This window comes from Rissa tridactyla, chromosome 3 (assembly GCF_028500815.1).
Source record: "Rissa tridactyla isolate bRisTri1 chromosome 3, bRisTri1.patW.cur.20221130, whole genome shotgun sequence".
NCBI classification, from domain to species: domain Eukaryota; kingdom Metazoa; phylum Chordata; class Aves; order Charadriiformes; family Laridae; genus Rissa; species Rissa tridactyla.
In genome coordinates this window covers 66,037,217-66,181,395 of record NC_071468.1, presented here as the reverse complement: position 1 = coordinate 66,181,395, position 144,179 = coordinate 66,037,217, and the positions used below count along the sequence as shown (strand labels likewise).

The 144,179-nt window shown below is 39.6% G+C and overlaps 2 protein-coding genes across 7 annotated transcripts; one reads left to right on the top strand and one right to left on the bottom strand.

Moving 5' to 3' along the window:
- Positions 1-43,743: 43,743 nt before the first annotated feature.
- On the bottom strand, positions 43,744-82,866 carry MED23 (mediator complex subunit 23). Of its 6 annotated transcripts, XM_054194890.1 has the most exons (31): positions 82,709-82,840; positions 80,235-81,466; positions 80,010-80,041; positions 79,807-79,894; positions 79,070-79,194; positions 78,813-78,924; positions 77,945-78,043; positions 77,291-77,392; positions 76,244-76,313; positions 74,489-74,601; positions 73,171-73,266; positions 72,563-72,580; positions 65,756-65,956; positions 64,222-64,365; positions 62,576-62,721; positions 61,779-62,024; positions 61,458-61,600; positions 60,724-60,898; positions 58,878-59,041; positions 57,594-57,718; positions 56,918-57,123; positions 55,850-56,030; positions 54,726-54,896; positions 53,247-53,463; positions 52,227-52,463; positions 50,645-50,810; positions 49,589-49,661; positions 48,324-48,538; positions 47,348-47,468; positions 45,758-45,889; positions 43,744-45,025 (listed from the first exon to the last, which is right to left on the bottom strand). In XM_054194890.1, exons 4-31 carry the CDS (start codon positions 79,891-79,893, stop codon positions 44,852-44,854), a joined length of 4,059 nt encoding a protein of 1,352 aa, XP_054050865.1. In that variant the 5' UTR covers position 79,894; positions 80,010-80,041; positions 80,235-81,466; positions 82,709-82,840; the 3' UTR covers positions 43,744-44,851. The 6 variants fall into 6 exon arrangements, with proteins under 6 accessions (XP_054050865.1, XP_054050862.1, XP_054050864.1 ...); XM_054194887.1 differs by lacking the exon at positions 80,235-81,466 and having other exon boundaries at positions 82,709-82,865; XM_054194889.1 differs by lacking the exons at positions 80,235-81,466; positions 82,709-82,840 and adding an exon at positions 82,213-82,233.
- A 5,470-nt stretch (positions 82,867-88,336) lies between these two features.
- Positions 88,337-135,040, top strand: ENPP3 (ectonucleotide pyrophosphatase/phosphodiesterase 3). Its single transcript, XM_054196888.1, has 25 exons — positions 88,337-88,521; positions 91,944-92,022; positions 95,501-95,623; positions 96,714-96,839; positions 101,293-101,353; positions 103,713-103,810; positions 106,425-106,504; positions 107,111-107,230; positions 108,678-108,787; positions 110,148-110,213; positions 111,097-111,169; positions 112,556-112,664; positions 112,828-112,956; positions 114,285-114,316; positions 117,845-117,972; positions 119,852-119,918; positions 121,449-121,536; positions 122,323-122,492; positions 122,603-122,654; positions 123,408-123,562; positions 127,530-127,665; positions 128,168-128,245; positions 130,201-130,333; positions 132,039-132,195; positions 133,725-135,040. The coding sequence occupies exons 1-25, from the start codon at positions 88,408-88,410 to the stop codon at positions 133,896-133,898; spliced, it is 2,658 nt and encodes an 885-aa protein (XP_054052863.1). The 5' UTR covers positions 88,337-88,407; the 3' UTR covers positions 133,899-135,040.
- Positions 135,041-144,179: the final 9,139 nt, after the last annotated feature.

Here is a 144,179-nt window from a genome sequence, read left to right as displayed (position 1 = left end):
TGCAAGTTTAACATAAATAAAAGAAGCAATCTAAGATCCTGACCTGCACTGCCAGTGTGTAGTCTAAATGCGGAAAGAAGGGGTTTCCTTCTGTACATATCCAAGGAGTTCAAAGAAAGTAGGGCTGGAATATTGGAGGAATATGGGAAAAACAAATGTAAGCGTGAAAAATACACAGCATAGATATGCCAATCTCTTATTTCAAATGAAATGTTCAGCCAGATTCATTTTAGATTAAGAAGTCAAGAATTTAGGATGGAAGAGGAAGTGCATGTATCAGTATGTCCCTTGTAACTAATTTATCTAGCTGAAAATAATAATAATGATGTAGTTGTTTTGTCTTGAAAGCCTGCACATCAGGAGAAGATTTCAACTTCTTACAGTCTGAAAATTGTATATTTAAAACCAGGAATGATGGAAGAACAGGTCTCTTACATGAATCCCTATCAGTTGCTGGATTGAGATTGCTTAAATCAAAAAAATGCAATTTTACGTATTTTAAGTAAATGCTGTCTTAGCTTTTAATATTAGCCACCTAACACATTAAAAAAGTACATCAGTCAGGTGGGCCAGAGGGGTGACCATAATCAGCAAGTATCTATTGGTGATGTGGCATCTATCTTTCATGGAGAATAACATATTTTTAAATGGTGCTTAATTAAAAACATGTAGCCCTTGTACTCTCAAGGTAGATACTGCCCTTGACAGGAAATTATACCTGTTCAGACAGCAGGTAGAGCAAGGAGTACGTATGTGTTCTTGTGAGTAACTATAACAACAAGGAGGACAAAAAAAGCCCTAAATCAGAAATAAGTTGTCAGGGCAACCAATTAGTCTGCTTTGGATTTGAGGCCTTGTGGATGGACAGGCCTTGTGGAGGATGGAAGACATCAACCAGCCTTTGCACCAGGAGTGCTTTAAGCCGGGGCATGGAGGCTAAAATGAAGGAGCTGCAAGTTAGAAGATACAAGTCATATGTTTACAGAAATGTAGGCCCAAACTAACTTGCCTTCTTCTTCCAACATGGGAAATAAATTGCTTCACAGTGACAAAATTGTGAAGAGCATGTAATGTTGAAATAAGGTGCTCTAACTCAATGTATTTTTGTTAAAAAAGTCTCCACAGTATTTTCAATATTGACTGTACTCCTTCACTGTAAGAAACCAGAAGAAGAGAGGGGACTAACCTACTGCTGTTTATATAAGCATGACTTTAATCACCTTTTTGCTTAATCTGTGCAAAAGCCGAAGTATGCAGTAGTTCAGGTAATTTCAGAGAATCCTGGCCTGTGCTTGTCGGGTAGCTTTAAATGAAGTAATGAGAATATTCATGGGGAAAAAAACATTCTTCCTTTTTTGTTCTTCTTCTGAGACATACATTCATTCGCCAAGTACAAGGAATGCTCCAGAATCAGGAGGCTTCAGGGGAAACATGCTTTTAGTTCTGCCCTCTGTCCTCTGGGACAGACGTGATTTAGGCAACGCACACCTGTATTCCCTGCTTGGCAGTTTTGCCAGATGCGTTTACTGACCCCTGCTGCAAAACCAGCTGGGAGAAGCTTGGTGACATCAGACAAGACTTCATTCTTTCTTGTACAAATTGACCTGATGCCATGACATGGGACATATGGATAACCATCATGTATGGGGGCTGGCAAAGAGAGACCGTAAGGAAAAAAATTATTGTCCGTGTTACAGTCCTTTAAAAAAACACGATGCAGAGCTGCTCATTTTCTTCAGCCTGCAAAGAGGTATCAGTGCCGTCCACCTGCCCAAAAGCTTTCTGATGGTGGCAGGAGCGTGGCTGGTTGCTCTCCTCTACATACTGGAGGAGAAGGTTTCCTACGTATATGCTGTTTAGGCTGCACCTTCGGAGGTCCTGGTAGTATTCCTTCCAGATGTCCTATTGCCCTTCCTATTGCCAAGGTCTTCAGGTCATCAACCCCTTTGGTGAGGATGGGAAGTGTGTTGGACACATGCATGCTGCCCACCCAGGGACAGGAGGACAGCTTGCTAGCTGCAGTCACCTCCTTCAGCTGCATCAGCCCTTGCTGGTTTTGGGGCAGGGAGATAAACAGGAGATGAGAGTCAGAGACCTGCAGGCAAGGCACGTGTTCCTGCTTTGCCGCAGGGACTGTGTGGGTGGTCCTGGTCCAGCCCACAGCAAAGGCTCTGCTGGAAGGTGCACCCAGCTGGCAGCAGATTGGGGATGTGAATGGCAAAAATGCGCAAGGGGAAGAAGTATACACATTAAGAAAATATTTATTTCAAATGGCTGGTCTTCTGAGGTGGTTTATGGTATCTGATATTTACACGAGACAACGAGGAAGGGTAAGGAAAACAAGGAGAAATATTTTAACGCCAAGGCTTTTTGCCACACAGACGAACATCAGCCCTTACTGATCTTTGAGATCATGATCAGAAAAATTATTGGTTGCTTGAGTTTTCCTGCTGGAAAAGCCAGAACCTCATAGTGTGCAGGAAGCCCTCCCCCACCTGCTGGCTTGGCAGGAGAGAGAGACGCACAGAACAACAACCACACAACAGCATAAATACGTTTCTGAAAAGGCTCTTAATTAAAAAAAAAAAAAAGGATTGTATATTCCATCCACATGACACTGACGCATTCATATTTGTATTATATGACACATACTTTGAATATGTACATGATTGATAAGCATATTAATGAACAAAGCTTTGACAGAAAAATATATTTCAAAGCTTGGGTTTCTTTATCAGAGATAATTAGCTCTGCCTGCTTTCCCCTTGTTCACAGAAGAATTTTTTCCCAAACTATAAAGATTAGTCAGAGCTCTTAAAAATCCTGTTCAGCTAAACCAGCTAGTAAAGAATGGTACAGCACATGTCAAATACGAGACAAAGAGAAAATCAAAATACAAAGTGATTAATTTAAGGAATCCTTTGAAAATCAACTCTACATTTTGTTTTGAGTATGAAATGGCTCATAATGAATATTGATTTTGATGACTATTTTTACTATTTTTGATAGACTACAGACTGTATCCAATGCTTACCTCTGAACAGGGATGAGCAAATCACCTTGGAAAAAGATGTGTTTGCTGCTCCAAAGAGTCTCTGAATCCTTGCTCACTTACGGGATGAAACGCAGACAACATCCAGACTGAAAATCTGAACTTGAGCATCCATGGGAGCTTCTGGTCTAGTTCCTGTATAAACTAGGTCCACCCCTCTTCTTGCATGGTGTTCTTTTCACTAAGAGTGTGCTATTCTGCTATAAAGGTTGGTCCACTGTCTGTAGTCTAGTTGGTTCTGCAAGGTGTGCTAAGTGTCTAAATATGTCTTTAGAGACTGAGATGGGATAGTTCCAGAATTTATTGTCTCATCTGTAGTGGTGATGGAGGCATCCCACCTTTACCATCATTTTTATCTATTGCAGCATTGTTGTGCAGTGTATCAAAGACAAAAGACTTCAAATATCTCATTCCATTATTATTTTTGCAAGACAATCACTCCAAAATTATTGTCATAGACTTTCTGGGTTGTTTCCTGCAGTGCAGACTGAAGGGGCCCACACTTGGGTCGTGATGCACACCCCAGACAGATAGTGACAGAAGACACGTGTATGTCAGAAAAGTTTCCGCAGGTCCAGGTGGGAGTAGGTGCCACTTGCAGAAACTGTGTGGCAGAAATCAGCAGCAAGCTGGGGAATCCAGTGGGAAAATTAACAGAGTCTCTCTTTCTTGGTAACTTCAAATCAAGCTAGCCTAATGTATTTTGCATTTTTACAAGCATGAGCACCAGTTAAATTTGCTAGCAATACTGCTAAAATACGTAGTTAGTACTTATTAAACCATCCATCTCTTTATGGTGTGACATCGTCGTGTGTAAGCAGTATCCTTTAGTCTGCTGAAACAGAGATTATATTAGTCTATAATAAACTGATGGGGAGATATGGTTTCTTTTATTAGACTTGATTCTTCATACTTTAGAAACTTTGCTTGTAATTTGAATGTGCATAATGCCTGCCTTATTACAAGGGATAGCCATTTTTTATAGAAAATGAACAACCAGCAGCATTTGCTCACAGATGAAACGTCCCATTAGCATTTGATATACTTACAGCTATTTTCAATTTCTACGATGGACTCTTCTTCCAGTTGCATGCTATGTAATGGCTTCTCAAAGGAAAACCGAAGGTCTACTGCTGAAGTTGGCATCAGCCTAGACTGATCTTTCTTTTTGTCCTGTTGTCCCCCTCTTTCATCTTCATAATGAATTCTCTGGTGGATTTCTGCCTCTCTGAATAATACAACAAAGTAAATGAAGCCAGGGCTAACCTGTGAACCAGAGAGGTCCCTCAGACTCACCCTTCCCCATGCAGGGCCCATCCCCAGCCCAAATGCAAGTCTCCAAGCTCTTCCTCCCCCAGCAGAGTGCGAATGAGCAGGCCACCCATGTGCACATTTCTCTGAGCAAGTTCTGCGTCTTTGAAGAAGAATGAAAAAAAATCCCACCTTAGATCACTAATAGCCACATTACTCTTTCAGTATTTCTTCTGCTTTTAAAACAAATCCATTCTCTCAACCTTCTTTGTTGCCAGGGCACTGTCACAAGGACCCCAGGCCTTTCCCACCGAGCTGCTCCCCAGCCAGTCCCTAGCCTACATCATTGCCAAGGGTTCTTCCTTTCCAGGTGCAGGACTTTACATTTGTCCTTGATGAATTTCAAAAGGTTCCTGCCAGCCCTTTCCTCCTGCTTATCTACATGTCTCTGAGTGGCAGCCCTCTCCTTGGAGGGTATTGATGGTGTCCCCAGTTTGAGTTCATCTGCAGACTTGACAAGAGTGCACTCAATCACCTCTTTCAGGTGAAAAAGCGGCTAAACAGGACAGGTCCCAGGATAGACTTCTTCAATTCTCCACTTGTAACCTGCCTCCAGGTAAAACATAACCATTTACCTCATACCATTTGAGCACAATCATCCAATTACTTTTTTACCCAGTTAGTTGTCCACCCATCCAGACATTCATGTCCTAACTTGGATGCAAGGCCATTGTGAGAGACAGAGTTGAGTCTTGTTAAAGTCAATGTAAATGACATTCACTGCTCTTGCCTCATCTGCAAGACAATGAAGTTGCTCAAGCATGATTTATCATTGGTCAATCCATGCTGGCTGTTCCCAGTCATCTTCTTCTCAATGTGCCTAGAAGTGGGTCCCAAAATTACATAAGCTTACAATATAGAAAGCAACAATTCTTTCCACAAGTAGTAAATGTCTCCTTGTCTTTTCAATAAAGCCTTCTAGGAATCCACCCTGTCCATCAGATGTTACATATGAAGCCCTGTTAGCAGCAGTTCCAGCCACATCCTGATCCTTGAGCTTGATCTTCTAGCTTGGGGTTTTGGTTGCAAGTTTTCTGACTCTTTAAACCCCATCCCTCAGGTTGTCTCCAGACTGAGCAGGAGATGCATGCCTTTGCATGCCTTCAACACTCCTCCAAAAGCCAAATCGAGGACTTGGCAGGAACAGCTATTGCCAGGTTTTCTTCTGATGGCAACCAAGGGGCAGGATGTCAGGTGAAGGCTGAAGCATGACCAGTTCTTGCTCCAGCGTAGGTCCAGAATAAGGTTAGTCAAGGTGGGTGCCAGGACATGGGCACCCACCCTTTGGACCCTTTAGAGACCACCGATGTAGAGGTAGGTCCTGTAAAGCCAGATAGCTGAGAAAAGTCTGTATTGGTGCCTGACTGGGAGAGACATTTCAGAAAGTGCTGCACCCCAATGGAAAACCAGCAGCTTCACTTCTGGGGAGAGATCAAGACCGTGCACAATGTATGTGCTGTTTCTTTCCTGCGGACTGACAGCAAAATGTTGGTAGACCCAAGCCTCATATATTGTTAACTAGCTCTTGTCAGGTGAGAAGGTGGGACATTTTAGGTAAATTAAGTAAACAAGATAAAACCTGACTTGGCTTGGGTACAGGGATTAACTTTCAAATCTTGGCAAAACACAGCAAGCAGCAGTGGCACAAAAGGTAGAAGAACTGTAGACTTAAGTCACTGCCGAAGTATGGCACCTGGGGCATTGGCAGCACGAGCCATGACTTCAGGAGAAGGGAAGAGCACCATCTACTGAATGACAAAGGCTGGTATGGCTTTTCTTACTCTTTCTGTAGAGGTTGCACATTCACAGACAAACCAGCAGTTACTGTGGAGTTATGGATCACTGGGGAGGTTACTTAACCTGCATTAACAATTGGCTGGATCACATCATGGAGAAGAAAGGATTACATCCTTCTCACACCATTAAGCCCTTCCTAGAACTCTGATATTCCCAATAGCCATAAATAATGTCTGAATCCTTTTTTCACCCTGCTGTCTATTAACTACACGTTTATCTAGGTAACCTATCTCATTAAACTTTAAAAATAGTTTAAAATTTAAAAAAAAAGGCAAAAGAGGATTTAGTTAAAGATTAATCAATGATCCTATTAATGTAATAGACTGTAAGTCAGCCAGGAAATCACTCATTTGGATTGACCTTCTTTCCTGCTATTGTAATTGTGTGCTCTTCCTCCCATCCACAGTCCCTTTCTCTCCGCTTAGATATGCTCTTAAAATAAAATAAGCCTCAGATGTATATTTCTAGACTTTTTTGGGGGGAGGGCATGGTCTTACTGATGTTATTTCTTATGTTGGCTTTTTAAAGCACTTGCTAAATTTGCTTGTAATATGAGGCTACAGTAATCCACCGTCCTCCCACACTGCAGTCTGTTCTAGCCTACACCACATAAAGACTCCTTTGCTGTCACAGGGTGGGAACTGTGCGCTGAGGCTCCTAAAATAGATTCAAAGGGAAAAGAAGAGCTACAAAGAAAAATGGGAAGAGACTCTTGAGAGCTCGGTTCTGCTCTCAGAGGCACACTGTGTATTCACATCACCACGTTTCTTGACAAAATTCCCCCTTATCTTGACAAGGAAACTCGAGGTCATCTGACCATTTTGATTCAGTTTTTGAAAGATCTAACTTGCTTGAAGATTCACTTCTAAGCTTTAGTTAGCTCACCCAGCACAGCTTTGCCAGCTCTGGGAAAAGGAATAACAGGTCTTGAGCCGGAGATGCAGTCATTTTATTTAAAAAATCTGGCTTGCATGTATTACTTCCATGGCGGGAAGTGCCAATGTGCACAACACAACCATTACTAAAGACAGCATAGTCACATCGAAAGCCCCATTTCCATGCTTCCTTAGCCTCTGGTACTTCACTAAACATGTTACCAAAATTACATCATGATTTCTGATTCACTCATGCTATTATCCAAATGAAATCAATACATGGCGTGATAATATTATTTTTCTTCTTTTACCTGGAAGCAATTTTTAAATGACACTAAAGACTTCCCAAATAGATGGTTTTGTTAGCTTCGCAAATATAAAAGATACCAGGAACAAACAGTAGGATCACATCAAAGTTATATCTTTCAGACATAAAATTCATGCAATTTTTTTAAAAGTACTGAAACATATCAGGTTAAGTTTTATAGACAAACCAGGAACAAAGCCTGGTCAGCTGGTCAGTTCAAGGATGGATTTCCCATTTCACAAAGATTGCCACAACATCAGAACACGAGTCTGACCTGAGGTAGAACAGACTCCAAGCAAACAAAATTTCCCAATAAATTAATTTTATAACCCCTAAAGTTATCAGTGATTTTGTTTTGTTTTTAACAAAATATTCTATTTTTATTTTATCTAACAAGTACACAACATTTTAAAAACTGTAACAAAACCACATTTTGAAAGGAAAAAACACATTGATGGTGAATCATTTCTATTCTTTCTGTTGAAATCAAGGCAGTGCAAAACACTTTTGAGAAATTATCGACTTCTGACAGAGAAACAACCTTCTCTAGAGCTATCTGACTGCAATTGGCTGTGATCTCCCTGATAATGCCCTGCTAATGGGCACTTCTACAGCCCCTCTCACACACGGCAATTCTATTGTCAAGGTGACAGCAAGTGTGCCCTGACTATCAGGGAAAGTCCTTGTGTGGGCAAGCTCTCTGAGATGATGCACAAAACCCGTCCTTACTTACAAACTGCTGCCAGTGGCTCTAGTGTCACATTTTTCTCTAGATCAGATTGACACAATTAATCTCTGCAGCATGGCACACTGTCTGCAGGATCTCTGGACACAGCGAACCCCTGCAGTTGTAGGTGCCTTTGGGCACTGATACCATCTGGTCTCTCTGGCTCCCATCTTGGCACATACCATTTTATTTTTGAAAGACTGAAGTATCAGGTCATGCCTCTGAGCTCCTTGGAGGGAAATGGGATGATCTTTATAGGTCGTGATCTGCAGAAGGTCATGATGCAGATGTAGACACCTCTTCTGACTTGGCCTTCTGTAAAATTGATGAACTACATTAAAAGCAGCAGTTCTCCACAGAAATATTTAATGTGACAGTGAAGAGAGGGATTTTGGGGTTGTTTTCTTTTCAGTAACAAAATATGGAGGCAGAAGAATGTATAACCTGTGCTTTGCAAACTATGATGCTCTGTGCTTAGCTTTCATGGCGGTACATATGGAACCTTTGATAGAAAGAGTAAATATCAGTTTCTTGCATGTTAATCTCCAGGGAAGAGTAATAGATACAAGCCACTGAACTGTAGGCTGGAGATCTCCAGCTCATGAGATTTCCCTCTGAAACAGACTGTACTTGTGGGATTGACACGAACTTAGAATCACAGAATCATAGAATCGTTAGGGTTGGAAGGGACCTTAAAGATCATCTAGTTCCAACCCCCCTGCCATGGGCAGGGACACCTCCCACTAGATCAGGTTCCTCAGAGCCCCCTCCAGCCTGGCCTTAAAAACTTCCAGGGATAGGGCTTCCACCACCTCTCTGGGCAACCTGTTCCAGTGTCTCACCACCCTCATGGTGAAGAACTTCTCTGGGAGGTATAAGTGCAGACCAAACAACTTCTGTTGGGGCCTCAGAGAATGATCAAGAGGTATTTTTGGAAGCTAAGTGCAGAAGGCAACAATGTTTGTTGTCTCAACTTCCCCTTCCTTTGGAAGTTCTTCAGAGGCCTTTATTTCCTCAGGTTCAGCTACAGTCTTCTGCTCACCAAATCCCCAAAGCTTCAAAGTCTTCGTGCTTTATAAACCCTTGGGAATCAAAGGAGTGGCAAATGGTGGGTGTGAGACTGACAATTCTGTAGTATTTTTGTCTGAATGTACTTGAGGTTCTGTTTTCTTCTTTGATCTTGCACCATTGCCTGGCTGAATGCCTAGAACTGAGTCCACAGGGGCTGTGATAAGGTGGAGAAGAACAAGAAGGAAAAAGAAGAATAAGGAAATTGGGTCTCAAGTAAACAGCTTCAGAGGTGTTAAAATAACAATAGTTGGCTCTAGCTGGGCTAGGACAGAGTATTACTCAAGGCTAATTCCAGAATCAAAGGAGACCTAAAACTTCAAAACACTGAGAGGGCACCGAGGATGCATCAATGAAAACACAGACAGATGGGGAAAATCATCACAGGGGAAGGGGAGCACCCTGTGGCAATGCGTCCTGCTCCTTGCAGATGGGGCAGGTATGCCTGAGCTGTTGTGGAGAGGGTACGCTTAAGGAGACATATCTAACTTTATATGAGGGCACTATATGCCTTGCAGTCCTGGCAGAGCTTTGTATTCTTACGTTGGAAAGGCCTCTGAGTCACTTTACCTTTAAACTCTTGCTGCCACAGGTTTCCACGCTGAACTCTTGGTATTACTGGTGAAGTTCATGGCTGGATATGACACCAGCTCCTGATCTGGGATTTGGCAAGTAGCTTAGCTTCATCTAGGAGAAGGTAAAGGCCCAAGGCCTGACACTTGGTGGTTTCATTCAGAGAAAGGGAATGAATATTTGTTATTCTGGTTTCCACAGTATGGGAAAGGAAGGTGATTACCTTTGGCCCATTGAAGCTGACCTTTCTGTGTTGGCATCTGCAGCAGATTTCTTCACTTGTGGGAGGCTAAGCAGACCTCTCCCCTACAAACTCAGTCTTTTTATGGTCTTCTGGACACCCGCAAGGTCCCCCCATGCTCTCCATCCTCACAGGAAACTTCAGGTGAGTGAAACTTCTGACTAAGTGATGGGATAGAGACAGCAACTCCAGCACAGGAAGAGCTGAAACACACTGGAGTACAAGAGGAGAACAGAAACGAACTCTAAAAATTAGAGATACTTTTTAGAAAAGCAAAGCCTGCTGCAATTTAACAAGTGAAATATTCTACACAACAAAGCAATTGCCGAAGCACACAGTAGGGGACATTGGTTAGCAGCTGCCCTGCAGAAAACACAACGCCTAGAGTCGATCACAGCCTGAACACATGTTAAAAAGTAATCATCATCCTTAGGAAAAAAAGGAACATCATCCCAGAACGTAAAAAAGGGCGTATCAATTAGCCATAATTCCTTTATTTACTCAGTACTGGTGAAACCCAACTGCAGAAAGAAGTCCAGTCTTTGTACTTCAGGAAAGCCACTGAGCAATGGGAGAAAGTCCACCAAAGAGCAACATGAATTATCAATGGTCTAAAAAGCACAACCTACAAAATAAGTTGGAGAGAACCAGAACTGTTTGTCCTAGATAATAAAAGAAGAAGAAAGGGTACGTTACAAGTCTTCATGTACTTCAAAAGAGTAGCTGCTAGGAGAAAGGCAATAATTTGATCACAACATTTACCGCAGAGAAGGCAAGCAGTAAATTGTGTCAAGGAGACAAAAGATCAACGTTAAATCATAAAATGAGGATTGTGAAGCTCTGAAATTGTTATGATAATGTTTCTCACTCATACCTGTACTATATGCTTTTATTTACAGGCACAGCAGGTTTCTGTTGAAATTTCTTCTGCAAGATTACTTCCAATCCATTCCACTGACAGGAGCACTGAAAGACTGATCATACAGCCAAAGGAAATGGTCATCTGTTTCTGAGGAGTTAGTGCTGCCCTTCACCGTGTAAGTAGGTGAAGCTACATCATAGCACTGAAATTCTCACAGTGAGATGCTCTCCTTGCTGTTCATTGCCAACGTGATGATTTTGTTAAATGTGCATCCGTAGACCAGGCAGACACAGACACATATGGCATGTCACTGATAATGTTACCACTGTTCTTAAAGGTGACTGCCAAGAACTATTCAGTGAAGTGAGTAATTTGCTTACTGTGTAAAGAAAATTAACACCTTTGAAGCCAAAGTGTGCAGAAGGAGGCAAATGCCTTCACTGTTACATCCCTTTGTGAAAGAGGCAGCAATTAATCTATGTGGGCAGAAGTGTATGCTAGGTCAGAGCAGACCAAGGGTGGCAATTGATAGGTACAACAGCCACATTTGCTTTAGCAGCCTCCCATTGTGGTCTGCTTTGTTTTTAAACCTTGGCTGCGCTGCAGCCGCTTTTTGTGATTAAACTGTAGCTTAAATTCAGGAGCCCCCTGTTACAATGAAGCTTTCCTTAGTCATCAGTGACCTGAAATAACACAGATGTGGTAGAAACAGCATGGATGTTATAGGACGATATTCCCCAAGATCACCTAGGATGCAGCGGCAGTGCAGCCCCTCACTGAAGCAACTCATGGCCCTGGGGGCTGCAGAGGGGCACAAACCCCCATCCTGGGCTCTGTGCTGGGCTCAGAGCAGCCGTCTCAGCTAGAAACCAGAGACCTTTCCAGAGCTGACCAGCCTTGACCAAAGCCATTCCCCTCTGGAGAAAGAGCTGAGCTGTCCCAGCCAACGTCTCAGGAGCCTGCACACGTAAGGCACGCACACTTCAGCAGCAGAAGTCAGTGAAGAAGAATACCCAGCTAGCCCAGCTTCTTTTGGAGCCTGACTTCTTATGCACCAACCCCCACCTTATAAAGCAAAATCTCCTCTTTTTGTGTGAAATCCAGCATACCTACCTGTTCCCCACAAATAATTCTGGAAGTACAGGTTCTAGAAATCTAGCGGATCTGGGTAGGAAATAGCCCACAAATTTTGCTCGTACTGATTTGCGGACTGTACTCTGATTTCAAAAGTCCTGCCCATACACAAGCCCTGAGGAAACAAGGCAACCCAAGAAAGCGCTGTTGAAGCAGTGCGCTGGCCTCAGTAAAGCCAGACTTTGGCTGTTAAATTTCTTTACGCAGTAAGCAAACTACTCACTTCACTGAGTTGTTGGAGCTGCATCTACAGTGGTAACAGTTAATACAAGTGATCACAGAAAGACCGTGTTTTTCTTCTAGGGAAGAAAAAATATTCTTTATGAGGAAAGGATCCTTAAATAACCTATTGTGATCTAAGCACTCCCTGAAAGATGTAGATCTTAAGGAGGGTATTAGGTGCAAAAGGGATAGCAGTCAGCTGGTAAAGAAATGCTGCTTCTCCATGAATGCATCCCAGCAGTACCGCAAAGAAGGAGGAGAAGGTTGTGTTCAGCCAGCAAGTCCATCCTTAGAGCAAGCTTTTGTGCGCTTCATGTATTATTTGTAAGTCCTGTGCAAAGCCTCACAAGACTATACATTATGAATAATAAAGGAAGCTTGAACCTTAACTATTTTTTATGACATACAATTTGCAGATATACCACTGTGTTTTCCTGGACATCAGAAAAGAGAAATCAGCATGAAATTCCAGGTTTGGAACAGGTTAGCTAAGATATACAATATATCAAATAAGATTTAAATGCTAATTTCTAACTTTATGAAGGAGTAAAGTATGAAATGACACCGCTCTGCAGTACAATATGGTATTCAGTGTCCAGCCATACTGGAAAAGAGAGGAAAAATCTTTCAGCCTTAGAGGACAGGAGGACACTTTTCCTAGGACAGGACAGGAGGACAGTTTTCCTAGGATGAGTGCTACAGTTGTTCCTTGTAACAACAGAGGCAGGAGAGCTGAAGCTCTAAAAACACTCTAGGCAGGCCAGCACCGGGGACAGTTTCAGAGCCTGGTTATCCCGCTCACACTTGAGAATCAGAGTAGTGGATATTGTCTACCTGGACTTCAGTAAGGCTTTCGACACTATCTCCCACAAGATCCTCATAGAGAAGCTGTTGAGCATGGGTTGAATGAGCAGAAAGTGAAGTGGATTGAAAACTGGCTAAACAGCTGGGTCCAGAGGCTGGTGATCAGAGACACAAAGTCTGGTTGGCAGACATCAACTAGCAGTTTACTCCAGGAGTCGATACTGGGTCCAATCCCATTCAACACCTTCATTAATGATCTGGATGATAGGACAGAGTGTACCCTTGGCAAGTTCGCTGATGACACGCAAACTGCGAGTGGCTGATATGCCAGAAGGTCATGCTGCCATCCAGAGGGACCTCTATAGGTTGAAGAAATGGGCTGACAGGAACTTCATGAAGTTCAACAAGAGGAAGTGCAAAATCCTGCACCTGGGGACCAGCACATGCTAGGGGCTAACCGGCTAGAAAGCAGCTTGGCAGAAAAGGACCTGGACATTCTGGTGGATGGCAAGTAGAACATAAACCAGCAGTGTGCCCTTCAGGCAAAGAGGGCTAATGGTATCCTGGGCTACATTGGGAGGACTGTTGCCAGCAGGTCGAGGGGGGTGATCCTTCCCCTCCCTCTACATGGCACTTGTGAGGCCATGCCTGGAGTTCTGGGTCCAGTTCTGGGCTCCCCAGTACAAAAGAGACATGGATATACTGAAGCCACTCTAACGAAGGCCACAAAGATGATTAAGAGGCTGAAGCATATCTTCTACAAGGAAAGGCTGAGATAGCTGGGACTCTTTAGCCTGGAGAAGAGCAGGCTCAGGCTCTTATCAATGTGTACAAATATCTGCAGGGAGGGTGCAAAGAGGATGGAGCCAGGCTCTTTTCAGTGGTGCCCAGTGACAGGACAAGAAGTAATGGGCACAATTGAAACACAGGAGATTTCACATGAACATCAGGAAGCACTTTTTTACTGTGAGAGTAATTGAACACTGGCACAGGTTACCCAGAGATGTTGTGGAATCTCCATCACTGGAGACATTCAAAAGCTGTCTGAACATAGCCCTGGGCAACCAGCTGTAGATGATCCCGCTTGAGCAGGGAGCTGGACCAGAGGACCTTCAGAGGTCCCTTCCAACCTCAACCCTTCTGTGATTCTGTGATTCTGTAGATCGTGCTAGGTAGGAACAATCTCTGCTGCAGTAACATAGTGGGAAGCACACTTGAACCCTGAAGAGATCAAGAAAAAAACAACATGTGATTCTACTCCTGCTCGCTGTGTAAGTTCCTATGAATGTTTTGAGGTGTTTGTTACAGACCAAAAGCCTTTTGTACTACACAGGGGTGTGACAAAGTCGTAACTTCAGTTAGATCTCACTAATATGCCTTCTAAAAAGTACTTTCATGTAAAATTGAAACATCTTATTGAATTATGTAATTCAAAATGAGATTTTGTGCAGCTGAAGTTGGTAGTACAGTTACCCTGGAACCTGACCTGAATCTATTTTTCTAATGCAGTGAATACAGTGCACTGCATATCTATCTTTGATTATTCATGAAGCACATTATTATGGGTGAGCTTGGTGTTATTATTCAATGTAGAATACTTACGTTAAGTATTGATTTCTTCTGGTTGTGTTTGAAGAGTGCAAAACTGAAGCTGTTTCTTAAGGAATAAAGACTTTTTTAAAAAAAAAAAAAAGTTGAAGGATTTGCTGCTTTAAATTTCCACTGCAACCAGTGAAAGTCTCTTGCACCTTCCAGTGTTTGGCTCTTAGCAGACTAACAAAGGCACTGAATCCTAAAATATGGATGCAAAAATCCACTGCAGAACAAACAGGCTTTGAACACTAGCTCTTTCACAAAAACTGTTAACAGACATGAGCGATTGAGTAAAGGTTTTCACCCAGCAGCAGAAGTATCAGAACTGCAACTGAACTTGTGACCTCTGAACAAGTCTCCACAGTTAAGCCATCACCAAATGCTTAGCCAAACATTCCCCCTTTCCTTGCGTATCAGGAGCATTAACTCCTGATGGAATAATGATCATAATTGTGGTAGCAGCTGTGACAATTACAGAAAATGGAGGGCACATCGCATCACTGCTAATTCCACTGCAGTGCCTGTACTCTCAGCTGAAGGTTTCCCTTCGTTTTGGAAGCTGAGGATCACCCAATAGCTGACGAATAATTACAGTCTTCAATACTATCCCCTACACGGTGAAATGATTTAAATTGAAATCCCCTTGCTTATTGTTTCATTTAAGGCTTTTGACCAAATGTCATCTGAAAGGGCTAGGCAAAAAGCCAGGTCACTAAAGGTAGCATTTGGATGAAGCAATATGTCATTCTGTATACAGAGTTCATTCAGATTGTCAGCTAACTACATCTTTAATAATGTCCTCCGAGTACTTAAAGTCAAGTTGCTTTTTGAAAACTCCCTTTGCCATTCTACGAAATTATTTTTTATATCTTGGAAATGAGTCAGATTTCTACTTATCTGTAAATAATGTGGCAGAGGCCAACATACTTGAATTAATGTATGAGATTTCCACTTATTGACTCTGACCTCTAGAGCCCTTTTCAGTTCCTTTTGGTGCACCTGCCCAATCAGATTATTTTCAGTCACTGAGTTTCTGTCCAAACATCAGCCTGCCTGGATTTGGGCTGCCGCTGCAGGTATCTCCATGGGCCTCCAGGAAGGCTCAGGCCCCTTGTTTTTCCACAGCAGCACAGGTTAATACAAAACATGTGCCTTTGGTTCATATGATCTGTTGTAAGAGTTTTTCAACAACACTCTTTTTATCTCCGAAATTTCTGTTGAAAAATACATGTTCCGTCTCTTTCTTCCGTCCTTAATGACCATCACATTTTTTGGAAATGCAACTCTTGAAAAGAAGCACAGATCTCCATGTTACGTGCTGCAGTAAGACAACGTGGTACACATAAAATGATATCATTGTTGGGGGAAAGAAATGTCTGCAGCCAGAATGCACTAGTTTGAACTGCTATCTGATCAGTTGTATTCTGAGCCAAGGAGCACTGGACCTGGAAACTCTGGAAAACTTTGAGGACTGTAGTTCTTTTAAAATTATTTAGACATTTAGATATTTACCTCTAGTACTTCAAGTAAATCCCTCTGGTCTTGACTCCACTCTCTCTTACCACTATACAGATGCCCATCAATACATAGGATTGGATGATGGGAATAGGAGTCTGAGGGGAGACCTTATCATTCTCTACTACTACCTGAAAGGAGGTTGTAGTGCGGTGGGGGTGGGTCTCTTCTCCCAGGTAACAAGTGACAGGACAAGAGGCCTCAGGCTCTGCCAGGGTGGGGTTGGATTAGATATTTGGAAAAATTTCTTCTACCAAAAAGATTATCAAACATTGGAACAGGTTGCCCAGGGAAGTGGTTGGGTGACCATCCCTGGAGGTATTTAAAAGACGTGTAGATGTGGTGCTGAGGGATACAGTTTAGTGGTGGACTTGGCAGTGCTAGGTTAATGGTTGGACTCAATGATCTTAAAGTTCTTTTCCGACCTAAATGATTCTAGCATTGAAAGTCCCCACTCTTCACACAAACAATCACATAGAATTGCTTATGTCATACCTGTTCACTCATCTCTTGAGTAGGGAAAAAAATCCCCAATGAAATCGCAGCACAGTTGAGCTCAAAAGCCCAGTTCATGCTGACATGAATCCACATGTTCCTCCAGTACTTATAAGATGTCTGTGAGTGGTACCCACACTGCACCGAGGGAAGCCCAAAACCCCAACTGTACTTGAGGCAGATGCTGACAGGAATTTTTTTTTTTACTTAGAAAATAACATCCAAGAGGGAGAAAAGGTGCTGCAGAATCTGAGGAGGCTCATGGCAGCTGTGGTCAACATTAGGGGTAGGAGATGTTTCATCTGATGCCAAGGTATGAGAACATGGTGTGTCTGGGCAGGGAACATAGGCTACAAAGTGGGGAAGACAGTCAATCTCACTTGAAGTACCGCTCTCATGTACCTGCTTCTGGTCTTGGGTCTGTCCCCAGGTTTTGGCCTTTTGGCAGGGTGGATTCCATTGGGAAAACAAAGTAGCCAAGAATGGGGAGGTGGGGGAGAGTGAGGATGGGTGGTCTTTATGGCAACTGGTCCCAAACTTTTCCACTGTTGACCCACTGCTGCTTTTGAGCAGTGCAAATGAATTCAGCTCTAGGCTCGTGGTTCCGCACAGAAGTCTCTGACTTCATCTATAGCAGAAATGTCTGTGTTGCTGTTTGAAATGGTCTCTGGCTGAGCAGCAAGCATTTTACAGCCCTAAAGAGGGGAACAGGCTGAAATATTTAATGCTAACGCACTGATATTTCTGTGAAGTGCAGACTTACACTTACCCACCAGTCAACATAGAGAGGCTTAAAAATGTCACTAAATCTAAACAGAAGAAAAAAAAGCAGGAAGTTCGTTGGCCAGTTACATTGCATAGGAGAAGCCTGGATTCTCTTATCATACCATTGTTTTATATCTCCAATTTAAATCAGAAAAACACAATATCATAAAATAACTTAGGTTGGAAGGGACTCCTGCAGGTCATTTGGCCCTAGTTCCTGCTCAGATCAAGGCTATCTTCAAAGTTAGAGCAGACTTCTGAGGGCTGCATCCACCTGAGTTTCAATACCTTCGAGGATGCACAGCCTCTCTGGCACCTGTCCCAGGGCCTAACCAATCTTGCTGTGAAACTTTTTTCTCCCCACAGAATCACAGAATGGTAGTGTTGGAAGGGACCTCTGGAGATCATCTAGTCCAACCCCCCTGCCAGAGCAGGGTCACCTAGAGCAGGTTGCACAGGAACGCGTCCAGGAGGGTTTGGAATGTCTTCAGAGTTGGAGACTCCACCACCTCTCTGGGCAGCCTGTTCCAGAGCTCTGACACCCTCAAAGTAAAGAATTTCCTCCTCGTGTTTAGGTGGAACTTCCTATGCTCATGTTTGTGCCCATTACCCCTTGTCCTGTCATAGGGCACCACTGAAAAGAGCCCGGCCCCATCCTCCTGACACCCACCCTGTAAGTATTTGTAAGTGTTGATAAGGTCCCCCCTCAGCCATCTGTTTTTTCCGGATTGAGTAGACCCAAATCCCTCAGCCTTTCTTCATGTCCAATAACAATTTTTTTTTGTTGCACTTTGTGCTTGTTGTCTCCTTTCCTTTCAGCGTGCACCTCTGAGAAGAGTATGCCTCTGTCTTTTCTAACACTACCCATAAGGTGGTTGAAGGTGACAGTTTCCCCCAAAGTCATCTCTTCTCCTGGCTGAACAAATGTATCTCCCTCAGCCTCTCCTCCCATGTCACAAGTTCAGGTTTTCTTGTCCCTACCTTTCCTGGTGGCCCATCTCTGGATGCTGGTATGTCTACATCTCTCCTGTAACAGTGGGGTCCAAATCTGAACACAGTGCTCTGGATGCAGTCTCACAAATGCCAGTTAGACATAAATTAATAATTTCTGTCAGCTTGCTCCTTAGGCTTCAGGAGGAAATCTCATATGGGGCAGAGCAGGCTCTTGGTTGGCTTCAGCTTCCTGCTTTCTGTGTTTCCCATGTCATGTGTGTCTAGGTACAGGCAGCTAGCCAGGCTCTTGGCACCCTGCCTTCTCAAGGGGAGCAACCATCGCCCTGTCCCAAGCACATTGCTCCCTTACTGAATTCTTCCCTGTATCTGCTGGCTTTGGTCTCCATTCCCCAGTGAAACTTCTTTAAGGCCCTCCTTGCTACATTTGCAAGGTTGTTGGCAAAGATACTTTGTCAGAGAATCACAGAATGGTAGGGGTTGGAACAGGCTGTCAGAGATCATCTAGTCCAACCCCCCTGCTGAAGTTGGTCCACCTAGACCAGGCTGGACAGGAATGCATCCAGGCAGGTTTTGAATATCTCCTGAGAAGGAGACTCTGGGCAGCCTGCTCTAGTGCTCTGTCACCCTCAAAATACGGAAGTTTTTCTTCATGTTGAGATGGGATTTCCTGTGTTCCAGTTTGTGTTCCTTGTCCTGTCACCAGGCACAACTGAAAAGAGTCTGGCCCCATCCTCTTGACATCCGCCCTTTAGGTATTTATAAGCATTGATGAGATCACCTCTCAGTCTTCTCTTCTCCAGGCTAAATGGATCAAGGTTTCTTGGTCTTTCCTCATAAGAGAGGTGCTCCCGTCCCTTGAGCATCTTCATAGCCCTCTGCTGGACTCTCTCCACTAGTTCCTCATCTTTCTTGAACTGGGGAGCCCAGAACTGGACACAGTACTCCAGATGTGGCCTCAACCAGAGCAGAGAGGGAGGATGACCTCCCTCGACTTGCTGGCCATGTTCTTTTTAATGCACTCCAGGATACCATTTGCCTTCTTGGCCACAAAGGCACATTGCTGGCTCAATTTGTCAGGTGGATTTGTTTCTACTCAGGAGCTCTCATCCATCAGAGAGTGGGAACACACACCAAAGCCCTCCTGCGACACCAAGCACTCCACTAGGTACTGACCCACAGTATGTGTCTGCTCCCACACAAGCTTTTCCTCTTGACTATCGGGACCAAGGTGAGCAGTAGCCGGGCACCTCTCCCCCTCACCTTAGACCTCATAGCCGGTAGTGACCATGTCTACTTGTCTCCACAAGAACTGAGTCTGGTAAGGACCCAGTTTGGTCAAAAAAAAAAGATGGTGGAAAGATGAAGTCCTGCATAAAATTGACATAGGATTGTTGGGTGTGATGGTAAAATTTTTTTGTGTTTGCACACAGGAAAAGGATAAGGCACTTGTAGAAGTTCAGCTAGTCAAATGCTTGATGAAAAAACATGAAGGGTACCTTCTCAGTAATCTGCTTGTTACATTTTCATAAGAAAAACACAGTAGGTAAAGGCATAATCCAGTTTTGCATTTATTCCTCCATTATTCCAAGCATAAGAGGCAAACTGATGGAAACTTGGATAAAACAGGTGTGATTTAGTGTTTGCCTATTGCAGCTTCTGCTCTGAAGCTGATCATATTCTAAAAGGTAAAAAGTCATTAACTTAATGACAAATGACAAATAACATTAACTTAAACATAACTGAATGCTGTCGTGCCCTATCTGAATTTTGGCTGCAGGCATGATTGGTACTCCTCCACATTAGTCATCAGCTAATGTGTCTCTTGAGAAGATGAGTCAAGATAACCTGGCAGTGAGATGCTATGTCAACACACATGACACTGATATAGACCAAGCTCCTCCTCAGGTCCATCAGAGCTGGGAGGGATTGCACCAGTGGTGAGTGCTTTGGGTGCTCAGCTCAGAGGATCAGGGAGGGACAGCTCTGTGAACTCATAATGCCACCAAGAGACCTGTAGGCCTTGGCCCCCAAGGGTACAATCAAAGGGTGATGGTGGAAGCCTTGAGAGACCTGAGAGGCATCATAGCAGAGGGCCCTAGGATGTAAATACAAATCAATCAGACAAGTACATGTCATGGAAGGGATACAACCTTGAGAGCTGAATAGAATAAATTTTAAGTCCCATCAAAAGAAACAAAGAACGTACATCAAACACATGTGCGAAAGTATCCCTCTGTGGTGCGAGCACAAAGGAAATAACACGAAGGTACTAAAAAATGGTAAGAAAGACAGAACAGAAAGAGAGGAATGGCTTTGGTATCGTCATCCTTGTTGAGGACTCCACCCCTGATCCATGTCACTTCTTACCTGCAGCCAGTCTCCCTCACCTTCAATAGAGACAGTGCTGCTTTTTAAATTGCTACTCATCATATTTTGTACAACATGTTGGCATTTTGTATGTGAAAGTATATTTTTACTCTATACTTGTGTTAAGTAAACTAGAATTTTAATTCTAATTTAATTCTAAAATACCCTTCACATAACAGCAAGCTTTACCAAGAGTAACACTCCATTTACCATCCATCAAATAACAACCATCTAAAAATAGTCCTTATTAAGTTTACACATCCTTCAAGCAGCTTTAGGGCCTCAGTCCGTAGGAGGGATTTGTCTCTGTGCAAAGAGAAAAACTAATGCATTTTTTTCACATCAATATCTTCCTAATGGCCAACGTCCACAGTCCACTGAAAGCAAGAGCCTGAGGGTTACTGGGTGTGGTGGTCTCTGGGTTGGGCCTCTAGCTACTGCAGTCTGAGTAATCTGTTGTAAGAAAGAACATCTGAGCCCCTTGAAAGCTGCTCTAATAAAATCTTTTTCAAAATCAGACCATCATACATACCACTTTCTCATTTGCCTTTGACATCTGCACTTCTCATCACCATGACAACTTAGCGATGTGACCCATTGTAGATTCTTATAAAAATTTATATCAAAGTATTTTATCAGCTTGTTAATCCTGAACTAAACCTTTCAGAACAAAGAGGACAGCAAGGCTTCTGTTTGCTAAAGTAAAGTGCAAATGCACAGGGTTTCCAGGGTTCACAGTAACCAGAATTCTGCAACACTTTAAGAAAAAATGACAATCAGTTTGAACTACTTTCCTGTTCAGGGAGAGAAGTGATGAGACGTTTTTACTTTCTCTTTCTTTCTCCTTCACTCTCTAAAATCATTGCTTTTAGTACTTAAGGGGTTTTTTTTTCTTATATCAAAAATATACAAAAGTACTACCTGACAATATGTTGGAAAATATCCATCAATTTAAAAGACAAACATGCAATTAAATTATTGCTGGATTTTAAATATGATTTAACTAAAATTATACGAATTTTAAAGACTGAGATAGATAATCCTTTTTTCCCCTGAAGTACTATGTGTTATACAGCGTAATTTAAGAACAATATTCTGTTTACTTATCTATTGATTTATAGAAGAAAGAGGGCCCATTCCAAACAACGAAACTGACTTCAGAGATTAATTTAGCTACCTACTTGTACCCAAAATGTATATGCTCTTAAAAACCCTCATCATTGCAAACTTTAAAGTACCTTACATTCCTGGGCTTGGTATTTCCTCTAACAAGCCCCTTGGGTTCCTGCTTGTGGCATCCAAGTCCCACAAAGCCCCCTTTTCAGGGATGTCACTTCCATCCCCGTTCCTGCTATAGTCCCTGCTGGGGTTGGTATAGAATGCCCGTAACCCTGTCACATCTGGCAATCAAAAGGGATGGCACAGCTGGGAACCTGTGCTATTTACTGCCTCATCCACTTAGAGTGCTCACCTGAGAGAGTAAGACCTGGGTCGTTCTCTTTGCTGTTTGCATGGTGTTAGAACCACATCTCCAATGTCCTCATGGATAACACAGCTGTGGGATACTCTTGGGTAAGGTTCCTCAGGCCTTGTGGTTTGAACTGTGTCATTTCACATGGGATAAGGAATGATAAGCACGACTTATTAGCTGTTCCACATAGCTCCCTTCGTACTTGCTGTATTTTATTGAACTACATCTTAGATATTTAATTTTCTCAGTGAATTTAATAAGGAATTTAATGGCCTAGAGAGAAACATGGCTAAAAATTAGATACTGCAATATCCTGTTGTTCAGGGATACTCGTAGGTGCTCACCTCCACTGACCTGGGCTCTCACACAGACCAGTTAAAAGTATGATACTGCTGCTTTCCAAAAGGCTCATGAGAGCCACATGGATCTGGATGTTGCATCCTTGAATCATCAGCCCTTGTGATGTCAAGTTATGGAAAACCTCAGCTGGAGAGCAGGGGAAAGTCTCAAAATTTAGTTTGGCAGTTGACAGTCACAGAAAAATTTAGATTGGAGGTCATCTGGTCCAATCTCCTGCACAAAGCTTAGCTACTTGTCATGTAATTGCAACGCTAGCACCAGGAAGAAGATCCTAAGGCACATCTATCCTACACAGTGAAGCCTGGAGGTCCCCCAGTTTCTCCTGTACTCACATGGAACAGACATCCGGTTCAGCTGTGTTGGCCCAGACCTGAAGCATTGAAGTAATGCTTGGATTCTGTGTCATTCTGGCATCAGCAATGGTGCTTTAAGGCCCTACCTGGGTAGTCTGCATGAGTCCTCCTTGCCACGTTACTCTACTCTTTCGACAACCAAGCCCACAGAGGGCCTAAAGAGATCTTTAGCTGGGCTCACCTGCAAATCAGCTTGAAATTGGTATTAAAGTATTCAACTGGAATGTAATCATGAGTAAAAATGGATTTATGTTAAAGATAGTAAGGAAATAGTTGGGCTATCCAACTGTTTGGCTCCAGCTGTTGTTTAGGAAAGAGAATGCAAAATACTGAGTGCGTTCCACAGATGCAAGCCTACAGCTATTCTGTTGTTCTTCCTATTTTTCTCTCATTTTTATTTTGTGTTGGATCCTCAAAAAATATTTTAATACATCCTCACTGCTGAGATTTCAACACATGTGGACTCACATAGCATGGCAGTTAAAATGCAGGCATTTTGAGATTTTACCCAAAGAATTCCCATTTCTGGCTGCTAAAATACAACAATGGCTAACAATGAGCAGAACAAGCCCTAGCCACAAGAAGGTCAAAATTCTAAATTACACCTTCTTTTCAGACAAATCTCCATGCCTAATATTTGCCCTGACAGTGCAGAGTCAGCCAATAGGGAACTCTTGACCCAGGGATTTACATGGATTTTAGGCTTCTTAAATCCGGACCTGAAGTGTTGGACTCAAATCCCACTTCAGTTCACAGGAGTCTTTCGGCAGAGGTGAAGCCCACGTGCACAGGGTTGGACCACCATCACACAGAGGAATATAGGATGAGAATAGCGGGCACAGCTTTTCTGTGCTTGTCTGAGTTGCTGCTGTGCTTTCCCGTGGGTAGAGGGAGGTATGCCGGCAACCAGATTAAAAGTCATGATTCCCTTAAAATAGTATTTCTGAAAGAGACAGGGTACCTGATACAAACAGAGGAGAAAAGTGGGTAGAAATGAGTAATGTCACAGTCTGGCTACCCACAACAAGGATCGCTGCCTGGTACTAGGCAGCAGCGCGGAGCCTGAATCTGTAGAAGTTGAATGCACCGTACTTTTCTTTAAAAGCCCATGAAAAAGAGAAGGCTCAAGGGAGATATGGCTGTCTGCAGCTGCCTGCTCAGAGGATCTGAGAAGACAGAAGACATGAGAAATTCAGGTTAGATATTAGGAAAACCCTTTTTTGCCATGAGGGTAGTCCAATACTAGAACATGGCACAGGGAGGTTGAGGAACCTCTGTCCTTGGAGACCTGATTGGTCACAGCCCTGAGAATGGTGATCTGATTAGACCTACTCTGAGCAGGAGGCCGGAGTAGATGGGACCTCAGGACATCCCTTCCCACCTAAATTATTCTATGATTTTCTGAATCTGTGATTCAAGACACACTGAACCTGGCAGTCATGGGCCTTCAATCTTTGCTCACTCGTTATTATGATCCCTCTCTGGATATGTTGAACACGCAAGTCATTTTCGTTGTCCACACATACAAATAGACAATCTAGATGAGGTCATGATTTTCTTTTAAATATGCTCAGTGGAATTAACCAGGAAAATTTGTATTTCTGAGCTTCTGTACAGTGCTCCTGCAGAGAACCTCAGGATGTCAATCCAGACTTTTTTGGGAAAAAAAAAATAATTCCCTTTTCTAGACCCAAACTTTGATCGTGATATGGACCTCATTCATTGCAGTACATTGAGTTCATCCTTAATTTCAGTGCCTTTTTGCCTGAGGACTTTCTGAAGGTAATTTCAACACAGGTACACTCAACGTGATATTGGGAGATCATTACACTATGGTTGAACTCCTGATTATACTCCAATACCCATTTTCATTGACATGCAGAGGCATAGAATTTTGCCTTTTTTTTTTACTGGTTAATTGTAAGTTGTTGTTAGAAGCCTACAGAAAAATCAACTATACTGAACATGATTAAGCAGTCAGATTTCTGAGGTCTGCTCATCATCCATAGGGGCATGCTGTAAAAAGCTGATATAGAAGTAGGAGTCAGTACAAGAGAAGGCTGGGACTCATTTTTCCTGCAGCCTGTACCATGAAGGAACCGTTCCCACTGAAAGTGGCCATGGTGCTGGTGCTTCACTGGTGTCTCTCTTTAGGGTTATGAGCTGCGCCCAAGCTGATGCAGACACACAAAGCTTCATGCTCTCATCTGTTCCTATCCTAAATTAATAAAACCTTAATTATAGGAGCAGGGGAGCGGTAGCTATTTTCTGAACAAATTAAAATACTCCATCATGTGCTTTGTGGCTTTTTTCTAAGCAATTGGGTTTTTTCCCTCCTCGTTAATGCTTATCTCTGAGGATGCCAATGACTCATTCAGTAATGATGCCATTGCTTTTAGTTAATCAGTGCGTTAGCAGTCACTGCCGGTGTCATAATGAAACAAACCTCCTTGTCTTCCATCGAGTATAATTCACACAGCGAATGTTAAGCAGTGAAAGCATTCACAGCAAAAGGTGTGTCAGAAGGTAGCTCTTTTGCCCAGATACCATCACAAATTCACCATGAACTATTAATATTTGTTCTCCATAAATAATAAATTCCTCTGCATTTTCTTCTCATCTGCAGAGGGGAACAGTTACACAATTGGACAGGAGTATAACCTGTATATATAAAGGAGTATATATAAAGAAAAAGTTCCCATTTGAATAATTTATCTAAAGATTATATAGGGCATGCAAGGAAATAGGCTACAGTAGAAACTTTTGTGGAATTATCCATTTACATGTCAGCATTGTCAAACTTTGATGGCTGGAACTTAAGTTTCCTGATCTTGATACTCTCAGGTTTTTTTACTACAGTTTAAGCATCTATGTTTACAATAATAAGTTATCTTTTGTAAAGATGGGAAGAATATTGATTTCAGATTGTAACATTTTTCAAGTCTTATTACTCTAGAAGAACATGGTAGGCACAACTGGCAGGTACTGACATCTCGCCTTACCATCAAAGTAGACAGAGGAAAAACATGAATCAGTGAAGAGCTGGCTGAAGTTTTACCATTTGGTTTGCTTGCTGTTATTTCTATAGATAGATTGGCAAGAAATCATTGATAGCAGAAGGCAAAAGGGGATTCACATGCAACACTGAAAGTACAGAGACACCCAGTGTCAAGGAGAAAATGCAAATAAATGGTAGCCATAGCACTGCCCTGATGCCCCCCAAGCTCTGTGCTATGCCCTTCGAGGCACAGTGTATTTGGGTGTTTTAGGGAAGGAATCTTTTCATTTGTAACTCCATATCTGAGATGTCTGGGGGGGAAGAACTGCAAGTTGCTGTTCCTCTTGAAGGAGGGCATACACAAAACAATTTGAGAAATACACTCATCATCTTTTTCGCTTTGCAAGGTGTGCACAAGAATTTCAGAGAAGTGCATTTCCAGCGTGCTCACAAAGCACACCAGGTATAAATGCTGACTGTTGTGGTGCTTTCCTCTTCTTGTGTTTTCTGAGCCATTTAAAATCGAATCCTAAAGTCAGAAAAGTAAATCCAGCATGAAAAGCAAATCCTGCGTCTTACAACAGGCTGGATTCATTTCAGACTCTGTTTACTTTGCCCGCTTAAAAATTTGCCATTCTGAATACTGCTCATTACCAATTTTTATTTCAGATTTTATTTTTTGTTTTACCCTCTACTGCTGTATTTTGGACACTTTGTGCTGGGCTTCTCATACACGTCTTCTCCCACTGAAATCTCTTTCTTTTAACTGCAAGCTGAGGCAGCCAGACAGCTTGCCTATGAGTAAGGACACTGGGCTGGAGGATACAGAAACTTTGAGCCTGTTTTTCATTTCAATCACTATCTCCTATCAGAGTCAGTGGAACTTCATTAGTTATCAGACTGTGTCTTTACTGAGCACCTACCTTGATAATGATGAAGACAGAAGCTCTATATTTAGCTAATACAAGGGCAAAAGAAGTGTAGTGAAAATAGTTCAAGTTCAGCGCTGTTGAATGTTTCTCCTGCAAGGAATGAAAAAGGTAGTTTAACCTCTCAGCTTAGGAAGAATATCAGCACATCAACTAGAATTCCTCTGTTTTCACTATTTTTGGTTGGCCTGGCCTAAGAGGTGCAAGGAAAGATTATAGGAAGACCCCCTTGAATTTGTTGAGACAAATAGCTGAAGTTACAATTTTTACTCGGTTTAATTTATAGTCCTTATACAGTATCTGATCAAACATGCAAAGAATCCCTCCTAACAACACCTTTGTAGAGCAGAGGTGTATGAGACAAGATCGCAGCTTCAGAGAAAGAGTAAACAATGTAAGCTATCTCTTCTGAGTTTTGATCTAGTGCCTTAGTGCAAGATGATCCACTTCCTCCAATCTGCAGCAGAAAAGCTTTCACAGGGAAGCTGTTGCCTTCCTGTGACACTTGCCATTTAGATGCTGTGCACCACTGACAAAGCAGGACACAGTCTCACCACCCAGATATTGAAAGAGATCCTTAGCATTTTATGCAAGAAAGGTTAATACAAAAAAAGTTCCCAACTTCTATGATATTTTCAACAGAAAGCACTAGAGAATTAAAGTTCTTCAGGAAAGAAGGCAATTTACACATGACTTCGCCAATCTCAAGGGTACTGTAAATCACTCAATTCTACCTGAACTTCCACAGAAAATCTTTTTCATAACTGGCCTTCAGACTTATTGAATCTTGTAAAATTAAAAAAAAAAAACAAAACAAGTCAGAGGGACATGTTGACAGAGTGATATCTTGAACAAGCAGATGCTTTTGAACGGTCTTTAAAAATACATATATATGCTCCCTGCAAAAAAGCAAGTCTTGTACATTATTGTTGTACAATAGTTTAGAATAGTTTAGAATTTTAGAATAGTTTAGAATAGTTTAAAAAAGTCTATTTAGAAAGAAGAGCCATTATGAGCATTGTGTGGGACACATTCCTCATCAATTCCTTTTTTCTTTATTCAGATGCACTATTTATAGAAGTATTTGGGTCACTAAAGCTATATTTTCCTAGCATGTCACATATTTTCACACTCACAGTTCCAGTGTCGTCCCTGATCTGCCTTTGCTGGACTTTACAAACAAATAGGTGAAATTCTCCCCCTCTGTACCTGTTTGCATGAAGTGGTTGGGTTTTCCAGCTAAAACGAGAGTCACACCATCACCATTTGCTGTCAACTCCCAGGAAGCGATAAAAGCCTCATAGCTTGTCTTCACTACCAAACTGTGGTGCAGTGAGTCAACCAACCTCTCTCTCATTTAAGGTAAAAGCTGTGAATATTAGGACAAAAACATTCATTCCCGTCTTTGGCTTACGGTAATATGACTGCTGATGAATTCAAACCACACAATTCACAGCTAATTAACTCACTAGGTAGCTGCTTGTTGACATAATTTGCTCTGTTTGTGATCTAAATTATTCAAGGATAAAAATAAGGCAGTTTCCCACTCACATTTTTTAAAAGCTGAACTGGTACCAGTGCTCGTGCTGTCCTAAACCACCTTGCCAAAAACCAAACAAAGGCCCCTACTGAAAAAATGTTGCATCATAGAGAACATTGCATGGTAAAATGACCTCCCCGGGCAGGTTTAAGACGGGTTGACCTTGCTCAGATGTGGGAAATGCACAGAAACCAGGACACGTGCCATGTTTGCGATTGCCCATTAGTCAAAGGCAAGGGCTGTGGGAACACGCTGGCGAGATGCAAGGCTCATGGGAAGTGTGGTAGAATCAAGGCGAAGGGAGGAACCGCAGGGACCTATTGGGATCCAGAGGAACAGGAGGCCAAACCCAGGCTTTTTTGAAGGGCTTCAGAGTGACAGTGGACCAAGTGTATAAACGCAGGGAATTAGGTCCACAGGTAAATGGCAGGAACTACCCTGTCCTCCCCCACTCTTGGAAACAAACAGCTTTAATTAAGCCAACACAAATATTACCCTCTCAGATGGAAACAGCCTAAACAATTCAATGATTCATTCAACTAAAACAAAATATGTTGTGCGTAACTACATTCCTTTCCATTTTTTTCCCCGATTTTTTTTCCTTTTCATACCAAAAACTTTTGTTTTGAATGCAACATCAAACCATTCTAGTCCAACAGCATTAGAATGAAGCACTTTGACATTTTCAAACGAAGACTTTGTTTTCATGGTCCCTTTTTCTTTTTTTTTTTTTTCCCGTTGAGGCATTTTACAGATCTATGTTGCAGATGGAGAGAGTACGAGCAGAACTGACCCGTTTATATATGAGTTTTCTGAGGTTCATCTGGGACTGTTCCTCAGGTGTTAGTATGCTAGTTAGTATAGCACTGAGGGCTATATAAACGTGTATATATTATGTACAACAGAGATTTAGAGAGGAACCGGACAAAATTCATTAATCATTACTATACGGGACCCTATGAAGACAACTTTCAACAGAAAATTCTTAAACTGCAGAATGCTGTGAGGATACGCTAAGGAAAGAAGCATGTTTAGTTTTACTGTTTCTTGGAGTCTGGCTCTAGGTTTGTGTTTCTGCGATGAGCCAGCAGCAGTCCTGGACAAGAGAGCACGGAGAAATACTTTACCCTCACAAGTCCAATATTAATATATTCAAAAATATAAATAAAACCTAAACATGTGTTCATCTATTCATATTGTTATTCTTTGCAGCAACACTGTAGAACATATATATTTTAAAGGAATTTATATTTATATATTAAAATATTGACATACATTAAATTATTAACATTGTGAGTTAAATATGTAATTATTTAATTATTTAAATGCAAGTATAAACTATTTAAACGGGATTTCAGTTCTACTAAGATTATGATATTTTTTCCCCCCTACATTAAAGCCTACATTAAAAACTCTGACTTTGGTCCATCAAAACAGCCCTTCCAGAGATGGCTTTTGCTATGCTGGCACTGTCTTGCGGCCTGCTATCTTACCACAACATCCTCAAAATCCAGAAATTTCTCTTGCCCTCCAAAAGCTTTTCCTTAATCTGCCTTCCACTGCTTTTCTGTCGACAGGGAATTGAAACGTTTGCAGAAATGGGAAAGGTAGCAGAGTGGCACTGTAGCAGAAAAGGCTCTGGTAAAGCTATATTGCATTCGTCAGAGCAAAAGTTAAAAAGTTCCCGTTTCATACAGGGGATACTGCAGGGAAGGTGTGCTGGGTTAAACTCAGGCTGCTGGGGGCAGCCAGCACCAAACTCAGCTCCTTTTAAGCCTCCCCGGGGTGGCCCCGCACACCAGGTCCCCTGGTGCCATCTCACCATGCTTCTCTTAGGCTGGGGACAGTGGTAGGCACTGCCTGTCCCTCTGCCTGTGCCGCCTGAAGAAATGTGTCTGCCTACTAACAGCCCGTTGGGCCTGAGAAACGATGTGGGCTGCGCAGACCAGACGTTGTTCAGGTGGGCTGCAGAATAACCCACGGCACCTCCAGCTCTACAGCAAGTCTGCGCTACTCACCTCGCCCTCCTGACCCCCAGCCGCCATAGGGAAGGTCTCTGCACAGCAAGAAAACACTCGAGTGCATCTTACCTTCCTTTCTGTTTTATTTTAAACCACACTTACAAAGAGTCACCTTCTGCTTTTCTTTCTTTTTTTTTTTTTTTTAATTTCCTTGCGATTTTATGTCCTAATCAAAGCACTTGTGAATCCCCCACTGTGCTATTGCAGCACTTTAGGAGTTGGAAAAATTATAATAGTCTTTCCCTAGCTGACAAATAATGAAGGAACATCATTGATCTTTGTTGCTAAAATAAAACCAAGAAAAACAAGTGATGAGTACAAAATCTTGCATGTGATGCACTTTCTTACCTTCAATGTAGGATTTGCATTTGTGTCACAATTTGCTGTTGAATACACACATCTGACTTTCCTCCTTTGTAGTTGGTTTGTTTGAGCAAACTAGATTTTTATTTGTTACTTCTGTGGTGTTTCTTTATTCTCTCATTTATTCTAATGCGTAAAATTACAATTCTGCCTACTACTGAATACCTCGCAACACTTTTGCCTTGCTAAAATCAGTTCCACGTGGTTTTGGAGAACCCTCACATCCAGGTTTATTGTGGCCACAGCACTACTCGGTGTAAAGGTGAACACCCAAACCTGGATGAGGGATTTTTGGAATATATAAAACGAAAACATGACTAAATTGACATGTATAATCTGATGGGATTTTATATGACAAGGGTACAACACAACAACATGAAATGGAGCATGTACCCAGTTTCACCCTTTTAAAATATCCGTAGTGAGGTAAAATCCAGCTCCCCGGGAGTCAAGAATTTTTATTGAAGTAGCACCATTATAATTATGGTGAAGTGTAAATACCTGCATTTAGTCCCCCCTCCTCAGGAAGTTATAAAAGATTCTCCTAAATTGGGATTTATTGATTTAGTTTCAAGGATATTAGCCCAAAATATGAACAGCAGAGGACTATTTCACAGCATTTCCAGCAGGACAAGCAAAGCTCTTGAGAGGCACCGTGTAGACATCTCAGGGAAAAGTAAATGTCAGAATCTGTCGATTTCTGTCTTTGAAGGTCTGGGGCTTCAGAGCACCTAATGCTGCAGCATAGCTGTGCCTAAAAGCCCTGCTGAGGGCAATTAAAGCTCTTTTTTATAAGTTACCGAGAACAGATGCAATAAGCAAGTTTCTGTCCCAGGGAACTTCAGACTTCATATGTGATGAGACACAATAGAAAACACACTAAATATGTAGGGAATTTGGCCAACATAAAATGATCACGTTCAGTATGAGCAGCAGTTGAAGTTGAAAGATAGTTTAATATCTCACTTGAAAACCGAAGGGAATAGCAAAGCCGAGTGTAATTTTTCTGTGTGACTACTGGGACTTCTGGAGCATCAATATTCTATCTGTCTTCCTTCACACACTCCTGAACCTCCACGCAAAGTTTGCATGACACCACCCAAAGCTTTTTTCCCTTCGCTGCTGCCGATCCACACAGCTGCTGGTTTAGAAGCAGTAACTTTGGCAAGGTTCTGCTGCACACAACGAAAGGAGCTCTTCTTCCGAATGTTCAGGAAAATAATGGAAACGTCTTTGTTATGAAAGGGAGAGGAGGAAAGGAGGATGAGGAGAGTTAACATGACAGAAGAGACAATTTCTCTGCCACAACAAATTCCCATCGACACCTGTTTCTGAGCAACTGGTGACACTGAGATGAGAAGCCAATTTGCAAAGACTGGGGCAATCGAGTCCCACCTCTTCATGTGATCAGAAGGGAAGTTTTTCAGGTCACTGTGACCTTGCATATTTGCATGTGGGAAAACCACAAGCGCTAGCTGCCTGAAGGGCTTGAAGTTTGCTGTCACTGATATGACTGTCATTTCTGGTTCTCGGTTGTGGCTGCATAAACTCAACATATTAATCTGAAGCGCTGAAGGCAATGAGATTAGCTGCGGTGCATTGTCAGGCACACGATTGCAAGCTTAGGCTCTGTATGCATAAACCTATGGTAATTGGATTTACATATGCTCCTGAGTGAAAGCCCAGGTTCCCCACATCTCAGTGGGGCGCTGCTTTCAGCATTCTTGGGACCAAGCAGGGATGGAGAAACGGCTCAGCTCTCATTTTATTCCACAAAAACCTCCTTATGACCACAAATGTCAAGGCTGTATTTCTGCCGTCACCTATTTGTCTGGCCCCTGCCCTGCCCTCCTTGCAACCTCGCTGGCCCCGCAGGAGGCCAGTCAGACTGGCAGGAGACATGACGGCTACGTGGAGGGTCATCCCAAAATTCAGTGTATCGAGTGCAAGTGACACTGCAGTTGCCATGCTCAGGTGCCTCGGGACCAGGATGGAGCCATCAGTGTTCAGCCCGGGGCCTGACACACCGTATGGGGCAGTGGGGAAGGGGAAGGGGAGGGAAAGGGAAAGGGAAAGGGAAAGGGAAAGGGGAAAGAGAAGGGGAGGTGGAAAGGGAAGGGGAAAGGGAAAGGGAAAGAGAAGGGAAAAGAAAGGGGAAGGGCCCCCATCCCACCTTTCACTTGAAAGAGTAACTAAGTGCCTAAGCTTTCCTTCTCTTTTTCCAGGGCTCAGCTGGGAAACACTTGCCCAGAAAAAACACTGGTTTGAGAAACGGGGACAGTGCAACCTAAAGAGTGATCCCTGCTACCCCTTAGGTTCAGGTGGAGAAATCCTTCCCTGTGATAGCTTCTTCCACATCATGTGTTTAAAATGAGAAAACAAGAAGGACTATTATTATCCATAAAAGTGTATTTTCCTGTTGAAAGAAAACTATCTGTCCGGGCTGCCCAGTTGTGCCCGGTTCAGCGGCAGCAGGAGCCATTACACCATCCCCACGCCTGATGCCAGGCTACGATTAGGGCGGTGTTAAATCACTGCCTGCCCGTGCTCATAGTTCGTATCTGCTCGCGTGTCCATCCTATTCACCAGGCTCCTGGTGGTACCACAGGGATGCTGTTTACAGGAAAAACAGCTTGATATAGAGCTGAGCAAACGATGAGAGTCCAATTTTTCCTCATTTATAGCTGTGATGTTGCTTCACCACTTTGTAAACAAGGAGGTGAAAGAAGCTTAAAATCGCCTTGGCACAACACGTGGAAGGACAAGCAGAGAAACCTCACTGCGAGGTGGAAGAGCTTCCTGAGGGGCACCACGTATCAGCCACTATATGTACGCTGTGGAGTTGCACCACTCTAACACGCGAGCCTGGCTGAACGATACAAGCTCTGCTATAAACAAGCTCTTAGTGCTCTTTGGAACTAACACCTTCTAACTGTTTCAAACTGTTTCAAAAGTTACTACAGGGATGAATTTTATTGCTTGGCCATAGGGTGGTTGTCAACAGTCTTGCCACACCTTCATTAGGTAGTTTTTTTGCCCTCTCTCTGTCACCTGGCTGCAGGATGAAGAACTCCAGAGTAAGAGAAGCATCGTGCGGCTGCTCTTGCTGAGGGAGGCTCCTCGTCATGGCCTGAGTCCAGGGAGGGTGGCACATGTCCTGGGGTGATAACTAGGATTGTGGACCATGATTTCAGCAGAAAATGTTACACACTCAGATAAACAAAGGTAAGTAGAACAGCTCGTAAAAAAAAATAAATATATGTCTGTAGGATAAATATGATCCTGTCCCTTGAATGCTTATGTGTCTAGCTGAAACTCCTTTTCTACCCTCCTTTCTCTGGAGAAAACAAAATCCACCTGCACCTTAACAACCATTCTATATTTTGACCTGGGATTCCTAAACCATGGTGGATTTGGTATGGGGCACATAAGCTATTGTTTGAGATCCTACAGACGCTGACCAAACAACTGAAAATTTTCTGTAACACACAGAAGCCAGGGCAGCAGCTGATGACAGTAACAATAGTGACAGCACAGGAGCACAACAAGAGGAGCACAAGTCTGGGAACCTCTGCAGAAGGCAAAGTGGACAGTACACGGCTCGAGGGAAAGGATGCTCTTAGCAGTTTAGTTCATGATTTTTCCTGTTATTTCCCTATGGCCGTCACATGGCCCTAATTGTTGCTATGTATATATGAGTACTTTACAGTATCCATTGCCCAACTGGGAGGTAGGGAAGCCTTATTTGCCACATTTTACTCATGGACAATAGGGGCGCAGTGAATCTCAGAGCTTTGTCTAAGATCACTTGGGAAGACCGTGTCAGAGAAGAAAAATGAATCTAGGTTCTTGCAGTTCCTTCTTGTACCTCAGCCACAAGCCCATCGTTCCTTGGTGGTTAGTCAGCATTTTATATTTTAATTTCTCAAATACTCCCACTCTGTAATGTTTCATCCTAATGCTTTTTTAATGCCGTCCTACTTTTCTGTCTTTCGGCTTGTCTAATTTCAGGGAGAAAGACAGACAACTAATGCCAAGGAAACCTATAAATCACTTCATATAATTCGTAACACTACTGAAAAATCTGTTTGGGATTTATGTCACTGCAAATGAAATATGTCATTTGCAGGCTGCCTTTTATAATTTATTAAACAAGTTGAAAATGTTCTTTAAAACTAGCTTTGTCAGCTTGTCATCTACTGGAGCAGAAGAAATAGTTTGCTGATGGATCACAGATTTTTTTTATTTTTATGGTGTCCCGTCCGTTTCAAAGGACTTCTTTTGCTCTGACAGGGTTGACACAGGATACCACTCCAGAAGCATTGCATGTGCTCCAGAGGACCATCTCTATTTTTAATTCATACAGCTATCCATCCTGCATGTTCCTCAAGTTAGCTGAATGCCTTATGTTTCAGTGTTTTAATCTGAAAAAATAGGCGTGTACACACACTCACAAGTTAAATGTTTGGGGCTGATGTGATGCACATTTTGAAAGTTTAAAATGGAGTATTCATGTCATGCAACCTGCTTTGGGCCATGGCTTGCTTGCGGCTGGCTGCTGAACAACCTCACCGGGGAAACGTGGTGGCTGGGGTGCGTGTGCCAGTTCCAGAAGGTGGCCAGATCCCAGACTCAAATCCCAGCAAAGTGATGACAAGCTTCCCCTGGACTTCGCTGAGATTTAACAGAGGACTTGAAGGAATATGTCTGAGCAACCTCTCTCTTTTAAGGCTTTCTTGCATGAGCCAAAACATTGGGAAAGTGCCTAGAGTGGGGACTATCCTCAGGGCTGTACCAGTATTTTGGGATACACCACCAGAAAAGCCTCCTGTGCATGACATCTTGAATACGCTACACACAGTTTCTAATGTAAATAAGGCCCAGGCGAGGCATGTGTGTATATAAATGTGTTTCACAGCTTGCAGTACTGCAGGCTCTGCTTGCACACTGGCTGGAAATGTTATCAAGCCAACATCTCCTTGAGCGTTGATTTCATGCACCAAGAGAAAAAGAGGATATAATTATAGCACCCTGTTATTTTCATTTTCGCTAGAGCGCTCATTTTGAAGAGGAGAAAGCGGTGGCCCCAACTGCCTCTAAGAGAGGCAAGAGCACCATCAACAAACTCAATAAAACTCTTTGTGGGCTGGGAGGTGGGACTGTTGCCACAGCTGATGTGATAGCCCATCTCTCAGGAACCTATGGAAAATTAAATTACATAGTAACATTCCTTTGCAGGTGGCAAATATCCTTACCACGCTCACACGTTAGGGTGACTGAAAGGAAAAAAAATCCTAAATAAATAATTTTCTATCATAGCTGTGTGGAAATTATGGTTCACTGCGTTTTCCAGAATTCTCGAAGGTTGCCTTAGATTTCGTCTGAAAATAATAATGAGAAATTATAGTGAATGTGTTTATTGTTTTTTTGATTGTTATAATTTCTCTTGTTCTCTTTTAAAGGCAGAAAGCCCCGTGCCTTCACCAAATGGTGGCTTCTAATTCGGGATACCCAGGCTCAGCTCTCGGCTGCTTCACGCGCTCACAGGGCTGAGGAGCTCAGGACCAGGGGAGGCTGGATCCAGTGCCAGTCATGGCTGGTGGCCACTGGGGTCTTGCAGAGGAAAGCTGTGATGACAGGAGTGACAGCGGGAGCATGGAAAAGGGACAGAAATGGGATAATGCCAGCATGGCGCTGGGGAAGGCAGGCGTGGAAAGGTCCCACGACTCCCCCACTCTGCACAGCCCTCCTCCCCGTATGTGCTGCCCAGTTGTGCCCTGCGTCCGGGGTAGAGCTTCTTGCAAACACTGAAGCATAGGAATTTTTCTCTGAAATGTGGCAATTCACTGCGGGGAATCATGAAAAGCCCAAGGCCTTGATTTGTCTGTCTGTTCCTCCAGAAAATGCTGAGTAAAAAAAAAAAAAAAAAAAGAAAAAATAGAAAAAAAGCCCAAGGAAATAGGAAATCTCAAAGGGAATTGCCAGAGTTGCCGGAGTGCAGAGGTGACAGAGTTATTATCGGTCCTTCCAAAGCAAATGCCTTTGTCTACAGTAAAATGAAGCTGTTGGGGGGGGGGGGGGGGGAAGAGAAAAAAAAAGGATTGACCTAAATTATAAATAGCAACAGAAGGTAGGATGTATTCTGTGAAAGCTTTGTCCTTCAACGATACCCAAGAGGCGCTGGCTGCATTGTACGTCATGGAAACACGTATTTCTTAAAAACTGCTAAAGTAGCATTTTAGTCATACGAAAGACTGCAAATTTACAGTCTGAGAAAACAGTAAAACAATTACTGTCTTGCAAGAGGCTCAATGACAAGAAAGCAGTAACTGCTGCTGCTGCTGGGCTTCTGCATCTGGGTTTTGCCTGTGGATGGAAAGAAAAACGAATCTCCCCCTTACAGCAACTCCACCTCTGCTGGGGTTGTCAGAGCAAGGGTCAAGTTGAAGCCGTGAGCTGGAATAATTGGAGCTCCTCTTTCAAAGGGACAGGTAACAAGCACCCCTGGCTTTTGTCACAGCGATGCAGCAGCACACATTTGCTCAGCGCGCGCGAGGCTGAGAATGATGAAGTTGCCACTGTCTGTGACCTTTCTTCAAGGCTGTTCATCCCTTTTGTGAGGGGAAAAAAAGGAGCTCTGTGGAAAACACAGAAAACTCTTAGCCGCTCTTTTTCTACGGGGGCGGGGGGGAAGGAGTTTTCGTAAATGTTGCATTCAGGACTAGCATTTGTGGTCGTTTGTTTTGAACTTAACACAGAATTTGTTTGAGGAAAATCAGAAGTTAATTTTGTCCAGTGTTCGGAGCAATTAGGCCCCTCTGCAATGTCTCATCTCATGCCCCTCTTTTGGCCTATTTCTCCAAACCCCAAACTCTGCAGAGCTCAAAACCAGCTGTGAAAACATGTAAAACTGAGTCTAAATGTTAAAAGGGGGGGTTAAAATGAAATTACTGTGGTGGCTGCTCTCTTGCATCCATAGTGTGGGAGCTTTACTTATCCTAGGTCTATCTTGAAGCGTGGAGGCTCTGGCACACAGCTGCCTTCACGTAATAAAATAAACTTATTTGAGGCTATTTCTTCAACTAGATACGGTACATACAGTGCTTCTGACATGTTAAACTTGAGGCCCACAGGACTCCAGACCATAATGCCAATGTCTGGGTGCCGTTCAGACTTCTCTCAGTTGTTCCTCGAATTATAGAGGTGGAAGGATCAGAAAACCTTTATTGCACGTGTTGATTTGCAGTGTGTCAAAATTCAGCTCGACCTGTGAGCCCCCAGCGCCCTCCTCCCTGCCCCCACAGCGAGGGCCTTCCGAGGGACAAGCAGGGGACGGGCCAACAGCCAGGAGGCAGCAGGAGGTGAAATCCTCTCCATCCCATCCTCAGGAGGGCCAGGATAATCCCATGGCATCACAGGCAGGAAAGAGACTGTCAGGGCCCTGTTTTCAGCTGCTCTAAGCATTTGCATTCAACGTCTCTCTCTTTTTCTCTGGAGAAATCTGATTCTCCAGCCAGGCTCTCGTGAGGAAAGAGGGCACAAAGCCACCAAAGAAAAGGAGGTGACACAGCTGCTGTGTGACCTCCACTTCCAAAGTGTGGGCACATCCCGACCTAGAGACCTGTTACCAGCACGGGCTTGGTCCTTTACAATTCAACCAGCAGCCACCTGTGCCACGGCTTAGTTAAATGAGAACTACACCCCAAATCTTTCTATCCGACCTCACAGAGCTTCCCCCATCACTGATCTACTTCTAAAGCTGCTAAGCAGCCCAAACGTGCCCCTTCAACACTTACAACTTCATTTCATGCTGATAGACTTCCACCAACATGTTCACCAGCAATTGCATCAGCAAGCAAAAAAAAAAAAAAAAAAAAAACAAACCACCAGGATTTACTCCTGTAAGGGCCCTTAAAGGCTTGTTCTGATGGGGCTGGATAGTATAGGAAAAACAGCAGAAAAGATACCAATGCGATAAGCTACAGCCAGGTTTCCTTTCTGCGAAGTTATGTCTTAGCAGAAACAGCATCAAGGAAGGAAGGAGCCTACAGGGATTTTCTTAAGAGAATTCAATCTCAAAACCCTCCTGAGAACATCAACAGCTTCCGTTCCCATCTGTTTATCTTGTCCTCACCTCTTAAGGCCCTTCTCCATTTGCCAAACACCTCCATAAAGTCATTCAAAGATATCACACACATCCTCCTTTTTTCTCGCAGGAAAATTGATAGGCTAATAAGAAAACCCAGCAAGTTATTATTATTTTTCTCAACTATGCAATTTTTCTCTTTCTGCACACCTTCTTTTATAGGTTCCAAGTTCTTCTGTGCAAAGATTGGCTCATTCAGGACCTTGTTCTGTGCTCTTCACTTTGACAGTATTTAATAAATAACGGCATGCCCGTGTTACAGCTGCAATGGGAATCAGCACCAAATTTCTCAAAGCCAGTGCAATGCTGTCATTTCACACTGAACATGCTCATTGTATTTTATACAACTTTCGGTAGAACTTTACTAATTTTAAATGTATCTGCTGTTGCTTTCAAAAGCAGCATTGGGAAAATGTGCTTCATCAAAAAAAAAAAAAAAGGAAAAAAAAGGAGATGTCATGACAGATAGATACATTCTTCACGTTAGCGTGGAATGGGCCCCTGCAAGTCTTGTATCGCAGTACAAGTGTTACACTGAAAGGCTGTCGACTCTTCTCTGTCTGTTCATTTTTCACTGTTTGTAGCCATCAGTTATGTGTTTGTAATGATGTGAATCATGGAACCCAAAGACACTTGTACGCCCTCTCCTTGCTTGTTTTGCTGTGTTTAACATGTCCTAGAGATCACTACGTATTATATCCTATCAGCACTACACTGGATGGTATTCATACAATCCAGCATCCAGCACCTACCTTGGCCAACCCATCTCCCTTGACTGGAGCAGTCAATGGAGAGCAGCAGGCTCCTTCCAAGAGGCCAGTCCAGAGCACGAACCAAACCGCAGAGGCTTACAACCATCTCCCCTCCGGCTCCAGAGGGACCCCAATATTACTTGCCTTCCTCATTGCCTCTTTAATACAACACCAAGCAACCAATTCACCCTCACTCATCTGCCTTGCACCTTATGTCCAGTACTGGAGAGGACGAATGGATGCTCTAATGGTTAATCCAAGAGTGAGGTCATCTGCAGCCTTGTTTTATCATGTATTTCCCAGGGAATGAAATGCAAGTCTTAGCATATCCCCTCCCAGCGCCACAGATAGAACAATGTTCCCTCCCAGCATCCCTATTATGGAGACATGCATTAAAGAGGCAGAGGTGTCCAAAATCCATACTTGTGGGGACCATAAAAGTATAAAGCATATGAATCTTGGTTCATATGTGCGATGAAGAAATTGCATCTGAGAGGCAGTAACTATGAGAACCTGTTGATGCACAGGCTGATTTGACTCGGCTCAGCCCGCAATGAAAGAGGATCACTTTGCCTTTGTGGGCTTTGTGTTTAAGTCCCCAGGCAGGGCTTGCAGATCCAAGTCTAATAAAAAGCAGCAGCTTTACTACAGTGATTTTTTTTTCTTTTCAAATTTTTCTTGAATCCTAATGCACCCAACTGCAATTTGTTATCGCATCAATATTTTCTGCTTTCACTTTCCAAACATGAATCTTGTCCTCTCAAGTCTTCACCACAATAAACAATTCTGACCAAAAAAAAAAAGCTTTACGTTAGTCTACGTAGCTCTTCTTAGAGCAAAATCATTAGTGGAGTCCCACCTTAAATCTGGAACGTCAAACTTCCGATTTATTTATAGAACAAAGATATGAAAGGATCAGAGTCCTGCATAATGTGAATGAAATTATATTCCTCGGAACTGTTTAATAATGTTGGTTTTTTTCCCTGTGCCTGCACGGCCTCCCCCAGTCTCTCCTTTTTCGTGCAGCTCAGCCTTTTGCTTCAAAGGCATCTGCGTTGCTTTAAAAATTTCCCATGCGGCACTGACGTGGGGGGAATTAGGTGTGGGGGCATTTCAGCTTTTTAATTAAAAGTTAAACTATAAAGCAGCCTGAGCCCGCTCAGTGCCAAAACAGGGTTAAGGAAGAACTATAGATCCTCTGCCTTTGATGTCTGACAGGAACCCACCGCATTCCTCCCACCAGGACACAAGACAGGATTCCCTCACATTTCAGGAGAAAAATAGTAGAAGGTGCCCACTTACCTTGAAAACAACTCACCCCTATTAAATGTGACATGAGGCGCACACCACCAAATCACAGAGCAGTCAGTCTCTGTGTGAAACACCAAAGAGCCGAAAGACCAGACCTGAACAGCACTACAGTTCACAAGAGCTTATACAGAACAGACATACGGGGAAGGGAAGGAAGAAGGGGAGGGGAAAAAAAAATACCAAAAAACCCCCCCAACCCTTTATTTCGATTCAAATGATTAGAAGAAAGGATGCAGAAACACAGTGGTGTCTGACCACTGCTAATAGCAGATGCATAAGTGCAGAAATAAGGGGGTTTGACAGGAACCTCTCCGTGTTGGGTTTCTGGATCCTAAACCAGAAAAAGAAGTTTGTGCCTCACTGTGCCTGTATTGGCTGGAGGAACAAAGGCACAGTGGAAAAAAAAAAAAAAAAAAAAAAACAACAAAAAAACCATTCTCCACCTTTTGGAGTGGCAGAGGGTCCCGCAAGTTAAATATTGCGTGATCATTTTATTCCAATATTCATTCCCTATTGTAAGATTATTTTCAGCAGTGGGCAGGGTGGGGGTAAGCCCGTCTTGCGGAGTCACTGGAATAAGTGAATTCAACAGTCAACGCAGGCATTTACAGTATTGTCCTCATTTGGTGCACCTTCAGAAAAGCCTGCATGATTTCAGGTACTCTGCCAAGCCACAAGTATTCATTTACGTCCTAAAAAGTCTTAGCGCTAAAAATCAAAGTCAAATACACTGTTCTTATCTATTGCTTATTTTTTGAGGTGATTAAGTACAAGGATCTCTCATCAACTCTGGTAACTGTTTCGTGCATCACAAGTGATTGGCTTTAAAAAAAAAATAAATCTGTGACAATTCTGAAAGATTAAAAATATTTGTATTTGTTTGGAAGATTTTGCAAATCCCGTAGCTCTAGGGACTCCTCCAGCAAACCCATTTATGAGGAAGAGAAATAACAAAACATGTTTTAAACATCAAGGACAACAGCGTAACATGGCTTCTAAGCTGTTAAATCTTGGATCAAACCGTTGGTAGATCCAAGGAAGATCTGAGTGTTCAGGATGTTGCATTATACACACGATCAGCTGAAGATCAGATTAAATTTTTTGAAGAAATCTCCCTCTGGTGGTTAAAGAGAGAATTCACTTTTTTTTCTAATCACCTGTTGACTCAGCCAGCCATATTATAATAGACTGTTCCAGCCTTACTAAATAAATACTCTCTATAAATTCAGATGAGGTGGGGGAAGCCTGTCACTATTGTGTTCATTCCATACTGGTTACCTGTAATTTGGAATATAAAAAAAAAACCAAAAGCCAAAACCTCAGACTTACGTTTCCCCTCACCACTCAACTGCTGCGAGTTCCAGCAGAAGGCCAAATGCAGTATTTTGAATTTTAAAAAACAAGCCATACGACAGCCATAATCAATTACTAACATGCGTCCAAAATTACACTGGAATTTTTTTTTGCTGTGCTAGTACTTTAGAAAATGAATTTGGTTAGCTAGGTTTTAAAGAGTAAGTTATTTAACTCAAAGGAAGCATCGTTAAGAACTAATTTTTAGACCAGTACTGCTGAAGATACAAGTGTAGATTCTAGCAGAAGAGAGACCTTATTCCAACTAGTGAGGGTTTAGCGCCTTCAGAAACCTGGTGACTTGCAGAGAACGAGTGTGCACACTCAGAGGAAGAGACAGTCTTCCCTTTGCATTTTAGAATACGTTAACCATGTAAATCACTAATTCCACTAGGTGAACAAGGGCTTACCTAGTGTAGTGGGATCCACAGCTTTTAAGCTCTAAGTCAAAAGTTCAAATGTAGTCCAGTTTTTCACTGGACTACATACGGTGTAGTAGTAGTAGTTTTTTTACATACTGTGAAAAATACGATTTTTCACTGATTTTCCAGTGCCAGCCCAGCTGTGGCAAATCACCTCCAGACAGCGCGCAGCCAGTGTATTGCAGTCAGCTTCCTAACATGACTGCACGTGTTGTAAAGACACAAAGCTGAATGAGGGAACTGTTTCTGTACACCACTGTTGCCTGCAATAGCACTAAGGAATTTAATTTTCCAGACCTACAAGAGAAAGGAAAAAAGCAAACCAAAACTAAAAACATCCAAAGCTTTAAAGAATTCCAACAGCTCTCATGACTTGACACAACTGAAGACAGTCATCCAACTTCCTTGACGCTATCTCTGAAATCCCAGTGACTGAAAACAGGTGCTAGTTTAAATATTAAAAGGAACGCTGGGTCCCACATCAAGCAACAAAACTATTTCAACGTGAAACAAGACAATTCAGAAAGATGCCTGTGGTGTTAGTATTAGCTCAGTTAGAACACGCATGCGGAACAGCCATGAAACTTTTCTATTTGTGTGCTCCAAGAGACAAGAAGTCTTAACACAGTTTCACTGACGGCAGAAGTTTGCAAATCCACAACCACAATTTTGCTTCTCAGGTCTGATCCAGAAAGCCAGAAAGGCTGTACAGAATGGTCCACAGGATTTTTGGAAACCAACTGTGTTCATCATCTTACCAAAATCGAGCCACTTGACTCTGGAATGGAACACAAGACCTTTTAAACCAAACATGCAGCATGCAATCGGCAAACACGTTTTTCTATGAGACTACAAATTCATCAAACAGCACTCACAATTCTCTGTTACTCAAATTATACTTGGCAGAATTTAGGATCCAAGTACAATACAAATGACAGCCGCTTCCAGCAATCCACGTTTGCTGTCCTTCAAAAACAAACAGACAAAAAAACCTTCCACCCACTGAATCAACAACTCATTTTCATAACTGTTAAATTTTTAGAGAGAGACATAAATCAGACCTGACCTTACTAATCTGGACTTTATTTGTAACAAGTTAAAATTAGCGTTATTGTAAAGCTGACAGAGAACTTGGGACTTGGAAGTACACTTGCTGTGGTCAATCCTTATTTTTAAGGTAATGGGTATGGAAAATAAATAAGCTTAACAATACCAATACAGTCTTTTAAAGTGGGTTTTTTTAATTAAAAAGTTTGTCAAACAAGACAAGTATTTACAAAACATTGAGCCTTTCAGTTCTGTTATGAAAACCTGCTGAACACAGTACACATAAAACTTAAAGTAGAATATTATACAAATCTAAAATATAATAAGATATCCATAAAATTCATGTGATTGACTTAATAAAAACTACACCACTTCCCAAATAGGAAAGATAAAATATGAACCAGCACAGCTTGAACTGAATATGCAGACTTCCAGTAGATTCATTAGAGACAGCCTCTGGGTAGTAATCTAACAGTCTAGTAATTGATGCTAGATCAAGTTCATTGCTCAGCTGTTGAATGTAAACTGTACACACAAAATTTACAGATATTTTCAAAGGCTCGTTCTTAGTCTTTGGAAAGATGTTATAATTAACTCAATACAATTGATGCAATCTCTCTGCCTAAGTGCATTTCTGTATAAGGGCTTAAATTGTCTGCCCAAAAAACAAAAAGAATTTAAATTTTTCTGTTGGAAAAAAAGAATAGAAACTTTTAATAAGGCAGAATCTAAATTTAAAAAGGTCATTTTCTACCAGGCTACACAGATTGAGTACCCTTTCATATCACAAGACAGACAGAAAGGAACAATCCAATTGACTTGAATCAGGACAGGGAGCTGGACATTGCAAAGTCTTCAGAAATCTGTGCATTTTCTTGCAGAGAATCTTTATTCAGTGCTTTCAGAGAAAGGCAACGTACACCTCATCTAGCGGCTGATATAAATAGGTAAGACCACTGGCATGCATACAGTTAGCTTCATTACGCAAAAGCAAACGAAGCAGAAATCTGTATGTGGTTCTTCTTCCATTTATACAGCATACCAGATTTCAGATCAGATGATGTTTCACCTTGACCAGTACCAGAAGGAAGCCTGTACATCACAGCCAGCCAAACACTTCATTTCACTGTGTTACTGGCAAAGCAACATTAACGGGCACTTGGGCAGGCTGCTGTGCTGGTGACCCATTATTGAGAGGCTGTTGTGGAACAGCAGCCGATTCCATTTTGCTGATGTGTGTTATGAAGCGTAACCGAAGTTTCAAAGCTGGTCTTAAATTACAAATTATTTTCTCAACCTGTTAAAAAAAAAAAAGTAATAATTTTTTTTTAAAAAAAAAGACAGAAATATATTTGGCAAAACGGGTATTTTGACCTATGTCACTACTATACACAAACATCACATTAGCACAACAAAAAAAGTAAAAAGACAGCATGAATAGTGGTATTTATGTTAATATTTTATTTACTGTGCTAACTTTTGGAAATCTTCTGATAACTAACCGTAATAAAACCTATCCCCGGTGTAACAGTTATACACCAAAGCTTTGCAAAACAATTCACACAACTGACACTTTTAAAAGTGCGTACTGTTATAAACTAAACAAATTGGGTGAACAATTTTTCACTGAACATGGATGCGTTCTTGCTTTTGCCACGTGTTAAGTTATATTAATGAATCAGGAATTAGGTAAAAACTTAAAAGATACAGATTCAAACGAGGAAAAGTTATGAAACATCCGATAGCTTTATTTCTAGTGATTGCTTTCATAATAGTACTTAGAGCACTCTCAAACTATATCTTACATTTCAGACTATAGTAATTAATTTTGAAATCTGAGATACCTAGTCTATGGCATCTAAAGATTTTAAGTGTGCAGAAGTGCACCAGCTTCTTAATTTGCATATAGAGACTAGTCAACTGTTAAGCATTTTGTTGTACTGCTACCTATGAAAATAATTCACAAAAAGATTAAGTTGCTATATAGGAAGAAATACAACTAAAGTATCAATATTTACTGTTTACTTACTTGGTCTTTCACACTGTCACCTGTAAACATATATTTCATATGATACAAGAAGTCACATATAGGATCCATGTAGTTAAGGTGCGTGCTGCACCGATCTGCATTCAGAAGCATTTCATAAAACGCCACTCCAATCTGTTTCCACAGACACAAAAAGCACCCCAAATGAAGACAGGTTTTAAAATGCTTTAGAGTAGAAACACAATTAAACAATGTAATAAATATATGTATTGCTTTTTAAGCATCTGTGATTCCTAACTCTTTACTTTCTTACAAGGACAAATGGGCAGGTCTAACTCATCCCATTATGCTTAACTAAATGATCCCATTTTCCAAGTTAACTTCCAGCGAGTGCAATGATGGTATTTTGGTACATGCTATGTAATTAGTGCTTAAACTTCACTGACAACAAAATTTGCAAAAGCAGACCTTAGTAAATAACTAGGAAAAGTTTAGCACAAGATTTCAGTCTTCTATAGAGAAGACATTATAGTTTACTGCATTCAGCTTGTATGCCCAGAGGGGTGGTGGAGGCCCCATCCCTGGAGACATTGAAGGCCAGGCTTGATGAGGCTCTGAGCAACCTGATCTAGTTGAAGATGTCCCTGCTTACTGCAGGGGGGTTGGACTAGATGTATTTAAAGGTCCCTTCCAACCCAACACATTCGATGATTCTATGATCTAGACTCCAGCAAGGTCTTCAGCAAATGCATAAAGTGCATTTTAATGGTGCAAGCATTCTCTACAAAGAGTTTACAAGTGCAGGCATTAGAATATACTTATTAAGAAAGTGTTGTATGCGAATATATGTGTGCCTATGACCATTTAAAGCTGGCAATGAGAAACTTGAATGCTGTGCTTGGTCATTTAAGTTACATGGTAACTTAGGGTAACATGGTAACTTGAGAGCAGCAGCTCCTCACAATTCCCTCACACTGAAATCAACTCCTTACAAAGAAAAAGGAGTGGTATGGGAACATTAAGAAGCACGGAAAGATGACAGCTTTTTAACTTTTCTTGTATTTTGTTTCAATACAGAGAATACAGGCACAGAAAAAAATTCCCTTCCTGACAGAGGAAGCAGGAGACAAAGCAATACCTGCTATTTTTCAGCTCATCTGTCTACTGGCCAGCTTCATCTCTTTTCTTCCCCCCTACTCTTATCCACATTAATATGAACGCAAGGAACAGCTTGTGCTCCTCCATCCTCACAATTCAGCTCTTGCATACTTCCTTCCCCTGCATAGAGGCTTTTAAAACAGGCAGCAAGTCTGATGCATATTTTGCATGCAGTCTGAGAGCTAAAGGAAGCATGTGTTGCTTGCTATTTTTTGGGGTTGTACTTTTGTTTTATTAAAAAAAAAAAAAAAAAAGCGCTAGGTATTTTATCCTGAACCACGCTGAAAAAGATTTCAGTTGACTGGATAGCTGAATACCAATTCAGCAATTCATATCCTTGAAAATACTGCTTAATTTGTAAAGAATTTCATTCTGAATGTTTATCAAACATCTCTATCAGCTTCTGCTTTGTAATACAATTGCAAAGCTACAATAATATATACTGTATAAAGTAGATCAAGAGCCACACTTTACCTCTATCATGCATCGTGTCCTCTCCTGCTGGAACCGTTGTAAAAAAGGCCCAACAAGGTGGTAAACGTAGAGTAACTGGAACTCTGTTTTCACTATGGGTATCAATACTTCTGTGAGGAACCTGTAGTATTCGAAGACACATACTACTTCAACTGTTTTGGTTTTTTTTGACGCTTCTTTCCCCTACTCCAAATTCTAGCCAAAATGTCACATTCTCTCTCACAGATTTGGGCCTTCATTTTGGAAAATACAGTGCAAATATTAGTTATTTTAGTGAAGCTCTAGAACACTTCCAGGCCCTATCACTGGACTAGAACAGGCAACAATTCTGAGCACAGCAGAATGCTACAAACAGTCAAAAAGCTGTCCTCTGACATTTTAACACTATCCTTAAATCAAGGTTCAGGACTGAGAGGAATACATCATACCATCTTCATTTTTGTTCAATATTTTAAGACTTGGCAACTGAAGTCTGTTAGTTCTCTCATTAACACAGCACTGGGGAAAGTATAATCGACTTTTTAATGCAGCGGTATTTTTTTACTTGCTTTAATGACTAAGTGGACCGCTACCATATCCTTCAGTCAGCAAAACATCTCAACTTGCAGTGAAGAGTACTTGTTAGAATTATGGATACATTTACTGATTACAGTTGATGCTTTAGGAATATGCTACAGTCAATGGTTTAAGAAAAATTGAAATTAATAAAAGCATAAAAGCTAATAAAGTTAGAAAAAAGCTCATGAAAGGCAGTCACACTCTACTCAAAAGCCTCAAAGCTTACAGATAACAAGAGTTATGTCAGTGGAAGACGGAGCTGGAAAAAAACTTGTGATCTACTCTCATCTCTAGTGAGTTTTGGAGCGTCCTTGTACACCTTTGGTGTACATATAAGTGCTCCAGGTACAGCTTTGTTATTTACAATATGCGTGGAATTTAAAAGACAAATTAAATCATCAAATATCATTACACCTACTTAGGAATGAGAGAAAGCTGTCCAATGCTAGAATGATGCCAGACAGCATGTGCCAAAGCCAAAGTGTAGCTACAACTCATCTCGGAGTAAGACTGGTGACATGCTGTGAAGTCAAACAGCTGGAATGGGTAACCAACCCACTCTGTCTCTGACGTCAGGCTGGGACTGTTGATAACGCTCACAATGCAATCATGGAGAACAATCCAGTATGGCTCCTAGAAAAAACAAAAAGTTGGAATTGCTTCTGAAAAGACCACAATCTAAGACAAGGCTTCCTCAACTCCTTCTACTATTACTGCATTTCCAAAATGTTTTCAACTGCATGGTAGTTTATAACCCTGTCTGACAAACAGGAAAATTAGGAAGCAATACAGAAAGCATCCATGTTAGTGGATGTGGCACACTCGTGGCACTATCAAGACATACTTCATGAATGTAGTTATTTAGTTAGCTAATATAAAGTTCTCCAAGAGAAGCAGAGCAGAGGCAAAAAGCCTTAATGGAAGGAAAACTGAGAATTTTCTGAGTGCAGGCACAAATAGATCAAAAATCCAAGGTGGAAACAGGAAACAAAAAAGGTACAAAAGTCAAAGAATACAGATGAAGATGCAAGAAGAAGGAACAAGAAGAATAATAAGAAGCATTATAAAAACAATAAGGATTAAATCCATGTTGGTTTTCTTCCAAGAAAAGGAACCATTTTGTTGGGGAAGAGAAGTCCCAAGGAAAGGATAACTGCTGCACATATAAGCAACAGGTAAGGAAGATCAAAATTATTCAGGTAGTCCTGGTCAGGTACCAAGAGTCATTATATTCAGAAGATTAAAGTTTCTATGGATACTCGAATTCTAATACTGCACACAATTGCTTTTGCAGTCTTAGGCACACGTCATTTACATGAGTTTAAGAGATACAGGATGTGCAAGTTCAAGCCTTAATAGAAAATTAGCTTTGCATCAGAACCCGTATAGACCTTATTTCATAGCTCCAGTTCTCAATACTACACAGATGATATTTAACTACGTTTTTAAACAGGACTGATTTATTCCTTTTCATCCTAGCCTCTAAAAGTAATAGAAAACCTGGTGAATTTTTCCATGCTGGAGGAGTAGATGTTTCTCAAACATGCAAGCAGCCTTCTGAATAGCTCTCTGCGGAATCTACAGATGTTGGCTGTGAGTTTTTACAACATACTCCAGCAAGATGATAAACCTTACATGGAAGAAGAGATTTTTTTAATTTTAAAATATAACACATTGACTCACTGGTAAGGCTGTGATAATTAGTCCGATTGCATTCATCCAAGCTGTGATGTTCTCTCTTGGCACTAGGGGCTGACTAGAGAGGAAAAAAAAAAAAAAAAGAAAACTAAAGCTCTGAAATTCACGATTGCAATCCATGCTGCTGGTACACCTAAAGACGAGGTGTACTTATGCAAAGAATATTTCTCAAGTTGGAAGAACTATAAAAAACACATACAGGTATTTAGGAGAGCCAACAGACGGTATAAATGCCATTGTGACGTCCCTTGCAAAACTTTGCTCAGGCATGATTTTGCATTAGTACCACGTTTTCTTCAAATGCTGCTTATACTTTGTTCTTCCTACTGAATAAACTTCAGTGCTTAAGGGTTGTTTGCCCCTTTGACTCTTTGCCTCCATGTGCCCCAAACAGAGCTAACAATAATATATTACTAAGCTGAACGAGGCTGAAACTGAATCATTTCAGTTTGTCATGGCTCAAAGATAGCATCCGAATCACTGCAAGAATACTAGGTCCTTTCATTCACTTCAGTTCTTTTCACAGTACCTGAGGAAGAAACAGAGCTATGGGCCAAACAATGCATCATGACGAGAGGCTAGCCTTGGCATGTCACTCTGTTTCAAAGTACCTCTGATTTCTCATTTGCATTAAGAGGATTCAGAATTCTGCCAATGCTTCCTACCCCCTTCTTTGCATTCAAAGATCCTGTGATATTAACTGATGAGATCTCCTCCTCTCAGCACAGCTGAAAGAACAACAGACTTTTGCCAGCCTCTGTGCCATTGAATCCACTGGATAAATTCTTAGCCTGTGCTAGGTTTTCTATCTGTTAAAGGGATTATGCTGAATCAACTGTTCCTGAAGCACACATAATCCACTACTGCTTGATCTCTGTAGCCTTGTTTGTCCTCCAAAAACACTTTATATATAAAAATTAAAGCACTTATACTTAATTAAAAATTTATAAAAACCTAAGAAAATGAGTATCACAGACTACCTTAGCAATCTCTAATTACATATTATATATTGCAGAAAACAGTTTCAGAGAGCCAACATACCTCTTCAGCACAACATTAAGTAGTGCATTGCCCACCTCCTTCCCCGGAACAGCCAGAGCCATGAGCTCAACGCAGGTAACATGGAGAGCATGGGCAGCTGGGTTAGGAAACTCATTGAATCTCCAGTCACAATTTGGAAATGGACCGGGTGATTTGCCTGCCATAGGTGACAATGATTAAGGAAAAACAAAAAGTTCCCCCAACACAGACTAGTGCAAGCAGCACACTGCTTAAAAAAAAAAAAAAAAAATATATATATATACACACCACACATACCAAGTTGAATTGAACTGAAAGGTAAGTTACTGAGAACAAATAAAACAACTGCACTTCATAAAAATAAGACATATGGACAAAAGTATGAATACAAGGCAATGATAATCACCGGAGGACTGCATGAATACACAGCTATGAATATACCACACACACAAGGTCACACAGAGGAAAAATTTCCCCGATTAAGAGCTGGGAAAAAACACCACCAACCATCTTACTCACTATCTGCTTCCAAGACAAGAAAAAAAAATAAGAAGAATTTTCTGCTCTGCATAATCTGAAACCTTAAATTTGCTTCAGTATAAGATCTTCTAGCAGGCTTCAAGGGTGACGGTTTATGCAAAATAAGCACCTGCTTAGTCTCTGAAAATATTCCACTTTCCCAACCAAGACTAACTCATTTGAGCTACATATAGAAAACACCTCTGAATACACTGTTAACATTTGCATAGAAGGCAGCATTTTATATAATTTTATCTCTCTTTAGAGACACCTAATAAGTTTCTTTAAAGTTACACATAAAAGAAAAGTAAGTTCAGGAGGAGGAGTGAAGGAAGACAATAACATCCAGAAAATCGACCAAGTCCCATAAAGCTGACCCAGAAAGAAGACAACATCCAGGGAAATTCCACTAGCACTATTCTCTAGACCATAGCATGGGTTCACCAGCTATTTCCACAGAAATTTAAATCAGCTGTAGTCATAACTGTAAAACCTAACAAAAGGCAGCAATTAAGAAAATGTAGGTTTGTGTTAGAAATAACTTCTAGTTTTTTTCCCCTCCTAAAAACCAGATTCTCAGCAGTTGCTAACAGAACGCATACCGATCTTCAACTACACACAGCTAGTTATATACCATCTTAAATGTGGCACTGCTTACAATATTTTATTCTTTGTAATATTGATAACGGCATTAGAAAAAAGTAACCTCAATTTCTACATTTTTTTAAATACTCGTGCTTTGTATCAAGCTGATTTCATGTGGCAATTAGAATTCAATGCAGAATGCATAAACATGAGTATATTTATAAGTAATGCATTAAACAGTGAAATATTTATGCAGCTGTACTTTGTTTTCACCATATCTTTCAAGATGTCTTTACTAGGGCAGCACAGTCCCTCTGTAGAATTTAAAAAAAGGATATTGAAGTAATCTAATATGAATTTAGACTGATACATGTAGCTAAATAAAGAGTCCAAGCTTCATTTCATATCTGAATAGTCACAAACTGAACTTCATCTTTTGATTAAACGAAGCTATAAGATATTGGCACAGCTTACTTAATGCACACATTAAGAAGGATATTGTCTACTAGTCTTCCAATGAGCTTGCAATAGTAAGTGTCATCAGGAATCCATGGATTCTCTTCTCGGGGATTCATAGCACATTTGAGATAAGTATCACTCAGACACCAGCCTAGTGGGCGATTATCTTTGAGAGAGCCAATTATGGCATGAACAAGTTTTCTCTTGAGGTTTGTGCGCTCTCTGAGTTGTGTCTCATAATAGTGAAGAGTATTGTACAGGTAAGTCACAGGACGGTCTGTCAAGAAGACAAGGAAAACAACAAAAACCAGAAATAACTTCTAGCATTGCTATTATGTTCATGGCGGCAAACACAAAATTAAATCAAGAGCTCTACAAGACTAAGTTGTATGTATTTAAAAACAGTGCATATGGAATTGATTCACGTTCTTTATTTCACTATACAACATTGATTTTCCTTTGTCTTGTACATACGCTTTAATTTGTGTCCAGAAGGGTAGAACTCAAGCAAAGAAAGTCAGTATTACTAACAGTTCATATCTTAATGATAATACTATTATATTTGTACGTAAACTGCCTAAATCATCTCTTTGTATAAAAGGCATTAAATAGGAAGAACCCAGGTACAAAGTCACAGTAAAGAAAAAAATACTGTAAATTTTCTGGGCATAACATAGCAGTGACATCTATACAAAAACTTACTATAAAAGTGCAGTTACAAAAGCATTAAAAAAAATCAGGTTAAGTTATTTGAATCTTAAACAAGGATAGATGGAACTGCTCTTTAGCTGTTTCAGTCCTGGTAACAGAAAGTTTGTTAGGACACAGGTCCAGTTACTACTAGAAGTGAATAAAAGGGAAAGGTGTGAAGGAAGCATGAATTAGGAAGAGCTACCTGAATAAAAGCAAGTTCACTGTTAGCAAGCTGAAATTCATTGAGTAGGGATTGTACTTCTCTGCAGAAATGCACACAGGGCAAACGAAAATTATGAATGAAGCAGATGAAGGAGAACAGAATGATTGCAACAGGAATAAAAGTCTGTATTCACAGATAACTTACCATGGAATTTGTATAAACCTCCCAGATGATCCAATAAAGTTTCTAGTGATTTGGACACTGGAAGCAATTCCAGAAATCTATGGATTACAATGTCAAACACTGGCAGAAAGCGCAGGCATACATTTCCAAAATAAATTGGTAAGTACTGGGGCTGGATCTGAACTGGGGGATTGACCTGCTCTGCCAAGCCTTCAAAATACAGTTTTTCAGGATATTTCTGAAAGGAAAGAAAACCAACAAAATCAAAAGCTCTTTCCTTAAAAGCAGCGCATTAAATATTTAGCATCTACATTGCTTTAAAAAGACGCTTCATAACTCTCTTCATCACATATGAATGCAGTGAGATGATTTCACTCTAAAGCTTAGCGAAGAAAATTCAACTCTGAGTGAAATTTAGTTATTAGACTAGTAATAATTCAGAAAAATAATTCAGAAGAAAACAAAACAAAACAAAGTTTCACCACCACATAAAGTGGGCATAAAAGAACATTAAGCATCCCAAGGCAAAGCCGAAAGCAGCCAGCGCTTATGTGTCCCTTGTTGAGTATTTTAAGAGAAAACCATGGGGAAATCAGCACTACTGAAAGTTTCTGCCTCATATACTGAATCAGAATACTAGAAATAATATGCATTTAATAACTCCCTAGGAAAGAACCAGAGGGCACTCAAATAGCAGGTGAGTACAGCTGAAGGCTGATCATACAGTGTTTTACCTGTGACTGAAATTTCTATATGCCAGATTGGGTCTAGTAACCATGCAGCCATGTCAGAGCACTTCCCAGGCTAATATAATTTGCTTCCCTGCTACCTGTAAATTTTTAGGCTCTGTTAAGACACTGTACAGCTGATGTAGAGGGCTAATACAGACCAAAGAGCTTCTGGATCAGAACTAGATTGTCTGTGTTTAGATATGTCAGAATTTCCTTGTATTAATTTCATCGCAGTGTTGATTTATCTCTTGACAGAAGACTCCATTGGTACATCCTTGACTAGCCAGCAGAAAACACGATGTTTACAGCAGCATTAAAATCTCTGAAATTTTCTTCCCTAACATAACAGGATATCATGTTCTTGCCACACAGGAGATGGAAGAATAATAATCAGGAGAAAACACAGGTTTAACTCCTGTTATAGTCATAAAACAACAGAAGGAAATACCTTCTCCCTGGTGCACAAAACCTATGTTCTAAATGAATTTCAGTAAAACCAGGGTTTTAAAGTTATTTGATTTAGATAAGCAAGAATGAATCTCCACCCAACACTTCAGCTGCTTCTATCTTTGAATATCACAGCATTATAATTTTAATGTTATTACATAAACATGGTGATTTTTTTTATACTAGCCCAAATAAATCATGACTCACTAAGTAACGCTAAAATTGACAGAGCTGTTCTGTCATTTACAGGACAAAAGACACCCTGGCTGATCTCAACTCTACAGAAAGTATTACAGTAAAAGAATTTTATTAGCTTTGATACCTTGTGATAACTCATATGCTTAGTATGCCAGTCATTCTGCAGCCAGTGCTCTGGAGAATTCTCCTTCACAAAATCACTCACTCTGTTCCTGAAATCGTTAGGCTTCAGTAAGAGTAACTGAATTATGAAGTAACAGACTTGAGCTTCATTTCCTTCATGACTACGCATAGCCTTAAACAAAATGGATCAGAAAACATGAAATTAGAGCTGACGCTGCTGTGTTATAACCCCTAAACATTGCATAGCAAATTTGGTTGCACCGTAGGTACACATGCGAACAAATTCACACTGAACATATAGTCTTTCAACTCTATTTTTCAAGTGAAGACACAGAAGAGAGGCAGGTTCAATCACCTCCTGTGAGAAGTAACCATCATGGTTTTTTATTCCATAGGCAGAAAGGCTTACAAATTCCCCAGTTCTCCATGAATTCTAGCTCTCTTTTAGCTGTCAGTTCTCTTAACGAGAATAACCAATTCATGATTATGAAGTTAAGATTGCTTCAAACTTCCGGGCACTCTGACATGTTTGGACTTCAGTTTGAAAACCAAACTAGAATCCAAACAACTAGCTTTACATTAAGATGAGACTGTAAAACATAAGCAAAGGTTAATTACTGAAGGAAAATTTAATTCTCTCTAGGGGAGTCCTGCTTTATTTTGTAGGATAGCCTGGAAAAACAGAGAATGCTATTTCTCTCCTACTTTTCTGATGAAACAGGCTGAAATCTAAGCAAAGAAAGCGTACACTAATGGGTACAAGATTGTCTATTTGCCCCTGAATCATGGCATGCCATACCCCTTCTACCTTTTCAGGCTGCAGAAATAACTGCCTAGCTCTGAGGTCAGAGATCCAAAGCTCTAATAACAACATTTAATAATACCAATTCAACAGTTGCCATTAAAAAAACGAAGAAAAGCTTCCCCTGAAGATCCAGAGAACTGCAGGACTTTAAGTTTTATGTTGCTTACAGAAGTAATCTATTATTTTACTTGATTATTGGGTTAGCAAATAGTCACTATTTAAAACCACTGCATTTTTAAAAAGATTGCTCCTACAGAAGTGACTCAGAAAGCAGTCTCTGCTTGAAGAACTGGCATCTTATCTCTTAAGCCAATACTTACCAAACACAGTATCAACCTATCCAGTGTTACAATGTTGTATTTCCACACCATGTCATTGAGAATCTCAATACACTTGTTGAGCTGCTGGCCTCCTGCAGAAGTAGAGAATTCATACACCAAGAAATCTGCAAATGTCCTGACATGTGCCACCAGAGCTCTGGCCCCAATTCTTTCTAACACTCTAGCAGGCAAGAAGAAAAGAAAAAACACAACAAAACAACACGTAATTGTTACTGTTATTAATACATTTTTAACTGCTTTATTTTATAAAAATTAGTGGGTTTTAATACAATTGCCTTTAAAAACCTCCTTTTATTAACTGAAGAAAACCCTGAAGCAAAGTAAAAACAATGGACAAACAACGGAATTCCAAAGTCTGGATACTAATCGGAAGATATGCTTTACGTTTACCAACTCTTATATTTAGTATTCTGCCCAAAAACCATGCTTTAGTTACTCATTTTTAGTTATACACCTCTTCAGACAATCTTCTGCAACTCAACTTTACCTTCCTGCAGCATGCATTTTAACACAACCACAGCATTAAAATACTGGTATTTCCTCATTGCACAGAAGAGTAACACATGCTATCATAAATATTAACTGTTTCAACAGACCTAACAAGGACTGAAAAGAATGAATGTATTTCTCATGGCTAGAGCTGATGCTGTTACTGCTGAGAACAAGTAAAAAAATTGTAGGACCACTACTTCTATAATAAATTTTCATCTTAATCCAACATTTGTTTTTTTTAAAAAATATATATATTTGGCTAAGTAAATAAATGCTTTATATTTCCTGTTTACCATTTCAGGTTGCCTGAAACAAGTAAACTGCTGAATTCAAACACCCTACATACTTGTCTCTTCGCAGGAAGAATATGCATTGCAGACCACAGTGTGGTGTAACCAATTTTAAAAACTGCACAATTATTATGATACGCTTGCTAATACTTAGCTCCACTGCTTTTTCCATGCTATGAATCAATTTTAAAAGTAAAAATCAAGCTGTTAATACACAAGGCCTTTGTCCGTGAGCTTAAAAGATATGCTATTTCAAAGTTATTACCTGTAGCCAATTTGATTAATGTGATCGGTCTCTAACAACATCTTCCATAAGAGACAAAGGAAAAGTGGGGATGAGCCTTGCACAGAAAAGTGTGTGATTATATCATTCTCATTGGTCATAGACTTCCACTTTCGGTATTCTTCTTCCACATTCTTCTTCAAGTTAAAACGGCTTTCCTGAGGTACATTATTCTGCTTGAAGAATACCTGAAATAAAGTAGGCGTTCCTGTGACTGAAAACTAAGAATAAAACATTGGAACAGGCAAACTTCAGCCTGACTTGGCACCTTATACGTTCCTACTTCCTTGTATAAAACAAATCTACTAGGTAGGGTTGCTGTTTCACTGTGATGCCACAGTGATTGTTTTGTCACTAACAAAGCTACACGACAAATTACCACAAGAATAAAAAGCTTCTCCGACTTTTTTATTTTATTTTTTAATTTTTAAGAGATCTGATTTACCTTCTTCTGAAACTATCAGTTGGCCAAACGTGGCCTTATAATACTCCAGGAGAAGCTAATGCATTTCTGAAGAAACAGCAATGTTACAATCATGCTGCATTCTTGAGATTAATGTAGTCCAGACAGGAGACGAAACTCACCAACTAGCAAAAGGGAAAGGATCTTGTTAAGAGAGTATTTCCAATTAGAAAATCATCAGTTTGAAACTATTACCTGCAGAGGAGCTGGAAAACAGCTTAGTGTATGTGATGCCCAGTTATGTGGAGTAAAACTCATGATGGTCTGTAATATGTCCTTGCACCAAGTTCCCTGAATTGAATCAGAGCCTGTGAAAAAGTCTAGAAAATGGATTGATGATATTAGAATTCAGTATTCTAATATTAGTATTCCTTTTATATTACTATTCCTTTTGTAGTCACATGCATCAAGGCTTTGCTAGTTCAACAGGGTGTCCTTCTGACCAACATCTCCCATCCCTTTTCTTTGAACCTTATTCATTCTACAGAACAAGCTGGATATTCTCTTTTTTTTTATGCTATTAACAGCAACAAAATTATTTTTAGGTTTTCAGCTAGAAATAAAGCAATCATAATTTTAAGATTTTATATTTAATTTTCTGTAATGACAGCAAGACAAGCTTTTGCTGATTAACTGATTAGAGTTTAAAAAAAAAATCCTGAGGAAGATAATGAGGATGAAATTGCCAGATGCCATTTTGTGTAGCTTTAAAAAGGCTGCTCAGCAGTACCTTTCCCAATTAAGCCTTAGAAATAAAATACAAGCCTCATCCCTCAACTGCAGTGTTGATTTAACATTAAAGGCTGAATAAATGTTAAAAAATAAAAAAGCCTAACACAAAGAAGCCCTTTCCCTTACAAATAACCTCCTCCAGTTTTTCTGCAATCAGTTGTTCCAACTTTCCAGTGAGTCTCCAGACTAGAACCATAAAAAGAGAGATGGAGAAAACATCCCCCTCAAAGCTAACAAAAACCTGACCCTCATCATCGCACATTGCTAAAACATTAAAACACACAATAAAAGCTACCCCCTCTCCCTTCCCCAAGAAAGCAAACCCAAGACACATTACTTTTTTTTAAAGGTAAGCTGCAGAAGGGAGTGGCTTCCACGTGAACAACATACTTGCTGTGAACATTCCATTTTTATTTTTTTTTTAAGTGGCAGGTATCAGTAATCAAGCCAAACATTTAAATTTGAAATAATGAAACTGAAAATAAGATTAAAAAAACCCTAGTCACATTGTATTTCTGTATAAAAATAAGCTTTGCGCCAATGCCTGATTTCACTAATGCTTTAATAATAGCTTTTTGCCTCAAAATGAGTAGTTGGAAATTAAAATTATACTTTTTTCAATACCAGAAGTGTACGGGATTATGTTTTATGAGCTGGTCATTTCCACGATACTCTATTTAACAGTATTTTAGAGAAATGTCTGACTAAAGCTTTCATTTAGATGTTATCTCACAGTACTGCTATTACCTGTCACATGCGTTGCCCTTGCTAGAGTTAAGATCAAAGCCCTGTTGAGTTCTTCTGATTCTGCTGAAAGAACTGTTTTGGGATCACTGAGGAATCGTGTAAACTGTGGTTGGACTTCTGAGCTGCCCAAAGCCGTGATTAGCCTTAGAGCAGTACTCTCAACACTGAAAGAAGGAAACAGTCCATTTAGCAAATAATGCTTATGCTGCTGCTTCTAAGATTCCAAAAATACCTATTTCTCCTCCATTTTCTGCTTCAAATAATACAAAAACATTTGTTTTGAAAGTCATGTTCTTAAACTTTTGGAAAAGTTTGCTTTTTCCACTGTTAAATAGTTGATAACAAATTTATTAAAGTACTTTATTTTCAAATAAAGCTCTCAAAAGTTGATTTAGCAAAAATTCCAGGTGCAGAGCCCCTGAAAAAGAGCCTCGAAGTCTTTCTAATTTAGAGTGCCCCCCCTTTTGTTACCTTTTTAACATCTTTCTCTAAACAAGAATGCATAGATGAATAAACATATGCAAAACCAGAATGAAGAGTCATGAATAATGCATGGAAAGTTTCAAAACTAACTAGCACCTTGAAGCAGACGGCACTAAATTGTCCTTATTAAAGAAATGTCCTTATTAAAGAAAGGAGGAAGTACTGCTTTTTATTAAAAGCACTTTATTTTCCAGGGCTCTAGTTGGAAGTGCTTTTCACACGAGGTAGTTTGAAGTAACTGAAAAGATTTTTATAACATTGTGTTTTGGAAATGTCAAAGCCATAGGTTAGCATATTCCACGCTAGTTGTATGCAGTTCTTATCAGAAGTGACTGATTAACATCCATATTTCAGAGACTAAGATGACAAAACAAGATTTAAGTGAATAAAAAGAGCAAGACCTTGAATTTAAGGGGAAACTTGTCTTCACTTATTCTCTTTACTCCTAATAAAGGATAAGCAACTGAGCAATTTGAATTTGGACTAAGAAACTACTATGTAATTAGACTTCTTTGATATGAGGTTGCTCTGTCTGTCTCACATACCTGCACAAGAAGTATTCTACTCTAAGAGTGAATGGACAGTTTTCCCCAATTTTTCTACAATAAACCCCAGATTCTACATACAAACTGAATTTCATACCCTTCAACTTTGTTAACAGTGAGTTAAATTCAAAGCTTTTCCCTAGAATTATCTGCATATCAACTTCAGAGCTTCTCTAACCAGCTTTTCCATTGTTCTTGTATCCAAATTAGCCACAGTCTTATGCCTGGTTTACGCTGATATAGGACACACACCATACAAGGAAGTGACTTTTTCTTCCACTCAGGTTCATGTACAGCCACCATAGCTTTGTGCCAACTCCTTTACAGCTGCAGGATGAACCAGATTATTTCTCCGATCTGACTGAAAATTAACTTCACTAAAAAATTAGGTGGAATCAATTTAACTCTTGTAATGGAATTAAAGATCCCCTAAAGGAGTAAGCAAGTGCAATCCCACTGACAGACAAGCTGTCTGTGACTACAAGTAGAAGGCATTGCCCTTTATCGCCAACTGCAAGAACCTCAACAGTTGCCTGACTCTCAGGTTCTGGTGCGCATTCCTGTGCTTTGACCCATGACACCACTGCCATGTCTGCACAAGAGGCTGCTTAACACATCTCTGCCGAGTACTACTACCAACATCTAACTGTATTTCTGAAACACGACCCGCTGAGTAACCACAAAACAATTCAGCTGCAGAACTAAGACTGGGAAGTACTTATGTCCATCCCATTTCAAACAAGACTCTCAAGCAGCTTTCCACATATGATGGAGGAAGAATCTGACATTACAGTTAAAATACGGTAACCCTCACTTACCACAGATGAAGCTGGTTCTGATTAGTCTGCGGCACAGCAGCCAGGGTATGGAGATGGCTGAGCAACTGAACTCTGTAATGAGGCTGGATGTGATGCATCCGATAACTAAACATTTCTAGCAGAGTGTGCAAAATTCCCCATGCGTGAGATTTGAACACTGTTGGCAGGAGCTGACCTTACGAAGAGAAGTTTGTAAAGTAAGTTTTCCAAGCGATTACACTTTAAAATACAACTACAGAGTACACTGTGTATAGAAAGTTATATTTAGCTGCCAATCAGATTTGAAAATTGTATTACCTCCAAAGAGTGCGTGTGCAAGCGCTGTCTGAAGATGCTGTAAATGTGTAGAGCTCAATCTTTTGAATGAACATATACAGCAGACATGCAAATTATTTTAGTGAGTGCAATTAGGTATCATTCGCGCTTAATTAAGTAACTTTGCTCACGATTTTCCATTGAGCATATTTTTGCAAAATGCAGCGTTAACTAGAAGGTACTGACCATAAAAGTGATGGCATGAAGTGACAGCAGCACACTCATCTGAAATTTCCTGCAGCACTAGGATAACTATTACAATTTCTTTTATACAAGTATTTATACATAAAATAATTTATACATGTATTCAACAGGCTGCATCATTAGATTTTCATTTTTACTATGGTCTCTAGTTGCCATTAAAAGGAAATGCTACTGAACAAAAGGAAAGGGTTAAAAAGAAAGGGTTTACTACTTACTGATAAAGCCTTTGATGCCCAAGGACTCTATTTCCATATAAACCAACAGGCGACTATAGGTTTCCACAAGAGCAGGAGCCAAGGCCACACTAGATTTTGCATGAGCCAACTTAATTACCCTTGTAGCTATGCTATGAATCAGACTGAGAAAAGAGAGAAAGTATTTTTCAATCAAAAAAAAAAGACTTGAAAGATAAAAAAATTATTAATAGACAGATACAAGCATGATATGTCCAGACACAGGAAAGCTTTCCTGATGATAATTACTTAGAGAAAGATTTACCTGTTAAAAAAAAAAAAAAAGCTTGCTGCATACTGTACCTCATTTTGGCATGAACTGTGAGGGAGTCCAAGAGGTTCATTGGCAATGGGGTAATTGACCCTGAGGCCATGCAATTAGTCCCTGGAAGAGGTACCCTCATGTTGCCATTTCCGTAAATAGTCTCTACTAGTACACCCATCGGCAAAGTGAAACACTCTGAATTGGTTGAATAAGCATTGCACAACAAGGCAATCTTGTAGTCATTCATCTGTAAGCTTTTATTTCTTAAACTCTGTTGCAAAAACCTGTGTGCCAAAGAGATTAAACATTAATTAGAGAGAAACAAGCAGAAGAATATATATGCATTCCAGGATTACAGGCACAATAACCCATGAAAAATCCATTATAAAACTGTAGAAAACCCAAAATATTTTTTACTTGCACCACATCAAAACGACTACATCTTATGCCTCAGTTTCACTGTGTTACGATTTTCCTGTACCGGAGAAACACCTCAGGACAAAAATACACGTTAAGAATCAGCTTTCCAAACAAAATTTAACCCAATGTACTGCTTACCCACACTTTCCAAACCACACCACAATAAAACAAAAAAGTCAGTTTACTTTCAGATTCTCCATCAGTAGAAAAGATTTACGGATCTTCAATATTATTTCTGTTACCTGTACGATAACAGCATATTTTGACTTTGAGCTCGCTTTTAGTTCTGCTTCATTCCTTTGATAACCCTTAAACATCATCCCATCACACAATACATTCTGAATACAGACTTGGAGCTTCTTATTCCATTACATCTAGAGAAAAATCAAAACATAACAAACCCCCCAAAACTCACTCATGGTGAAGTTTAAGAGAATGAGGAATGGGAATCTGTAACTTGGAGTTGTCGCTATGGGCCTTCCGATTCAGATGAATCCAAATACACGTCATCGCAAAAGCATGAGTCGACTGGGGTTTGTTAATATCAGGTACAGGAATACACTAAAGAAAGAACACAGGAACGTGACACATTGCATGTATTAATATACAGAAAACCATGTTAGATAGCCAGCATTCACAAGATCCTTTTTTTTCTTTTTCTGACATGCAACACCATAAGCAACATTTTTCAAGAACAGATTCTACCCTCATCTATATATGCAATTTAAAATCAAGAGCTCTGGAAGAGACCTGTATCTCAGTAACTATGCTGAAAAAAAAACCCAAACCAAACAAATAATCTAAGACCTCAGCAAATGGAAGTTCATGCTTACAGTACACAAATTCAAGATACGCTACTTTTACTCTCAGGCTCACATTTATACGTTATTCAGAAATCAGTTATGGTATGTGCTTCCACAATAGGTACTCAGTGGTTCACCAATATTTTCTGAAAAAATCCAACTTGTCTAGCATCACCATTATACTTAAAGACTAATACACTTCCTATGAAAAGGAACAGATACACCCCAAAATTAAACAGGTTTCAGATACATTACTGCCATTGAAAAAGGCACTCCAGCGTTCTCCTTTTGCCAACATCTGCATTTCTTTCCCTTTGGTAGTTACTACTGCACAAGCACCACTGATAGCACAAGTGAGACAACAGCAACGCATAATCAAGGGGACAGTAAGACAGATCCTCTTAAGAGCAACAGCCATAGATAACATTTAAACTGCAAAAAAATGAATCCTCAGAAAGGCCCTAATCCCACAAACATTTTAAACAAGTGTAACTCAGCCCATCACTACAGTTAAATAGTCCGTCACTCTTCCCATATTTTGTGCTGACAAAAGCAATTGCGATCTCATAAAACAAATTATACTGAAGAATCTCTGCGGGTCAAAACTAACTTGAGGGAGAAAAATTGCTATACATCAGTTTGGTACACCACACATTTGTGTTAACATATCTACTGACACAAAATAGAAGGCACTATGGGAAGAGTAAGCAATCAGGACTTCATGCTGACAACACTGTCATGATGGAAGTTTAAGAACTTCCCCTAATTATCCCTTCCTCAGGAACCTTAATTCTAGAGGAAAGTACAAAGCACGACTAAGATTTGCTTTGCTACTGCAGAATGAATTTAAGTAACCATTAATACAAAACAAATTTGAAGTGTCTTGTTCAGCCCTGCACCTGAAAGTATTTCTCAGTGTATTATTCTGTTACAGCCCAGACGTAACAATATAATTCTGTATTATTCCTTAGTAGTATCCTCAATACTTTAACAAGCTCCTCAAAACCTTAGTAAAACCAAAGTCAAGGAAGAGATTACTTAATAGAAGTCTTCTTCGCCCCTAAAACACTCCACAAATGTGGTTACTGGAAAAACATAGCTAGGAAATCCTGAAAATTTTCATTTAATTATGAAACAGCTCTCTCCAACTATGCACCACACTGCTGCAACAGTGACTCAAGAATGATAGTAATATTGACATACGAAAGTGTCAAGTTGAATTAAGAATAAAACTTTTAATTTCAGAGAGAAGACTTACTTCTTTCTCAGGATACAGGAGGTCAAAAAGCTTCATAACTGGGAGGAAGTCAGCCAGGGCATTCTTCTGGATACTGCCAGAGATGAACTGGAGTAGCACCCACATCAGATGGTCTCTTCCTTTAATGAGACCACGGCCTGCCAACTGTCAAAAACACTCAGTAACAGACAACTACTGCATGCATAAGAAAAATCACTGCAAAGTTTCCTATAGAAATAGAAGGGCAGACTACAACAGTTCCAGCAGAGAATTTTATAGCAGGATTTAGGTAGAAATGTATGTCATCTTTTCAGAAAGACAGCAAACAGGTACATTAGTTGTAACAGAAAAACAAACTCTGTGAGGGCCAGAGCAATTAATGTTAAAAGGTATTTATCCCTTGAGGATCATTGTTTTGAAAAATTAGCAGCTCTAACATATTGGACTTAAAATGTCACCTTGTAGCCCTGCAGCCAAGCACAGTATTGCCATTGACAGCAGCAGGCCACAGGCTTTACAAAGAAAGTCTCTGAACCAGAAGAAATCAGTTTGCTTTATCTGGACCCGTCTGGATTTATTTTTTTGTTATTTAAAACTTCTTCACCTGTAATAGCAATTCTCTAATAACCAGTACTCTACTCTTAACCTCTACTATCATCTAGCTTGCTTTAGTTTGAGATCAGATTTGTGCCATTGTGTTGTATAGTGTCTATTGTTTCAATGATTCATTAAGAGTAATTAAAGGAATGCAAACCTAGTAAAACTAATTTCAGCGATACCAGAAAGAGCAGAGAACTAGAATCCATCATAAGTAAAACATACACAGTAAATTCTGATGTAACATGGACAGTGGACAAACGAAGATGGAGCAATGTGTAGTGCATGTTAGGAACTGCATCTAAATAGCCACAAGCTAATACTATAGTGAGGAGAAAGAATATCCCTTTCCTACCATCAACACCATACCTTCCTCTCAGCAAAGTGCCCAGGCTGTTGCTGACTTACTGTAACCCCTCCTCTCCTTTCTTATGGAGGACTGGCATCACTACTCTTAGAATTAAGAGAAGCGTTGAGCATAAGAAAAAAAAAAGATAAATACTAGGAAGTGTATCAGTTTTAACCGAATTATTTGGAAATAATAACAACTTTGGACTGTAATTGCCAATATCACTGTAACTGGACAAATGACCTTTGATTAGATTGCTTTGATTAGATTGATTAGACAAACTGTAAGTTCTTGCATCGATTTACATAGAGTATTTCTTAGCTCACAAATGGAACAAGGCGTTCACTCTGTTTGAAGCTTCATTGTAAATTGGATGTAACAGCACAGTACTTGTGTCTTCTGAATTATGCCAGTTTATCTTCTTACTCTAATTACTCACACAATTTGAATACAAATGTAATGCAACATTCTGTACCTGAATACACTAGAAACAGACCTAGCTCGCAGACACTTAACTTGAGAATTTGACTTACTTCTACAGAGCACAAACTTTTTTTTTTTTTTTTTTTTAAAATCTCTCTTAGCGTGGGAGCGATACGAACAATTTACCTTTTGATGGAGTGACAGGACCATATGAGGAAAACTTGCAAACTGAAAGAGCACAAAGAAAATGAGCTGGCTGGAGAGATGCTGCCACAGAAGCTGACTGGTTCCACCATCATCAAACTTCTCTTCAGTCTCAGACCGTTCCATGGCATACACCACAAGGTCCACCAGCTGGTCCTCCAGCACAGGGCAGCGCTGCTTGTGCTGTAAGGCAGAGATCAGATACAGTATTCCAAAAGCCTTGCCATTAACTTCAGAACTTGTACAGTTGCAGTTACAGTACAGGATTTTGACAGAAGGCTGGGAAGCATGAAATGAAGTCTGAACTTAAGTTAAGGATAAGCCAGTGTATTAAAGCTGCACTATGTTACAGGTCATGATGATTTTTACATTTTATCATATGTTACATAATTCCCTACTAAGTTGCAAAACAGAGATCATCAATGCACAAATAACATCTGAGGGTTTTGTTTGTGTTTTGTAATAAATTCATGCAGAATGTTATCTCTCTGATCTTGCATTCATGGAAAACAAAGTCCATCCTTTTGACACGCTGGTGGGGGTTCTTTTGTTTGTTTTGAGGTTTTTTGTTGTTGGCTTTTAATTTTCCTTCCCTCTTTTCTCCTTCTCAAAAGTTGGGATCACCATAAAGAAAAAGATAATCAATTATACCACTAAACTCAGAGGAAAGATCCCAATACATGATACAGGTGTTTACTGGCTATTCTCTTTTTCACTCTCATTTTGGGCTTACCTACAACTAGTAGCAGAATTAATATCTGATTAATACCCCTATAATTAGGTGCTGTCCTACTGACACAGCACCACCTGGTACAAGATAAGATCAAGAAGACTTGAAAATTAATCTAATAAAAATGGTTTGTTCTACTTATTGTGAATAGAACAGAAATTACGTATCATAGTGATGAGCTCTTTAGATGTTAGACTGCCACAATCGATACAGTGAGCTACGCAAACACACAAATCACTTAAAATACACACCTTCCCTGATGACTTTTAATAATGATCAAGTAAGGAATGGAGTATATATTCAGATACATAAGTTATTACAGATGTATGTAAAGCAGGCCCACTACCAGTGGTTTGGAATTCAGATTATAAATCTTCAATTTAAGACCACCAAGTACAGTGTCACAAGTTCTTTAGTGCAACAACCTTTTATTACCCTGCATTCGTGTAGTTACACTCATACAAAGGACTATTACTAAGGACAAAAAGCTGTGTGCTAGCCCTTCGGAAATAATCTAACCTCTGTTTGTTTCATTACAATCTCTATTCAGGAATGGTCACTTCTTCCTTTTTCTTTTTTTTTTTTATAACACACCTGATGCCTGTAACATAATGCAGCCTTAAATAAAACATTATTACTTTAATGACACAAAAGAAAAGGAACTGAGCTGCTCAAAGACTAATCATGAAAACGCAGTATCCCTTTCTAGAGGCAAAAAGGTGTATGTAAAAAAAAGTTTAAAAAGATCACCCAAATACTCATAAAATGCTTTAGGGATGCCTCAGATGAGTTCTTTTACTTACTAGCCAGGCAGCCTAAAAAACCCCTTTTAGTTAATAAAGAAAGAAATAATAAAAGGAAAGAGAGATGCTGAAAGGAGATGCTTGTTCTACCTTCATTGATGGTAGTCTTTTGCCATGAAAAAAAAAAAAAGATTCTCTTCAATTAAAAATAAAATGCAAGAATGGGAAAAGTTGACAAAATACAGTGAACAGCATCCCCTGTTGCATGCTCTTCACCAGCTCAAAACTGCAGAAAGCTACAATTCTAGCTTTTCCTGAAGCATGCTTAACACAAACCTCTAACTAAAACAGGAAGCATTGATTACAGTTTCACCTTCTCTTCCAGTACACAATGCCATTACCACGGATCAACCACTTTACAGGTTTACAGCACCAGCTGAGAGAGTACTTTAGGGTTTTTGTAGTTTGGTTTTTTTCCCCCTCCCAAAGCAACTAATTACGAAGCAGAGCAGGGTGCAACAGACAACACTACAGACTAGTTTATAATCCAGCATGCAAAACTACTACGTACAGGGCTTGAAATTTAATAGTTTGCTAAGCACTGGGTTAACGTCCAAAAAGCCTAACCATGTTAGGCTATATTAATTTAGAATAAAGTTATTCAAAGAATACATCAGGAAATTATTACTGTTAAAAAGAACGCCAGAATTTCCAGTAGGAATTTTCACTATTCTGAATAATTCTAAGATTGTGAAAAATTTAGGAACCGGGAAATTAAGAAAATAAATTCACTCTTTTAATATGAAAAATCATGCTTTTATTGCTTTAAAAATATTTTTTCAATAAGAAATATAGCAGTGCTTCATATTCTATCTGCATTAATTTAATTTTCTGGCACATTTTTTTCTGTATTTTCAGTGAATATATAGTTTTGCACAAATTTTGTGTCTATAGTTTTGGAGGACTCAGAAATAAAATACTGTGCTGCATAAGAATTTGCAGGATTGGGGCCTTATTTTATTAATTGCTCATAACTTAAAGAACATCTCAGTATATATTGAGATGAATAAAAATATAGGCAAGAGCTGATTCCCCTCACAAATAAGTAGGAATTAATGTTTTATATGGCTTAAACAAAACAAAACCAAACAAACAAATCCCCAAAATCCCAAACACTGTTTTGGATTATATATGGAAAAATACAGCATTCAAAACCACTATGCTTTTTCCCTAAAGAGTATGTTATTCCAGTCTTTGTGATTTGGTGATATAAATACATATTCTCCATTTTGTCCTAAAAATAATACTTAAAGACCTGATAAATACATAATCTCATTGAAAACATTATTAAACCATAAGGTAATACAGGGGGGAAAAAAGCACTACTATGACAGCTTGATACTAAAATTTCTCGAGATCAACCCTCTGATGGACTAGTGGTACTTTTTCAGCGGATCAAAGCTTCAATTGGTTTGGGCTATTTATTTTTTTTTTGGTTGGTTCATGTGTGGACTTTTTTTTGGGGGTGGGTGGAGGTGGGGAAGGCAGATAACATTAACAGTGTTCCCTAAAAGAAAAGTATTTTAAGTATAATTAAGGCTAGCTGCAAGATATTACAGTTTTCAAGTATTTTAAGCAAGCGACATTTAGCTCAAAAATATTTAATAAAAATCTACACTTAAGAAATGGATTCAGAAGACCAAACTGCAGAGCCCAAGATCCCCGCGAGAGTAAACGGTGTCTCCAAAAGTCCAATTCAAAATATGTAAGTTAAATGCCTGAAGTAGTTAATACAAGACAAAACTATAGCCCCCCTCTCATTTCCATTTTCCAGAACTGTATGATACCAAGACAGAAAACCTTAAAGCTTTTTTGTTTATATTATGCCTGATTCTAATTCTACAAAGTTCAGTAGGCATTCTCATGCTTTCTTTATTAAAAAAAAGGAGTAAGTTTCACTAAAGAAGTTGCACTCAAGTGTTCTCAACACACACGCTGACTATCTGAAAGGTCCCTTCCAACCTAGGCAATTCTATCAGTAATATATAAAAAATAATCACACCCCTTAAATTAAGTACTCTGCCATGTTAACACTAACAATATTGGATAGTAAGTTCCCAGCATCAACCAGCATCATATTTTAAAAACAAAAGGGAAAGTCAATTTTTGAATATTGCATTATATCATTCCTTTCACTTAATGATTCTGCTTACACATAAACAGCATCTTCTCCAAGCAAACTATTCTGGTTTGTAGGTAGGAAAGAATACAACTACACAGTCACCCGAACAGAGTATGGCATAGATATTTCCCACTCAGAGCTGCAGATCACCACTGCTGGTTTAAAAGGTGACCAGCCAAATATACTATTTAAAGAGCAAAAGCATTAATACAATAGCTGCTAATTAAAAGTTTCTATAACATTACACAAACAAGACAGCTGAAAATAACCTCCTCTTTCAAATATTTCCCAACCCAGAGAAATAAAATTTTAACAAAGTTTTTCATTGTTTAGATGACTGCAATACAATCCCGACTGCAATTATTCAAGCAAAAATGGGATTTTATTCTTCATACAAGTCTGCATACAGAGAAGGCAATGATATAAACCAAAACATTCAGAGTGACTTCATGTCCTTAAGACATTACTAAAGCTCCATTTTAAGAACCAACTGTATGGTCCCTAAACTGAATCTTAATTTGGCATCAGTGGATTAAGACGCTTTGAACTGTTACTCATTTTCCGAAAGCAGATTGTTACATACCTCAGCAAATTATTTAAAAGATAATTAAGTATTAGGAATATCACCCCATCTAACAGGAGAATATAAGTTGACATAGAATCACGGAATTATTTAGGTTGGAAAAGACCCTTAAGATCATTGAGTCCAACCATAAAGCATGAAAACATACATGATAAAATACAATTTAAATCTCTACTTCCTATAGAACAGTTCAAACAGGTATACAAGAGAAGGTACTGTCCCACACAGAAGTACACAGTAGCAAAAAATAAAAATGCCCAGACTCCAACAGAAGGAACATTTTGAAGTCTGTATCATTACGTCTAGACTTAAATCCATATACTTGAAAAAGTTATTAGAAAACCTCATCCCACAACAAAATCCCACAGCAAAACTTAGAATCCTGAAAAGAACATATGAATCATTAAACATAACAAATTTTACCTTCATTTTTCTCTCTGCAAGGTTAACAGGACATCTGGATTTTTACCTTTTCTTATTAAAATTATTTTTAAACACAACTCAGACACGGCTTTAGTGAACAGTTTTCTAACATAGATCTGCTTGGGTAAGATTGAACCAGAAAATTCCATTGTTCACCTTCAAGGATATTTGAGAACTAGGACAAATTTGGCTGAACCATACCTAGTTTGTGATGCCAAATGATTCAAATGAAGGCTCCAATCCTGCAACTGGATCTGTGCAAATAGTTGACAGGGCATACAAGCAGCTTCACATAAATAATTAATGATCATAAATAAATAATGATCATTGCTTTGAAGTGTTTCCGTGTTTATTTTGAAACAAACTTGGCACTATTTGCATTTCTAAGTGTCTTCTATTACACTGAAAATTCATTTCTGCAGGTTAGTTCAGTTCTATTAATAAAATACAAAATTATAAGCCATTTTACTGAAAGCATCAATGCACTTACACAACTTCTAAAAAGCATGCTACTATTTTTTTTATAGGTGGCTACATTAACAAATTCAACTATAACATGAAGTTAATTTCTACCTAAAAAATGTATAAAGTTTTAACATTTTCCACAGAGTACATTAATTTTTAAATGGAACATTATTTCCTGTTCTATACCAGTACACCACCCTACTCTATATTGGTAATTTTAACTCACAAATTTTCAACAGCCTAAACATCTTTATGCTGGTGTAATTGTAGCAGCACAGCTATAGTTCATGTTCTGTCAGCATTTCCTTTATAAGCTACGTTCTTCAAGTTTGTTCCTTGGCCATAAAAATTCATGCTAGGTTGAAACTTTGTGTAGGAATTCCTATACTACCAAACAATTTTTAGGAAGTGTAGTTCAACATATTTTATTATGTCCTTTAAATTTTCCTTGATTACTTTCAGAGGACAGTAAAGTAGGAGTTAAAAATGGCATTTTTTACATCAATGTTTTTTGACCTGAAGGCACAGACCACCCATAGTTAGAAGAATAAAATGGGTTCAATATTTTTTTTGTCTAGATCTTCTATTATTTATCAGTTACAAGATGTACAGAGGAAGAGTTTCGTTTATTAACTGAATGTACACAGAAATAGACACAGAATACAAATACTACTCATTTCAATACTAAACCTAGCAGCTTGTTTCCAGGGTTTAATATTTCAGCTGCTTAATATCTCAAATACAAAAGACTGTCATATACAACACAGTGTACTGTTTGCCAAGATGTAGGAATCTGCGCGTTCAAAAACATTGTCCCAATCCAGAAAGAGTACTGGTGTATTTCACTTACAATGGGAAATATACACAAGGTTTCAGGATCATGTAAATTTTATAGTCAAGTTACAAATCCGAAAAAAGTTTCTTAAATGGAAACACTGACACAACCTTCACTATAGTATTGCAAACTGCAACGCTATTTTATAAATCTTAAACAATGTTTTTTAAAGTAGGTGTGGAATTGATTATTGTAACAAGGGATCAACTGTAAATATAATACTCGTAATTTCAAATTTCAAGCAGAAGTCCACTTGGTTGATTTGCTAAGGCATTTATTTATTTAAACAAGGAGTCAAATTATAAGGAACTACTTTTCACATGGTATTCTGTACTACCTTTCTTTCACCTAGTTTGGAGAATATTATAATTGCTTGTTGGGAAGTTTGTTACTGAGGCTTCCTAGTGATAAGAAAATTCTGCTAGTAAAGCTTTGGTTTTTGTTTTTAAGCAATGATGTATTTGCAGCTTTATAATTTTACAATCAAGGGCAGTGGATGTTTTTCCACTGGTATAAGGAAAGAAATTTTGAACTAAGAATCTCTCCTCATCTGAAAATTCCAGCAGACAAAGTAAAAGTTCTTATGACTGGTAAGGGAAATGGTAGGAGTCCATTCCAACGAAAATTGTAGGACCAAAGGACCACTGACTGTCAGCTTTATGCTACATCTCTCATATCTCTAGAGATTTGTAGTGAGAATTTGCCCTTGACTAATGGTCCTGCCAATTTCAAGCCCTGACTGTACATGTATTCTCTAACTGGAATCAGTGGCTACAAAGCGGCCAGCGTATCGTTAGTCACAATACAACAGTAAGGTTGTGAACATACCTGAGCAATGTTCAAGGTCTAGAGCATTGGAGGATGGGCAGGACAAGACAGGACAGAACAAAAATAAAGGAAGAAAAAAAGAAAAGACAAAACAGTGACTATGAGGCCAGCCTCAAGGATCCCCAAGTCAGACTAAGCCCTCCCATTCTAAGGTATAAAAAGAAAAAATGTAACAAAACAAAACGCAGCTTTTCACTATTCTAGTACTATAACATGCCAATATAACATAGAGTACAACAATGCTTTAAAAACTAATGACATGAACAATAACCATTTTTATTGTTTGAGGTAGCAGTCTCCTACTGTCTGTCAAAGGTGTACTTGAGGCTGGCCTTATAGGAAAAAAAAGCAATGCAAAAAAAAAAAATCATATTTTAAATCTCTACTTTTCAATTTAACATTCGTAAAGCAATATACAAATGATAGGAACAACAGTGTCCAATTAACCTAATATGATCTTATAAAAAAAATAAAAAATAAAAAAATAAAAGAAATTCACTCTCTGTATCTAAACTGTTTTGCTTAGTTAGCTATAGCAAAGAAAAGAGAAAAAGAATAGTGCAGATTCTATGCAGAATTAAATCACATGTTACAGCATAGTACAGTACCTGCTTATTCAGACCTAGCATATTGCAGACCATATCCCTTGAATACGGTTGTTCCAGCACGTATCTCAACAAAGCAGTCTGTGGCTCAAACAGATCCTTAAAAAAAAAAAAAAAAAGAAGCAAACACATACAAACATATATTGCCTCAAGATTGTTTAATACTGAGTTTATGTTTAACCGAGTTAAACAATTTAAGAATGAATGTTTAATTTACGCAGGTATTTGTTATCTGGCAAATCTTTTTGCTCTCTGATACCCAAACGAAAGGAGGAAATAATCGCAGTTCTTAAGAAGTGACAGGTTTTATGGGGACCGAGTAGAAGAACATTCTTCATCCAATAAAAGAACGGCACACTTTTTGAAACAGCCTTGAAATACTGGAGGACCGTCAAGAACTCAAAGGAAGACAGGTAAGACTAGGGAGGGAGAACATGACCAAGATCCATAAAAATCATAAGCACAAAGAAAGCAGATATGGAACAACTGCTCACTGCATCTTCCAATTGCTGAATCACTTTAAAGCAAAATGTTATCTGAAGCTAGGTTCAAAACAAATGGAGGGAGCCAATTCCTTATGCAACATGAAGTTGAAATGTGGAACTCCTTGTCAAACGGATGTTGGGGATGCTAAAAGTTTACAAGGGCTCAAGAAGATACTGGATAAATATTTGGAGGAGGAAGGTTTACCAAATATATAGGAACTAAATCTGTCTCAGGAAACACACAAAATTACAACGGCTGTAAAATGTGAACACTATGTATGTCATTAGATATACTATCTTCATATCCTTCCTTAGACACCTAGGATATGGGGAATGGGACACTGGATAATGTGGATTTTTGTCTTGATCCTTTACAGTTCTTAAATTCTTTCAGTACACCACTATTTCTCGCTCACAGTTTTAAGTTTAAATAAGCTAACTTATACTTGAATTGTAAAATTATCTTTCCTATGGAATAGCAAAGAGCACAGAAAAGAAGAAATTACCTTTGCATTCTCTTTCATCTCCCCACAGCTAAATTACTTTTCCAATCAATTTTCTACTCTCACTTGTTCTCTCACATGCAGATGCCCATAAGACATCACTTCTTCAGCATCCCGGGCAGCAGTTACACCACATGCTACTTAAAAGATCCTCTAAATATAGCTTGAAATTATTGAAATATGTAACACAGTGAAAATATCGACATCTTCAATGTTAGCCTAGCTGGAACAATCAGATATTCACAGATGAAATTATTCCCCCCCCGCAAGCAATGATATAAAAGCTTTGTATTTTTTGAATGTAACGTGTTTAAGAAACTTAATAAGGCATACCTTATCATATGGTAAGAGACCTTTCAAAGGAAAACGAAGGGTTGTAGGATCCAGCTTCCAAGAGTTACACATGGCACCTGAGTTATTTACCACAGGAAGGAGACTACAGCGACCTACATGCAATGAAACAAATTCTAAAACAGTGAAACTGGCCTATTGTTTAATCATTCTGATGCAAAAACTAGCCTCAGCCACTTTTATGCTCTCCTTAAATTTCCACTGTTTAAAGCATTTTACCATAGGATTGCTTCAGGCTGGTTTTATTTTTCTAACCAATTTTCAGTTAATAAAATCTCTAAGGAGTAAAATCCCCCTTTGTTCAGATTGGGTACCCTAAAAATAAAAGTATTTACAAATATTAATCTAAAAGTGCCCTTTTAGGTTACCAGAAGACTGCTCTGTTTCAACCACTTGACCTAGGGATTTAATTTTGGTACACTGACCCTTTCCACAAAGACAATGGTATTACTAATCTACATATACAATCTAGTCTTTCAAATTTCCTTCATTCACCCTGTAAGACAAACTGTGGGCAGGATTCTGTTCAGTAAACAAATCAAATACAAGCATCTGTACTCCAATTACAGTCAATGGAGATCTAGTCAATTCAGTCAGTGTAGGCCAATATAATTCAGCTGATCACATAGGAACAGTTTTTTGTAGGGTAAAAGTAGACTTATTAGTCACTGTGGATTAGACACCTAGGATTTATTTCAGCTGCTTAAACACAGGCATCTGAACCGAGACCCTAGTGCACCTGTATATCAGCATCTAAATGTAGGTGCCTCAACTTTGACCTAAATCTCACTGTCAGTTCAAATTCCATGACTTCTATTGTCCAGACTGGCCATATTATTATCAGATAAAACAAGCAGTAAATAAATATCTTTCTCCCCTTCAACCTTATCTATTACAAGTCATTCACACATACAAGACTTGTAAAAATTTGTCCATGATCCCTGCGAGTCATATGCATAAAAGCTACGCCACACTTCCAACAGAAGAATAACTACATGCTTCTGAAACACAAAATGCTCTGGAGCATTACAGATGAATTTGCATTCTTAATGTCTGCACTAAAGAAATTCAATTGCAATAAACATTGCTTACATCCAAGATATAATGCAGGCGTTATTAAGTTACTTAATTCTCAAAGCAAACAGAAGGCATTTTTATCTTTTTGAAGAAAAATGCAACAGGCATCACAGTTAAAACAGCCAAAATTTTAATATTCAGGTTTCCAGCAGTAAAAAAGGTGATTTTTCCTTTCACAGAAGAGGACAGACTGTACTCATCCAAGCTAGGAAACGTTCACACAGAAGCCTGCAACAATAGGGATACGGCTGAGCAGCTACAAAAGCCCCAATGGAAACTGAAGTCAGAAAACATTATGCTATGACTAGCATACCAGTGGATCTGTATTAACTCAAAAATCCTTCAGCACAGAAAACCTATGGTTTTCTTAATGTTTATTGTAGTTAGAATCTATATGGACATGTAATGAGTAGTACACTTCCACTACCAGCTTGTAGCAAAAAAGTCATTTGATCACATCAGTATGAATTTTCCTTTTCATAGCAAAAACTGAAGAGAAGCAACTCCGAGAACAAACTGACAAGAGTACAGATGCTACGTGAAATATGAGCTTTAAGCCATTTTGCTTAGATGAATATATGCCCCAAAAGGTTACAAGAAACGAAATAGTTCAAAATAAGTTAATTTATTTTGAAGTAATTAATGAAGTCATTCTCTTACCGCAAATGGAATTTATCCTTGCTGTAGGTCTGAAGGTATCCACAAAATCCGATACTAAATTACCTAGTAACTGGGTGAGAAGAGGAGAAAAAAGTAAGTTAAGGGTTTAAGTTGCAGATACTTATAAGGAATATGTAAGACTTAAATATGTTTACACATGTTAATGAAATACGCAAGAATCTACTAAAATAACTAGCTTCCTACGCATTTTGACAAGTCGGAAAAGTCATCCAGAACTTAAAACCACAAAAGGAAAAACATGACCTTATGAAGAAGGGCAGGAAGTACTCTTCTCAGTTTGCACTCAAGTAAGAGTTTATATAATAACTGTTTCTCCTATGCAGACTATATTATTTCAGTGCACACTATTTAGTAACAGATGATTTAAGACAACCTTTAGCATTTCTGCTCGTTAACACGTCTGTTTGCCTACGGATAACAATTCTGCAAAAACAAAGGACCTAGATTAGTACACTCTGGATTAAAACTTGGCTCAAAAGAAGTCAGTAACTCCCTATTAATTCAAGGGAGTCGGTATTTTATCCTTTTCCTGACACCTAGTTATTTTAACAGAATACAAAATTAAAAACTGGATCAACATTACATTCTTTTTGGAAACAGTGACCATTTTCATTGCATCAGAGCCCCAAATATTTTTGCATAACTGAATTAAAACAGAAAAAAACCCAACCCACTGGTCAGCTATTTAAAATTATTTTTTTTATCTTGAAACCAAAGAGAAATCACTAACTGGTAGGTAAGCGTGACCTGCATTTTCAAATGCATTCAACAAAACCAACTCAGTGCTTCAAGAATTTTGAACATCAGCCATGGGTCAAAACTACATCATCAATTTCATGCAAGAACACAAGGAGCTGCTGCAGCAATCACATCAAGCCTGTATCTTAATTTAGATGCCTAAACACAGAGATTACTGTTGAGTAGAAGATTTTAAGTCTTCATTTAAACTTTGCTTTAAAAAAATAAGTCATTTTGTTTTGTGTGGAACAGAACTCCAGATTACATGCTTTGATATCATATCATTACCCAATGGGGAAGTTTTCCTTCAGGATATAGTTTTCTGATTTCAGTAACTGCAAAGTAGGCAGGTAACAAGCATGCATTTCTTTCCAAAATGTAGGCTACCACCTATAAATAAAACACATCAGTGTAAAAGCCTTGGATAAGGTAAACAAAGTTATAGTCTGTCTGCTAGTCTGAGGCAGCCCACGAAAACAGATATTAAAATACTTTTTCTTAAGTTGTATCCTGATAGTACTGCATTTGTTTAAAACCTGTTTTTAATTGTACAGGTGTAAATTAGACTGTTTAAGCCTAAGTAAAACTATGCCTCTATATGTGCCCACAAAGTATTGAACACAACTACTATTTTTATTCACCAAGAAAAAAATAAAGCAATTAATCTCAATATTATATTTCATACATCTTATCTTAGCCAAGTCAAACATTGGGCCGGACTCTCCTGCTAGCGATTTTAGTCCTTATCTACCATATCCCCCAAAAGCTCTTTGTTTACTGTATAAAATGCAATTACAGAAAAGAATAAGAGCACAAAGAGTAAGTCTTTGCTGTTGAACTGTACCAACTCTCAGAGACCCAGAGCTACTAGAAACTCATTAATGACAAAAGAATGGGGCCTACCTTCCTCTATAGTACTAATGTAAAAATTCAGACAGTTACCTCTCTTGCTGCTAAAAGCTGCTGTACAACAGCTGAGCTCACAGTGTTTGGAATTGTTAAGATTTTCTCTAGGATCACTTTCAAAAGATCACGCACACCCTAAAAGAAAGCACAGGAAATTTGCATTCCCAGATATTCTTTATTTCTGGCAGAAAGATTACACAATCAATGTGGTCAGACAATATTTTGACAGACAAATTAGCTGTTTGTTGCTAAGTGTCAGAAGACAAACTGCTACTGAGAGTACAAATGCTAATTACATTAAATTCCTTATGGAACTTCCCAATCTCAGATGAGAAAATAACTGCTGAAATTTTGATGTGCATCCAGAGACATCCAGCCTACAATTGCTTGTGCAGACTGACCAAAGGACAATGTTGTATTTCATGGGCTTTTTGTACTAGCATGCTCACTGATGCTGGTGATTCTCTGCAAGACATGCATGGTTTCCTACTCCTTCTGTTAGAGTGTACCCTGCCAAAGACTCAGCTTTCGGGACCTTTTTCCTACATCGTAACAGGGGTTAGAGCAGATGCAAAAACTTCAACCTTAATGCTTCATAGTATTACTTTTCCATGTGTACCGCTTCTGCAACTGCATTAGGGGTATTTAGTCTGTAGCTGAAAGAGGGATGAAAGATAACTGTGTAATAGAGAAAAGAGTAGGAGGAGTTACGTTGTCTCTACAGAATAATCTATTAAGGTAAAGCTCAACTACGAAAAAGCATTAAAAGTGGTCTCACTGAATTATTTTTTTCTTTCATAATCAAAGCAGACTTTGAAACACAGGATGTCTCTCACATAAAGTCATAAACACAAAGCAAGAAAATAACATGTCTTATCACGAAGAAAAGAATGGGGGAAGATACCTTGTAGTCTACACCACCAATAATCTTCCGGACCAATTTAAATGTTAATGCCCACAGCTGTGTCCTTTCCCATTCAAGCGTATCAGAGTTTATCAGAGATTCACAAACCATCCTAGCAGAAGGAGACAATGCAAGAATGAATGACAGATAATAAGCACGTGCTCTCCAGCAATGTTTTTACAATGTCATTGTAAAATACCCTCTAATATTACAACTTCCATGTATCCTATTTACCAATTCATTCCTACATAGCTTACCTGGGTGGTAGAAGTCCAGTTTCTACTGCCATCGCTAAACAGTCATAAAGAAAAGAAATTCTTTTAGGACTATGCTGGCTATGAATGAATCTTACAATCCACTGGACGCACTGTTCATGGGATTCCTGAAAAAGCAGTAGAGGGGAAAAAGAATTTATTTACACGTAGTGAAACAAACTATAAGATTCATTTAGTGTCCTACCATGAAAAAATGAAACTAACAGAAGAACAAGATTATAAATGGTAGAAGTTGTCCAGTTGTCCAAGATACAGTTTTCCCAAGTCTTTTGATCTCATTTTGAAGTCCAGTTGTCCAGTATTGGCGTCCTGTTTAATAATTCACAGAACACCTCCTATCTGAAACACTGATTTCTACAGTCATCTTTGTTTTTCACATATAAGTTCACAAAAAATAGAATAAAATAGAAATGTTATATACTATTCTTTCCTTTTCACAGTTATGATCAAATTCAGCAAAAGCAAAGATGACGAGGTCTCCCATTACAGAAGAGCGCCTAGAGGTATCTAACTTTTAGAAGTTAATTTTTGAACATAATTTCCTTTTTTTCTTGCAAAGTCTTCCTATATTCTTTACCGCACCATATCCGAAACCAGATGGAATGGACACAGAATGACTGGACACAGACTTTATAGCTTAAACGTTTGTCTACTAGACCAGATTTCACTATATTAAAAATGTATATAAAGTACATGTAAGCAACAAATTAAATACTAACCTGTGAAAGGCTGCTCCAGAACTGTCTAAAAGCACCCAGGCAGCTGATCAGTTTGGTTCTCTCATCTTCAGGAGTGTCCATAAACATACTAATGCAAAAAAGACCCAAAACATTAGTTATTAGCAGCACCCAATGAAAGAACACAAGTGAAAAAGTACACGCATACAGAAAGTCTTGCACATATAAACTAACGTTACACTCACCCAGGAAACGCTTCTTCAATTACTTCTGTTTTCTGTAAGAGAAAAACTCTGAGTGAGCAATTGTGAAAAGATTTTCTATGAGTATCACACCACCAAGACAAAGAACAAAAGAATAAGTTGTACTGTTATGGGACTGTGTCAGAGGCAGATATATTTCTTCTGCTATGTTAGACTCTTTCAGAGTTGAGATTGCTTTGTTTTCATATAAACACATAAACAACATACCTTGTGGATCCAGATTAAGGCTCTTTGGTTTGTTTTGGGGTTTTTTTTCTTCTAAACACCTAGAGATGAATTTACTTCCCGAAGTTGGAGAAACTGTTTGATTCTGTTATTGCAGCTCTTTTTTCATACTTTGAATCCCATTAAACTTTTGTCCCACTTATGTTCCATGACACTCAGTTACACAAATTAATTATATACAGTTACTTTCCCATCTGAGTTTAGGTACATTGTTTTTTAAATTCCATTGATTGATTATATGGTCTTGTACAGGTGAAAGACTATATATGAATATAATTCCTTCCCCCCCTGCCTGCCCTCCTCCCTTTTTTTTTTTTTTAAAAAAAACAACTCCATTTTGCTCAAAGCGTTCTACATCATTACTCTAATACACCAGCAAAGGGGTTCTGGAAAACACTATCCTACAACTTTTTTTACCTTCTATATGAATTTCATATTGTACTCAGAAGCGATCTATAACTGACCACTATCCATTTTCATTTTTCTATTGTAGGAATAAGAGCATGTAATAAAATAATCTTTCTGGTGATCCTTCTCAATTGTACAGACTATACAACTGCCTGTCACTGCTACTCATAGCTTTCTCAAGAAGTAGAAGAGAAACCGATACTCGTCTGTTTTGCACAGAAAATTAGGTAAGTTTCTCTGCTGTCCACCCAGTTGGTAAAAGCAGCAGTGAAAGTAACAACTTGCCATTTTCTCAGTTATGGCTTCAAAAATGCAATTAAATTTTGTAAGGGCCTTTTCTTTTTTTGTTTCATAAAAATTTTAGGCAAATAACATTGCTGAAAAACAGGCATTGTGACAACACAGTGAAATCACAATGTTAAATATGTGAAAACACAATCTGAATGACAGTGCCAAAAGGAGAAATCAATTGGGTATGGGCAAATATGCTACGAGCAAATTTTGATACTGTCCCTTACAGCACCCTTCTGGACAAGTTGCCCAACAGTGGGATGAGCGGGTTCACAGTGCACTGGGTGAAGAACTGACTGAAAGGCAGAGCTCAAAGGGCTGTAATGAATGGGGCTACATTTGGCTGGCGACCAGTCACCAGCAGTACTCCTCGGGGTTCAATTCTAGGGCCGATTCTGTTCAGTATATTTATCAATGATCCGGATGTTAAATGCACCATTATGAAGTTTGCTGACGATACCAAACTGGGAGGTGCTGTTGACTCTCTTGAGGGACAGAAGACCTTGCAGAGGGATCTAGATAGACAGGAACATTGGGCTATGATTAATAGGATGAAATGTAACAAGTCCAAATGCCAGATTCTGCACCTAGGATGGATTAATGCCAAGCACAAGTATAGAGTGTGAGAGGAGTGGCTGGAGAGCAACCCTGCAGAAAGGGATCTGGGGGTGCTGGTCAACAGGAGGCTCAATGTGAGTCAGCAGTGTGCCCTGGCCGCTAAGAGGGCAAACAGCATCATGGGGTGCACCAAACACAGCATAAATAGCTGGTCAAAAAAGGTGATTATCCCACTGTATTCAGCATTGGTGCGGCCTCACCTTGAATGTGTCCAGAGAAGGGCAACAAAGGTGATGAAAGGGATGGAAGGAATGTCCTATGAGGAGCATCTGAGGACTTGGGGCTTGTCTAGTTTGTCTGAGAGGCAAAGTCATTGGTCTCTACAGCTTTCTGAAGAGAAGTGGAGAGGGAGGTGCTGATCTCTTCTCCCTAGGATACAGTGACAGGATGTGTAGGAATGGTTCAAAGCTGCACCAGGGGGGGTTTAGACTGGACATTAGGAAGCATTTCTTCACCTGGATTAGGCTTTCTAGAGAGGCGGTTGATGCCCCAAGCCTGGAAGTGTTCAAGAGGCATTTGCACAATGCCCTTAACATGCTATAACTTTTGGTCAGCCCTGAATTGGTCAAGCAGTTGAACTATATGAACAGTGTAGGTTCCTTCCAACTAAAATAGTCTATTGTATCCTATTCTAATGACCTACCGAATAATGCTTCATTTTGCAGTACCTTTGTGGGGGTGTATTTCCACAATTTGCTCACACCATTCTGTTGGCTGAAGAAAAATGACTCTTTAAAACATTCATCTTCTCACAATCTCCTTCGAAACGCCACCTTAAACTGCTTATTCTACAACAAACGCAGCACCTCCCCCTTAGGACTGGACTTATGCCCAGTCCTACTCTGTGCCAGATGCCGGATAAACGCTCAGCAGAGCGGGGGATTTCATCTCTGAGAAACCACCTCGCTCTCCTCACGGTGCTTCAATCCCGCACCCCCGGGGTTTCAACCCACGAAGTGCGCTAGGAAAATAAAAAATTCTTTCTCCCCTGATTTATCTTCTTCAGGATGCCCCGTCCATCCCCTCCGCAAAGGGAGCGCGGAGGGCCGCAGGGCCCCGGACAGGCCCTGGGCCTGGCCTGGCCTGGCCTGCTCGCACCGCCCCCCACCCCCGCGGCGGCGCTCCGGGGACGGACTCACCACCACCTCCTCGAAGATGCTCTGTAACTGCGTCTCCATGGGCACCATAGGGATCGCCATGGTACCGGGCCGGACCCAACAGCCCAGCGGCCGCCACCGCCCGGCCCTTTGTCAGGCGGAGACGGCGGCGCGGCCCGCCGGAAGCTCCGTCCCTGATCCCGCCTCCCGGGAAGCAGCTGCTCGGCCCGGCCGTTCCGGCGGCCGCAGCGTTCCGTGCAACGCTGCCCGCCTCGGCCTGCCAGGGACGGGTCTCGGCGGCTGCGGGGCTTGCCCCGGCCCCGGCCCCGGTTCCGCAACCCGCCACTGCGCGGCTGGGAGCGATGCCTACGGGGGAAGAAATCGGGAACCGAGGGCGAAAGGGGGGGCCAAGCCATTAAAAATGCCATTTAAAAATTTGGGAGTTGTTTTCTTTACGAAAATATTTGCTTAGGCTTCTTTGTTTATTCTGTTGTTTTTGGTTTTGTTGTGGTTTTTTTTTTTAAATAATCTGTTCTTAGAATAATTTGACAACGTACATGCTCTGGTTCTTAGAAGTAAGGGTCTTACAGTAAGGGACTTAATAATTTAACAATAATCATTAAGAAAAATAATTCTTACGGGTCTATGCTTTGCTGTGATAACTATAAAGTTAGAATTATTAATTCCCATTAAATTGCATAAAGTTAGAATAAACTGAAAATGCATTTATCTGAAAACATCTGAGGGTACATTATACATCTGCAGTGGTTTGTAGATTAAGTGTAAAATGCCAAATCAAGTCAACTTTAAAGTTTTGTGGCTTTCTGACATTGACACTGGATTTTCTGAGCTGTCTGTGGCTGTTTGGCTACGTAGTGTCCTGGAATAGCACTGAACCTAAAATCAGGTAGTGCTGGTGACTAGATATAAGCTTAAGGCTAGAGCAGAAAAATAAAGCTTATCATCCCAAATTCTAGCTGATAGATGAAGGCCTCAGAGCAGCAGGAAATTAACATTTCCAGTCTTGGAACTGGGTGGAAAATAACGGTGTACCCATAGGGGAGAAGCTCACGTGGAATTGGGTAGAGGATTATTTGTTGTAAACGGCTGTTGTGTAAGCAGGCCTAGAAGAATAGATAACATAAGCAATGAGAAATGTTATAAATAAATTTTAAAAGTACCCCAGGAAACTGTGATATGCAGGGCACCAGCACTTGCACAGCTAGCGGAGATAGGTGCTGTAGCCAAATGGCAGTAGTACATGTGATTGAAGTCAGTGCATTCTTGTCAGCAATGAGAAATACCTGGTTGGGAAACAAGTAATGCTTGCCTGTATATTATTTACCTACCTATACACGTAATGAATGATCATTGGAAACAGTATATATTATAGAGGAAGGTCCATTTGTACTTGCTGGTGTTGCTCTTATAATTGCGTTGCCCTCAGCCTTAACACAAAGCTATTTCTTCTGTAAGAAATATTCATTATACACTTTGCTGTGTGCTTATTTAAAATGTGTTGCAGTATAATCTGACACGCTCTTGGATATGCCGTCAACATCTAGTGTTGGTACTTGCTGACCATGGGCAGACCAGCTCAGGGTAGGCATCTACTTCAATTCTATGCCAAGCTCCTAATCCTTTCCCATAGTAACCCATAACGGGACTGGAAACGTAGCCCCAAAGAGGTTGTTTTACTCATCGTTATGTCTTATCCTTATGTTGAGGACCAGTCTACTATTCTTATTTTTATCTGCTTTATTGCTCAGTCACACTCGCAGGCTAACAGCCATTCCTAACCATGCCTTGGTCTACAGATCTTGATCCAACCTCAATATGTACCGAGCCCATGATCTGTCCACAACTTCGTGCCAAATATGAGTTTATCTTGATTTTAGGTTATTAACCAACATTCATTCTAAACTGTACTTACCATGCCAGCCAAAATCTAACTGGTTACCTTTATTAGACTTGGTTTAACCTTAACTAGAGTCCTGGTCCACAACTTGGCCCAAATACTATACCCAATTTTGAGTTTTAAAACTGGACCGCATGATAGCCTTGAACCCCCTAAGAGGTCCCAACTGTGATTTATCTCCTAAATTAACTCCTTGTCTAACCAGATCTTATTTTAATAAAACTGAACTACCTATGATCCTGCCTTTGGCAGAGAATCTGGTCATTGGGATGGAGCTGAGGGACAGGGGTGCCACAGCAGGTCAGGCTGTGGTCATCCTGCTGTGCCTAAGGGAACTGAATGTCTAAGAGGAGGAACAGGATGGATCTTCTGCGCTCGGATTGCCAAGGCATGAAGCCCTGTCAGACCCAGTGTATTAGGCAACACAGACCCGCAAGCCTCACCAAACAAGGAAGAAAAGCAGCATTTGCCTGAGGAAGAAACAACCCTCTTCATGCAGAGACAGGAAAGGAAACGCACCTTTCAAAATGACTGTAAATGTTATGTTACTCTGGAAAAAAACCTTCATCAAAATGACCATTTGTCATTGATGTCAGATGATAAATGACAGAAATGGTTAAACTTTGGGGTTTTTTTTCCTAAGTGAGTGCCATTCATTTTAGAAGATGGATGACAATGAGTGTAAAGGTGTCTTTTTATTGATGATATGTAAGGCCTGTCTAGTTCTTGATGGCTTTAGAGGACATTCAGCTGCTGTATCCTAGTAGCTTAAAATGACAGGAATTATAGTGAAAATTGGAAGTGGCTACAACATAGTGCTATTCAGAAATGTCTCTCCCTATTTCCTCAAGTTGCATGTTAACGTGTATATGGCAGAGATGTCCTGCCTGTGTTCTTTGAAACCATCTTCCTGTTTCTGGAAGTGCCAGATGAACTGAGGACTGCAGTTTGACTATAGGGGAATGGGGTTTGTCTCTAGCCTTGCCCTGCATTTGTGTAGTGTCGGACTATATGCAGCGCAGTCACTTAAATTTACGATTCAGTAACTGAGAAGAGAAAGAATAATTGATAATTATTTCCTTCTTCCCTGTTGTTTTCTTTACCTGGAAGTATTGATCATACAGAGTGCTTTTTTTTATGGGAATTGTCTTTTGGTAGGGATGAAGAAAAGTATTTTTAAACGTATGAGGTGTTTGATCTTTAAACAGAAAAGTCTGGGTTCTTGGCCAATGTTCATTAAGTTTTATATTCTTATTTTATCAGTGAGAAGTTGTATAGAAATTCTTGACGTGGGCAGTAAAGTTTGTGAGATTAGAGCAATGATTAGGTAAAAGTAGCAAAATCAAATATATAAGATCACTTCCTGTTACGTTTGCTAAATTATTTTCTTTGATATCGATAGGAGCATAAATCCACCCTGGGTGCCTGCACTGATGATTCACACTCTCAAAGGTCAAATTTATGTATTGCTTTTGCCTGGAATGGAGTTAATTTTCTTCATAGCAGCTTATATGGTGCTGTGTTTGGGATTTGTGCTGAAAACAGTGTTGATGACACCTCACTGGCTCAGCTCTTGCGGAGCAGCGCTTACACAGCCTCAAGGCCTTCTCTGCGAGTTGACTGGGGGTGCACAGGAGGTTGGGAGTGGGCAGAGCCGGGACAGCTGACCCCAACTGGGCAAAGGGATACTCCACACCATATGACGTTGCGTTCAGCAATAAAACCTCGGTTGAAAAAAGGAAGAAGGGGGGACAGTCGGAGTTAGGGGATTTTGTCTTCCCAAGTAACCATTAGGTGTGTTGGAGCCCTGCTTTCCTGGGGGTGGCTGAACACCTGCCTGCCGATGGGAAGTAGTGAATGAATTCCTGATTTTGCTTTGTTTGCGTGCGCAGCTTTGCTTTCCCTATAAAACTGTCTTTCTCTCAACTCACAAGTTTTCTCTCCCTTGGTGGGGGAGTGAGTGAGGGGCTGCGTGGGGCTGAGCTGCCTACCAGGGTTAACCCACAACAGTGCTTTTTGGCACCCAGTGCTGGGCCAGAGGGGTTCGAGATAATGACACATTTGATTGGAATGTGCTGGACCAGATTTACAGCTGTGACAGCTGTTTAGCTATTAATTGGCAGGCTCCTGTGCTTGCCACGGGACTTGCTTGCTTTGCTGTATATTAGTCTAGTGATTGCTAGTGGCTGCTGTTTGCTGTACTTATCATCTTTGCTGTGCCTGGAAACTTTTCAGTAGCAGCGCTGGCCACGTGCCTGGGCTGGTGTTTGGCCAGCACAGTGCAGCTGTTGCTGTTCTGCTGTAGTAGGCATGCTGTAACTACAGTTTGAACTCCAGTTGAAAGGACTGTGACCTGTGAGAAACTCCGTGCTGGAGCAGATACATCCCAAAGCATCTGGGGCTGTGGACAGGGCCACACTGGAGGAGGCACTTCCCTGAAGGGATTGCAGCCTGTAAATAAGTCTGTGCCGGAGCACAGGCAAGGGGAGGAGTGCATTGCAATGTTAAACCTTATAGCCTGGTTCAAAGGGACCAGGCATGGAGATCATAATGGATATAACTTTAGATTGGTGTAACACATTGTTTTGAGTTGCTTGTATAGCAGGAACCACCTGAAGAGAGGACACCACTCACGAGAAGCCCTGCAAATATGACCCAACCTGAATAGGTTTTGGCAGCAAGTAACTCCACACAATGCACTGCCTCTCCTGCCCTGAGCAATTGCCATAATAGATGGAACCCAGGTTGTGAAAGAAGTAAACTCAATGGGCGTTTTATGGACATTTTACAGGAGTGGCCCATAGACTAAGGGAATGCTATCTGTCTATAAATCAAAGGACGGCTGGGGAGGGGAAGGGCATGAATAATGGGGATGTATTGGATAATGTGGGACCTGAGCATGATACAAATGGTATAGTATAAGGGGTAGAGATTGTATTTGTTTGGGCTGTAATGGAGTTAATTTTCTTCATACCAGCTTGGATACTACTATGTTTTGTATTTTTTCATAATTATAAATATTATAAATTTATTTATTATAAATTACAGCTCATGTGGTGCTCAAGTTTAGAATCAGATCAACATTTGAATAGTTACACTTGCATGGCCTTAATAGGCTTTGAAAGTCCGTTCATAACAAACCACCCTTCCATTAACTACCAAATTGAAAAACAAATAGATTTCAAATTGTAGTTAAACAAAACCTTTTTATTTTTTATTTAATTTGATTTGGCTGTATACCGTTTATTTTTAATGAGTACATCCATCACTACTGAAAAAACACGTAAAAAGCTGAAAAAAAAGTATGTGACAAAGATGGATTGAAATTAAACAGGAGGAATCCTCTGGTGCTAAATAAGGGAAGGGACTTGAAAACACAGGCATGACAGAGAGCAGGAGTTACTCAGCTGTCTACTTTCATATTGGTTTCGGTAAATGTACTTAACACTTTCTTTGAAGATAACAAATACTCTGGGTGACAAGCTTTTAACCAAATAGTTGAGTACTTGAATTTGTGTCATTTTTGCATTTTATTGCTTAGCAACGTTTAGTTCCTAATCACCATTTAAGAGTCTACTTAATGCTGTCCTTATCTTGACAGCTTCTCTGTGCACAGAAAATGCTTTTCAGCCTTTGACCTTTCTGACTCATTTTCCTGCTTACTTTGGCTTCCTGCAAACCTATCTCTTAAGCAAAAGCTAGGCTTCCATAAAAACCCTATGAACAAAGTACACACACGCTTGAAGCAGGAGGAGCGTCTTAGTCGCAGCTGACCCAGCTGGGGAGGCAGCATACGCGCAGCTGAGAGGCCAGTCTCGGCAAAATGGAGCTTCAGGATGATAGCATCGATCATAGCAGATATTTGAGTGAGGTGTCTTTAAATCCAACAGAGTACGTGAAGGAAAAAACCCTCCTGAAATACAAAGTCGCCTGTGCTGTAAGTAGGTGCTGCTCTTCAGGGCTGCTGGTTTAAAAATTCTCAGATTTGCAGAATTTTTAGAAGTTTCATTGTATTAATATTAACCATTCAGAGTAGCTTGGTAATTGATGCTTCAAGTTTCATGAATGCACTAACTTTACTGGCAGATTTCTAAAGTTCTTCTGGTACTTATCAAGCAAACTTGTTTTTTTTTCTGGCGGTTAGCTGCACTTTTCGTTTTATTACGATAACCTGACAGTTCTTTTGCAGAGCAAAGACATTGCTTCAACGCTTTATTTTATACATTTGATAAAAACAGATGTGTTTGTAGCCATGGCAGCCGCAATTCCTTTTTGCTTTTTTTATCTTTGGATTTGTCGTTAACAAAACAAAACGTGTAGGCAAGGCATTGGTGAAAACCACTCAGGAAGCAAGGCATGGGAAAAAGACTAATGAACCGTTTCATACGGTATTGTCAGTCCCACATCTCAAATATCATTTCAACTCTTTCCGTCTTCCCCAGGACCTTAAGAGTCATGCGGCTGCCTTGTAAATAATAATGTGTAGGGGTTTTGTTATGTTTTTAAAATCTTTTGTTGTAGCCGATACACAGTTTTAAGCTTGTTTGTGACCACAAACGAAACTTTAAATGTGTATATATACATATATAAGTACGTGCATATGTTTGCACAAGCAAGCTCTTGCATCTGTAATTGGAATTTAGAGAAAATGACAGGTATTGATTTTGGAAATACTCAAAACTTAATTTTGAAATCAGACCTTTGAAAAAGAGAGTCAATTTATGATACTTTTCAATTCTATGTCATAAGAACAATTCATGTAGTACAACTTCCTATTTAATGCTGCATTGGGCAAGGATTGCATAAAATATGAGGGAAATATTGGAAATTGAGAAAAAAAGCGAAAATAACAGAGTCCTTTCCTTAAGTTTTCAATAAAAATAATGAATCATAAGAAAAAATGTGGGAAAAATACCTAATTATGAAGGAAAGTAAATTATACTTTCAAGAGGTACTTGGAAGAGTAAAGTGACAAATTTAAGTATCCTAAAACATTTATCCTTCCAAATGCGCTAGTTTTCAAATGCCTGCATCTATGAAAAAACCCAAAATCTAAATATTGGAGGTGTAAACTGTTGATATACTACACCATTTATCTAGGTATTTGATAAACTATATGCATGAAGTACTTCCTTGGCAACTTTTTCCTGAAAGCTTAGGCAGAGAATTGTGTACTGACAAATAGTAGTTATATTGTCTAACAAATCCTCCAGAGATTAGTAAATAGCCTGAATTTAGGCATAGAAGTTAGCTGTGGAAAGTCTGAGGATTTGAGTAGGTGCTACCTATTATTTCACCTTAAGGATGAATGTCCCAAAATCAAGGGTCTTTGTGTAAATTCTATAATAAATGCAGCATCTCATCTGTATACCTGCTATGAGTTTTGGGTTTTTACTTCAGCTCTCTCATTGCTTGCAGCAGTGGGAATGTTTGTTGCTGTAATAGCTATACTTTCAATTTAGTATTATCTGTTTATTTCAATTACAAATGTGAGTTTTAATGAAAATGGAGAGTAAAACCATAGTGAACTTTAAGGGGAAGAGTGCATACCCCGGTGATTGGGCTGGTCTGTACTCAGTGAAACAAGACCTGCTAGGTTACTCTGGCAGTGTTATCCTTCCTGCCCAGAAAGAGTGGTCACTGTTCACCCCCTGATTCTCAGTCCTTGCTGACTGGATGTAGGATTAAACTGCTGCCTTCATGCCTGGGGTCTCTCTTCAAGAGACTTCAGCATTTCTGTCATTTTGGGCAATCTTTCCAAACAGGCTCATCCCATCTGTCTCTCTTACCCAGCTCTGTCACCAATTCCATTTCCATTCCTAACTTTTGGGGTATTTCTCCTGTACAAAGACCAGGGAGTGAGCAGGAAGAAAGTAAAGGTGGGAGAAAGAAAGTGTGAAGGAAGTAACTTTGGCGTTGCTGGCGTTCGGTGTTGCTTGGGAAAAAATCAGTGACATGAGGCTGGAGAGGGTGGGCAGCAGGGGAGAAACAGGAAATTCAGCATGGTCGCAAGGAGCATAGCAGCAGGAGAAGAAAGTGTGGCGTCTGGAAGGTGCACCTCCAACTGTATCTGTCCAGAGGAAGGGAGGTATGTGCCGCACCAGACCCATGGTTAGGTCTTCTTGTTGTCCCTGTTAGAGGTCTAGTTGGAGCGTGTCACACCCCTGACTTTCTGGCTTGCGTGCCTGGATCTTCCTGGTCTATGGGAAGGAATAATTTGTGCATAGACTGTCCCAGTGTGGAGCTGCGCCATGGCCAAACTGTACACCCACGCCTGAGAACTGAGCAGCCCTTCCTGCTGCCACGCTTCTGCCCAGCGCCTGCAGGGTAGGACGGGCAGTAACAAGGAGCGTAGGGAGCTTTTGTGAGCAGGGATAGGTAAAAAGTAACGGGACAGCGTACGTGCTCTTGGTTGTATCCTACCCACACATACAGTTTTTGTCAGCTCCTTAAAATTCTTGTAGTCTCAGTTAAGAGGCTCCATTACAGTAATAGTGAGCATGACAGTAAGCATCTCTTATTTCTACTTTATTTTGAATCTTAGTATTTGCTAGTGCCTGGTGGTTCCTGGAAATGTCAGGAGACAAAAGAAGGCTCTGAGGCAAAATTGGGAAGTAAACTGGGCTGGGTTGTGGTGATCTTCTGTGACATACGTTTCCCATCATTGCCTTATTGGGAGTGCATACACTATGAAATACTCTTTGGGTTGTCACTTTTTGCTCTGCCTTTCAGCCAGCATCCATCACCATTCATCTTGAGCATCTGTTAAACTGATAGGGGCCTCCTCAGCTCTTCCTCAGCATCCCAAACATTATGCTGCTTTCTGCTATGAGGTTTCCTTGGGCTGTTTGTTTCTTTCCAGTTTCCTCTTACCTCAGTAGCAGGGTGACTTATTACGAGAAACTGGCATGTGGATGAAAATGTGACACTTGCAGCCTCAATCCAGCTGTGTCTCTTAAGAAATCCCTGTGAGCATTTCAGGGAAGTGCAGAAGCTGAATAAAAGCAATTTTCTTCTCTTTACACAGATAAGAATTTGCAAAACAGGTAAATATGTCAATTACTTCCTACTATCTTTTCTCCAGCAAAGACTTCCTCAATTACAACATGGGGCTGGCCATAGGTTAAAAGTGTGATACTAAGGCGTTGGCTTGTAAGCAGTTCACAAGATTATCGTTCTTGTGCCTCTCCTATCTCCAGGCTCAGAATGTCTCCAATCTTTTGATGAACAAGTTCACAGAAATCATTAGTTCGTAAGAAATCATACGCTTATAGAAATACTAATCACACGGTTAATTTCTAATAAACCTAACAGTTTATCACAATTGTGAACTTTAATTTTCATGTGTCTGTGTGACAGGTTCTGCTGTGTGCTTTGGTGGCTGTATCCCTGGGATTAGGTTTAGGACTAGGACTGAACCGTGGAGTCCAGGAGCAAGGTATGTTTACGATACTTTCAGCATAAGTGATGCTGAAGCTAGATCTAGTAAAAGCCTTCAGCAGGGGCTCTTTTATAGCGTAATGTAAGTGCTCTGTGAAAACTTATCGCCTGTGGAAATAAAGTTCTTGCGTTTTTCAAGTTGGATTGTATAAAAACTGTACACTCACAATCAATACTTGAAAAACCTATCCTAAACCACTGAGTGCCTTTCTTCTCTTTCCAGAAGTGTCAAGTCTAGTTCACAACAGATTTGGAAATTTTATTATAATACTTTTAGGAAATTTGAGGTAGGACTTACCTTATTATGTATAATACCTTGCAGTTATTTAAGCAATATGTATTGTACAAGAGATATCATTGGACCATCTTCGGGACTCATGCTTTGAGTACATTTGGCATAGTTCAGGCAGCTAATGTTAAAACCAATTATGAATTTTCTCTGTAAACTTCAGTTCCTGTAAAGCTATTGTAAAAATGGGATAAGGCTTTGATTTGGTGGAAGGTTATTTTTTAGTTAGGAAAACAAAGTAGCATTTTGATGTCAGGGGGTCAAGCTGGATGAGAACACAGCACATGGTGAATTAAATAAAACATTTCCTTTAGAATAAAAACAATAGTAATCTCATACTGGAGGAGTTCAAGGAAGCACAGTCTCAGTTTCATTCCTAATCAACACATTGAACTTGTTTACTTACTTACTCATCAAGTCTTAGCTCCTGCTGACATCTTTCAATACTATGGGCCTAGCAAATAGGATGAGATGGAACTGTAGTTGCTTTTTGATGACGCCTATGTTGTATTACAACTTTCTGTGTAAAATACGTAGATATCCACAGCTTTATTCTTCACTGGCATTTACCTGAGGAACTTGATCGTAATTGTAGTAAGTGAAAGGTGGCACCAAATCAGCAAGTTAGCATTTTGGTGCCTCTAACTGCAGGTGTTACAGAGCAACCCTAAATGTGGACTGACTAATTTAATTTGCTGCTTTCATAGCCAGGCCTACCTGGGAAAGATGAATGAGGAACACATGGTATTACACTGGGGAGTTGGAGGGGAAGCCTCAGCCCTGAATGACGCGCACCTTTGTGCAGTTGCATTTGCTATGAGGGCAGTGGGAAAGAGCATTGGTGTTCAGGAGCAAAGGGAGTTGTGGTCAAGATGGGTGCTGGAGGCTTGGGTTCCTAGGAGGAGGGGCCTGGAAAGGAGTCAGGAGTACCTGTCATTCTGTACGTTTAAACATCAGCACACAGCTTGCATTTGGTGATAGTACAATTGATTCTGTTTATATACTCAAGATAAATTTCTTTATAGCTCCTGTAATTGTAGTGACTATTCCAAATAAAAGTTAACGAAATACTAAATTCCTGACCTTGCACAATTATGCAAATACTGTAAAGAAATTAGAAGGCACGTGTTGCAAATTATGAGGGGTGTGAACAGTTCCATTACAGACACAGGAAAAGGTTTCTGTTTTTTCTGACTTAGACTCACCATGCTATATCCTATATCATTTTAAATCAGATAGACCATTCGAATTGTTCAAAAGCCAATGGATAGAGAAAAAATTAAATTAAATACTCTAAACCTCAGCCAAAAAAGCATGAAAGACTGTTTGCATATGTCTATGTACATTTGTGAAATGTACATTTGTCTTGACAGAATAAATGCCAGTCATAAAACACTTAACCCTCAATTACTAAGAAAACGCAACCCTCAATTACTGAGTAACACTCAATTACTTCTTTCCATCTCTACTTTTGACAGTTCTGTTTATGCTCATTACATATATTGTTTGTTATTCTAATTGTTTCCAAACCTTTCTTGCAGTGAACAGTAGTTGTTGATGTAAGCACTTAAAGCACAACGTACAACATTGAACTTTCTACGTGTGAAACAAGCTGGCTAGCTTGCAAAAAATCATTTTAGCTCTACGTGGTTTCTACACAGTGGATATTAAAGCCTGAATTTTGTAGGAAGTGCACCCTGCAAGAGCATGAACCCTTTGGCAACTATAATAGAATTGCACCAGCACATCTGAGTAGTTATACCTATCCCTGTCTAACAGTGTGAGTGGAGAAGAAAGCGGAAATGTGGGTGCTCAAGAGTGGTTCAAGCAGCATTTCTGTAGTACAGAGAATGGGGACATAAGGCTTGTCCTGGCTAAGGTGGAGCTGTGGGTGATGTTTGGAGACGTGGGGTTGTCCTTGGGTGTCCTCAGGTGTCCCCAGGAGAGCCAGAGCTCTCCCTTCTCCCTGCACGAAGGTGTCAGTGGTGAGGAACTGCATGTCTCCATTTCCAACATGAGGCCCCTTATTTGGACCCTTTTCTTTCTTTCAAACAAATCAACCAACCTGCAGATTTTTAAGGGATGCTGTAACGATTGAGTGGGAGAGGTATGGTCAGAATCCCAAGTGCACTAATGAGCCCTATGGGCCCTGCCCAGCCCCCTGGGGCTGCCCCAACCCTCCCCCATGGCCCAGGACCCCTTTTCAGCCCCTCGAGGCCATCAGCCCCTGCCCCAGTAACACTACAGTGGGGCTGGTCTCCAGTTCCCCACAGCCCTGCCCTGCCTGACCATGTGTCCCACAGAGCCAGGCCCACCCACAGGCCAACAGTCTGGCCTCGGCCTGACCCTGTCCCCAGGGAGGTGCCCAGTGCCTGGAGTAGGGCTGCCCCAGTGCCCCCCTGGCTGCTCCTGGCTGGGCAATGGGACAGGCCCTGGCTGCCAGGCCCTGCCCAGCCACCCTGGACAGCCCCCATGGCTCTGGGTGCCTGGCCCTGAGGGAGCCCCCATCCCATGCAGCTCCCTGGCCAGGTCCATTAGGGAACATCCAACGTGGGAGTCGCTTTTCCTCTCACATCCTGGACCCAAAAATAAGGAGGGGAGAGGACAGTTTCCCCCTCCTCGTGCTGGCACCAGTGCCATTGCCTCCTGTGCCACTGGTCCTGGGGAGACTTGCTGCAGAAACAGCCCTGCCGCAGGCTCTGGGTGAGCACAGCCCAAACAGCCACCAGCACCTTCAGCGTCCAGAGGACTTCCTACAGCTTGTGTTTCGCCTTGCTGACCCAAGTGCTGATGACCACATTGGAAAATGACTTGGGGAAAACGGATTTGGGAAATTGCTCAGCACAATTCTCCCCGCAGTTCATATCTCCATGATCCATGTCTGGGGCAGGGTTACCCAAGTACTCCGACTCACTGCCTTCTCACAGAATCACAGAATGGTAGGGGTTGGAAGGGACCTCTGGAGATCATCTAGTCCAACCCCCCTGCCAGAGCAGGGTCACCTAGAGCAGGTTGCACAGGAATGCGTCCAGGCGGGTTTTGAATGTCTCCAGTGACGGAGACTGCACCACCTCTCTGGGCAGCCTGTTCCAGTGCTCTGCCACTCTCAAAGTAAAGAAGTTTCTCCTCATATTTAGATGGAACTTCCTATGTTCAAGTTCGTGCCTGTTACCCCTTCTCCTTACAGTCAGCTGCAGGCACAAGTGCAATGAGCCGCACGGGGAAGCGTTGCCCGGCTGCCAGTGCGACAGCGGCTGCAAGGAGCGTGGGGACTGCTGCTGGGACTACGAGGACACCTGCGTGGAGCCAAGTATGTTCCCTCACGGGCAATGCTCGCTAGTTTCCATTTTATTTTGGGTTTGTTTTTTCATGTGACGGTAATAGGAAAAGGATAAATTCTCATATTTATGTAGACATGCTGAAGTTGTGTCACATTCCCTCAGGGAGGGAAGGACATGCGGTGTCAAGCTGCTTCTGCACTCAGATGGCTAGAGGGCTGTAACCTGGTGACCTGGCAGGACACAAAATCTTCCCAAGTCTTTCTCAAGTCGGATGCCTGTATTTTTGTCCCTTGTGGATAACCAAAATATTTGCAGTTCACAAAATCTTCCCGAGTCTTTCTCAAGTCAGATGGCTGTATTTTTGTCCCTTGTGGATAACCAAAACATTTGCAGTTCACATTTCCTGGCCCAGATAAAGCTGTGGGTGAGCGTGAGCAGAAGTCGTAGGTTATCTTTGACCGGGGCCCTGGAATGATGTGGCTGTGCCAGCTCCTCTTGCGCTTTGGGAAATGAATGGGTGTTTCATGGCCAGGTGCAGTGTCAGCCTCATGCAGCACTCGGTGGGGCCTGGGGTCAGAGGAACGCACTCACTCGTCTTCCAGGGGACCAGCCTGGCTCTGCGTCGAGGCCAGACTGCTCTCTGCTCTCCCGGTAGCTGCTCAGATCTTTCTTCATCCTTATCGCTTTTTCTGCCTGCGTCAGCCCTTGTATCTCTTTTTTTGCTGTCTGCCGGGAATCACATGCAAGAGCAGGAAAAAGATTCATTTCCTTCTTTTTCCATTCTGTAGGAGAAATATGGGTTTGACTGCTTTTTTTTTTTAGATCTTCCTGGAAGGGTGGAAGGCACTGAACAGGGTGACTTTGGGGACATGTTTGTAAAATTATTGTATGACTCTGTGTTACCATTCAATGCCTGCAGAAATAGGCTTTATGTGTTAAACGAAATCTTCAGTTTTCCTTTCAGATAAAACTTCTAAAGCAACTCAAGCAGGACGTGTAAATTACTGTTTAACAAAACCTCTTTTTTTAACTTGTTTACCTGTTTGGGGGATTTCCACACAAAGGAGTTTACATAAGGTTTTGTGAACCAAATCATAATCTTTTTCTTCCAATTTTCAGCCCGATCTTGGAGGTGCACTAATTTCCGTTGTGGTGAGACACGGATACCTGGAAGTTACTGTTCATGTTCTGATGACTGCTTGCAGAAAAAAGACTGCTGTGTAAACTACAACAGCATTTGCAAAGGTAAATCAAAAGTTAAAAAGATTTATATATAAATTGTCCTGTGAAATAAATAGAAGGGCAAACATGGCAAACATGAAGGTAGATGCATTTGTTTCTCAACATTAGAGTCTTACAGTGATGTTTTGGAAAACAAAGATGTTTTAGGTGAAGCTTTTGGTATTTTTGACTGGGAAAAAGATGGTTTCTGGAGAACAACGTGAATGTGTTAAATATCTTTGTTGGCAACATGAACAGTGGGATTGAGTGCATCGTCAGCAAGTTTGCTGACGATACCAAGCTCTGTGGTGTGGTCAACACACTGGACGGAAGGGATGCCATGCAAAGGGACCTGGATGGGCTTGGGGAGGTGGGCCCATGCCAACCTCATGAAGTTCAACCAGGCCAAGTGCAAGGTCCTGCACCTAGGTCATAGCAATCCCAAGGACAAATACAGGGGGCAGAGATTTAAGGCAACTCCTGCAAAATTGTATTTGTCACCTAAATGCAAATTAAAGCTAAAAGCAGTTAGGAGTTTGACTATGTGCTCAATTGATTGAGCTGACCTAGTTAAGACCTCTGTACATCCTTGCTTTTGGCTGCTTACTGCGAGAGAAGCTTTCTGTGGTGAGCCAAGAACTTCAACATCCACTGCTTCTTCTCTTTTCTTTATATTTTTTTCCTTTCTTGCATGCTTTCTTTCTTTCTTCTCTTATTGACCTCCCTTATTTCTTCCAAAGAGATTGGCAGACATTATAATAAATGAGTATAGCTGTGAAGCAGGTGTGAGGATATTCAAAGAAGAACAGAAAGAATTGCTTGAAATCTGGAAGCCATAGTCAACAAGGAAAGACTGAAGGAGGTTTTTCAGAAAAAAAAAAGAAAAGGCTAAAGGGAGCCCTGACAATCATCTCTAAATGTATAAGTGGTATCTGCAAAAAAAGAAGTCAGCAATCCAGTGTGGACAGAATACAGTTAAAATGTTTTCAATTTAAAACCAGATAAAACTTAGGCTAAGCTTTCATAGTGATTTATTTTCCATTTTGTTTGTTTGCTTGTCTGTGTATTATATGTTTTTTGTTCTCAACTTAGAATTATAAGCATTTGCCCTTTCAGGGTTTGAGGGCCTAATAGCTTGTACTAAATTATTTCTAAAGGTATCTTTAGGCTTACATTTCTATAATTCTCTATTGAAGCAGAAAAAGTACCTGGAAGAGCTCTAAAAAGATCAACCAGGAAACTTCTTTGTTGTTTGTGTGGGGTTTTTTAATGCTGACTCAGTATTAGTCAGCAGGTGGTGACTCAGTTCAGCAGGTGGAACGCACCTGTCCCAGAAGGGGAAAAGAATTTTGGGGCAGGAGTTAGCAAGGCTCATTGACAGGCCTTTAAACTAGATGTGAGGGGGGAAGGGGAGATAACTGGGCCTGTCAGGAATAAATCCAAGGGAGGCATGCCAGGGCTTGAAGGATGGTGGGCTAGCAAGGACTCTCGCTCTGACGTTTCATTTGAGAGAAGGGACAGATGCTTAGAAATCATGGAAGCACCTGGGAGGGGTCTGGTGGGAAATGGGGCCCACACTCACAAAAAGGTGCTGGAGTCATTAGCACATCTGAAGTGCATCTATACCAATGCATGCACTATGCGCAACAAACAGGGGGAGCTTGAAGCCATGATGCACCAGGAAAACTATGACATAGTGGCTATCACAGAAACATGGTGGGATGCCTCACATGACTGGAGTGCCACAATCGGTGGCTACAAGCTCTTCAGGAGGGACAGACAGGAAAGGAGAGGTGGAGGAGTGGCCCTGTATATTAGAGAATGCTATGAGAGCTCGGAAATCAAGTATACTGATGATGGGGTGGAGAGTGTTTGGATTAGGTTAAGGGCCGATAAAGCTGATATCGCTGTGGGAGTCTGCTATAGACCTCCCAACCAAAGCAGTGAGGCGGACGAAGCTTTCTATAAGCCGCTGGGGGAAATCTCGCGGTCACTTGCTGTTGTTCTTGTGGGGGACTTTAACCTCCCAGATATCTGCTGGGAATACGACACAGCAGAGAGGGAACAATCCAGGAGGTTCCTGGAATGTGTGGAAGATAACTCCCTCACACAGCTGGTAAGTGAGCTGATGAGGGAAGGTGCCCTCCTGGACCTGCTTCTTGTGAACAGGGAGAAGCTTGTAGGGGAAGTAAAGGTTGATGGCCGTCTAGGGCACAGTGATCATGAGATGATTGAATTTCTGATTCTTGGAGAAACAAGGAGAGGGGTTAGTAAAACTGCCACCTTAGACTTCCGGAGGGCAAATTTTGACCTGTTCAGAAGACTGCTGGACAAAGTCCCTTGGGAGGCTGCCCTGAAGGATATAGGAGCCCAGGAAGGCTGGGCATACTTCAAGAGAGAAGTCTTAAAGGCACAGGAGGAGGCTATCCACGTGTGCCGAAAAACAAGTAGGTGGGGAAGGAGACCGGCCTGGCTAAATAGGGACCTTTGGCTGGACCTCAAGAACAAAAGGAGTGTCTGTGACCACTGGAAGAGGGGGCAGGTCTCTCATGAAGACTATAAGGATATAGCGAAGCCATGCAGGGAGAAAATTAGGAGAGCCAAAGCGCAGCTAGAGCTCAACCTAGCTACAGCTGTTAAGGATAACAAAAAATGTTTCTATAAATTCATTAACAACAAAAGGAGGATTAGGGAAAATCTCCCTCCCTTATTGGATGCAGGAGGGAAACATAGTCCCAAAGGATGAGGAAAAGGCTGAGGTGCTCAATGCCTACTTTGCCTCAGTCTTTAGCAGTGGAATGAGCTGTTCCCTGGGCACCCAGCCTCGTGAGCTAGGGGACAGGGAGGGGAAGCTGGACGAGGTCAGCACAATTAAAGAGGAAGTGATCAGTGACCTGCTACACCACTTGGATGTGCACAAGTCTATGGGACTGGATGGGTTACATCCAAGAGTGCTGAAAGAGTTGGCAGACGTGCTCGCCAAGCCACTTTCCATTATCTACCTGAAGCCATGGCTAACTGGGGAGGTCCCAATGGACTGGAGGGTAGCAAATGTAGCGCCCATCTACAAAAAAGGCAGAAAGGAGGATCTGGGAAACTATAGGCCTGTCAGTCTGACCTCGGTAGCAGGGAAGGTCATGGAGCAGATCATCTCGAGTGCCATTACAACTCATATAATGGACAAGCAGGGGATCAGGCCTAGTCAGCATGGGTTTATGGAAGGCAGGTCCTGCCTGACGAACCTGATCTCCTTCTATGACAAGATGACCCGATTATTGGATGAGGTTGTGGACATTGTCTACCTAGACTTTTGAAAAGCATTTGACACTGTCCCCCATAGAATTCGCATGGAAAAACTGGCGGCTCATGGCCTGGATGAGCATACGATCTGCTGGATCAAGCACTGGCTGGACAGGCAGTCCCAAAGAGTGGTGGTCAATGGAGTTAAATCCAGCTGTCAGCTGGTCACAAGTGGTGTCCCTCGGGGCTCAGTGTTGGGGCCATTTCTGTTTAACATCTTTATTGATGATCTTGATAAGGTCATAGAGTGTATCATCAGCAAGTTTGCAGATGACACGAAGCTAAGCGGGAGTGTTGATCTACACGAGGATAGGGAGGCTCTACAGAGAGACTTGGATAGATTGGATCGATGGGCCAATGCTAACGGTATGAGCTTCAACAAGGCCAAGTGCCTGGTCCTGCACTTGGGCCACAACAACCCCATGCATCGCTACAGGCTTGGGGAAGTGTGGCTGGAGAGCTGCCTGGCAGAAAAGGACCTGGGTGTTCTAATTGACAAGCGGCTGAACATGAGCCAGCAGTGTGCCCAGGTGGCCAAGAGGGCCAATGGCATCCTGGCTTGTATTAGAAATAGTGTGACCAGCAGAAGGAGGGAGGTGATTGTCCCCCTGTACTCAGCACTGGTGAGGCCACACCTTGAGTATTGTGTCCAGTTTTGGGCACCTCAATACGAGAGAGATATCGAGGTGCTGGAGCGAGTGCAGAGGAGGGCAACGAAGCCGGTGAAGGGCCTCGAGAATAAGTCCTATGAGGAGTGACTGAAGGAGCTGGGACTGTTTAGTTTGAGGAAGAGGAGGCTGAGGGGAGACCTCATCGCTCTCTACAACTACTTGAAAGGACACTGTAGAGAGGTTGGTGCTGGTCTCTTCTCGCAGGTAATTAGCAATAGAACAAGAGGCAATGGGTTCCAGCTGCAGCAGGGTAGGTTTAGGCTGGACATTAGGAAAAAATTCTTCACAGAAAGAGTGGTCAGACACTGGAATAGGCTGCCCAGGGAGGTGGTGGAGTCACCATCCCTGAATGTGTTTAAGACTCATTTAGATGTGGTGTTAAGGGATATGGTGTAAGGGAGAAATTTGTAGAGTGGAGTTGATGGTTGGACTCGATGATCCCAAGGGTCTTTTCCAACCTAAATGATTCTATGATTCTATGATTCTATTTTCTTTTGTCCTTTTAGGTGAAATACCTTGGGTGGAAGAACCTTGTGTATCACTTGAAACTCCTCAGTGTCCAGCCGGGTAGGATAAAATAATTTTGTCTTCTTAGCAAACAAAATCATTGTGATGGTCAGAAATAATCCTGCATGAAGCAGGTCTTCATGTGGTGTTCATATTTACTGAGAATAAGGTTCCTGCCCTGAGGAATATTCTGTAGAAGTAGTTTGTGGCTATCAATGTTTTTTCTTTCTAAAACCTTTGTCATTTTGTTGCACATTCATTTATCGTTTACAGTTTAGAGCAGAGTACAGGAGTTCAAGTCCAGTTTGAAAGTCAGTTTGCAAAGACCTGGAAAAATTTTTAGTTATCTCAAGGTTCATATATCACAAATTGTTCATAGTCCATTTTATGTTACCATGTTGTATCTGTGATAATTCAGATAAATCACCTTATGCAAGCTGTAATAACTGTTAGAATCCATGATTGCAATTCTTTATCCAAGTAGCAGAGTTGTTTTTTTTACTTGAAAGGTGTGTTAAAAAGGAAGCTATGAATATAGCTGAATATCTACAAATGCTGAAACATAGTAATTCTGATTTCCACCTCTAGATATTTTGCTATTTGTGCAGTATTGCATAATCATAGGTAGAGGCTAGGCATAAACACAGTTTAAAAGTTGTTCTCGAAGAAAAAATGGATTATTTTTTGGTTCAGTTATGGTATTTGTGATGTTGTCCATTATTCTATCTATTTTACTGCCAATTTAGTTTAATTATAACAGTAATACATTTAGTATTGTGGCCTCTTCATGGGTTCCTGCCTCTCAACATTGATATAAAAATATACTTTTAGGTTAACAAATAACTTGCGGAGTTAACAGTTTCATAGGCTAAAGCTTAGAAACTAGTGGAGGAGGCCTTCTTTAAGTGCTGTAAACAGCATTTCTATATAAAGCTCCATTTAATTTCAGATTCAAATCAGGAAGCTTTTATACAAACTGTTAATGCCAGTGTACTTCTGTGTTTTAGAAAGACCGCCGTAAATGAGAAACAAACTGGGATAGTGATTACTGCCTGATGTGAATATATAACTTTTTTTTAATAGTTATCACTCAAGGCGTTACTCCAAAAATGGTTTGGAGTCAGTTATCAGTAACTGCATTTTATCCATCATTTTTTCCCCAAATATTTTCCAGGCTTATCTAGTGAACCATTCCTATAAACCACAAATAGTTGGGGTTTTTTTAGATACTAAGTGTAGTGAAGTCTACTTCGAACTACATTTTAGATTTAATTGTACATTTACAATTTTTATGTTTCTTTATAGTCTCCTTTCTTCTAAGGAGACTGTGGAATATATAATGATGGTTAACAAAAAAAGACTGAATTTGCAGAACTAGATTGCTTGATCCTATGATTTTGTCACTTGATGTTATGAAAAAACGTGTTATAGCACCAGCAGTTTATAACTACTAATACATTTTTATTTAGGAGTCCCTTTAAGTCCTTTCTCTCCTTTTAAGAGAAAGCACGTTTAATAACTTTGAAGTTTATTTTCACTGCTAGCACCTCCTAGTTAGACTTTTTATAGCAAGAATTTAAACACTGTCCTAGAGATCAGCTGCAGTTTGTACCTATTTTATCATACCTACTGTATGAACTGAGATCTGAGGCTTTTATCCTTGGTTTGTTGTTTGGTTTTTTTTTTTTTTTACATGAAGTCTTACCCTAAGCACATCAGCAGCTGCTGCATTCCTTTTGTAGCTTTGAGTTCAGTGTGTCAGGGACCTTGAGGCAAAGAAGTGTTCTCCATGTGAGCTGGGAAACTTGAAAGATATAATCCACAAAGAACAGGGACTGCTTAGTAATGTCTTCACAAAGGAAATGTATTAAGGTAAGGGGTTAGCACAAACCTGGCATTGCAAAGAGATTATGTTTCCCAGCACTGAGGCTGATTGACCTTAACTGCTTGCTGGGTGACTGCTGTACTTTACAGTCCTTGTGCAGCTTCCCTGAAAGATTTTTAAGATGGTTTAGGAAACAAGAGACAGAATTCAACACATCATTACTATGTACAGAGGTACTTTGGCTGTTCTATATTCTGGGCTTGTATTTGGATGCTAGTATGCAGCATTTGTATTTGGAGTTAAATATTTGTAATTAAAAGATAAACAAAACCCAGTTTCTTTTTCTGGGTTCTGTATATACTGACTAGCTTGCATTTTATTCCTCCAGTGTTTTGTTTTTTTTTTTCAGGAGGATTGTTTATATTTGCTCTCAAAATTGAACTATTTGTTTATCTCACACTGTGATATTAATTCTGGGAAGTACATGGAAATTCTGGATCCTGCTTTTAAAAGTAGAATTTATATTTTAAAAATCTTAACAAGTCACTAACTCTTCAAACTCCTTTACAATGACAAACTCATATTTTCTTGTAGGTTTGATCTGCCACCACTTATCCTTTTTTCAATGGATGGGTTTAGAGCAGAATACTTGCAAACTTGGAGTTCTTTGCTGCCAAATATTGAAAAACTCAGTAAGTTACCAAGAGTACTTTGACTATTTTCTTTAAAAGTCTGCATGCAGCCTCTCTAGTTCCTTTTGCTACTGTCATGCATGTGTTGCTCAGCAATAAGAAAATAACAAGTCAGGTCTCCCTCATTAGTTGTATATTGTCATTATTCTAATGGTCTACATTAATTCTTGTATTTGAGTGCACAGCAAACATGATTTTTTTTTTAACACAGCCTCTAATACTGGTCAGAAGTTTTTTATTAAATAAATAGTTAAATATACCTCTAAATATAGTTTAAGAGTGAAAAAGAGTTCCAGAGAAATATTATCTATATTCTCTGTACTCCATTGAAAAATTCTAACTGATAAGGAGATCATCATTAAAGGGTAATATGAAGAGAAAATCCATAGGGTTATTGTGAAATTTTCCTCAAAGATGCACTTTTCCAAGTCAGATATTTTAAGATATTAAAGAGAAGCCACATATTTAAAAGTATGTCAGTGAATATTATTATATTTACATATTGGTATAATTTAATATATTTATATGATTGCAGTAATGTTCAAGTAACTGTTTCCCAGTATTTCTGAATATTGTGAGAAAGAGTAAGTTGAAGATATTTAGCTTGTGCTGTAAAGGGCTCTAAAAAATGAGACCGATTAGTGCACACTTCATTAAAATTTCCGGAATATTTTAGAGCTCAGGTCTCAAGATACTTTGTACCTAGACAAAATGTCTGCATATTTATTCATTTCTTCTTGGCAGCATTAGTCTAAATAGACAGAACTGGTATCTGTTCTGAATATATCATATTCTCTTTCTACTGTGCTTATTTGAAAACTTCACATGGATATTACAAAGTACTGGATTTTACTGAATAGTTAACAATTTTGTTTGTGAATACTGAGGGTATCCAGAAAACCTGACCTTGAAGCAGTGTGCAAACTTGACTTCTTGTGCAAATATTTTATTCTTTGACGTCATTCTGACATTGCAAGGAACTTGAATCAGTGAAGAAATCATGCATGCAGAAGTCAGTGTTCAGTTCTAGTCTTTTGAAACAGGTGAAAAGGAAATGCCAAATAGACAAAAGGCATGAAAACTGTGCTACGTCTATGTTTCCAATAAATCCTTTCAAACAAGAACGGATCTAATTCGGCGTTACTCATACTTGGGGTCAGTTATAACAATTGTTCATGCACATTCGTGCTTATACTTCTCAGAAATCTACAGTAGAAAGGAAATGGAAATTCCTTTCTTTGCAAAAGAAAAAACATAATGCTGATTTATAGCATAAAATACTTCCTCTCTTAACTCCATTAACCTAGGATTTTCAGTAGAGCTAATCAAGCTAGTTCTTATAGCATATATACACAATGAATGTAGCTCCTTTACTGTTCAAGAGAAATCCAAACAAAATTATGCTGAGTTTCTGATGTATTTGTCAGTTATTCAGCCCTTCTTTAAACAGTCTTTAAGTCCTTTTTTCTGTACTGCACCAGAACAGTTTTTTAGAATAATTTCAGGCTTTCGTTGTTTAGTTGAGGTTGTTTAGTTAAAATCAGTTTCTGTTCTTTGACTGAAACGCTGTACATCAAAGAATAAAGTGTGTTTGAGTGTGAGTCAAGTAATCATCTGATGACACCTTAATACAGAACTGTTTCTCCAGATAAGTTAGGTTAAAAAATGTCATTAAGGCATCTGCCAGTCTTCACATCTTTGCTTTGTGGGTAAATAAGTTGGGTACTACAGTGGATTTAGGTATTACAGATGTTTAGGCGTGGTAAGTGCCTTAGATTGCTGAAAAGTGACGCAATGCTTGGAGATAAAGGTAGGACACCTGGGATAGGATTCACTCCAGAGCAGGGCACCTACATTTAGATATGTTCTTAGAGATGCCTGCATGTGAGATGTATGATTAGTACAGTCTGTACAGCGCAGTGCAAGAACCTAGAGAGCAAGTCAGCTCCACTGACAGACAGAGGGTGCCACAGGACAAATTGTTGCCTTAACCTATGTTTCTAGTATGCTTCAGAGTGCTGTGTTGTATCCTAGGTGGCTTTCAGCAGCTGTGTCAGGAAGGCATAGATCTCCCAGTGATCTTGCATCAAAACTGCCAACTTTCATGCAGATGTCTTGGATAGCTGAGGGTATCTCAAATGGCACTGGACTCCAGTACTTAAGCAACTGAGTCCTTCCCATACACCTCATCACCAGATAGCTCTGCAGAATATCTTGCCTGGGCTGACTTGAGGCTTCAGTCTCATTGCATAAACATATGTGTCCAGTGTCATTTTGGGTCTCAGAAGTATGTGAGGCCCATTTGGGTTGGTAGACATGATGTAGGAGCAACATCTGAAGACGAGGCAGATCTTTAAAGATGTCTCAAATGGCCCTAAGGTGTCTAGGCTTTAGGGAACAGAACTGAGTGTCCAGGGTTCATTGACTGCAATGGGACAGTAGGACTAGCTCACAAGGAGACACCAGAATATATATGTCTTGATTTGGAGTCACATTTCTCCTCTAATACCACAGCAACTGACTGTGGTGATTTTCTTTTTTTGTTTTTAGGACTGTTAATTTTCAATTAATTTTCAATTAAGCAAATTTATATTAATTCCATGATCTGTTGCAGAAACATGTGGTACACATTCAAAATACATGAGAGCTGTTTACCCCACAAAAACCTTTCCAAACCACTATACTATTGTCACAGTAAGTGAGAATTTGCTATTTTTCCTTTTCATTAGCTGAATGATTTGTGGTGCCAAGGAATTAACTAATTGTTTTGTGGGATATGGGAACTCAAGCTAAGGAGTGAAAGAGGGAGAGATGCTGAGATAGTACATGCAGGCATGATTTATGTGGCTATTTATGTATGCTGTCTGATTCTGGCCTGTGAACCAGTTATTCCAGTGATGTTGGATATTGCGTGAATATGGTGCATATTGGATATGGGTGAGTAGTTGGATATGGGTGAGTATGGGTGAGGACACAGCCATTTGATGAGCATGTGTGTTAAGATAGGTTTGGCAGCTGATATATAGACGAATGACCTATATGTCATCTATAATCTATAGCACATCAAGTTTTAAGCGAGCTGGGGAGAAAATAGGAAAACTCAAGGAAACTTGACAGGCACGCTGAATTCATTGGCAGCAATCTGATGATCTGTGTGAGTTAGGAAAGTGTGTTCTGTTTCTGTGATAAAACATCCCTAAAAATAATTGCAACACTGCAATAATATGCATTGCAACATAGTTTAGGCTGCATTCGATTTCAAGATTAATGTTTTTTTCGTTGTTTATTTTCATTTTGCAGGGATTGTATCCAGAATCTCATGGTATTATTGATAACAACATATACGATGTAGTCTTGAACAAGCATTTCTCACTTTCAGGGACGGAAAAATTTGAACCTTCATGGTGGAAGGGGCAACCAGTAGGTTTGTTTCTCATCATGGTATTCCTTTATGTCTAGAGTGGCTCATGTGCCATATTATGAAATAAAGCAATAAGAGAATAAAATGTAAAGCAGCGTGATACATTTGCAGTACATGCTAAATATCCTATAGGCTTCATATCATAGGCTGCCTACAGAACAGTTTGCTTTTTATGAAAGTAAAAGAACCCCTAAAATGTTAATTCTGAGACTTAAAAATTTCACTTAATGTGTCAGTTAGTAAAAAAGTCTTAAATATTTTGGGTAGTATTGGAATGGAACTCTTGCCACAGGAAACCAAAGTAAATTTTTGATATGGTTTTATGGTGGGGTATTATTTTTTTTGGTCTTTTAACAACTAGCTAAAAAATGAAATCTGAAAATCTACTTCCAAATTATATCCATTAACAAATACTCTTACAAAGTCCAGGCATATAAAAGCAAGGAGCTTAATTTCCAGCAAAATGAACACTTACATGTAACGTATGGCACATTTAATAAAAAATGCTAAAAAAAACTCCATCCTGATTGTACCTATAGTTATTATTAATACTATTCATTTACTAGAAATATCAAGCTGTAGTAATGGTACAAAAATATAAAAAATGCATGTGTAGTATATAGTATATCTACTTAATATACATTAATATATTTATTTATATGTTTGTGTGTGTGTGTATATATATGTCTATGCAGTCATGTTTGTAGTATACTCAAGTACCCGGGTTTTGGTGTTATTGTTTCATGAAGGATATCATCAGGTTTGTAACAGAACCACAGCTGCAGTCATTAAGATTAATAGAAATTTGCCCTTATAATAAAGTCATATAACTAGAATCCATATCTAGAATAGAATAGAATATTCCAGTTGGAAGGGACCTACAGCAATCATTTAGTCCAACTGCCTGACCAATTAATGGCTGACTGAAAGTTATAGCATGTTGTTAAGGGCATTGTGCAAATGCCTCTTAAATACTGACAGGCTTGAGGCATCGACTGCCTCTTTAGGAAGCCTGATCCAGTGTTTGACCACCCTCTCAGTAAAGAAATGTTTCCTAATGTTAAGCCTGAACACCTCTGATGCAGCTTTGAATCGTTCTTCCATCTTCACGATCCATTCCAATGGCAATTGCCACAGGAAAAAATATCACTACCAGTTGCCAGTTATGGAAATACCTATATGATTTTTTTTCTATGCTGAGAATACCCAGGAAATGGCACCGCCCTGACTTCCATGCTACTAAGTTTTTTTCGGAATGTATATGTAGAAAACAAACTTCAAATCAGATATGGGCTTTCGGCAACCGCGTGATGTGTGAAAGAAGAAAGAGTAATGCATTCTTGCAGCCCATGTTTCTGATCCAATTATGTATTTTTACTTCGGTGATCTGAGGTCCCCCAGTGGTGTAAATGCCACAAAATCATTTTTTTGTATATTCACCCATAGGTCTGGCTGACAGCAATGTACCAAAATTTGAAAGCAGGCACGTTCTTTTGGCCAGGCTCTGATGTTGCAATTAATGGAACATACCCCACCTTGTACGCTGTATTCAACAGGTAAGTTTTTATAGAACTTGTAGTAAATTTCTGTAAATTACTTCAAAAATCTCAGTTGCTATAAGACAGCTGAAGAAAATGAAATATAAGATTTTTAAACTACAAGATTTTTAAGAAACAGTCTGAGAGATAAGTGCCATGTCACATCGTCCTGGCTTTGCCATGCAACTACCAATAATAATTGACATTTTCAAAACCATTTAGGGGATTCCCAAAGAGAAAGTCAAAGGGTACTATATATTCTGCTCTCCTAGACAGTTTTGAAAGTTTCAGCAAACCGCAAACCACCGATCTCACACTAGGAAAGCATCCTATAACTGATTAGTAGACACAGCTAAGCTATACCAATGATTACCATATTTCCACACATAAAATCTACGCATACTATATAGCCCTTTAAAAATACTTGTACTTGAGAATAAGCTTTCAGATAACCTAGACCCTAAGATCACGAACTTGAAAGCCATGGCAAGAGGTTATAGAAAGAAAAAAAACTACTTGAAGAGAGGATGCTGGATAGGGAGGCTACTGAGAAAGATGGGGTCTATGTCAATTCCCTCTTGCTTGCATGTGTGATAATGTGCACAGTGCTGCTGATTCATAGTTCTGTAAGTTTTGTCTAGTTAATTCTCAGGTGACACGTGAAAATATAGCAATTATTTTCATAGTGTTTTTTTTTCTTATGGAAGGCATTGATATTAGTAAATTATTTCAAAATTTTCATTATCTCAGTAAGTCTGCCATGATTCTTCACACTTACAAAGATAATCTACAGCAAGTATATAACTGTAAGTCTCTATAGATAACAAGGATTTGCAGTGATGTATAGCATTAGTACTCAGAAAACACCTGGGTACTGTAGGTAACGAACATAAAACTTGTGCTTGACTTTGGGGGAAAGCAAAGCTATTAATGGGTGAATTCCATCATAGGAGACAAAGCATGACCTCACAAAGATTTTGCTGGGGACATTACTTGCTTTTAAAATATGAAAGTCCAAGGTTTATACATGCTGTAAAGAAAAAAAATTATTCTGACTTATACTTCAGGTTTATGTCCTGAACTTGAAATCTCTTTTTTACATATATTTAATTATAAATGTAGAGGTACTCCCACCAATATAACATATTTTTGTTTGCAAAATCAGGATATGTCTAATTTACCATTAAAAGTGAGTTACAGTCCATCAAAAATGAGAATAACAAAACTGGTTGCTGGTACTTAGTTAAGATGCATCATTCTTAAAACCCAAATCTATGACTTTACTATATGACTAGAGGGTGGACACTTGTTCTGTATCTTGGAATTAGAAGATCTTGTCAGAAGAGGCTTGTTAACATCTGTTTGGTTTTTTTTTCAGTTCAGTTACATATGAAGAGAGAATTTCAGGAATATTGAAATGGCTTGATTATAGCAAATCTGAGAGGTAACAGTAATTTCTAGCTGGTTTGTGACACTATGGCTTAGAAAGGTTTTAATGCTTAGCAATTGAAATTTCTGTTGGTGTTTGTGAAACATGAAATCTTCCTCACCATCTCAAATGATAATTTGCTGAACTTAAGCCTGTTCTATAAATATAGCTAATCATTTTCAGGATAAGGCTGTAGATACAAAAGATGAAAAACTGCACGTATATCTGAATGGTATATACTGTTATATGAGCTTTCTTTTTACTGTTGTGTCTTTTTTCTTGGTGCATAGCCTAGAAACATGGAACATTCAATTTCTGTTCTAAGTGTATGGATGAAAGGTTTTATATGAAAGATATTTCACAAGAAAGGTTAAATATCCAAAAGTAATTGCAGGCAGTAATTCAGGATGAAAAGTATAGGTCAGTACTGATTGTGGTGCTCAACTTTGTGACATGTAAACAAGTGAAATATTTTGTATGATAATTAGTTAAGAAATTCCTAACATATTTGTAGTTAGGAGATGCTCTGTAGAGCTTCACTGCTTACTCAGGGGAAGAGATCCTTTAGGTGGTAGTTCCACTTACATCTCAAAATGGAACAGCTTTCTCTGCTGTCTGAGATCTTGAAGTTTCTCAGAGTGATTTCTGGATATCAATTAAAGACACTGGATACTGGTTCTGAAATTGTTACTTCAAATAGTCCATGTTGATTAATTACAAAACTCTGAGGAGTTGAATGATTATATTTGCTGTGTGGACTTTTATTAAGGTTTAAAGACGTTATTTATCATTCCACTTTAAGTTTCATTTAATATTTATTTTTTTAATGAAAGTGTTCTTTTGAAACGCTGCCTCCGAATTCTCATAATATTCCATTCTTATTTATTTCTAACTCAAGGCCTGATTTCTACACTTTATATATTGAAGAACCAGATTCTTCTGGACACTCATTTGGACCAGTTAGTGGTGGTGTAAGTAGTTTTTGTGTTTTTCTTAGACTAAATTGCACTAAAAATGGTGCTGTAATATGAACTTAACCAACTTATGAACTTGGAAAGGGGAGTAGATCAAAAATGAATTTGACTATTTTATGAGTTTTTATTAAGAACTCTTGCTTGTGGTTGAGCCCATTGTTATGATTCCAACACTGTGTGTGAATGAAAAGAGCTGCAAACCAAACAGACTGACAGAAAATCATTTCACATCATGCTATCAGAAATAGAATCATAGAATTATACAATGGTTTAGGTTAGAAGGGACCTTAACGATCATCCAGTTCCAACCCCCCTGCCATGGGCAGGGACACCTCCCACTAGACCAGGCTGCTCAAAGCCCCATCCAACCTGGCCTTGAACACTTCCAGGGGTGGGGCCTCCACAGCTTGCCTGGGCAACCTGTTCCAGTGCCTCACCACCCTCACAGTAAAGAATTTCTTCCTGATACCTAATCTAAATCTACTAGTCCAATAATATTAATGGTTCTATTTAGACTGAACTCTAATTTTATTGGCAACTGATATTTGGAAGCGTGTGACCTGGCAAATTCTCAGAACTGTCTTTTATTTATTCCTAACACTGTACTTCAAATGTTTGTTAATTTGTAATCCAAAAATATTACATCTTTACTTACACGCAGGGATAAAGTTCAGTCTTTAAGGAGGTTAGGACTTACCATATCAGCTCCTACCTGGGATGGTCTTGTTTAATATATTTTGAAGACGGTCTTCAGGAAAAGGCCTTGTTGTAGTGGATAAGGACAGAAAAACTGATCTTTGTAGGATAGTTTTAGGGTCTCTAGTTGGAAAGGGAATTCCATTTCTCTTTGCACATACATTACTGTATGTGTAATTGTATATGTGAACATTGTCCATGCAAGACATTCAAGAGACTACAGCAGAGTTAGGGGAACAAGAAAGGTGCAAGTGCTCTGACGTGGAGTCCTCAGACTCCATTGGGTATTTTCCTTGCTGTAGGACTTACAGGAAAACTCTAAGTCAGTTAGGGAAGAGCCGTCCTCTGTGAATGTCTGCAGAGTGGGTTGTGCTGGATTCCTCCTGTATTACTTAAGTGGTGGTCTGTGGTTTTCTGTAGGAAGTTTAAAGGGATTGTATATATGAAAGAAGGGCACCATGACTTCTTGGATGTTACATGTTTGTAAATATTTTTGAAATGCTGCTTTTTGTTAATACAATGACCATGTTCATACTACAACAACAATTGTATTTAATGTTATAAATCTGATATTTTATATACATTTAGGAGTGGGGAACAAATTTCATCTGAATGTGTTAATTTTTGTCTTTCAATAAACAAATTTTAAAGAAAGAAAAATTCTTATGAAACTGCTTTATCTCACAGGTAATCAAAGCCTTGCAGGTAGCAGATCAAGCACTAGGGATGCTAATGGATGGACTTAAACAAAGAAACCTGCACAAATGTGTAAACCTCATTGTTTTAGCTGATCACGGTAATGTATATAGTTCTTTTTTCAATCCAAATTTAACTGAGTCATTGTTTTCTTCCTCCATGTAATCTGTGTGCTTTCTAGTTTTAATCTGTTTTATAATTCACTTTATCTTCCTTGCCATATATTGTATATAAAAAATAATTGTTTCTATGTTGTCCTTTAGGGATGGAGATGACCTATTGCAAACAATTAGAATATATGACGAATTACTTCAACCAGATTCATTTCTACATATATGCTGGGCCTGCAGCTCGCATTCGAGCAAAAAATGTTCCGCAGGACTATTTTACCTGTAAGTGTGGACCAGTCCTGGGATTGCACAATCAGTGTAACACGAAATAAATAAATAAATAGGGACGATGGATAATCAGTAGTAATCAGCAACTGAACAGCTTTCTGTCTCACTTAACCTAGCTTAAAAACCTTTAGATGAAATTAAAGGTTAGACACGCTTGTTGCAGACTCTGATTTGCATTTTCTTGTCATGTGGAAAGATGAAGTAAAGATACTTTTGTTGTTTTGAACTGGAACTTCAGGTCTTTCGTAAGTACATCGCTTTTCACAGATTTCTTGTGCAACATTGGCAGAGTCAGGCTTTTTGAAGCAATGACTATTTCCAATTGCATGTACAGAGTTACAGAATCTGAATCTTAGAACAGCGGGATCCAAGCCTTGGTTGAGCCCTTTAGCTAGTATCACAAAAGAACACAAAATTGAAACCATATGAGCTGACTCTGACTCAAAAGAGATACCGTGCTACCAGACTGAAAAAAACCAAAACCATCACAAAACTTTATGTATCAGGGAAAAGAATGGAGAGGGGTAAATCCATGGAAATGCTCTATTTAGTGAGTTTGTAGAATTCATAAAGTATTCTAAAAGGCATAATTCTTGCAGATCTGAAATAAAAGCTGGGATCCCATCTACTTTTTATTTATCTTTTCTAATTATATTTATATTTGTAGGGACAATACTTATACAACATAAAGCAGACTTTCCTCGGTTTAAGTAGAAGACAGTCTTAAGTCAGACAGGAGCAGAGTAATAAGGAGAGGAGAGAATAACGACGTTTTGTATATGTCTTAATCTCAATATAATTGTTGACTCATTTCCTCTAATGGCCTTACTTTTTCTGAAGGAATTTTCCTTCTTTAAAGTGCTAAGATTTGTTTCATAGAAAGCCAATGTCAAAAGGCTAAAGTCACTAAGGCAGTCTGGATTTTTCTCTGTGACTGCTGCTGTAAGTGGAATACAAGACAAGTGCTTCAGGTCCAGTTCAATGTAAAAAGGTTATACTTCAAACAGAGGTTAAGTGGGAGAAGAAAATTTGGTTCTGATGATGTGTCAGCTTCAGCTGTAGGCAGTCATCACCATGGCAGTTTCTACAGTCTGTCTTGATGTACCCTAAATGCTAGGTACTTCCAGAGATTACCACACTTACAGACAGTTACCCTTGGAAACATAACATTCCTGCCTGTGGAAGGTTATGGTTACCATAATCTTCACAGGCTAATAAAGAAATCCAATTTTACAGACAAAAAGCATGCTAAAATTTTTCTGATGAGGCTTTGGACCGTTAGCTGTTTGAATGTATGTTAATTCATCTTTTCTTTTTAACAGTTGACTCAGAAGGGATCGTTAAAAACCTCACAGTGAGTAAATATTTTCATATTTTTTCCTCATAGTTCCTCTTAATAGGAATCTGATCAAAAAGCACATTTTTTGAAAAACTGAGACTACAGTGCCAGTTTAAATAGTGTACTCACTCCAGTGTACCATAGGTGGGAGTTCTGGAAGTTGTTCAAAGATGGTCCACAAAGGTTTGCTGTGAGGGATCTCTGTTCAGAGCAAAAGAGTTTTCTGTACTTCACTTTGAAAGAAAAGTGACTGATTTTACATGGAGAAAGTAGGGTATATCTTCATTATAGAACAGAATACAACACAGAGATGCTTTACAAAGTAGGCATCTGTTAGCTCTGGACCACAAGTGCTGTACCCAGGTGAGGTTAAAGCAACTTTTCTGCACAACAGATAATGACATTGTGGAGCACATTGCCACAGGGTGTTGTAGAGTCTGGAAATATAAATTAATGGAGGACAGGCCTGTAAGAGCTATTAGACATGATCCACGAACAACCTCTGACTTAAGAAATCCCTGAGGGAGTCTATTTCTTTTACTGAAAGGTGGTGTGACAGTGCTTGTTTTTCCTGATACTTTTATAGATAGATAAATCACTGTCTTTTTTTTTTTTTTTAGTGTTCAGGATATACATTAATACATGTGGGATGAACGTGGCGGACAAACTAGAATGCTTGTAGGAAAGTTGCCTTTTTCTATTTCTTTGCATTTATAATTTACAGTGAGTTAAATATTTATAGAATCATACAATCATTGAATCACTTAGTTTAGAGAAGACCTTTAAGATCATCAAGTCCAACCATTGACCTGGTACTGCCAAGTCCACTGCTAAACCATGTCCCTAAGCACCAGATCTACCAATATTTTTTAAATACCTCCAGGAATGGTGACCCAACCACCATGCTGAGCACCTGTTCCAATAATTGACAGCCCTTGCAGTGAAGAAATTTTTCCTAATATCCAGTCTAAACCTCCCCTGGCACAACTTGAGGCCATTTCCTCCTGTCCTATCACTTGTTACTTGGGAGAAGTGACTGACACCCACCTCAGTGACTGCAGCCTCCTTTCAGGTAGTTGTAGAGAGTGACAAGGTCTCCCCTCAGCCTCCTTTTCTCCAGGCTGAACAACCCCAGCTCCCTCAGCCGCTCCTCATAAGACTTGTGCTCTAGACCCTTCACCAGCTTCATTGACCTTCTTTGGACACGCTCCAGCAGCTCAATGTCTTTCTTGTATTCTTGTATTTCTGGTACAAGCCAGGATGCTGTTGGCCGTCTTGGCCAGCTGGGCACACTGCTGGCTCATATTCAGCTGGCTGTCGATCAACAACCCCAGGTTTTTTTCTGCCGGGCAGCTTTCCAGCCACTCTTCCCAAGCCTGTAGTGCTGCATGGGATTGTTGTGACCCAAGTGCAGGACCTGGCACTTGGCCTTGTTGTACATCATACAATTGGCCTCGGCCCATCTACCCAGCCTGTCCAGGTTCTTCTGTAGAGCCTTCCTACCCTCAGACAGATCAACAATCCTGCCCAACTTGGTGTTGTCTTCAAACTTACTGAGGGTGCTCTCAATCTCCTCATCCAGGTTGTTGATAAAGATGTTAAACAGAACTCTCCCCAATACTGAGCCCTGGGGAGCACCACTTGTTACTGACTGGATTTAACACCATTCACCACCACTCTTTGGGTCTGGCCATCCAGACATTTTTTTACTCAGCAAAGAGTATGCCCCTTCAAGCCATGAGCAGCCAGTTGCTCCAGGAGAATGCTGTGGGGAACTTAAACTGCATGCTGTCTATGTATTGTCATAATTTTCCCTTCTTTTCTTCATTGCCAGTTTGTTTTCTGTTCCGTGACTAGTCCTAGTCCAAACAGTAGACAGATGTTCTGGTACTTTTACAATAAATGCTCTCAGCTTGGAAAAATGCTGGGCTGTCTCAGCTGGGTACATTTCTGATAAATGACCACTAGAGGTCTTACTTAAACCTGTTGAACGGTTCAGTTATGCGATATTCCATGCAGCTTTTGCCTTTTTGCTTGTAGTAGTAGCACTGAAGACCAACGGTCAGTGACAGTTCCTGTTAAATTTTTTCTTGATTCTAAATACATAAGAACACGTCCTTTATTCCCCAGCATCCAAAGCAGATGTAGGAGTATAATATCAATGTTTGGGAATAGCAGAAGGAGCTTTTTCAGTGCTACATCCCCTACCGCTTTGTACAATGTGGAGCCTGTCATATGAAGGAGCATTAGTGTGAGGGGAATAGCAAAATTTGCATGTTCTCAACTGCAGTTGAAACTGTAGCTGCTAATATTTACACAGATGTGACGTCTTTGCCTGATAGGAATAGCCTGTTATCAGGATATTTCCTCTTTCCTTTTCTATTATTCATAGTTAGAGTTTGTATATTTTGTCCCTTTCAAGTTCTTAGAATGAGGGTTTGAGGCAGAGAAGGGAGTTGTGTGTTGTGTATTAATTGCTCATCAATAGACATAAAGTCATATTATATGTTGATTTCCTCTTTTTTTCCCTTTAATTAGACTATCATTTGTAGAATGATCTCCTCTCCTGGGCTAGCAATCCCACTGAATCCTTATTTTTCATGTTCCTGTATTCCACTGTGTTTCTTTGATGACTGTCTAGGCACACTTACTTTCATTTCACATGTTAATGTCATTCTGTGCAGAGTATACAGTCCTAGTACTTAGAGGTGAAGATGTCAGAGCAGACGCCAAGCATGGTATAGTTTGTACTGCCTGTGTGGTAAAACAGGTTCTCTGGCTTTCCCAGCTTCCTAGCAGCTCTTCCCTCAGCATTTTAGATGTTCTGGATTCTGATCAGGATTCCTGCTGGATTCCGGATCAGGAGCAACACTTCTGAAACATTGCCATGATGCTTACAGACAGCTGGAACGGCTTTTGATGGCTACATGTAATTAAATCTTTGCAGTATGTCATATGGTTGCCATTAGCCTCTCAACGCTGGACTCATTCATGGCATGCCTAGTAACAGTTAAATTAACACATTAAATGTGTATGTAAAAGCTAAGGCCTTTAGCTAACAACTGAACACTGGATGTTTACATGACATGAGTCTTGCAACTAAAACCCTAGACTGTGCTATGTTACGTATACTTGCTTTCCATTGTTATTTATTGAATGCTAAAGTAGTAGAAGATGGCAGAAATAAACTGCCAGGGAACTTTCTCTTACAGAGTGTAATCTTACATACTAGATGCCAGTGATGTTAGTATGAACGTATAGACTAAACATTGCTACTAAATGTCTTTCAGCCTTAGGAGTACTTTTACCACAGTAGTTGTGAACTTGCTATACATGTTATACCAGTATATTTTCAAACAGTTCCAAAAAAAGCCATTGCTTCTTGGGCCAAAAATGAGATCTGCAGGTTATCCAAGAAGCTATCTGTGAATAACGTGCTTTGTGCTTACATTCGCGTCACTAAGGTGTTTGTGGTAATTTTGAATGATGGGTTTATTTTTGATGCTGAGCAAAACTCGTGACTGGGCTCTCTCCTCTTCACAGTGCAAAAGATCCCCTCAGCACTTCAAGCCTTATCTTACACCTGACTTGCCAAAACGATTCCACTATGCTAACAACATTCGTATTGATAAAGTTCATCTTTTGGTGGATCGACAGTGGCTAGCTGTGAGGTAATATAATTTGTGTGACTGTTATCTTTCTTCATCCCATTCTCATCCTTTTCATTTCCTTCACTGATGCCTCGTTTCCTGTTTTGCTTCAGACTTGTTACGTTTCCATGTTTGTTACGTTTAAAATCTTATATGTATAAAAAGCAAATTATCCTTATATGTAAAACCAAGAATGTATTATTAGTACAATTCAAATCTTAACAGTCTAATAAAAGACTCATCATTACTCTAGATCAAATGTTTACAGAAAAAAAAAAGGAAGAAAAAAGAAAATAAAGAAATGAATACTACTAGACAGAAAAAGTCTAAGCACCTTCCCCCCAAAAAAAGACAACAAAAAAACAAACCAAACCCAAAAAAGGCACTTAAAATCATTATACAAAGCCTTTCTAGTCCTTTTCTTGCTGTTACAGTCTACTGCCCTTCTGGGTCCTAAGGTTGACATCTTCAGCCTGGTGCATGTGTGGATACAGCCAGTAATCAGCATTGAGTCCTTCATTAGGAGGAGCGTGATGTTGATGTTTCTCTTCCTCATTATGGGGTCCCTCCTATATGTATGCTGACACTACAGCTTGCTTGTTCTTCACTGGCCTGCTAGTTAACATTACATCTCAGTTCACTAGATATGGTGCATTCTACATGTGTTAGATATTTGTTCTTTGTTCTCTTCCTTCCCTCTAAGTCTGGTTTTGCTCAGTTCCAGATCTGCATTTCCTTAATTTACCATCGGTGGGTTGTTTCTAGCCTTGGGGGTTTCAATTCTACAGAATAACTAATTGTTAGTGCTATATGTATAAAAAACCTATGTATTTGCCATGAAAAGATAAACTGATAAGATAAAAAATTAGTCTTAACTGCCTCGTCATTACAAAAAATTGCAATAAGAGCTAATCAATAAAAAAATATCTCTAAGCAAGTCAAAAGCAATTCAGACAAGCCTTAGTCCTGAGGCTTTGAAAACTCAATATAAAGCCTGTGGTGTTACTAGCAATGCTGTATTTACTGAGCTACAGCATTGTAGAAGGGGAAGCACAAGCCAACTTAGAATTTCAAGACTATTCAAATAGTAGAAAATGCCCTATCAGCATATGACTTGATTGTTTATTTTGATGCAACCAAATAATTGTCCTGGACATATAAAAAGAAATGCCCACTGAAAAATCTCATATTCAGCCTTTCTTAAACTGTGCTCAACTGTTCTTGTGCCTCTGAAAACAGGATACATTTGCTTGACAGCAGTGCATTGAATCAGTATGGGATGACTATCTCTATCTTTCCATGTATCTCAGCAACGGGTAAATTAAAACAAGTGTTAGTCATTATAACCCAGACTATTCTGACGTGTTATTAATTCTATAATCACAGACATTCACATCTCTCCTTCACCCTTTAGAATCCATGGTGAAAACGCCCTTGTCTCGTAAGGCAAAATTCCTTGCAGTCTTATTTATATTGTTCTACAGACGCTAACAGCAGAGTTCTCCCATTATAAGCTTTCTATTAAAATGCAGATACCAAAGAATATAACTGAGGCATTCTTCCTAAGCAGATTACACCTATTCTGAAACACTTGTCCTGAAACTTGTAGATAGGTGAAGGCCTTAGTTCAAAAATAGCTATTTTTTCCATTTATTTTTAAAACAGATTGACTGTACACTCAGTAGCTACCTAGGATAATGTATTTCTATCCATAGCAATCTCTGTTACAGGAGAGAGAGATCTTCACCAAAGTGAACACTGGATGAGCAAAAAGTACTACAATGTTATGCCAGAGTCAGTTCTTAAGACATCATCCAGAGCCCAGTGAGTCAGGGTAACTGTTATTAAGTGGTTCTATTTGCACCATTTTTATTTACACTATATGATGGTTTCTCCTTAGGGACACACGTTACACAGCTTGTGATAGGGGTAACCATGGCTATAATAACGAATTTAAAAGTATGGAGGTAAGATGATTTCTATTAAAGTGTTATATATGTTATATGTTCTTACATAGAAAAACACAATGTACTAGGTGAACCACCAGAATATAGAATATTTGATAGTTTTTGCAGTATGCTTTTTCTTCCATGTCACCCAGACATGTAAACTGTGAACACATACTGGGTCCACATATTCGCATTGTTTTTCATTGATGTGTACAAGGCCCACTTCCTTGGGACTCTGTGGGAAAACTTGTCAGGGTTTATCTTAACTGCATGGAGCCAGATAGACTACAGTAGACCAAGCATACCATGATTAGCTATGGGACACTGAATTCTTTCATACTTTCATTCTTCTACTGAAGCAATGACTGAAAAAACTCCATAGGCTCTGGGAGTTCAGTTGAGCATCTAAAAGCCTGTGTGCTCAAATAAACTAAATATCATTGTCTCTGCTTATCTTACAAGACTTAATCATATCATCAGAGAAAAAAAGTCATTAGTATAACCTGTATGTTAGTAGAGCCTGTATTGCAGTTTCATCTCATTTTCACTTCTGGTTACAGTGAAAATATTTTGAGGTCTTGAGCTTTTGGTTTTTCATGTACTTTCTGTGATGTGAACCTTTAAGTAAGGTCTAGTACACCACTACTAGTCCCATGTCCTGTGCCTAAGAATCAGATTCTTCCAGATCTTCACAACTATATTAAAACCCTATGTCAATATTTTGATCAGAATGGTGCTGAATGTTTGTATGGAAAGAAGAGGTAAATTCTGGTTACTGTGCTAACCTTAATCATAGATAACTTTATGCTGGCGACACAACAACCGAGGAAATTTTTTTTCTTTGTAAAGGAGCAAAATGTCCTAATGTCTTTTTAAAATAAATTAAAAATTCCTTTTCTACTTATAGGAACATAAGGATATTATTTTAGAACAGATCATTGTCCTGTTTAGTCGTGTTTCCTGTATCTTATGGCAGGCAGCTCAGGAGCCTTATAAGTACTGATGCAGGTCTCTGTTGAGCTTGGGATGGGTCTCCACAGTTCCCTGCTCTTGCTTTAGCCACGGCTATAGGCTTAAGTGACCCAAAGATTTCTGAGAATGCAACATGAATTAAAATAAACAAACCAACCCCAACTCCCCAGTGCTTATATTTCTAGCTCAATATTGGCCTTTAGGTAGTGTCATGACTCTGCATTTGTTGAAATTGCATTGTTACTGCCTATTGCAATGAAAACATAAAAAGGTGTGCATTTGAAACATAGCAAACAATAATTTTCGTAAGTATGCATCAAAATATTAAAGAACACCCCCGGCCCCAACCTTATTCATTATATAGTTTAAGGTATCCTGAGAAATGAACTTACGTTTTGCATTTTTCTTCAAATTATATACAATGGGCAAACTTTGTGTTCTTTACCAGAACAATCCTGTATATTAACTGTGAAAAGACTGTATTTTGTTCAGTGTCCCTGTTTCTGTAAAAGGCAACTGAATTTTTTTTGAATTTGGATTCCTTTAGATAACAACTCTTGTTTTATTACAATCTAGGCTATATTCTTAGCATATGGCCCAAGCTTTAAAGAGAAAACAGAAGTGGATGCTTTTGAAAACATTGAGGTTTACAACCTTATGTGTGGTGAGTAGAAACAATCCAGTACTTTAGATGATAAACCAACAGTTTTTTCAAATACCATTGTTGTAAGAGCTGAGTAACTAAATATTCAGTGAATTCATGCAGAAGCTAGGTTTTTCATACAAAACACTGAAGCCGTGCTCTTTTGCCTCCTGTACAGTGCTAAAAATTAACTGCCAGAAATTGTTCTGCTTTGAAGGTTGTTTCTGATTGCAGAAGGAGTCCAGCGAAGAATCAGAGAGAAGCTCTCCTGCCATGTGGGCTTGCTGTTGAAATGATGCCTGTGGAATAATTTTGGGATAAGAAACTTGTAGAGAGTTACCGCTCTTGCGCATAACTTAAGATGGACCATTGCAGTCCCAGCAGTGAGCAATTAGGAAGTATATGCCTCGGAAAATATGGATTAAAGCATCACACAAAAATGCAATAGGCTAGTACACTTCACAATATGTTGCATTTGCAATCATATTTGTACTTGGCATTAAATCATCTAATCTTATGAATGTTATGGCCATGTATAAAACTGAATCAAAAGTACTCAAATACATCATTACCAAATCTTAATGCAGAGAACCTTCTTAATAGCAATGAACCTTCATACCTAGAAAATCGAAAGGTGATGGCAGGCGTTACCATAATCATTTAGATAACTGAATAAGCTATTTCTTCTATATTTAGAATGAATGCATAGGAAAGGCATAGAATTTGAAAGATAATGACTTTTTAAAGTGCCACTTAAGTCTTAACATAGCTTTAAAATATGTTTACAAATTTCAAATGTTTCAACAGATTTGCTGCATATTACACCAGCACCAAACAATGGAACACATGGCAGTTTGAATCACCTCTTAAAAAAACCTTTTTATAATCCTTCACATGCAACAGAAGACTCATCTCCTTCTTCATGTCCAGTTTCCCATCTGATTCCCGCAGATGATCTGGGATGCTCGTGCAATAATGTAAGCAGTGGCTTCTGGGATCTTTTAATCGTCTTTGTCAAGTGTGTTCTCTTTTAATTGGTTTTTCTAAACTATGGATTCATTGTGAATGATTCTCTTATATTTTACAGACACCAGATGTTTTAGCACTAAATCAGAGGTTAAATCTCACCACAGAAGACAGTAAGTAGCAATTAATGAAAAGGACAGCAATATTTTTAAACCTGTGCCTGGTTTAGATTTTATATTATTGGTTTCAGTGGGAATTTTTGCAATATGAGTTACAATTTAAAGTCAAGTAGGACAGCCAAGTCAGAAGCATAATTTTTTTCATTTTTATTTGCATTTCTTTAAAAAAATGCTAATTGATACTGTTATAGCAACATTTATGCATAGGAACTGGATTTGAATCCCATTAAAATCTTGGAAAAAAACATACAGGTTTCAGTAGTCTTTGGATAACGCCTGAGCACTTCTAGGCTGTATGCCATAACTCAGAGTGCCCACCTTGTAACCATAATTTCTCCTTTCTCTGATCAAAAATTCCCATAGATATTTCTGTACGCTTTTATACGGGATTTCTGAAAATTTTAGGAAGAATTGTGATGCTTCCTAGCCAAATAAGATGTACATTTCACTCCACTGGCAAGACAAGTTCAAAAGATTTTTATTGCTATGAAACTGCAAAGAAACAAGAATTTGCAAGTCTGATACATTACATTGACTTATGTATGTTAAACATAACGTGAAAACTATTTTCTACATTGTTATTCCACTCAGAAGCTAAGAGCTTAAGGAAATGCATGTCCATGTTTATTGTTGATTTTATTTGTATTTATTAATGTTTTAATTTACATTTTTCTCTGCTCTCTTAAACCTCTGTGCCATCCAAAATGTTATAGAAGAATGAATCAATAATTATTGCTTAAATTCTAGTAAAGAAGGCAAACTCGTATCATTTGCCATATGGGAGACCCAAAGTTCTTCAGAAGAAAAATGTCTATTGCCTCCTTTCGCATCATCAGTACGTGAGTGGATACAGCTATGATATCTGGATGCCACTGTGGACTGCATACACTGTTAATAAGCCTGTAAGTTATCAAATATCTGTACTATTCCTAAATATATAATATAACATATTGAAAATGTGGTTCATTCATCAGGAATCCTGGTTAAGGACTGGTGGATATCATGTGACTTAAGGCCCTTATGACTGAAAAAGTGTCTTTAATATCTTTTAAGTTTCAACTATCTTAAAATATTGTTCAAAAAAATGTGAATGACCATCTGTTAGAGACACAAAAGATATAGAATAGAGCTGCTGGTAAGCTGGTTCCATTAAGCCTGTTCTGGAAAAGGGATAAGTTGTCAGGACAGTGCTCTGTCTTGCCTGACAATTCCTGAGGAAAAGGTGGACATGATTTCCAAAATCAGAAGCTTTAAGCTTTTCTATGAATATCACGATCTTTTTACTACTAACAAACCTTTGTACAACTCTGCAAGACAGTTTGTGCTAATGCATATTTCTGCATGTTCTGATTATTTGCTCTCTGTTACATTATATAATTTCTAAAAAATGTAATAATAGCTGAATGAACCTCTGAGAGTTCAAAGGTATGTGGCTCTGGAATAAATTGTTTGAGTTTTCAAGGTCAATAAAATAGTGGACGTTCATGGGCTTAATTCCCCCTATAATTTGACACTTTTTCTAACTTGCCCTGAGGAAATATCTTTTATACTGATTTTTCTGTCTGAAGAGAACTGTTATTGATGAGTACATGATTTCTTATTTTATCAGTACAAATATGGGGAAATTATTTTAATCAAATATATGCTGCCAGAATGTTAGTATTTCAGAAAGTTTTACTCCATATTTTCTACTGATTTTCACGATCTGAGTGAAGGATCACAAATCTAACCCTAAGAAGGCTTAAAGTCAGTGAAACAAATGTCCATTTCGACAAAGATTATTTTTACTTCATCATATTTGAAGATCTGCTTTTCTAGCTTACTATGAAAGTGCATGTCCCAAATGAAAACCAGTTAATTGTGGGCAGGCTTTTTTCTGATTTTGCTTTGAAAAGATTAAAAAGTTCCACCAGAGCTGGGATCTTTTTAATATTTCATCACCAGCAGCAAAAAAATCAAAAAAAGCACATAACTTTTCAGACATTTTCCTTTGTTGAAAACCAAATTCTCAGTTGGAAAAGAAGCGCATAAAGTTCTTGCCTATTATAGCATGTAAATCAACAGAAATACATATTTGTGGGAGTTTCTTATAGTGGTTTCTGCAACATTGCGGGAAGCAGTGGGTGATTGAGACTGAAGTATTGGAGGGCACAGTTCACAGCAGACTGATACAATGATGTATGTTTTCTATAGAAAGAATAAGAAAGAGTAAATTTCCTCTGTAATACTTTCAGAGACACAACGGTGAAAAGTTATAAGTGTAAGAGCTCACTCACTGACTTACCTTAGAGAATAAGCTGACATCATGATGTTTTATTACAACATGTGCTAATCAAGAGAAAAAAGCTGTATAAATTATAGCAGCTGTAGAAGGACAGAGGGATAGAGCTAATGCCTTTGACTGTAAGCTTTGGCTACAATACTTGGGAATGACAGGAAATTGCAATTTCTACAGAATTTTTATTGCATCCTAGGTTATTTATGTTGTAGATAAAGCCTGCACAGTGATTTATACAATTTGTGATTTATACAATTTGTAAGGTGGGGCTTTTCTTGACATTAGGTAGCTATAAAGAAGGGCTTAAACAGTAAGATAGATGATGCGAGCTGGAGTTTTGCTGGTTTTATGTGGTTTGGAAGTTTTGAAACTGGGCTGGCTGGCTGATCAAGCCCACACAGTATCAATGCACCTGCATGTGATATCAGAATCAGGGATATTATGAATAATATGTAGTTACAGATCTTAAATAAATGATGTCAGATAGAGTTTTGGTTACTTAGTATTCTCAGTCAAAGGAGAATTTAAGATTGAAGGACATGTATTTTCTTGAGGTTTTATACTTATCTGCTCTGGAGGAAGGCAGATTTTCTCACAAAAAGGTAGTCCGTCCACCTGCCTGCAGACAGCTGTGGACTTTAAATAGCTTTTCTGTATAGAATCACTGAAGTTTACTGTAAAAATATATTAAAATATATAAAAACCTAATCTGTCCCGCAAAGAGGTGAAAACAGCAATGAGAACTTGCATCACTGAGATTTTTGTAACTAAAGCCCAGTGCACTGGGGATTATGGTAGTTTTGTTTTTTATAGTGTAGTATTTTTTTCTTCTTGACTACGAAAAAAGATTCCTGGAGATGGCTGAAGTTGACATGACAGACCAGAGCAGGTGCCTAAAGTCTGTCACGTAATGCAAATAACTAATGTTATTAATGTATATAAAATAACTCATGTTGCTTCTTAACATTAATCACTAGCTAGTCAAAAGAAAATAACCAGCATCAGAAAAGGTGATGTGACAGGCAAAGCCGTTTTTCAGTTGTAACCATTTCCTTCAGAAGACATTATGGTTCTCTGACCTGAAAGATAAGGAGCCAAAGGGTTAAAGCTGTTGAACTGGCAATGAAAGTTTTCTTCTGATTCTGAAGTTTTGAGGTGGTGGCTATCACTGTCAAGTTCTCAATTCTTAATAAATAACCACAGCTTGTTTGAGAATCATTCTATTCTTATTCATAGACAATCTGTTTAAAAATAGCTTATTCCTCTATTTTGAGGAAAAGAAATGAAGAGACATAGCAGAGTGAGTGTGTTAGTTCACAGAGGAATCTGGAGTTGCATTAACTGTTGATCTTGTACTAAAAGGTGACACAGACACAGCTATTCTCGTCTCTCAACAGCTTTTGATATTGTTTACTTGCTGACTTGTAGATCCTTGAAAAAACAAGCTGAAATATTCTTAGAGTGGTTGCTTTTTCAGTATTTTGAGAGTTTGTAGGTTCATTATGAATTCTTATTTCTTCAGTTGGAGAATTTTTATCTGTGACGTCCAATGGAAATAGCCATGAGCAGCCTTCATCTCTTAAACATATAGGAGTGTTTGTGAAAATACAGGTTAAATGATGTATTACATATGTGACGGACAGGCAGCTCTAAAAGACTGCCCTCTGTATATACTGTGGTAGATATAGTTTCCATTAATATATAACCTAACTATAATATGGGCATCATAAAAGTAAGTAAAGAAGTTAAATCAAGGAGTACAAAGAGGCACAAGAAGAACATTCCAGTTCTTTATTTCTGCTCAGTTTTAATTGATCAAAATAAAAAATGTACTGAAAATCAGTGTAAATGTTTAACCACTGTTTATAAAGGTATAAAGCAAATAAATATGTTCCATTCTTACCAAAATGAAAATAAATTACATGTAAATGAGTATGAAAAAGAAAATGCAGTTAAACACAGAGAAGCATATTCTGATGTTCTAGTTAATGTTATCGTAAAACTACAATAAAGGTTATAGAAAAAAAGGTTAAGGTAGAAACAATTATACTCATCAGAATCACCTTTGGCCAGATCTTAGCTAGTGTGCATGTTAATTTATCTTAGTTGAGTTAGTAAAGCTAGCCAGTAAAATGTACTGAATTTGCTATGAATTTATTTAGCTTAAACTCTTCATCAACACAGACTCTTATTATGGAGATAGCAATCTCAGATGCTAAGATGAGGTTATAGTGTCATCTTTATAAACTAGCTGCTTTCCAGGAGGATGTGACATCAAGTTTGTGTTTCCAGAAATATGTAAAAGTGACGAATGAGCCAAAGTTGTCACCTGTTTTTGCCTAAGGTATAACCTTATTTTGCTACTACAATTTTACGTGCTGCATAAGGATTTCCCTGAATTACCTAAAAACAGAAGTAGAGGAAAAACACTAGGCAGAAAACATCAGTGTCCCTTACTTTCATTGACCTGATTCACTATGAAAATAGGAGAAGATTCAGTGAAGTCCGTTCTAGAAAGTTAAAACCATACAAAGCATTGGGTTAGCCACAGCTGTGGGTGTAATACTTTTTTTTTTTTTCCCTTTTCACAGGAAAACACATCTCCTCTTCCTCCCACTGTTTCAGACTGTCTGCGGGCTGATGTTAGAATCCCTGTTGCTCGGAGCCAAAATTGTTCCAACTACCCAGAAGAGCTGACCTTTACCCACAGTTTCCTCTATCCTCCCAGTGAGCATGGTTCTTTTTATAGCTAGAGCTTAGAAAGTCTTAATCAGCTGGATGTGGGTTTATGTTTAAACATAAACCCAAACACCAACACAAACTTCTTTGGATCAGCATGTTGGGCAGAAAAAGGCTTCCAGTGCTTGTAGACTGACCAAAAGCAGGACTTGTGCTTAAATATTTTCAGTTTAGAAAATTTATGTTTTTCTTTAAAAAATGGAACAACTTGAATGTGATGAAAACTGGTTGGAAAGATGTAAAGGGTTGGAGTGAAGGGCTGTCCCTCATCCTCTGTATGAATATTCATTTCCTATTGTCAAATTTGATAATTAATTTCTTGAATAGATTGTACAAATAAATTTGGACATATGTTTGTAGAAGGATCATACATTCATGCTCAAATGTAAAATGCAATTGAATTACATGTACCTGCAATTTATAGTGACCTAGGAAGCAAATTCGTCTTTGTATAGTATTTCATTAGTTTATACTTTGTTCTTTTATATAGACTTCAATTCATCTGCTCTTGAACAGTATGATGCCTTACTCACCAGCAATATTGTTCCCATGTATAGAGCTTTCAGAGGTAGGTTGCAAAGTTTTGATTAATTTTGATTAATTTTCTGTAATTATGGTTCTGGATTTGATAAAGTTATGACAAGGACTTAAAAACATTAATGCATGACCTGCAGTATATCCAATATATCTTGTGCAAATATATTCAAAACTTTTTAGAAGTAGATGTGTGAAATTTTAAATCACACTTATGTAAGTTAATTTTTTTTTTCTGTGTATAGTCCTGTCTGACCTCTGCTTAGGTATACCTGTTCACTTTTGAATTTTCTCTTCATCTCCTGTGTGCTGTCCTAATATGAAATGCTAACTATGAAACTCATGGGTTTATGCTCAAGGTGAATGAAAATGGCACTTTTTCTTTCCTTTTGCGAGATCTCAAGAGAGGACAAGACAAAGTTTGTAAACAATGTCCCGATACAGTGCCTGTTTCATCAAGCAGAAACTCAAACCAGACAATATTGATCTTGGAATATTTACTTTGGGCAGATGTTTCTATTACAAAAGTGCAGTAAGCTACTGTCCTGGTTTCAGCTGAGATAGAGTTAATTTTCTTTCTAGTGGTTGCTGTGTTTTGAGATTTGGTACGAAAGGAATGTCAATAGTGCATATTGTTTTAGTTGTTGCTAAGTGAAGTTTATACCAGTCAAGGTCTTTTTCAGCTTCTCATAGAAGCTGAGAAGGAGCCTAGACAGAACAATAGAATGGCTGATGGAATATTCTGTTCCATAGACATCATGCTCAGTACATAAATGGGGATTGGCCGAGGTGGGGAGGAATCCATGATCTCTGCTTGAGTCAAGCCGGGCAACCAATTCACTGCGTGCTGGGAGTGACCTGTGTCTTGTATATTCTTTTATCATTATTATTATTATTGTTATTTTCCTTTAATGTTATTGTTCTATTAAACTGTCTATCTCAGCCCACAAGGATTTTGTTTTCCTTCCCTTTCCTCTCCTTTTCTCCCTCTTCTCCCTACCCTTCCAGAGGGGAAAGGGGGAGTGAGCCGTCAGCTGTGGCTGCATGGTCCTAGTTGCTGGATGAGGTTAAACCACAACAGCTACATTAACTCTTTCCATCCAGCCTGACTCACATTGTTCATAATCACTGATAAGAAATTTTCTGAAACTGCATGTTATCCTCTTAGGCCCAGGTCATTTTAGATAGGAAGAGGAATTGTGTAAGGAAAAAGATGGAGGAAAAGCGATGATTTAACTACCTGTCTAATGCATTCAGATCTGATGTATTCATTCACTCATGCCGTATGAAAAACAGAGACCTAAGTGGCTTTAATCTTCCAAGTAAATCAAAGACATTATGAAAAATCCAGTTTTCCAAGAAAAAATCGACAAGAGATTTAAACATACAAGAAGTTACTCTAGACCATAAGCAAGAGGTAAATCATAGGGGATGCCCTCAACCCCCCAAATCCATCTGTTTTTTACTGTCTTGATAGCTGTAAATATTTGAATAGTCTTATTAGCTTATATCATACAAATTGTATTTTCTCAAAATAACAAGTGTGAAATAAGCCAAATTGCCTGGTGATATTTGGCGTGAATTCAGTAGACTTAACTCTCAGGTGGTAAATATTCCTCTCAGAAAGCCATTACCTCAGTCCTTACTAATTGACACAGTTGCAGGTGCTAGCAGATAGGCCAGAAAGGAAGACCCCCTCAGCTCTAGAATTGTAGCTTCAGCATTAGATCGAATGCGTTACCTCCAGTAGTGTAACGGACCTTACAGAGCTGTAATAGCATTTACCGTGGCTCTTTCAATGGCGACTGAGAATATGCCCCTTCTGATGAAATCCAAATTTTGTGTAACAAAGAGTTGACTTTACAGGCAGTTTAGTTTGGAACTTTTTATTATTAATCTATAGTGAAAAAGGAAATATGTTCTTTTTCTTTAGTGGTGAAATAACTTCAAATTTATGTTAAATATGCTTATATTTTCTTTTAATGACAGATATATGGGACTATTTCCATAATGTGCTTCTACGGAAGTACGCTAGAGAAAGGAATGGAGTAAATGTTATCAGTGGACCAGTGTTTGATTACAATTATGATGGCCATTTTGATACGCTTGACGAAATTAAGCAGTAAGTACATGGAAAAACCAGAAGTGAAACTCCAGGTTATTTCCTACTGTATTTCCACACAAACAAATTTCTATTCAAAAAGAACTGGAAACAAGTATCACAGAGAATGGAGCATTCCCTTTATAATACTACATCCACTGTTTCTCATACAACATCAAATACTATATGGTACTATAGAAGTTGAAGTTCCAGTAAAGAGAAAAAAGCCTTGCAGTTACATTGTATCTATGCACATGCACAGATACAGACCAGTAATTTGTTTCCCGAACTTATGCTGAGTTTTTTGGGCCTCTGCAACAGAAATACTGGGAGAATATGCGATACCTAAATCTGCAGATGTCCTTAAGCATAATTTTATCGCTTTTGTGTTGTGCTCACTCGCCCGTTTAATTTTATCACTTTTGTGTTGTGCTCACTCACCTGTTTGTTTTTTCCCTCTGTTGTCTCAAACTGATGTGTTTTATCAAAGGTCAGATTTCTGTGTTTGCCTTCAATCGATCATGTAACCGGCAATGTAAAGTGTAACGTTCGTGAGTGGCATCTTTGCATGGCTGTGGCTTACACAGGTCACTTGAAGGTCTGACAAGTTCTAGGTACATTTTAGTCAGCTCTGGTAGCATAAAATACATTTTAAAATTTATCTGTTTGTAGAAACAGGAGTAAGAGAAGACTTACATAAAAAAAAAAATCTATAAAAGAGAAATATAAAAGGTAAAGACCAATTATTTATGTTAGTGAATGAGGCCAGCAGGAGGAAAAAACAGGATAAGAACAAACAACTGTGACTGTTCCAAATACGGGGGAAATGCCTTGTGACAGTAAAAACACTTTAGTAGAAAAGTGCTGGGAAATCTGCACAGCTGAATTTGTCACTGGAGATGTTTTATTCAAGGCTAGACTTAATACCACATCTGTCAAAACTGGTTTGAGAATGGGAAAATCAGCTCTGCCACGAAGTAGGAGGGTGGAAGGGAGGAGAGACTAGGACTTCCTTCCAAGCAGAATGCTGTAATAGCCAGTCGACCACATAATGTTGTCTACAGTTTGGAATAAGCATGTTTTATTCAGCACGGTTAGTCATTCATAGGAACCCGTATAACGATTTCAGTGATGGCGTTTGGTTGAATACTGAAGATGTACAGCGAATTTGGGAAGCATTCAGCTCCTCGAAAGTTTATACACAAAAGTGACGAGGTTCGCAGAATAGCCAAAAAAGGGAGGCGAAGACATTTTGAATCAGGTATCCTAAACTGGTTTCTATAGCACATAGCCACAAGTCATCATTCTGACATTTCTTGCTGTCAAGGAACCTGAGGCTAATTTTCTCGTCACTCTTCTCCAGTTCAGTTTCATGTGGTTGAAATTCTTAATGTAATGAAGGGCAAACACGATGCTCTATCCTGCCTCCTTAAGATGTAAAGATCTCTGGCTTTGGAAAAATAGAATGTTGACCATGTAAGCAATCCTACTGGTTTCAGTGGTACCGCTTGTGCAAAAGGACTAATCCATGCGTGTTTGGCTGTTCATGAAACAGATAGTGAGGCTGCCTATCCCATCAGGTATTTATTTCAATTATAAAATAAATAAAAGTCATATAGTAGTGGAAGATCTATGCTGAGATCAATTCTATAAATTACTAATGGCATCAGTGTTTTTAATACTTGATATCCAGATAAATCCCTTATCCCTTATGTTTGTTTTGTAGGCATGTAAACAATACAGAAATCCCTGTCCCAACCCATTACTTTGTGGTTCTGACTAGCTGCAAGAACAAGTCCTATACTCCACTGAACTGTTCAGGCTCCTTGGATGCTTTGTCTTTTATCATTCCTCATCGACCTGACAACACTGAAAGCTGTGCTGTAAGTATAGTTCTATGCTCCTGTGTGCCAGTGAGCTTTGTGAACTGATTCCCAGTGGGATCCAGTCATCTGGAGAATCTTTAGAAGTCTAAGTGTTTAATTAATTCGTTCTCCATGAGCTGAGAGTGAGTTGAGAGCTAAAGTGATGACTAGAAGTGGAAGAAGCTCCAGGAGAGGTAGTTGGAAACTAATGAACTGTTATGAAGCAAGGAAGAAGAAGAAAGGAGGGTTTGATAGGAGGACTTGGAAATGCTGTCACCTGAGAAGAGCTGAGAACAGCAGCACAGCCAACAGGGTGATGAGATAGCTTTATGGAAGACCGCAGCATAAACTTACTCCAGAGGTATCAGAGGACTTTGAGTGTACTCCCTTCAGTGTAGCTAGAATTCCTTCAATCCTTTGTTCCACCTTTATCAAAATTAGGCAGTAGGCATTTAGGTAGATAGTCCCACAGTTGAAATTCATACTTGAGTGAAATAAAATCTATGCTTACCACTAAGAGTGTAAATCTCATGTTTTGTAGCAAGCAAAATAAGTTAGCTGAGTGTAATATGTATCATTAAGCCAGCTGAGTGTTCCATAAATTCCGGGATGCAGAAGGTTCCTTTGCTCAATGTGTGTATCAGAGTCTCCCCACAGAGAAGTATAGCGGCACAGACTTGAACTGGCCCTCAAAGCAATACAATTGTGTTTGTTTAGTTTATTTATAACTTTGAACTCATAACTCCAGGCAGGTGCAAGCTTGCGCTGCTTAGAAACAACTTGGGTGTCTCCACTTTTGTGGTGTGGATAATCCACAACTGCCCAGTCATCTTTTTGGTTCTTGAGAGTTGACTAACTCTCTAATAAACAAAATAAACAATTTGATTGAATTATTCTCTATACTTTAGAAACTAACATCTATTATTTCTAAAGTTTAGCAACAGCCCCCAAATATCATTGTATTTTATATTTATTGTGCCTTGCAGTGACATAAATTTAGTGAACAATTTGTGTCAGAATCAGATATTGGAAACCGAAAAGGAAATTACCATCTGTTTGCAAAACAGCTTTGTAGTAAAAGAAGTGAGCAATAACATTTTTGATTGATTACTGCTTAGTTGTTTTTGCTATCTAGCAATTATTATTGGTGTCCGACAATCAAGACTGAGCTGCTGCAAGGACTTTGTTCAGGTTGTCAGGTGGCTGTTTGGCTAGCCTGAGCCCTGCAGCTAATTTATACTGTAACTAAAACTATCCTTACTTGTGTGTTTAAAATATGACTCAACTGTTCTTTGTAGTTAAAAGTCATACTTGCCATTTCAGCATAATTTTGAAAGTGGGAAGAGGGGACATCCATTTGATTCTGTTTAAATGAGATCCCTAAATGCAAGGCTGCACAGATGTCTAGGAAAACCTGAAAGAAGTTTTACCAACTGGAGGCCTTTAGTGTGTCAAACCAGTTCAAACACTGGTTATTGTCTAACACCACCACCAAACAACAGAGTGCCTTTTATGCATTTGAACATTGTTCTTGTTTATTTTGGCAGGAAAATAAGTCACCTTCTGAATGGGTTGAAGAAAGAGTTCAGGCTCATTCTGCACGTGTTCGGGATGTGGAGCTGCTAACTGGGCTTGACTTTTACCAAGAAAGAGCGGAACCTATCTCTGAGATCCTACAGCTAAAGACATTTTTGCCAATATTTGAGACTGAAATTAACTGAGTATCTGTTAAAAAAGTGTCAGTGCTTGGAAGAAAGCAAATTTAAGTGATTTAACTTTTTTCCTTGCTAAAGTATGTAAGAAACATGACTACAGCTCTTCTGTGGGAAAACACAGTTAGAGGAGCTAATTTCTTTTTTCAAATTCATGTTCTTCAGTCAAGTGTTTTGTGCCAACAGAATAAAAATTACCTAAAGCAATTTAAATCATCATTGCTGAGCAAATCTTTCAAAACAGAGAATATTTTATCAGTAGTGGTTCGAAAAAAATATCTGCAAAAGGAATGTGTTTCATAGTAGAGAAACCCCAGAATTGCAAACTGCATGGAAAATATTTCTATAATAGAGCTGGAAAATACAACAGTTTGAGAGGAGTGTAGGTGGTTTTTCCCTTGTGTTTATCAGAGAGGTTATGGTTATCTAATACTAGTATGTCCTGAAATGTTCTGAATTTCTCTTTCTCACCTATTAATTCAAATGGAAACTGCTATATATTTAGAAAACATATTCAGACTTCCAAAAAGTTTGTCTATAATGGAAGTGTCTTCTATGATTATTGCCTGTGTTTTCCACTTGGGTTAATTCATTACGCTAGTAACAAGTGAAGTGAAGTCAGAGTAAATGAGCTATATTCTGTAGCCTTGAAGTCTTCAAGCATTCTCAACATGAAGAGGTAAAAAAAATGCTCTAGCTGGAGGAATGTTGTCTGGATATTTACCTGTATTTGCAATGATTTCCAAGTGCCTGACAATACCTAAATGTTTGTGTCTATTTTAAAACAGCTAAACCTGGGATTAGAGCACAAAATTGGTGGTGACATCTGAAAAATAGTCAGTGTGCCTTTCCATAGTGACTTTATACACAGAGACTCTTTACCTCATACTGTGCTGGGACAAGCAGTGGAAATTCCCGGATTCTGCTATTACAGAAATGTCACGCGTTAACTGAGTGTTGAGCTGACGTTCTCCACTGAAAATGCTGCTAAGCGCAGGTATGAATAACAGCAGGCAATTGACCATTTGTCAGATTTATAGGGACAGTGGGGGAGTTTTAAAGAAACATGTCAAAAATTATTTCAATCTGTAACGAGTTGTGGACTGAAGGAGATATGTCTATGTGAAAAAGGAAGCTTTAAAAGCCTGTAAAAAACCCAAACCCAAACCACCACGGGCCATTTTTTCTCCACATCTCAGATGATCAGTGTACGCGCATACACTCCAAACATAGCTTAGCACTATATATCTTACATCAAGATATGGGACCAAGCTGAATGTCAAGATTTGTATCTTTGGTTAAACCATTACTCCTTGAACATGGAATTGTATTTGACCCTGCAACACTGTGGCATCTAAGTTTGTCCATCGAAATTGGAGATTTCTGCTAAACTGCCTCAATTAAGAATACAATTGATTTTTCACTGCGTAGTAAATCATACCCTAACTTTAGTGAATGAATCTACATAAAACATACTAATTCAGGCATGTAAATTAACTACTCTAGAATCATAAAAATAATTTCAGAGATTAGAAGGAACAAACAGTTTCTGAAGAGTATAATATTTGGTTTGTCTACATTAGAAATTTAAAGTAGAACTAGCTTGATTGATGTGATGTTGTTGTGACTTGATATATTTAAATTTTAATTAACCCCTGTATCACCAACCACGGCAGCAATACAAGCTTCGGGCCAATACTCAAATTCAATTACGAAAGCAGATTTCTGGTGTGGATATGCCTTTGTGAACAGTTGCACTCGTGTTTGAATTATGTGTATCTCTTGGTACGTGCATGATGAAATAACGTCTTTGAAATTTGCCCAGACTTCTGAAAATTAATTTCATCCATGCTCTCACACATGACAGGTACTGGACTTAAGTAGCTGCAAAATTAATTCGCTGTCCGCCTTCAGAAGGTTCTTTAATATTCTTCTTTATCAAAATGTCTAGCGTCCCCCCCGCAAAAGCACCAACCCTGCTGATAAAAGTTGGCCCCTTCTGCACGAAGATCCCTGCCTATCAGGCTGACAAAACCTGTATTTCTCATTCAGTAGTTGTATAGCATCTAACATGAGAGGATCTTCATCATGTATTTGAGTTTTACACAAACTTTTGTGGTAATGGAGTCTGAAGTTGCAGTTACTCTAAGAAAGCAAATATGAAAGTGGTTCTGCTATAATCATGTTTATTTCCCCTACTATTTATTGAGCTGTGATAATATATCTAGCATTCAAAAGTGTAGTGGGTCATTTACAGATAAAATTATGGAGATTGCATAGGAATATCTAAGTGAAAATCTTCTGCGAGTAAAGGACTTGTTTCTTAGCCCTTTATTCTTCCCTTGCCACCGGTGCCTGGGTACTCTCTTCACGTTGCAGAGTCTCCAGCTTTCTCAGTGCCAATTCTCTCTGCAGTATCACACAGATTCTGTCACACCCTGTGACATAAACTCTGCTATAAACTGCTTCTGGCAGCGCTGTGTTCCCTCTCCTTCTCCCCAGAGGCTGTAATGTCCATCTGTTAGTTGATCTCGTGGTTTCACAGCCCTCCTTAAACCTGTTGCATTTTTGTTACATACAGGAACAAGCGTGGGAAGTTTTCTTTCTCCCATCACTACTAAGTTCAACCAGGGAGCCTAGTCATCGACTGCTTTAGAACGCGTCTGGATTTCTGACTTATTTATTTGCTGGAAAACTGTGGGCTAAGTTTTCTTGCTTTCCCTTCCCCAGTTACACGAGCCGGTGCCTGCGTTGGACATTGGGAGAACTAGTACCGAAGTTGATGAAAGGATGATTAGGGGGCAGATTTGGCTCTGTGTACCACCCTTGTATCACGTAATTAAAGCCACACGTGGGAGGAAGTGCAGCGCACAAACCCTGGCGATTTATGTAAGGGAAATGCATTAGGGCTTCAGTTTTAACAGAACTTTTAACAGGTTCATAGGCTTGCACAGGCATTTTTGCTTAAATTTGAAAATAGATTTATCCATTTATAGAAATAATAATAAAAAAATCTTGGCTGGTTCATAGAAAACACTCAATACTGTGTACATATGGTTGCACTACCAGCAGAGATATAGCCTGAAACTTATGCGGTTCCCTAAGACATTTGTACAGATCTTTTCCTTTTTGAAATAGAGTAACTTCTGCAATTTGCGTGGAGATGGAAATGAACAGCTGCCTCAAAGAGAATTAGTGTGCCACCAAAGCTACAAAATACAGCACAGTCATTCCAAGAATCTAAAAAATTTATTTTATTCAAATACCATTGGCCTGGAACATTTCAGCCACTTACATTTCAAGACTCTCAACTGATTGTCCTGGTTTGCATTTCAAAAGCAAAGAATACTTCTTTTTCATTAAAGTTATCAAATATATGAAAGTTCTGGTATGTAGAGGAGAGTAAGAGGGGAATAAATTCTGTCTTGCAGTTCAAAGCCAGTGAAAATGTATGTGACATTGCAAGAAGTCTACCTGGGACACGTTCCTTACTATAGAAAAGTAGGATAAAAGAACAGTTGACTGAATGTATAAAATTTATTATTATTTTTTTTACTCAGAAATGCTGAGAATTTCAGAATCTAAAATAAAGAAACAGTAAAAGTAACAATAAATAGACAATAACACATAGGAAAACCAGCATATGGCAAATATTTAGTTTTAAAACATACTCCTCCTTTGATAACCACTCTTCTTTGTCCTGAGAACTAAGAAATAATGCTGTTTCTGAAGGTTTCACACTTCCCTTATTTCCTAGGGGATGTGGATGTACCTTCCCCCAAATGTCAAGCCCTTGGTTTCTGTGTGTTTTAGCCAGTTTTGGGACCCCTGAGTATGAAGCTGGAGCAGAATAGGTGTAAATCAATCTGCTGACTGTAAAAGCAGATGTTGCTGAACTCCAGCCCTCACGGCCACATTCTGTGTGAGAATTAAAAATGTAAATTCTGTAAAATGTGATTTTCTATAGACCACTATTGAAGCTGAGAAACTGAGCACTCCTGTAGCCGTTGAAAATCTGAACTTGGGAAGATCTGGCCGTTTCCTTCTCTTATGCTTGGGTTTTGGTGTTTGGGTTTGGTTGGTTTTTTTTTGAGTTTTAGAGTATTAGAACCAAACCTGTAAGCAAATACAGAAATTTGGCACTTCCCATAGCTAGTCTTGTCTCTGTAGCAAGGCAGAGTAGTAACAAAAGAGAGCAGGCAAGGGAAACACAGCCTGCCCTGCTCCAGAAAATCCTACAGCCAGGGCAAGGAAAAGCTCAACTGACTTTTTTTTTTAGCAAGTACTGCTGTTTCCCTAACACCACGCCCTGGCTTTGCGGGACAGTCACCATATAAACCAAACTTTTTTTCTGGGCTTAATATTTATTATAGGCACCACTGGCTTTTTGTCAGTACCTCAGTGAAGGCTACCTTCAAAGCTGAGTGCAGACATTTAAACGGCACAGAATACCCTTGACTCCTACCTTGGACATTCTTCCTTACGGAAAATAGTATTAATGGATCTAGAAAGGGCTGTTTTTTCAAATTACCTCCCACACTGGTCCTGCAATGTTTCTACATAGGATGATGGGATTTTTCATATGCAAAATGTGCAATTGTGTTTATAAGTACAGATTTTTTTCTACCCTAACTGTGCTGTTTCTGTGCAGTGCAGGGAGTTCCTGCCCCTGGGTGAAGAGCTGTCAATTCGGAAGCAGCAGATGACAAATCTGTCATGCCTCTGGGCCCAATGTCTTGGCAGAAGTGGAGGTTCAGAAGTGTCTTCTTAATCCAGCAGCACTTCCCTGTGCCATCACATTTCCTGTGGGGAGGGGTAAGGGAAGACTTCTGGAATGACTTTCCTTCCTACTGTCTGGAAGGAGCAGGAAATGTGAATCCTTCCCTGTTCCTGGAGCAGGAACCAAAGAACAGGAGTGTCCTCAGGAGGATGAAAAGTGGTGAGTGGAATGTGATTTCGTGTCAGCTAGGGTCAGGGCTTAGGACAGCTTTGGATCAACCAGACATGAAGCAGGAGGAGTCTTTTGCCAAGGACCCAAATTACTTATGAATGTGTATTAAGGAGACCTGGCAACCGATGAGGCACATAAACCGCTGCCCAGGGAGCTCAGCCACAGCTTGCTTTGCCTGTAATGGTTGGAAGTTAGAAGGAGAGCAAGCACTTCCCAAGACTGGCTGCAAGGAAGAGCAGATCTCTGGGTCTTACTCCATGTGAGAGAAACATGGCTAGGGAGAAGAGGACTCTGGTTTTCCAGAGGCTCTCTGAGGAAAGGCAAACTTGCGGAGTTCTGTTTGCTGTCTAGCTTGCCTCTTATCACTGAGTCAGATTGCTGCCTAACGGATGGAACTACTCACCAAAGGCATGTGCGGTTTTGCACAAGATTAGGGACTGCAGAGTGGTGTTACAAGCTAAGAGGCAGCGTGATCTCATCTGGGCACAGTCCTCCCTTCCTACCAAAGAAGACGCTCAACTAATCTGACATTTGGCAGTAAGGAAGCCATTTCTCTGGCTGATTGTACCTCAACAACAGATGTTGTTCACAGTTACAATGACAGCAGGAGACGATTTAGAAACCACACTCTTAAGGAGAGCCATGGCTGGACAAGTGAATTTTGACCACATTGTGACTTCAGTGAGATCAACAGTTCACAAACAGAAATGCCAACAATACCAACTCCAGCTGTGCTTGCAAGGCATACAAAAAAGGCAACTGAGGGCTTTTTAATCATTTGCATGACTGCAGTGCCGTGTAGCTGAAAGAGAAATGAGCTATTGGTTAGGCTCCACACTTTGACAGGGGCATGATGAGCTAAAGTTAAGTTCTTTCATTTCCTTAAAAACAAAACCCCCAGGTGTTTTGTTTTTTTTTTTTTTAATCTAATTTCGCTCTTTAGCAACCTGTATTCTTCTAAGCAGGCTGCAGGCAGCATATACACAGTAATTCAGGAGGATCTCTAAGTGCCTACGAGGACCACTCACAAGGTAGGTGAAAGAAGAACCTGAAAAGACCTGTAACTTGAAGGCTAGTCTAGATGCATTTTCTAGATCACTGCAAATATAGTGGATCTTAATACAGCAAAGAATTTTTTTCTTATATTTAAGTTGAATTTCCTGTGTTTCATTTGTGCCCATTGCCTCTCATCCTGTCACTGGGCACCACTGAAAAGAGCTTGGTTCCATCCTCTTTGCCCCCTCCCTTCAGGTATTTATACACACTGATAAGGTCCCCCTGAGGCTTCTCTTCATCAGGCTGAACAGTCCCAGCTCTCTCAGCCTTTCCTTGTAGAACAGCTGCTCCAGTCCCTTAATCACTGTAGTAGCCCTTTGCTGGACTTTCTCTGGTATATCTATGTCTTTCATGTACCGAGGAGACCTGAACTGGACCCAGAACTCCAGGTGTGGCATCACCAGTGCTGAGTAGAGGGGAAGGATCACCTCGCTTGACCTGCTGGCAACACTATTGCTAATGCAGCCCAGGATACCATTGGCCTTCTTTGTCACAAGGGCACATTGCTGGCTTGTGTTCAACATGGTGTCCACCAGGACCCCCGGATCCTTTTCTGCCATGCTGTTTTCCAGCTGGGTAGTCCCCAGCATATGCTGGTGAATGGAATTGGTCCTCTCCAGGTGCAGGACTTTGCACTTCACCTAGTTGAATTTCATGAAGTTCCTGTCAGCCCATTTCTCCAACCTGTTGAGGTTCCTCTGGATGGCAGCGCAACCCACTTCACAGTTTTGTGTCATCATCAAACTTGGTGAGGGTACACTGTGCCCCATCATCCAGTTGATTAATAAAGAAGTTGACACCATTGGACCCAGTATAGACTGCTAGTGACTACTCAGCAACGGGAATGTCTCCAAGGTTGCAAGGCTAATCATTGTGCTTTTTCAGGAATGCTTTTTGAAGCCAGTGGTTTTATTTATTGTTATGAAATTTTCTTAGTGGCAGGGTACAAGCCTCTTATTCTGTAGGCAGGATGAAAGAGCTTTCTCAAAGTCCTGCATTTCAGGTATGCCAGACTTTTTTGTATGAGCAGCCTAACACTCATCAGCACAGACAGAAGCTCTATCAGTCAGCTGTAAATATAAAACACTCGATTTGATAAACCAAAAAAACTTTTCATAATAAATATGGGAACTAACAATCCTTGTATCCTTCTCTTATTATTGTATTCATGACATGCCAAAGAATGTATCTCTCAAATCTCAGGAGTAACCAGCTCTCCAGGGGAAGAAAGAGGACTGATGGGGAACGGCTGACAAAATGCATTTTGGAAAGGAATGCTGCTTTTGCTTTGCAGGCAAGTCAGTGAATGTAATTTCCATCTATTCAGCTGTTCTAGTTTGAATTCTTATTTTCTCTTTCCCATTGCTATTCATTTTCAGGAGAAAAGATGATAGATGTGTGGCTAACTACCAAAACTACAGCTGTGAATACCATTTCTATCATCTCTAGAACATTTGAAGGATATTCCCACCAGCCAAGAATGCAAAATGTGCTTCAGAAATGATAGCTTGCTTTAATTTCTCCTTATGAATTTCTCCCCCATTTTAGGCAAAATGATGCCTTCTCTGTGTCTGGGAGCACATTTTCATGCAGCAGCAAATTCCAAAGAGATTAGTTTGCAGCCCTCCTTTCCAGTCTTCCTTAAGGGGCATTGTCCACATCTTTTCATCTCAGCAATTTATATTCTTCGAAAGTTTTTGTTCAGATTACAGATGCTGTGTATCTCCCTAGCACTGTTAAGCATTTCATATCAGTCTTCAGTTACAAGGAGGAAGAAGAGCAGAAAAAAAGCACTGTCTGAATGCAGAAAAAACCCTAGAATATTCAAGTTTTTGTTCCTTGGCATTTTTAAAAGCTTAACTGCAGACCCATGGGAAAGGTGAGTTCAAACTGTTGCTTACTCTAATTCTTTCCACTGAATGAGAAAACTTGCCTCATTTCCTTTCATCCGTTATGATTTAGATCACATTTTATGTGGTATGTGACTTAATCTTATAAGTAGTACATAATTTTGGAAACAGTTTAGCTGCATAGACTTAGGAAAGGCACACGATATGATCTCGTATTTGTTTTAGTAGGTTTTTATTTATGAAAATTGCCAACAACTTTCAGGCTCTGTTCAGCATATCAGACATGCTTCTGGGGGTTTGGCAGCAAATAATTCCCTATAATCCTGGTTCCTAAAGGCACAGTCAGATGGAGTGACAGCAAACGGGACGCTGTCTGGTGGGAAAGCAGAGGAATGAGAAGAGAGAAGGAGACGTCAGTGAGGCATGTTTCAAAAAGGACTGGTAACATTTCCCATTTCCCTAGGAGACTGTGGGCTGTGGAGGGCACAAGGACCAGCCAGTGACCCCTCTGTGTAGTTGACATTGGGTATAAGAAGCAACCACATCAGTTTCTATTTTTTGTGCACTGTGTCGCTGGCTGTATCTGCTCTCCAGCATCTTCCTTTTCCCATGGTTCCTGTTTATCATTTCTCTTACTCTAAAGTGTGTCTTTTCCTCTTCCCAGCCCCAGTCATGTTTCTTCCGAGCACCTGCGGCTCAATGTGATCTTTAGCTTCTCCAGCTGCTGCCACATGCAATGAAAGGAGTCCAACTTGGCCCTTAGCATTTGGCCCAACTGATGACGTGCCAACCATACTCCCTAAACAGTTAATCTGGAATAAAACCAGTATGCAAACTAGTTCCCTGCTCAGTCTTTGGGACTGTGATCATGGCCACCTGTGTTTTCTCAGAACAGAAATTGTGCTGCTTCTGCAACTTAGGACTTTCATAAAGCTTACTGTAAAAGTGATAAATCTAGTCATTAAAATCACACGGCTTCTGCCAAAGCAATAGGATGAGATATGAGAAATGCAGAAATAAGCTTTTTCAATAACAAAAGACTTCAACATTTTATGATATCACGTATGTCATTTTAGCTGTTCTCTGAGGTACTGATTTCATTTAATGTACTGGTGTAAAGACCCTTAGACAGAAAATTTCTGTGGGTCTGAATGACTTGTGGATGAGAACTTCTAAGCAAACATCATTGTATGAGAAATTCTGTAAAACTGTATGGGTTACAGAAGTGTATGTAGTCTTTCCTTCAGTGTCTTCCTCACATGCAAAATGTTTAAGAGAAATAATCCAGCAGAAATGTTGTCTGTGGTACTACCAAATATTCTAGTTATTAAAAGCTGCCAAAGGTTTAAAGATGTGCATAAAAGCGATGTGAAAGCTTTCTAGAAATAGAAATAAAAAAGTGATAAAAGACTTTTGTATCTCGCACAAAACCAAGCAGTTTATATTTCAAAGTAGCGGGCAGAAATTGATACCTGCTGTTAATGCAGTTATGGAGAGCTCCCTCTTTTCCAGTCACGAACAACCTAAAACAACCATGGACAGATTGCAGTAATACTGCTTGACAAATTTGCTGATCGATTGCTGTAAAAAATAGGTCTTGGTAAAACACAGTTGATGAATAACATAAACTCAAAAGGGAAGTTGTCTAACCGATTTCTGGAATATCTCAGGAACTTTATGAAATCCGCTGTAAGAAAGATTATAGTTCATAGGAGCTGAGTTTCTATTTTCAATTTTATGGTTCTATACTGTGATTAACGCAGAATAACTGCAGAGAAAAATAGCACTGACAAACTTTGTATGTTCTGGCTAAAGCTTCTGCTTTATGAATCACTGAATCCACAGTCATCTTCTTGTCCAACAGAGCTGCACAACATTCTGGACAGCTATAGCATGGGATAATGATATATGGGACATGACACACCAGCGTGTTGGTTTTGCTCAGGCATTTTCCTGTGTGACATCTTGGATTGTTTACTGAGGTTTGAGGTTAAACTGAAGAAAACAATGATTTCTTCCTTGTTTCTGATGATCCATCTGCTTTTTGCATACTCAGTGTCATTTGTGAACTGCTGTCAACTTCTACATATCACCTTGATTACAAGTGAGGTGTTCCATGTGTATTGGTGTTTATATAGCCACGTGAGCTTGGCTGGACTGAGTGACAACTGCAGTGATGCCCTAATGACCAAGTAGAGGAGAGGAAACAAAGAATTGTGCAATTTCTTCTTTAGATATTAATTCTGAGTGGTTTCACATGTAACTACTTACAGGTTTGGCCAGCTCAGACTAGATGGCACAAGGATTGTGTTGTAGACCTGGAATGACCATCAGTGGCAGTGAAACTTCCAGGAAAGCGGTCTTAGTCATCCTGAAGCCTGTACAAATTTCACCCAGAGCTGCAGCAGTCTCTCACCTAACCAAAAACTTCCT

What these genes read in the sequence shown, in the direction of transcription:
- MED23 (XM_054194887.1), bottom strand. Translation starts at nt 82,768, where the DNA reads ATGGCGATCCCTATGGTGCCCATGGAGACGCAGTTACAGAGCATCTTC. An exon ending in ACTGGACTTCTACCACCCAG is followed by an intron (nt 78,925 to 79,069) that starts GTAAGCTATGTA and finishes TCCTTCTGCTAG; the next exon opens with GATGGTTTGTGAATCTCTGA. An exon ending in AGCTTTTAGCAGCAAGAGAG is followed by an intron (nt 77,393 to 77,944) that starts GTAACTGTCTGA and finishes TTTTATTTATAG; the next exon opens with GTGGTAGCCTACATTTTGGA.
- ENPP3 (XM_054196888.1), top strand. Translation starts at nt 88,408, where the DNA reads ATGGAGCTTCAGGATGATAGCATCGATCATAGCAGATATTTGAGTGAG. An exon ending in CAGTTTCCTCTATCCTCCCA is followed by an intron (nt 127,666 to 128,167) that starts GTGAGCATGGTT and finishes TCTTTTATATAG; the next exon opens with ACTTCAATTCATCTGCTCTT. An exon ending in CATGTATAGAGCTTTCAGAG is followed by an intron (nt 128,246 to 130,200) that starts GTAGGTTGCAAA and finishes TTTTAATGACAG; the next exon opens with ATATATGGGACTATTTCCAT.